The sequence below is a fragment of the Condylostylus longicornis genome, unplaced genomic scaffold, assembly GCF_029603195.1.
Source record: "Condylostylus longicornis isolate FDR11 unplaced genomic scaffold, ASM2960319v2 ptg000010l, whole genome shotgun sequence".
Classification (NCBI taxonomy): domain Eukaryota; kingdom Metazoa; phylum Arthropoda; class Insecta; order Diptera; family Dolichopodidae; genus Condylostylus; species Condylostylus longicornis.
Genome location: NW_026577979.1, coordinates 8869957 through 9014135, shown reverse-complemented (window position 1 = coordinate 9014135; position 144179 = coordinate 8869957). Strand labels below are relative to the sequence as shown.

The 144179-nt window shown below is 23.5% G+C and overlaps 1 long non-coding RNA gene across 1 annotated transcript; it reads right to left on the bottom strand.

The window, feature by feature from the left end:
* Positions 1-44832: 44832 nt before the first annotated feature.
* LOC129618777 (uncharacterized) lies at positions 44833-141399 on the bottom strand. Its single transcript, XR_008697830.1, has 3 exons — positions 141216-141399; positions 48126-48414; positions 44833-45540 (listed from the first exon to the last, which is right to left on the bottom strand). It is a non-coding gene; the product is annotated as an uncharacterized LOC129618777 (long non-coding RNA).
* Positions 141400-144179: the final 2780 nt, after the last annotated feature.

The following is a 144179-nucleotide window of genomic DNA, read 5'->3' as shown; positions in this document are numbered from 1 at the left end:
CTTGGGCTTTTCTTAACATCTTCAACTTTTAAATTTGAACCTTAATTGTTATACAATGTTATTGAAGGCAGCCAAGAATTCAAAATTTAATAGTAAAAATTTGAATTATTGAAATTATTATTTTGCTTATATTCTAAAAAAAAAAAAGAGTATTGCAAATTTTAAATTGCCATAAATAAAGAATATTATTAAAACAATTAAAATAACAATTAATTTAAGGTAAAAAATGATTTTGATTAAAAATACTGAACAGCTTTGTAAATTAATGTATGTAGCGTATACTTATAGATTAGTCTTATCTGAATAAACATTATTATTATTATTATTTTTATAAAATTACCATAATATTCTATTTGAAAGCTTTAAACAAACATTAATAATCACCCATATTAAAAATATACATATACGTTCATATATACTATATAACAAATGCTTTAGTAATATAGTATATAAGCTACATTTATCACTATATATTTAGTCCTGTTAAAATAAACAATAAAATTATTTAATTATTTTCTGTTCTTCTTTTTTTAACAATAATTAAGTATAATTAAGCGATAAATCATTGTTATATTCTTAAAAACTTACAAATATGTAATAAAAAATAGTTAAAGAAAAAACTCAAGGTATGTTGTATCTACTCATATTTAAAGGACTACCTATATATAATATATTATCTATACTGAAATAAAATTTTCACATTTTAACAAATGAAAATAATTTTCGGTTTATTTACACTTATTTCTATACATATAATATATACACTCAAAGAAATTTTTTTTCAGAAAAATTTTAATTTACGGGTAAAATAATGAACAACAATATTTTGTTCAAATTGCTTTAATACTTATTCTTGAATTATTAAAAAATATATTTTTATATAAATTAGATTTAAATCAGAGTACAATACTTATACATTCATAATGCTAAAGACCAAGGGCTTATTATTAGTTCTAAAAAGCAATTCAAAATAAGTTCTAGCCTTATGTGCCTTAAATTTCAACTTTTAATTTAAAATTCAAGTGATTTAGCCGAAATTTTTAATTAAATTCTAAAATAGTTTTACAAAATATTGTTAAATACTAAATAAATATTTAAAATTAAAGAGACCATATTAATTTAATATTTTCGAAGATTTGTTTAGAAAATGGTGAATTTTACGTTTTACAATATTAACGATATTGCAGCAAAAATAATTAAAACTTTTTTTATTGAAATTTAATATAATTTCTTACAGTGTATTTTACATTATTTATGTATGCATATTACGTTTGTATATACATGTACATAATAATATATTTACATAATTTTATTGTCCTTGTAAAATTCATAATTATTGTGTACATATTATAAAGGAAAACCAATTTTTATTATAATAAAAACAATCTTTTTATTATAATTATTCAAAAGTACATTCAAAATGTTAATATTATTTTAATAATTATTATTTGTTGATACAATTATATACAACATATTGTTATGTATTATATTATATTATGTTAACAGGTATGTGAATTATTCTGTGGCTACGAGTAATAACTGCTTAGACTAGGAATTCTTGATAAAAATGTACTAGTTTTGTATAGTTTGAAACAATTTTTATTTTTAGGAAGTTTTCCCTTTGAACCACATAACTATAATCTATATATATATATATATATATATATATTTATACATATTATAAGTTTTATTTATGCTGCATAAATTATGTGTGTGTTTTAGGTCTGATAATTTTTGTTAATTTATGCAAATAACAAAATATTTCTTCATTTATATTTTGATATCTAAAGGAAATCATTAACCGATTTTAATTTATTTTCTGTTTTTTTTTTTTTTTGGTTCTGTTGATAACATCTGTTAACATTGTATTATTGACCCTGTAATTATGTATAATTAAATATCGTAAATAACAATGATTAAAACAAAAAACACAAGAAAATATACAAAATGTATTAAGTAGTAAATTTAGTTTCTGGAACAACTAAAAATTTATTAAAATATTTTTCTTATTTATATTGTGTCCGATATATAAAGGAACAAAGGGGCAAAATTAAAACAGAAATAAAGATAATAAAAATTATAGGTAATTTACATAATATCTTGTAGATAAAATTTAATTTTTGGATAATAAAATAACAACAAATTCAATCATCATCGGTAGATAAATGAAAGAATTTTAGTGTTTGTTATGGGATAAAAATTATTGCCACACAATTCTGCAATTTTATCTTAAAACAAAATTATTATTTTGATTCTTTCATTAGATTCTTACAGCAATTTGTCCGTATTTGTCTTTAATTAATTTATTTTGTTTAATTAATATAATAGTAATTTTCCATGCATAGCACAAACGGACTTTTGATTTAGAATAGAATTAAAAATTATAGAGCTAAAATTAAAACCTACTGCTATCAACTTGAATTTTTCCAAAAATTAATTTTAATATTACTTTTATTAATTCATTTAGGTTCTTTTTAAGCTTGAATTTTGGTTGTCCAATTAGGAAATTATGATTTAACTAAGAATGTCCTGTAGCTCCAAATGAAACTCTCGCAATCAACCATTTGAATCAAAAACGTTATTATTTTCTTAGCCGGTTTCATTGCTAAAATTTTAAGTTCTTCTACAATTGGTAATTTTTAGATTTGTGAATTCTTCACACAATTTTATTCGATTTTATTGAGTTCCAAGCAGTTTAAGCTTCATTTTACTTCACTGGGAAATTATTTTCTATATTATTTATTGAAAAATAAATCTATTATTATATGTAACTGTACGTATATGTAACAATCCAGCGGAATTTTCCATTTTTTTAACTCAAATTTTATAAACTCTTATACTATATAATTAAGAATATTAAATACTGCTATTAAATTAACGGAATGAAATTTTAATTATATAACAAATATTCCTATATTTTTAAAGGAATATATATGCATGAATTTATATATATATATATATATATATATATATGTATGTATATGTATTTTTAAAAATAACACCAAAAATTGTTTATTATTCCAAGCAATCTATTAGTAATGATAAGATTATCATGAATTCACCATCTTTAAACATGCACATAAAACATATTATATAATTATATTATTATGTAATTGTAATGTATTTATGCATATAAATAAATTACATATAACATCATTATAATATACATACACATATCTCAATGTATATATATATATATAACAATTCGATTGTCTTTCGTTTACTTTGAAAATTGTAAAAGTGAAAATTATCTTCTGAAAAAATTATTGTTTGTCTTCAGTTTAAACTCACTTATGAATATTGTATATATGATAAACTTCAAACACCGCACCCGACTATTGTAAGTACACATGTTTTCTTTACATATTATTATAGATACAAACATACATACTTGTAAATATATATGTACATTATTGTGCTCCATTAATATGCATGTATGCAAATGTGTGCATCATAATTTTCTTAAAAATTTTCATTTTAATGTTATTTAATTTTTTCTGATTGTTTTAATAAATATGGAGATATAAGTATACGTTTATCGACTGGCGCTGTCGTGCTGCCGCACTCTATATTGTTATTTTTAACAGCAAAAAGACAAAAAAAAAAGAACAATTATAAGTAATTGTTGTTCTTATATTATTTTTGCGGTTTTAGCTCCGCACTTTTTTGTTTATAATATACATATATTTATAATCGTTTCTCATATACACGTGTTATACACATATATACATGCATTAATTTATTGGGTATTGTAATTGAAAAGTTAAAAAACAATTTTAATTTTCTTTATACGTCCTTTATGTTAAATTCTTTCGTACATTTGTATGAATGTATGATAATACAATGTTTAATGCAGCGGCGATGATGGACGAATACAAAAATATGTAATGACATGCGAACAAAATGTTTTGATGTCGACAAAATAATTTTTATGTTAAATGTTTGATTCGATAAGGGAATAAGAATACTGATAAACAAAAAAAAAATTAATAAAAAAAATGACCACGTCATTTCTTTACCTTCTCTATTATAACACAAACTGGTTGATTTTAAAAATTTATGAAATTTAAGAAGCTTTAATTTACGAACAAAATTAGGAACTTGTGATTTCAAAATACAGTTCTCCTTAAAGATTTTGTTCAAGTTTATTGTGAAGATATTATTTATTGCATTATGAAAACGCTGAATGATCTATAATATAAAAATGAATTATATAAATAGCTACTCTTGTTCCGTTTATGGAATTTATAAAAGAAACAAGACAATAAACGAGAGAATTCTGCTAAATTTAATTTTAATTAAGTAATATAATCTTGATATTACTATAAGGTAGCATGGCCTTAGATTTAGACCTTCCGGTAATTTAACTCACATATGTTTAATATGATTTCAAACAACTTTTGATTTGCCTGCTTTGTATCTTCGACCAAGGTTAGAAATATGTTATCAATCTCATTGCAAAATATAGCAAACAAGCTCCTCACTTCTATAAATTTTTGGAAATCAAAAAACTGAAAAAGAGCTATAATACCCTATCTAATATAAGTACAATAAATTTAATTAGTAAAATATTTCATACCTATAAACTGTTCAAATAAAGAAATGAAATTAATTCAAAAAAACCCAATAAACACAAAAAAAAAGAAATTTCATTATAAAATTTAATAAGCAAAGATTAATTACTTTTTTAGATGCAAGTCAAATACATATACAAATAAAACATTTAACACAATCATAATTAAACAAAAATGAAGGATTTTCTAATCAAGATTAATAAATTTTAAAAAGACTTATTAGATTTTTTACTGTTTATTGAGTAAGATCACAGAGCGGGACATGATGCTTGAATTTATGTTTGAGTATACATTGTAAATATCTAGTATAAAAAATTAGAAATATAAAATCGTTATTAATTAATAAATTATTTCAGTCTCATAATTCATTAATAGTTCAAAATTCACAATAAGAATCGAGATGATCAAAAATATTTATTTTAATACGTCTAACTATAAAATGATCAAAAATAGTATTGTTCTCTTTAGAAAATTCGGGGCAAATTAGTTAGCAAAAGAACAATACACACAACGTAAACGTTAGTAAAAGAACAATCTATAATAGAATTATAGATACTATAATTTATTATGAAATATTTCTGTATAAAAAATTTTAAAATTTGACAATGTCTTTGAAATAGTTTCAACTGAATTGTAAATTTTTTCATCTGGCCCTTTTGTTGTAGATCCTTTTGATTAAAAATCGATCAGTACCACATGAGATACCACTTTTGTTTAAAATTACTTGGAATAATAATTTCTAAAAGCGAATTTAAGTTCAATGTATTGAAATGGTTGTAAAATTTTTGATTTTTTGAGTAGCTTTTAAATCGTGAAAATTAAATTGCGAGGTAGCATTAGAAGAGGGTCAAAGAGCTACATATGTATATATTTTCGGAAAGATAGAGTTATCTGTTATTATAAAATTATTGTGAATATTAAATATTTTTACTTAGTGAATTTGAATTTGTAATGGTGTTTCTAATGATGAATTTTAACTCAGATTCGTTGAATTCTAGTTTTACTATTTTGCATTTACATAATTGTAATAAAATTATTTTTACTTGACTTCAAAGATTATTTTCTGACCTTTAAATAGTTTCTAAATGCGTTTTCATTTATTCATGGTTTCTAAATGCGTCAAGCTCTTTCGTTTCTTCGAAGGAATTACAATTTCATTTATTAATAAAATTTTGAAAATTCGTTTAGATATGTTGCTATATAATATTATTCAAGATAAAATAATTATTAAAATTTTATTATTTTCTACATCCTTTGATAAATCACACATTTTTCCCAAAAAACAAAAATATTTATATAATTTAATTTTAACTGATGTGGGTGTTAAAACCGGATTAGCTTAACTAACTTTATTAATCGATAAAACCCTTAAATAAAATACAAAATAGTTTTAGCTCTACTTTCCATATACCTTTGGTTATCCATACGTATAAGGTTCGTAACCAATTAAATTTTTTTATTATTATCGTTCTAAAGTGACCAAAACAGAATTAAACTTGTAACTAGAATAACATTTTTTTTTTGCTTTTTTATTTCAGCATAGTTTCCTTTTTTTTTTTTAATTTTTTTTTTACATTAAAATTAATGCGTGCAGTGATATCTATAATTATATTTTTGCTATTTAGATCTGATAATGTTCACGAAAACCTTTCTGACCATTTTTCTATTTTCTTTATATATTTTTTTCCCTTTTATATTTTATGTATGTAATGTAGTATGTTTGTATAACATTATGGAATGCATGCAATATTTAAATGGAACAAAATTGTTTGGTTTATATTTTTTTTAATATTTTTATCTAATATAAAAAAATCTTAATCAAAATTTATAGCTTTTAAAACAAAAGGAATGAAAATTGTTAACAAAATACACATTTAGTTATAAATAACAATATATAATATATACATATTTAATTATATAGGTACATTATGTAGAAATGTTATACATTTAATATCATTCTATGTACTTATAGTTATTTAGATATAATCATAGTATTTATAATGCAAACGTTTTGTATTTTAGAAGTTTAAGTATATGGGAAAAGACAACTTAATTCTTATTATATTTTTATACTTTGTATAATATGTATAATCCATTAAATAATATGATAAAAGTGTATAATAACATCCAAGGCATTATATATATATTTATGGGATAGACATAAGCGGAAAACCTAAATAACTTTGAATTTAAAACATATAAATTTAAAAAAAAATAATTTTTTTAAGGAACAATTCAAGAAATACACTGGTGATTACGCCGAATTGTAGGCTATTTGTATAAAAGTTATAATTTCCAAATAATAAACAATAATTTTAAAGGGTTAATTTAATATAACCAAATTGTATTGCTTATTTATATAGCATATGAGTTTTAGTAAGAAATTGAATTTAAAACAAAATATAACAATAACTTTTCGAAACTATTTTCTGTTGAAATTCCTTAAATACTTGCCTTCAAAAAAATACTGGCTATGCATGAATAATTAAAATTAAAAAATTTTTTATAGTTCATTCTATTCAAAATTATTTTTATATAGATGGTTCTGAAACCATCCGGAACCAAAAGTAATAATGAGCTAGCATGTCTGATAAAAACCGGAATTATATCAGAGATGCTAGCTCACTATTACTTATAACAGTATTTACGGGGTAACAATATTTTAAGAGAAATGATACTTATTGTGAGTTCCATTATAGGTACTAAGTTAGGGGTTCGGATGTTGGATAAGATTGTAAATAATATAAGGCTGATCACTCTTTTAAAATGAAAAGACATTAATTTTTTCAAAATAATAAATAGTCCAGTGAACATTAGCATATGTGAGTCCTTATTACGTAAGTCCCGCTTGGAAATAAAAAAAATCATTTTTGATATTTCTCTGTGATATTTAAGTACTCCATTGTAATTAAATAAGGAAGTTTATTATACACCTATTATAAACGAATATTTTATGACTAATGAAAACTAGAAAGAGTAAACAAAAACAATGAGAAGAATGAAAATTTGAAAAAAGGGTAAGTATATGATGGTAAATTACAGATTTTGGTGAGAGGAAAACATTGTAAAATTTATAATATTCATAAGTTATTATTAGAAAATATGATATTTGGCTTTTTTCGTTTTTCTCTACTTTCTGTCCAAAAACCTAGATATTTTTCTGAAAATTTATATTTCTTAGAAATGTTTTCTTTTTCCTAGTTTTATTATTATTAAAAGTTTCAATATACATATAATACAAAGTTAGGGTGGCCTGTACCACAAAATCTAAAGAAAATGAAGCATTAAAACACACGGCTGCTGGAGATAATACTTTTTGGGATTTCAGATCTTTTGGATTTAAAAAATCTTATAGCATTTCGTATATTCTTGAAAAGTGAAAATTAGCAGCTTTTTAACTAAATGTTTGGGACTATACAAGTTTCACTTAATAAAATTCTATAGCTAAGTTATTGTGTTAGATTGTTAGAGTAGTTAAAATTATTTAAATTTCTTATATAAAAAAACATAATAAGCAGGATTTTTAATAATTTTTGAAAAAGCTGATTAATATTTGGAATGATAAGCCTTAAATTAAATAGAAAAAGAATCTTTTTATTCAGTTAATTATGCTTCAAACAATTTAACATTCAAGTAAGACAGTGAAGTAAAATTAAAATCTAATGTCAACTTGACCAATCTAGCAATACAATTGGCACATTTAAATAAAAATAATTGCAGCTTAAAATTAGAATTAAACTAAGTACAGAAATTTTTAATTTTTATCAACAATTTACCTAATTTTCAATTAATAACATATAAAATTTATATTAAATGTGAAAATAATCACTAATATTACTAAAATCACCTCAACAACATCAACTCACTGTTTCAGAAAAAGCGAATATGGTAATTTATCTTAATGGAAATTTCTTCATGCAACTGCAGAACAGATGGATGACGTAATCAAAGGAACGAGTTAAAGGCAGAAAAATTCATTAAAAAAAATTTTTCTCCTCGAACTGGACTCGAACCAGTGACCTACCGCTTTCTAGGCGGACGCTCTACCAACTGAGCTACAGAGGCATGAAGAAATTGCCGACGAAATGTTCTCTACATTGCTTTATACTGTAATTCACATGATTACTAAGTATTTGTTTTTGTTTACATTGATTGCTACATACAATATGGTAACTTTATTCAAATTTTTTCTACATGCATCAATCTCTTATATATTTATTGTAGTGTACATATATATTTTAAGTAAATTCTCTTTAAATTACAAATTATATTTTAAGTTATTACGGAAAGGACCTTTTATTTTTTTTTCCTTTCTTGTATTTTTGTTAGGGTTAAGAATATTCGGATACTTGTTTAAAAGAAAAAACCTTATTCGCAAAGGTACTTTTTATGGACAAAATATATTTTACATAATCATATGTATGTATGTATATGTATATATATTGTATAGAATTTTATAAACATTGTAAATATACACACATATATACATATATATAAATCATTTTCATAATATAATATAGATAATAATAACCGTTTCCCATTATAAAAGAGACAATATGTTTAAAGAGTACAGGACCGTTAAATAATCTGTTTAAGATAACAAAAGAAGAATAACAAAAAAAAACCAAACATGTGTGAACCAAAATAGTATATAACACTGTATAAAATGGTGTAAATGTAAGGGTGAAAAGCAAATTTTTGTAATTAAAATCCTGTTATTGTAACTTTGTATCCTTTTAATATCCTTATACATATTACGAGTATATGTTATGATTTTTGCTTATTCAGCTCATTTTTTTGATATTATAGATTAAAATGGAAAGGGTTAAGATAATTTCTATAACATATAAAATCTTAAAATTTAATATTGTATCTATAAAGGTTTCTAAATTCTATATGTAAATATTTGTGTATACCATTACATAATATAAAAATTTAAAGAGTTTATAGAAGGTATACTTCGTTATATTATTAATATTAATAACTATAAAAACTTAAAATTACTATTATTTTAATTATATAGTTTTAACATGTATTAATGTATGTGTATATAGATATATAGAGAATCGAGGACAGTATAGGAACATTAAGGATTCCTTAAAAACTATAGCCTCATAAATGTGCATAATTTATTTAGAGAAATGACTTTTACTATAATTCAAAATTTATAATATGCACACAACCTAATAATTGTTATAAATAATTAAATTTGGATTTTGTATATATATATATATACATATATATATATATATATATATACATATATATATATGTACTCATATACATTTAGTTATCCGTACCTTTTTAATAATAAATGAATAATATTAATGGTAGTAAAAGATAACCTACATGGTTAATTATAATAAGTTAAAAAGAAAATTAAATAAAATTTTTTTTTTCTTAATTAGCCATATTAATTTTTTTAGAAATAATCTTTATAAAAATCTTTTTTTATTATAAAATATATGAGGATTTCTTTCTACTGAGTAAGATTTTTAGACATGACACGCATTATTAAATTTTATGCACTTATACAAACTGGAGAAAATAAGGTTTTGATCAGATCACATGGAATTTAAGAGGCATCTTTGTAATCCGTAAAATTATTAGCAAATTTTTGTCATTATGAATTTAATTTTTTATTTTAATTCTACAAAATTGCAAAATTACAAAATAAAAATTTTAATAGACTTTTCCAAGCTATAAAGAAAATATAAATAAGGTAAGAGTTTTAAGGGTAACGAAACTCAGTAATATGAACAGGCCGAATTCCTTTTTATCAATTTAATTCGGAAATATGTCAAACTCTCAAACACCCTATACGTACACACAGTGGAATATTTTAAGTATATAGTATTAGTTTAAACAGTTATAACATGGAGCAAATTTCCCGCATCGCCAAAAAAGTTTCGATCCCGCTTTTACGCCTAATCTTAAATAGAAATAGAATGGCTATTGTATTGTCAAACAAAAACAAATTTTATTTTCACATTTCGGAATACAAATTCTAATTTTTGATGTGGGCATTTTACTAAATAATTTTAATTAAATTTTTTATTACCTGGCACTACTCTTAAAATTTCTATGTCAAAATTTACTTCAAAAACAAGCTATTAGTCAATATATATGCAAATTAAATTATAAGTTTTTACTTTACACAAAAAAAATATTTTAAGATTTATAAAAGTTCTTTTTATTTCATTTATTAATTAATTACACTTTAATTTCCAATTCCAAACCTATTAAATTAAACTATAAGTTTTTACTTTACACAAAAAATATTTTAAGATTTATAAAAGTTCTTTTTATTTCATTTATTAATTAATTACACTTTAATTTCTAATTCCAAACTTATTAACTTTATTTTTAAATCTTTATTTTCTAAACGGCAAAACGATTTAATAACTAACGAGCTACTGAATTACCAACCAAGCAAAGCTGCTATTGAATTTACTCTATTTATAAGAAATAACTGTTTAGTAAGCAAAAAATTGTTTAGAATAATTCTCATGGGAAAGTTTTAATATTGTAATTTGAATATTTGGAACTTTGCTTTAGTTTTGTCTGTAAAAGTTCAATCACGTTGCAATTAAATGATTTCATATAGGAGTTTAATTGCAACGTTGAATTTTAATTTTAATTTAAAATAAATATTTTGTTTTTGTCAAATCACGTTGCGATTAAATGATTTAGAATAGGTTTAAGTAATAAAGTATGGAAATTTGATCGCAACGTTCGATTTAATTTTAGTTATAGTTAAATTTTATTTTTTGGTGTTCCGGGCGTAAGCGAATATATAACTCCCCCCTCGTTAAGCTGGAAGCTCTCCTGAGCTCCAGAGATTATATTTCCTTTACTATTATTTTCATTTGTATCGTTTGGCCGTTTTTTACATTTATAAAATTTTTTCATATAGTATTTTGTAATAAAAATTATTAAAAGCAATACAATAGAGATATTTGACAGTATTAAAATATAATGGTTTTTAATTTCAAATTTTACAAATTCTATTTCATTGTAATTTTCAATTTGCTTCAAATTAATATTTTCTAAATTTGGTATATAACTAACATTATAAGGTTCTAAATAGTTTGGTATTATTATGTGGTTGTTAATTTTTCTCTCTATGTTTTTGAATATTACGTCATCTATTTTTATGGTGCAATTATAATATGTAATTAAGTTAGTTTTAATTAGTTTGTATTGTATGTTATTACAAGTATTTTCTAACATTACATTATTTGCATTTTTTACTAAGATAATATTAGATGAAACTTCCACAATCTCAAAATTAATATTTTTCCTTTTTGTACAATTCTTAAAATTATTATTCATTAAATTTTTTATACAACCATTTATTACTTTTAGTTTATTTTCACAATTCTGTTTATTATTAAAGTAAATTTCATTTTTAAATTTCAATATATTAGTAGATTCAATGTTTATTTCCTCGAAATTTTTGTTAGGTACTGGAATAATTTTATATCCAACTGCAAGTTCCTTTGCAACGTTAGGAATCAAAATGGCAAAAATAATATTATTATCTAGACTAATAAGTGAACTTTTTATTTCTTTATATTTAAAAACATCGATTTCAAATTCATCAATTTCTTCATTGGATAAAATGGAGTGAGTCATGATACTATGTTTAGCGAAAAGAATGTTTTGTTGGACTTTGTCTATTTCTGAATTTAGTAAGTTAATATTTGTGTAACTAGAAAGAAACTGTAAACTTTTTATGCTTTTGCTAAAGGTGTTGTTTTGTTCTCTCAGTGTAATATTTAAAATTTCTTGGTTTTCGTTAATTCGTTTCTGTAGAATATTTAGGTTTTTCTGAAATTGGTCGTTTATTTTAATCTGTTTATTTATGGTCTGAATGGAGTTGTAATTTCCCTGTTCAATAAGTTTTATGTTTTCTACAATTTCAGTTTTGTCATCATCGTCTAAGTTTCCATATAACCATTTTAAAATTTTGCCACCTAAATTAATGAGTCCTCGTTTTTGTCTGTGTGGTAGTAATGTTTTAATGTTATGTCGAGTTTTTTCGATTTGAATTTGTAATTGTTTTAATGTGGTATTGTCTTGGTTAAAAGTGTTGTAAATATTATTTTCAATTTGTGCTAAAGTATTTTCTAGTTCGCTAATATTTATAAAGTGAAGAATTTTAGAATAGTTTTGAATTATAGGAATTTCTTCCCGTTTGATTAGTTGGAATCCACCCTGATTTTCCAATACCTGAACGTCAATATTTGCAGAACAAGTATTTGAAGTGAGGAGTAAAATTAGTAGTGCTAATTTAAGTTTGTTGTGGTAGTGGTTGAGTGGAGTCTGTTTCTGGGTTACCTGAGGAAAATTTAAAATTTCTTTTTAATCTACTTGGGTGAATATTTCTATTCTGGTTATCTTTTAATTTACCGTTAATTAATTTAGATTTAATATACGTATATTTCTTTTTATGTTTATATCTTAGAGCTTCGGGATTTTTTACAAGAACTTTGTCTCCTTCTTTATAGTCAGGGTCTATCCTATCTTTGTTTAGTTTTTCAATCGTTTTAAGTTTATTTTCATCAATTAATTTTCTAATTTTTTCAATATCGGTTATTTCGTTATTTACAAAGTTTATAGGCTTAACTTTAGTTACAGAGTGAATGGAATTATTATATTTTTCGACTGCGAATAATATTTTTTCATACGGTGTTAAATGTGATTTTTGTGTATCTTAGATACGAAGGTGTTCGCTTAAAGTTCCGTGAGCTCGTTCGATTGTAGAATTTCCGGTATGGCTTCTGGGTGACGTAAAGTGAGCGTTTATATTTTCTGTTCTAAAGAAGTTTTTGATATTAAGACTATCGAACTCATTGTCGACAACGATTTTATCTGGCCTACCGAATAGTGCAAACCTGTTGCGAAGTGCTTGTATAATAGTAGTTGCATTTCGGTCATTAAGACGTTGGACCATTAAATGCCTTGAGAATTTGTCAATTATTGTAAGAAATATTTCCTTATAACAGAAAAATAAATCGACGTGTATTATTTTATTAGGAGAGCTCGGGGTTTCGGAAATTTCGAATCTATATTTATTTGGTTTGCGATCATATTTTGATTGATTACATATGTCGCAATTGTTTATATACTTATGAAATAGTTCCTTAAGTTTAGGGAAGAAAAACTCATCTTTCACTTCTGTATAATTTTCAACGATACCTCGATGGTTTGATTCTTTATGAATTTTTTCTATTAATTTTAAAGCCTCTTCTTCATTTTCTATGTCTATTGCTTTTTTAGTACATTTTATGAATTTCATTTTATTATTATTAGAAAAGAGTTCCGTGAGTTTCTGTTTTACTATATCAAATTTTTCATCATTTAATTCGGAATAGATAGCAGTTATTCCATTTCTAATGAATCGTCTAAGTATGTCATTTAAATAATGGCTATTATTGATTTCATTTTCACTAATAAAGATTTGTCTAAATTTTTTATATTTTATAATTATTTCCCTTTCTTTTTCTTTTGTCAAATAAAGCTGCGTCAAATATTTATTAATTATTATATCGGATGTTGGGAATTGATTTTCATGGCGACTATGGTTTGTTGTTATAACTGAATTATTAGAAGGTGTTTCGTTAGGGTCATCTATATGATTAATTTCATTATTTGTAGAATCCATTCTACTTAAAAAATCAGCAACACGATTTTCTTTTCCTTTTACATAGTCTATTTCGAAGTCGTATTCGTTTAATCTGATTCGCCATCTTTGTAGTTTGGCGTTCGGTTCTTTTAGTGAATGCAACCATTTTAAGGGTTGGTGGTCTGTTCTTATTAAAAATTTTGTACCATATAAGTATGGCCGAAAATATTTAGTGGCCCATACTATGGCAAGAAGTTCCTTCTCTATAGTAGAGTAATTGCATTCATGATTATTAAGGGTTCTGCTAGCGAAGCAGATTGGGTGGTTTTCTTGTGATAGGACCGCTCCAATTGCAAAGTTGGACGCGTCCGTTGTTAATACAAATTTCTTTTTAAAATCAGGGTAACGAAGTATAGGATAAGTTGTAATCAATTCTTTTAATTTTTGAAAGGAGTCTTTATATTGTATATCATTTTCATTGATTTTATTTCCCTTTTTCAAATATTTAGTCATAGGCTGAGCTACTTTCGCATAGTCCTTGATGAACTTGCGATAGTACCCCGTAATGCCTAGGAAACTTTTTATCTGCTTGGGAGTCTTAGGCAGTTTGATTTGTTTAATTACATTAATTTTATCTTCGTTTGGCTTTATTCCCTCTGGTGTTAATATGTGTCCTAAATACTCTGTCTCTTTAGAGAAAAATTTGCACTTATCCACTTGGATTTTTAGATTGAACTCTCTTAATTTTGAAAATATTTTATTAATAGCTGAGAGGTGTTCTTGTAGTGATGTAGAGAAAATAAGGATGTCATCTAGATAGACAACGCAAATTCGCCCGATAAAGTCCTTTAAAACGTAATTGATCATCCTTTGAAAAGTTGCCGGAGCATTCTTTAGTCCGAATGGCATCCGTACAAACTCAAAGTGACCTTGCGGTGTAGAAAACGCGGTCTTTAGACGATCTTTTTCATCCACCAATATCTGGTGAAACCCCTTTGCGAGGTCCAGAGTGGTGAAATATTGAGCCCGACCCAATTTATCAAATATAGAATCTATATTCGGTATCGGGAATTTGTCATCAACCGTAATTTCATTTAATTTACGGTAGTCGATGACAATGCGCCATTTTTGTTTCCCTGAGTAGTCCAATTTTTTGGGTACTACCCATATAGGGCTATTATAAGGGCTACTGGATGGTTGAATAATATTTTGCTCTAACATTTCCTGAACTTGCTTATTTACTTCCTCTTCATGTATTTTTGGAAACCGATATATTTTACTATAAATCGGTCGGGAAGTAGTTGTAATTATTTGATGTTTTACACTTCTGACACATGTTAATCGATCTCCTTCTTTATAGAAAAGATCCTTATTAGAGTTTAAAATATATTTTAATGATTTAGTTTCTTCTCTATTCATATTTTTATTTAATAATTTTTCAAATAATTCATTATGGTTGATTTGTAAAGGTTCTATTTGACAAGTGTTTTCAAAAGGACAAGCTGAATTAAATTTAATATTACGGTTGTTAATTTCTAACCGCTCCTTTGAAAGATTAATATTTGCTCCTATTGGTTTTAAAATATTTTGGCCTAAGAGAGCGTCAAAGTTTTTATTGCTAAGATCCATTACTTTCCAGGACATAGTTGAATTTTCATTGAACTCGTCAGGTACTTTTGTAGTTATTTCGTATTTAATGGCTTGGTTTCCTGCGAGTGTTTTTAATTGAATTGGATTTTCTAATTTGTTTTGTTTAGATCGATCAAAAATATTGCCGTTTATAATTGAAGTAACTGATCCTGTGTCGATCAGACAGGTCAGCCTTTTGCCTTCTATTGTTAAGTCTACTAAGGGTAATGTCGGATAGGGGGACCACAGTGAAAATTTTCTGTGGAACCCGAATCCACATCCATTGGAACTGGACTTGACCGATTTTCGTTATAAGATGGTCCTGGTAGATTATTACCTGTACCACCAAACTGTTGGTTGGGCCTAAAATTCCTAAACTTTTCGTTAGTAGTGTAGTTTCTGTCCATTGGTCTATTTGTGTAAGTGTTTCTTATGTTGTTATTGTAATTGTTATTGTTGAAAGTTCTATTTGCGTTTCTATAGTTATTTCTGGAATTTGTATTATTACTACTATGTCTAGAATTTATGTTATGGTTATTTCTGTAATTTGTATGATTATTGTTCCTATACTGAGAGTTGGTGTTTGGAACCTTGCTGTCGGATATATTGGTTTCTAATAAGCTTCTATAAGCGTCTTCTAATGTTGTTACATTTTTAGTTCTAAGGTACATTGAGTCTACTCTATTTAATTTATTCAAAAATTTTTCTAATATTGAATTTTCATTATTAATTGGATTAAATTCTGAAGATTTATTGTCATCCAAATCATATTTTAAATTTAACAAATTTAATATGGAATTTAATTTAACATAAAGATCACTTACATTTCTAAAAATTATACAGTCTGCTTCTTCTTTTAATTTCAAATAAGATTTCTGTACTCCGAAGGTAGCTTTCAGTTGTTGTTTTACTTCGTCCCAAGTTTTTTCCTGAATTCTCCGGATTGCTGCCGCTGCAGGACCCTGGATCTTGCTGTACAAAATTCTGTATAGATAGTTTTTTGCATCGGCATCCGCTGCTAAGGCAATTAAACTTTCGACTTCTTCGATGAAGGATTTTAGACTGTAGGCGTCTTGTCCAGTAAAAATTGGTACTGAACGAGCTTCGCCTATCAAGTCTTTTAATGTAATTGCAGCAAGTGACATGTTAAAATTTTTTTGTATATTTTTTAGATTATCAAAGTATTTTTCTTTTTCACTTTTCTTCATAAATGTTAAAAAAAAAATATTTTGGTTTTTTTTTTTTTTTTTTTTTTTTTTTTTTTTTTTTTCTTTTTATAATTTTTGTTTTATCAATTTAATTAGTTGTAAAATTTGATTTGATTAAAGATCTTTTAATAGATATTTTATTTGTGTTTTACTTATAATTTTTTTGTTCGTTTATTTACCGAATTAACTTTTTGAAAAAAGTTCTCCGCCTTTACACAACTAAACTTTTATCACTCAGTTCACCACAAAATTTTTTTTTTTATTATTATTATTTAATTTTGCTTAATGGTTTGAGCATTACACTATTTTATTTTCTAGTTTTTTGTTCATTTAAATTGACTTAAGAAAAATGTTAGTGTTTTCTTTTTTTTGTTTAGATTTTTTTTTTTTTTTTTGTTTTTATAGACGGAGTCGGTATCCTACCGACTGCGCCAATTAAATTATAAGTTTTTACTTTACACAAAAAAAATATTTTAAGATTTATAAAAGTTCTTTTTATTTCATTTATTAATTAATTACACTTTAATTTCCAATTCCAAACCTATTAAATTAAACTATAAGTTTTTACTTTACACAAAAAATATTTTAAGATTTATAAAAGTTCTTTTTATTTCATTTATTAATTAATTACACTTTAATTTCTAATTCCAAACTTATTAACTTTATTTTTAAATCTTTATTTTCTAAACGGCAAAACGATTTAATAACTAACGAGCTACTGAATTACCAACCAAGCAAAGCTGCTATTGAATTTACTCTATTTATAAGAAATAACTGTTTAGTAAGCAAAAAATTGTTTAGAATAATTCTCATGGGAAAGTTTTAATATTGTAATTTGAATATTTGGAACTTTGCTTTAGTTTTGTCTGTAAAAGTTCAATCACGTTGCAATTAAATGATTTCATATAGGAGTTTAATTGCAACGTTGAATTTTAATTTTAATTTAAAATAAATATTTTGTTTTTGTCAAATCACGTTGCGATTAAATGATTTAGAATAGGTTTAAGTAATAAAGTATGGAAATTTGATCGCAACGTTCGATTTAATTTTAGTTATAGTTAAATTTTATTTTTTGGTGTTCCGGGCGTAAGCGAATATATAACTTGCATACTGTCGCATAATGGTAAAATTTGTCGTCAAAATTTTATAAAATGCATTCAAAATCTTTGTAATGCACGATTGGTTTTCAAAAACTCATTTCATACGATTCAGAACGGGTCGCGTAGCAAAATTTTTGCGAGAAACAATGCGTCAAATCTTAAAATTTGAATTGACTACCTTGTTAATATGCATTTCCGAATTTCAAATATTGAAATATGAACTTCTAACATGAATTCGAGAAAAAAAATTGAAGAAAAAAATGTTAGTTCTTATATTATACAATAATTAAAAGTAATAATATTGCCATAATAACACATATCATAAGTTTTGAATTAATTTTTGTTTGTCAATATGCCGAAAAGTTATACATATTTAATTAATAAAATATTATTTTTAAAATATATTTAAGTATCTAGTATTTAAAAAATTTGCATTATAAAATATATACACATTGGACATTAAAATACCTTGGTGTTATACCAGGGTTGTACAAAATTAAATTCTACAGGCTCCATGGGTTTTATAAGAAATAGCACAGTATCTGCAGAGAACATTTACAACACAGTCTAATAGTTTTATGTACATTACTATGTACATACCAATATATTCTTTTACATGTATGTATATAGCCTATAAAATAGGAAACCACGTATATGTATATAGGTAGGTATATAAATTTATGAAAGAAAAATTTTTAACATTAATCAGCCTTTCACATACTTAAACAAAAAATTATAGTTTTTTTTGGCTCTCTCAATTCAATTATATTTTATTGAATTAAGGTCAATCTATAATATGGTATCCTTTTTAATATTATCATTATTATAATGTACTATATATATATAAGTTAGTAAATATAAAGTATGTATGTTTGTATGTACATGTATTTCATTTGCTATAGAAAAATCAAGATGTATAATTTCTGTATAAAGTATAAAATTATATTATCCAGTTCATATACAAACACACAGTATGAAATAATGTTAGGTTGGAAAATGTTTGCAGCTGCGAATGAAATTTTTGAAAATATACACATATCATTACAAACCTATACATAATATATATTATGTACGTATAAATTTATATAAATTATGTAATTTTGTTACAATATATTATGTGTTATGTTGATAAAATGAGAAAAAGAAAAAAAAATTTTTATATTAAAGTGTTTATTATTTTGTAGTTTTAATTTAATAAATTATTATATGAGTAAATTGGATTTTGTTGTGTCTATTTTTGTATAATAAATTCAAATATTACAGAAAAATATTGTATTATACAATGGGTAATAATGTACATATATAGGCGTCATGAATATGTATATGCAAAAATTTAATATGTGGTGCCTATTGTACATGTACATAATTATAAGATATATTTAATTTATATAATATAATGTGTGTATATTATTTGAAATAATATAATTTTTTATTTAATCAAAAATAAAATATATTATGTCATTCATTATGCATCTATGTATGCATGTATGTATTCGGTTTTCGAACGATTCGATTAAGATCCGAAAATAGTTCAAAGTAATGAATTAGAGAATTGAATTTATGCAATTTCTTTATTGATATCATGTTGTGATAGTGTTTCGGCTCAACAATAGAATTTAAAAATTTTTTTAATTTCAAATTTTTGGAAATCATGTATTGGTAAATCTTTACATTATATATGTTAAATATAGAATTTTTGAAATATGAGTATAATATGCAAACCTACATAATATAAAATAATCGAGAACTCCTTCTAAATTTTCTTAACAATGATAACATTTCAAGAAAATCTTATTAAAAATATAAATATAACTAAAATTAATACCTTATAATTCGTATCAAAAATCTAGCTCGAACACGTTCGATTTCAATTATCGAATTCAATTATTCAATGAAAATGTGTTGTAAATAAAATACAAATATTATTAATTCACAGGCACCAGAACAAATTCTTAAAATTTTAATTTTATGATGAAAAGTTTAGCTTGTCTAAAATTTTAAGTAGGTTTAGAGTTAATAAATATTTTTAATTTTTAATATTAAACAATATTAAATTTATAAAAAAATTACAAAAAAGGTAAATTAAAATAAAAAAAAAAAATTTTATTTAAATTTCTTAATTTTAATAAATATTTTAATTGTAAATTTTTTAAATATTAATAATCTAGAATTATTTTGCAAATATTTTTTTTTTTTAACAAAACTTTAATAAATTAAAGTAAATTTAGAAAAACTAAACGTCTCTAATGTACATAAATTTTATATCGCACCACTACAAGAAGACTGCTGCAAAATAAATTTAATTTTATGTGAGGCTACATAAAAAGTATATTTGAAATTAATTGAATTTGTTTTAAAGAATTTCCAATACAAAATTATGAATTAGCGTGGGAAAATTTAACCAATAGTCTAATAATAATTATGAGCTAGGAATCATAGAAAATGAATATTAAAATTTGATTTAAGTGTTCTCGATTATATTTCCAAATATATTGAAGTATCATTTTGTGATAAGTCCAGTTACAATAATATTATATAATATAAGAATAGAAGCAGAACAATATTAATTTTATTTATTTAAAATAGTGCAAATTTTACTTGCAGGCACTATATCCTAGTGTTTACTAATTTAAAGAAGAGAAATGTACGTAAATATAAATAAATTAAAAATTACATAAAAAAAACTATTATTTTCTTATATTTTTTGTTATTCTTATTAATACAACAAAGATTATCAGACCATTTATAGGAAATTTAACAAGTACATTTGCTTCTAAATAATAAAAATTGTGTGTATACATAATAACAAAAAGTCTATATATGTATATGTATATTCATATGTATGTATATATGTACTTATTGAATTAATTTGAGTTCATTGACCAAATGGCTTTCTTTTTGTGACTTTAATTTAATTAAATTAATATTTTATATTTTTTTTTAAATATTATTTGAAAATAAAATTTTACAATATTTTGGCTCTTATGTTTAAACATTATTGTGTGAATCCTTTGTATCCTTAATAATACATATTCAAATTTCATAATATTTAGGAAAAAAACAAAACTTAAATATTGGGATTGGTCTTTCATTCTTAAATTTTTAATAAAAATTACTAGTAGTACTTTAAATAAGAAATAATATAAGGCATTTAGTTTTTTAAATACTTCTTTCTCTATATACACAATAATTATAAATTAGGAAGTGATAAAAATAAATCCTTGTAAAAGTAAAGATTTATTCTTATATATAAATATGCAATAAATGTATAAGAATCATTTATACACTTAAACAATGGATTACCAATTAAGGTAGAAGAATGGGAGAATATGATTAAACAAAATTTCATCATAAATAAATCATAATAATTTATTTAAAATAATATTTAATATTTAAAATATATAAAATAATTCTGATTGAATTCACTTACGCACTTATTTTCTTATATTTTTTTTGATACAAGGATATTCAATAACACTCACCTGAAAGAAATCAAAGTAAAACTTGACCAAATGGCAATTTTTTGTATTTTAAATATTATTTATTAAAAATAATTAATTGTAATATAAAATTTATTCATGTTTAAAATTGAATTTTTAAAATAATATTAAATTTTTTTTTTTTGTTGTATTTACATAGCTTATATAGCTCTATATTCAAAAATTCAAAAATATTGAATAACTTTTGAAATTTAATTTTTAATTTAATTAAATTTATATATGTAATAAAAGTATTTTTTAATAAAATTTTCTATTTAAAATGTTATCAAGTTTAAATTTAATTTTTTTATTTTAATGTTTTATATAATAGAAAAATTTTTGATGATTTATAAAAGACAATAATTTTAAATTGTTAGTGTGAATGGTACTAAAGTATTGCTCAGATTAAATTCATACTGAAATCATATAAGAATAAAAGGATTTTCTCTATGAAATTTTTGAATTAATTCTGAACGAGTTGAATTGTCTATTTAAATCACAAACAGATCATATAAAACTGAAATTATTTATAACTTTCAATTATGATTTAAAGGAAGTTAAAAGAAGAATAAGGGTTTTAAAATTTTGAATTTAATTTTCTTTGTTCACACATCTATTGCATTTCATTGGCTTAAAAACTACAGAACTCGCAAAAGTTCAAAAATTTTTCAAATTTTTATTGGTTCTTAAATTTGAAAATAAAGTTGTAAATAAATTACTATTAGAATAATACGGAAGAAAATTTTTGTAATTGTACAATGGAACTACTTTTTTGAGTGACGCTATTTCATAAAAACAAAACTCACTAGCACCCTTCAGAAAAGTAAGTTTGTTGTGTAATTATAAAAATTCTTTTTTGAGTAGCGCTGTATTTCTGTTAGTAATGTTTTCAATAAAAATATTATTACCCATAATTAAGAAAAACTTATTTATACTACTTAAATCATAATAGAATTATTGAGCTGATTGAAGTTCATGATTCTGATTTCTGTAATGTATACCTACATATATGACCAATATTTTACTTTATTTCTGCATACTGCTGTGGTGTAGTTGTAAGTAATTTCGATTCACGAAATTAATATTAATTTATTTTCTCAATTATGAAGAATATAAAGTTATATTTCATGTCAAACCAATATAAATATAGGAATTAAATTCTATTTTACACAGTTGCAAGTTTTATACATAAATAAGTAATATAAGAGCCACGAAAAAACCTCGCTTAGTTTACTTATTGCAACTCGAATGAATTATTGCAAAGTTATAAAAATAACGCCACATATTTTTGACTTTTTACTATGTCGTATTAAATGAATTGAAACATGACAGAATTTACAGCTCACTTAAATATCAGTGAAATAGCTATTGATTATCGTTATTTAAATATTGACTACCATTAACCATTATTAATTTATTGTTGTCAGTATTACATACAATAATTTTCAATAAAATAAAAATTTTCGACCAAGAATTTTAAGAAATTATGAAAGTTTAGTGTTTTTCAAATAAGTCGAATATCTAAAACTTCCTAAAAATATATTAACCATTCATGTATTGTGAATGTTAAGGTAAAATACATAAGAGGGAAAACAAAACTTAATATTTCCCTCAAATTAATTTAAAACTAAAAAATAAGCACGCCTTTTTCGTAATTAACTTCCGCATAATATCTAAATTCTGTTATATATTGTATGGTACTCGTATATGTACATACGTACGAATGTGTTATTTAAGTGTACTAGCGACACATTCTATGGTAGTGTAATCTAGTGTAGCACAGACATTGAATAAATTTCACAAATTGTAAATAACATGCATATTTTATATTCAAACATTTTTTCCTTACGGTCCTCTCTTCTCATGCTTGAGTATACTTATTGTGACTTCTCACCGTTATTACATACAACAAAAAATTACATACAAATTTACCTAGAATAAAACCAATGATATTAATTTGGTTTTTTTTTTTTTTTGGGCAAGAAAAACTGAAAACTGGGAATGTAAAATAAAGGAAGAGTCAAAAAACAAATTTAAAACAATTTAAAATTTTTTCTTCTTATTTTAACATCAACAGCAACTGTGATGAAAAATTTTCACTTTAATTTATCTTAATATCACAATTTCAAAAATTTTATTTATGATCTTAGGATAGGTACTTAATGTATATAGAATAAAGTATTTCTATATCTCTATTCTACTCTAACTCTTATACATCCTATACTTATGACAATCAAACCATATAGTCAGACTTTGCATATTAGACAATTTCTCATATACAAAAATATCATAACTCTTATGACATTTATAAATTGAATATGACTTTTGTGTAGAGGGTCTGTTGTTGTTTTTTTTTCTTTTTGCTTTGATTATGTGTGATTCCTTTATTAAACTACTATCACTACGCATATTATATCTGCCATATCATTGGAATACATGTACATTGTTTGCATTTCACTAACACACACGCACACAATATATTTTATTTGTTGTTTCGCGTTGTTGCATTCTACATCAGTTTTGTATACAAGAAAATCGTATATTAATGAAATTTATTAGTGACGACTGCTGCCGCATGATTTTTTTATTCACCGGATGTGAAACCATCAAAACATTTTCAAATTGCTTTACAAAAAAAAAAAAAAAAAACAATAAAAAAACAACATAAAAATCTAAAATTGAAAAGTGAGGATTGAGGAGACAAAAGTCATGTTACATGTAGGTATGTTTTATAGTTTCTGTTTACATTATTATTGCTCGCTCACCTCTTGTCATATTATTTTTGAAGCGATTAGGAAAAAAATAGAAAAAAAAAACAAAAAATGAAAGAAATTTTAATTTTTCCCTAACGTTTTCTAAATTTTCCTTCCTTATGTAATGTTTTTGGTTATTGTTTTTTTTGTTTCTATTGTTTTATACTTAAATTCGCCCAACCCAGTCAACCAGACAACTCTTTTCTTTATTTCCTTAGAAACATTCTCATTTGTTTTTTGTTTAACTTTGCTTTTTGCTTTTTTTTCTAATAATTCAAAACAATATTGTCGTTTGCATATTGTGGCAAAGGTGACATTTATTTTATGATGTAAGTGAGTAATAAATAACAACTAAAATAATAACAGTGATAAATTAAGAAAAATTTTGTACTAAATACTTTTTTATACACAAATTCGCCTACACATAATGTATTTCTAATTCAAGTATAAGAAATTTAATTCAATAATTCTCTTTGCATCAGTTTGCATCATTCAAGTGACGTTTTTCCGGTTTATTTCCCGAATTTTGATTTGAGTACGAGTTCAGGTTCAAATTTCGATTCCAAATATTCGGGAGAACAACACATTTTGTGTTCTTGTTACAGATATTCTATTATTTCCAAATATTTTATTCAAAACCCCAAGTTATAATATTTCATATAATGATTTTTTAGAATATGAAATTAAAAGGAGATTGCCTGGGTGTGATCTTGCGCCATAATTAATAATAAACTCAAAGAGAATTTTTTGCAAGCAGATACGAATCTCGTATTAAATTGAAATCTGAATTGAATTTTTCGTGAAACCGGGCTTAAATCACATAATTTAAGAAAAAAATTATAAAAAAATGACTCAGGGTATAGATTTGGTTCGGGCTTTCACATCAAGTACTTTACATTTATAATGTGTTAAGTATTTGTACTTCCTCAAATAATGTGTGGCCAGATACTACGCCAGATGCGTGTTCTTCTGCAACACTTTAAAATATTCTTTAAAAATCCGAATCAGTATTAAAACAATTTTGAATTCTAATACTGATTTTCTCAACTTTTTTCAAAATATATTAGAAATGCGCGGAATTTTGCTATTTTCATTTTATAGAGAACTTTTATTTGATTAAAAAAAATATTGTTAATAAAATTTCAAAGTTGCTTTACTACTGGTGTGCATTTTGATTGGCACCAATCAATTTTATTACACTTCCCTTGAAAAATATTTATTGTAAAAACATATTTTTTCCGATCCAGACATCAATTGAGTCGCAACTTTGCAATGTTAATTATAGTAAGTTTTCGGATATTATTCTAAAACGGTAACACTAAATCAAACGTTATATTTGCTAATAAATTTTTATATGCTTTTTTTTTATTAATCTAACAGTTATGACATTTAATTAAAACTGTCAAAAGAGCAATAAATGAAACAAAGGCTGAAAACCGAAAACAAAAAGGAAAATAAAAATTAAAAAAAAAATTTTTTTTTTGACCATTTGATACCGTTATTGTGTCAAATCAAGCAGTGACCAATTTAAGCAAATATGATGGTTCTAAATGCATTCTTTTTAATAAAATCATCATAAAATAACAAAAACAAAGAAAAAAAGGATCATAACTGAAACTCATTAAGGCGGGTCTGTATACAAAAGTATACAAAATATTCATTTGAAAGAACAAGTCATAATAAATAACGATAAATGAAAATGAACCCCAAAAAAAAAAAAATAATGAAGGAAGTGAAGAGTACCGCCTGTATATGAAAAAAGAAAACACAATTTTCTAACAAAATATTACAGTTACACGGATGAAGTACTGCAGTGTGAGAACAGTGTACTCGTTTTCAAACTAAAAATTAAAAATAAAAAAAAAAAATAAACAAAATAATAAAATCGAAAAAGGACCAAAGAATCAAGGATATTTGCTTTTTTATTTCTGTTGCCTTTTCTTTTTCGACGTGTTTTTCTCGAAAAGAATTAAAGGTGACATGTGTTTGCATTGTTAATATTGACATTCTAGCCGGCCTAAAAATTTTATATTACTTGTGCTCAAAATGTATTCATACCCACTATCTATATATATAATGTGCAAGGATCTCTTTACGTAATTACTATGCATATACACAAATATTATGTGTTTGCACACTTTATATTTGTTCAAAGGATCTATGGGTACAGAAAAAAAAATATAAATTCAATTTTAGTTTAATTTTTATATTTTCTTTTTTTGGCACAATAACATTATGTTGTTGCACACACTCACACATACATATACAAATAATATTCATAGATCTTTCGAATAATATTTTGTAAAAATTCAAAAGGGACACAAAAAATTATTTTTAATTTTGTGAAATATTTTAGATCTCATCATTAGTAAATAAATAAAATTCATAATATATCTAAATCCTATAAGAGCGGCTGTTGTTATTGATTGGATTTATAATTTTGTTCGAATTTTCATAATGCAATTATGTGATATTTTGGATTTTCAAATCTAAACATGGTATTATGAATAACATTTTTTATTTCTTTGGAACAGAATTAGAAAAAATTATAGGTAGGATCGAAATTTATTGTGAGAAATTTGCAAAATATTTTTAATATTATTTTAATCTTACTGAAGTTTTTGTGAAAGATTAGATTTTATAGTCAGGCGTAAAAATCTGTTAACATTTTTTCTCATTTAGGCATGTTTGAAATTAGTAATTATTGCATTTTTTTTATTCATAAATAAGATTTAATTGATTAAGGAATAATAATAATTTGATTCTCTTGCTACTAATCTGAAATTCGCTATTTCTATTGATAGTTAAATGATTGGGACTATAAGATTTCGGTTAACTCTTTAAGTGAAGCACAGTATTTCCTCTTTTCTCTTTGAACAATAATAACTAAGGTAACTATTAAATATCGAAATAAGAGCGGTAAAAGTCAGCAGGAAGATTATAGAAATTTGCAAATATTTATAAACTGGAACTGCTTTAAAATAAAATTTGAATTTTTTCATCATATTCTCTTAGTTACCCATATTCCCTTGATCGCATAACCCACATTCTCTTAATCATTCCCAAGTGATGTATGTGGCATTGTAGGAAAATAAAATTTGATTAAAATACTTTGGTCAGCTGTTCCGTTAATTAGTTCGATTCCGTTAATCTGTTCGGTAAAGGAAATTTTTGTGTTCTAATATTTTTTCATAACAATTTTGTTTTTGATGATATCGGAACATTATCACATTCATCATTAATATGATTTCTCAGTAACAGTTTAGTTATTGTAGTTCCTAAAATTTTATATTGATTTTACAATTTTTGAATTGTTATTTTAACTTATTATTCTACAGTATCTCACCCCATGTATGTAAAAATTCTATTTCATTCTCAAAATAAAAAATATTGAAACGTGTAATTTTAAATTGCAATAAATTTCATTATGATCGTATAAATATTTTGTGTGGAATAAACAAGATTAAAGATTTAAATCGAAACACAAAGCAATACCTACTTATTTTTTATAGAAAAAATAAATAAATTTTATGAAATTCGATACTGAGTATACTTTACGCGTGTACATTCTTTAAATTCAATAATCCTTAAATAAAAGAATACAAGTATTTTTATAAAAATTTTATAACAATTTTTGCCATATATTACAAATATCGAGCATTTTCTAGAAGGGGGCTTTAGAAGAAAAAAAACAAAATTAAATAAATATTTTTATTTGTACTTCAAATATTTGCAAATTCATTGGAATTAAAATTTATTTCCTAATATATTGATGAATATTTCTATATTTGTATCGTAAAAATTATTAAAGGTAATAATTATGAGATTTTAGAAAATTTTTTATTAAAAAAATACTCAATTGATTGATTAAAATATTAAATGTGTTATTAATGTCATCTCAAGGTTAAAAAATTCATAAAATAAAATTTTTTTCAAATGTAATTTCAAATTATGAGAAAATTTTATTTAATTTATGTGTTAAAAATCTCAAAATTAGAAATTCTTTAAGATGCTTTAGGTAAATCACAGGAAACGCGATTAAGAGTATTTAATCTACTCTTAGAAGAACATGTCTAAATTTAGAGACGCTATAAAAAGGAAGAAAACATGCCTGCAAATATCAAGTATTTTTAATATACTAGGGAAAACACACATGAAATATTCGACGTTTGAGAACAATAATGTTCTCCCTATTGAAATTTTAGAAATAAAGTTTGATTATGGTAAATGAATCAAGAGATGATCAATAAAAATTTTTAAATAATTTAAAATAGAGTAAAAATTTGTGTATATCTACTTGTTAATAACAAGATTCGGGAGTTCTGGTTTACGATTCATGCTTTCCATAATAATATTTTCATCCTTTCATTTAATCGCCGTAGATCATATTGCGCATCCTGTAGCTCACATTATATCATAATATTTTTTTCACTGTAATTTACAATTTTATAAGTTATTTACAAGTTAAAAGTTCAAACACATCAAAATTTAAGAAAAAGAAAATTCATTAAATTGTCACGTTATTAACATTATAGAATAATACGCAAAATTTTCCCATTTCAAAAAAAAAAGTGATTAATTAATAATAAATCGTAGTATACTACAGCTAATTTTCCCTAAGAAAGGAAAAATCACAAGTACGCATTAAATTTTCCCAAAATCTATGCAAACTTCTTTTTAATTTCCCCACCATTTTTTTACTCTCGTTTCTACGAGTAATTCAAAATAATTTTAATTCCTTTTGACTTATACAACCAAATATTATTTTTATAGCTTTAAAATTAAAAATTTACGTAACAAGAGAAAAAATTATCAATGTTTTAAAACATAAATTTACATTTTCCTTTCCAACTTTTTGGAATTTTATACTTATAGAAAAAAAAAATGGAAAAACAAAGTCATTAGTTTAAAAAAAGGATACTAAGTAAAAGTGTATGAAATGTACAAAGGAACATTTTATGGGGGAAAAAGATGATCCAAAAATAAAAGGTAAAACAGAAAAAGAAAACAAAAACGAACTTTCAGAAGAAATGAATTCCAAGAATGTAATCAAACCTTAGGCTAATTTGTGTCCTGTTAGAAAAGATAATAAAACATTCAACACATTTTCACAATAAGAAAATGATAAAAAAAAAAGAAAATTTTTTCCCCCAAATTTTAATTTTCTTATGGAAAACTGAACCAATGCTTTGGTTAGCTTTTCCAAAATAAAATGCGCGCTAGATACAAGAAATTATCAAAATTATTATTTTTCATATATTAAAAGGACATACTTTGGAAGAGAGTTAGAAGGAAAAAGCAAAAAATAATAACAAAAAGATGACAAAATAACAAACGATTTTCCCAGAAATCCTTGGAAAAGATTTGTATGTATTTCGTGTTTTGTTATCATTTTCTTTTTATAATTATATGATGCCTTCTATGAAAAAGATCTTAGAAAATTATTACTATATAGCCTGTTTAGCAATTTGATGAAAAATTTAAAAGGAATAATAAAATTAGCATGACGAAAGATTTAATCTATATATTGGAACTTTAAATATCACCATAATTATTACGATACCATTTAATTTAATGAGCTAACGAAATATTTACTGCGGCCTGTAACGTTGTAATACTATTCGAAGAGATCTTGTGGGAATTGTAAGAGCTCCATCGTTTAAATCTCAAATCTTGATCTAGTTTCATGATTTCCACTTTATATGAGAAAGACTTGAGACTAATTGTTAAAATTTTTTAAAAATTTAGGAGTCGCCTAATAGCAGAGTACTCTAAAAATTGAGTTATTTTTTTGAATCAAATATTGTAGCGATGCAAAATATTGACAATAAAAATATTCATATAAAAATTGCATGTGTGTATAAATTTTCATAATTTTCGCAATATTTTATGCATTCCAACCTCTTCTGCTCTATGTTTTCAGTAATTTTAATAACAGTATAATTAAAGTTTTTTATATAGAAACAATTCAAAATGCAAATATACTCTCAATTGGAGGTTTGACTGTATTTTTGTTTGCATTTTCAACTTTTCAGAATACAAGAGAAAAATTTTAAGAAAGCCAGAGGGAAAATTGAAATATTCTAAACTCACCGTTATAACAAATATTTTTTTTTTTACTTTTATTTTCGTTACATTCCTGAGTTTTTTCTTTTGTTTCCGTGAACAAAGAGCGTAAAATTTATTTTTCAATCGTTTTCATATCCTTTTATGTTTCAATATAATTTCTGTATCATTTATTATATTCTGACTTTTGTTTTAATATTTCAGTTCAACCCTCTTTTAATTTCTAATTATTTACTTTGTATATATATATATATATTTAATATATAAATATGTATATTTTGTATAAAATTTACAATATTTTAATTTTGTATTTTAAATAATTTTTTATTTCATTCTGTTTCAAATATTTTTTATTTCTCATTATGAAAATATCGAATGTCGAATTAGAATAAAATTTACCTTGATTTTTATTTACGTACTTAAATTTGTTTTACTGTTTAAGGGACAAGATTATTAAAATTAAAATGCTTACTTATTTTCTATGGTTAAATTGGTCTAAGTTGATTATTGTTATCAAACAATATTTTGGCAGAATGCACGAAATTATGAGATGTAAATCTATGTCAAAAAAAAAACTTTATCGTAAACGCACTGAAATGCCGCAATTATATTACGATAAACAACTTGTTGTCTTTATAATGCTGTTGTAGTTTTATAACGAGCAGCTCACGAATAAATATAAAAACATTTCAAAATTTTGTATATAAAATTTCTCTTCAATTTTTGTACGTTCTTAATTCATTTAACATCAAACAGCATAGACCCTTAAAATAACTTAAAATTTTGTTAATTATAAAATTATGCAATAATATTAAAAGAAATTTTACTCTAAACACCTCAAAAAAACTTTTAAATTTTGATTCAAATTTAGTTCTTACAGTTAAGGACCTCTACAATGGATACAATATAATTTTCCGTTTTACATTAATTGTAAATGTTGTCACGGTTAGAATTTTTTTTCTCTTAAATAATTCGTTCTCTTATATTATTTTTGTTAAGTATGAAAATTATAAAAAGTTCAAGTACAAAATACTTAAGAGTGTTAAAATTAAAAGCAGACCAGACCCCTTCTTTGAATAACTATTACAGAGATAAACGGAAAATTACTTAAAAAAAAATAAAATGAGATTTTTTTTTCTCTTATATTTTATTTTTTATTAAATATAAAAAAGAATTATAATTTGAATTTTTCGCTTTATTCAATTCGTGTATACCTATACCATTCTGAAATCCTGAAATCAAAATTTTTGTATAACAAGGCACACACAGCATATTCAAATTTAACTTTGTGTATACAAGGATACGTGCATACATGTAAAATATTATGTTTAGAAATAAAGAGAGGCAAAACAAAAAGAAAATTTGGGTATAAGACAGGAACTTTTTTTATTATTTTTTTCCTTTTACCTTTTTTTTTCAAAAAAAATAAAATTGGGGTTTTTATGATGGGCTATTGAATTTATACAAAAGCGAAAGTAAAAAAAAAATATAATATATTTTTAATTTTTTATATTTTTTATTGCTTTGTTATTCTTAATTTTACACGAGCACTCAAAAATTTGTAAGAATTACATAAGTGGAAATGAAATCTAAAAAAAAAATATTTTCCTTTAAAATTGTTATTAAGAGAAGGTACTCAAAAACAAAGTTATTATTAGTTAGCACCTGGCTAGTCGGGGTGTATATATTTAGTATGAGTAGGCATATTATATATGTAGTTGTAGTGCATAATATTGAGTTATATGGAAACAAACTTGATATTTGGTCTGTTTGATTCTAAAAGGAATTTTTACTTTAATAGATTAAATAGCTTTCAGCTCATTGGTGTAGATATGCATCAGTTAAATATACCTAAATCGTTTGAATAGAAATATAAATAGGGACCTCATATACACTCAAATAAAAAGGAATTCAATAAATAACCAAATTAATTTAAAATGAAATTGACTTAAAATTAGAACTGCTACACTTAATTGGAATGTTATGCAAAGGACAATCTCTTTTAGCATTCTGAAATTTTGAAAATTTCAATTTAAATATTCTCAATCAGTTCATATGTATATTTTATAAATGCTCTCATATTAATTTATATTAGTTGCGAATTGGTCCTTGTAATTTAAATCAAAATTTAATTTTTAAAGTTCTAATTTCCAAGTGCAGAAAATCTATTCCTTTGAATTTAGATTGTCAACAATCACAAAGAAATATTATGTTGTTGTTTGTATTTAAGTTCAATCTAACTAAGGAATATAGTTCCAGGAACTCATCTTATATAAATCCCTGAAATAAATTCTGATACTAAGTAAATATTTCTACATTTTTTTTTTGAATCCAAGAGTACAAACGAAAATTCTATTCTAAAATATCCTTGAAATCAAATATTGTTCAATGTTCAGTAAAAACGAGAAAAAAAATAGAGTTGACCTTGTCAACTCTGTGATACCCGTACGAATTTTTTATCCGATGTGCGAATAACTAATGTGCCATAACTAACTATGGGGCAGACTATGACCTTAAGTTGCCGTATTACCATAATATTATAAAATAAAATTGCATAAATTAATGCAAAATTTCAGTACTATGTGTTTTTCCAAATTCCGGTTGTGCCAAACTACTATTGAAGTTGTATGGCAGCTACCAGAAAGAGCCAAGAAATTTCAACGACTTTTATCAAGCACATCGGCCCTACTAATATATTCACTTGTGTGAAATCTCAGTATCACAGCTTTTATAGTTTCTGAGATATAGCCAAATAACTTTTGAAGTTGTATGGCAGGTACCAGAAGGAGCCAAGTAATTTCAACGACTTTTATCAGGCACGTTAGCCCTATTAATATATTCGTTTGTGTAAAATTTCAATACCACAACTTTTATAGTTTCTCAGATATAGCCAAATAAATTTTGAAGTTGTATGGCAGGTACCCTAACCGGTACTCCGATCACGTCCAATTTTAATAGGGTTCTGGCACTTACTACAATAAATCATTTGTGAAAATTTGGTAAACTTAGTGCAATTAGTTTTTGAGTTATCGTTCGGACGGACGGACGGACGGACGGACAGACAAAGCTAAATCAACTCAGAATTCGACGCTGATCAAAAACATACACTTGAGTCTATATCTAACACCGTTATTTCTTAGCGTTACAAACGGTAAGGCAAATTTAGTATACCCTTCGAACATACGTTCGTACGGGTATAAAAATTGAAACAGAAGTTACTTATTTAATAATTTTAATACAAATGTGAATATGCTTGTGTTATACACAAAAAAATTACAGCATGTTTGTACTCGCAATCCATACATACATCACAACTGTCTATGTGTACACTACATTATCAAAAAGGATACAAGAGTATTTATAATTTTTTTATTGCTTCAATTTTTATAGGGAATTTTTATTATAATTTCTTTCTGATTTTTTTCGTATTCTAATTTTAATATTTTTGTTATTGTTTTAAAGTTTTTAAAATTTTAAAGATTGTTGTTTTGCTTTCCTTTCATTTATAAAATTTATAAATTTTTATTTTAACCTTTATTTTCTTAATTTATTGTGATTTCAGTAGAGCGAAACATTTAAAAAACAACGGAAACGATGTAAAAAACAAAAACCTAATATTGTATGTAAACAAATTAATAAAACAAAAAAAAAGGAAAAAATAATTTTTAAAAACTCATTAGGGATTTTTTGGTTTTATTTTCCTTAATAGTTTAACCGAGAATGTTATTAAACCTTGAAAGTTTTACTATTGTTATAAAAAATATTTTTTATTAAAGTTTTTCTCTTAAAATTTAAGGAACGTTTTTCTAGACTTTCATTGTTTTCATTAAATATTGTTTTCTGGAAATAAAGCAAAATTTTAAGGGAGGTAGAGGATTTAAATGGCCATATTGAATTTTTAAGGAAATACTTTTAAATTTTTTATACTATTGTTCGCAAAACACGCAATTATGTAACAATTAATTTTAAAAAATATTTGAAATGAAAGAAATTTGTTGTTAATTTTACTCAAAATCGAAGGAATTAAAGTGTGTCGAAGGTAAAAGTGAAATATACAGAGAATAAATATCAAGAGATTGTACACTGCAGGATATTCGAGAAAAAATGGAATATACAGGGTTATTCTGAAAGGTATACAACAACATATTCCATTGTTTAGAAGATCGGAAATGGGTAAAACATTTGTTTCGGACTGGGTGCAAAATCTCAAGGGTTTCCGAGTTCCAGGAATTTTAATGTATTTTTACGAAATTTTTTTGCTTATCCAAGTTTTTTTGATTATAACTTCCGTTCTGAAAAAGATGGGAACTTCAAACAAACAGTTTCTGAAAGGCCTAGTAAAGGCCTAGTAAATAAACATGTTGCTTGATTCTGTATTTTATGTATTTCGGAATACAAAGCATTCGAACTTCAGACAAAATCAAATTTTTCCCTTGTTTTATTTTTTCAGTTTTTTCTAACTAGATAATCTCGTAAGAAATGTTTTAAAACTTTGAAAATTTTCTTTTTAGAATTTCGCCCTGTCGCTAAAGCTTTATTTTAAGTCGTCAAGTATTGAAAAAATGTTTTTAGTACAGAAGATATAGCATAAAAAACTACAAATATTATGAGCCACAAATTCAATTAAAATCAAACCAGGTGTTGATAAAACTAAAATTAAATTCAATTTAATATTCCTTTATTCAAAAAATTTACAAATTTCTCAAAACAAACACCAAACTTTCCTATGAAGTTCACCAAATTCTGAAAAAATTTATGTTTTTCTTTCAAATTAATTGCTTTACTGGAACACTTCTTTAGTTGCATCAACCGTATGCCAATTTTAGTTTTTGAAATTTTGTTGAAAATTTATTCATTCCCTTATATTATTTATTAATTATTTATTAGTTTAATAATGTCAAACATACATACATATATCGCTTACAAACTCCATTTTGTTCAAAAAAATTTAATTTTCCTATTAAAAAAAAAAATCTATTAAAATAATTGTCAAAATTTGTATGGCATGCCTTTAAAAATTCGCTCTTGCTGGTTATTTTAATAACTTCGGATGCCAAATGATGTCTAGATTTCGAAAATATTTTTTTCAAATTTTTAAATTGCACCCAATGTGAGAAAAATGCATTTAAAAATTTCAAACCATATAGATACCATTTCTTATAAAAATTGGCAAAAATTAAAAACCTATCAATTTTCTTTACCAAGAAAAGTTTCGAAAAAAATTTTTTGATTACTAGATTTTTTTTTGTTTTTCCAAAAAAATTCTAGATTTTCTTTTCAAAAATTTAAAATTTTTTAAAATCAATTTTTGTTTTTCAAATTAAAAGTTTGTATAAATTTTCGTTTCAATTTTTTTATTATTACTTGTTAAATTTCAACAAACACATTAAAATTCAGATTTTTATAAAAATAACGGCTCTTAAAAATGTGAACTATTTTGTCGTTTTTACTTATTTTCGCTTAAAATTCGTAAAAATCAAAAATAGTGGAAAATTGGTACTTTAAATAGAAACGATTTTTGTGCTAAATTTTTTGTACCATAAAAATTTTTTTAATTTTTGAGGATTTAAATTAAAGCGTAAGCAGCTGGCCAAAACTCAATAACAAATTTTATAAAAAAAATTTCTTAAAAAATAAAACAAGGGAAAAATTTGATTTTCCCTAAAGTTCGAATGCTTGGTATTCCGAAGGCACATAAAATACAGGCCTTTCAGAAACAGTTTGTTTGAAGTAATCATCTTTTTTAAAATTAAACACAGGATTGCTGAAATGATTTCAGAAATTTTTAATTGATTTAGTGTCAAGTATGTTATACATACACAATTCAAAGTTCCTCTTGAAATATTACCAATGTGTGTATTTTACTGTAAACACTAAATAACTCCTATTTAATTATCATCAATATCATCATCATCAATACTATTATCATCATTTTATTATATTATTTATTGACTTTATAGTAATCATTATTTTATTTCCTTTAAATGAAACCTTTATTTTTTTTGTTTCTTAATTTTCTTTGTAATTTTAAATGTTTAAAAAATGTCTAAAACACATGTAAATCCAATTAAATTCTATTATTCCCTATATATACATATGTACATTTTTAAAATAACCCTAACTTTATAGAGCTTCATTTAATTCAACATTTCAACTCCAATTTTCAATTAAATGGATGTCTACATCACATAAACCAGTCAAAAGTCACTGAAAAAGAAATTGGAAAATAAGAACCACAACAAAAAACAAAAAAACCTAAAAAAGTTGTAATATAGGAACTCGAAATAAAATCCAATTTTAATGATCACAACAACAATAATCATAAAAAAATGAAAAACAAATTAAGGAGCACGCAACAAATTTATTTTCTTATTGTTGTTATGTCATCGTAAAGACCTTGTTTTTTTTCTTATTATTTTTGTCTTCGTTATTTTTGCTTTTTTATTAATAATAAGTCCTATACATGCATGTGTTCTGAAAAACTCTTACTTGATTTTTGTTATTATAATTCTGCTACTACTGTATAACTATAGTTGTGTCTACATTTTTAATAGGTAGTCTCAAAAAATTTAATTGTAAATACCTATGGAAATATAAAAAGAAGGGTCTTATATTGAATTTAATAATGAAACTATAAAAAAATAACAAAAAAAAACCGCGAGAAATGAGAAATGAGCACTTCTTGAAGAAGAAACTGTAATAAAAAATTTTTGCCTTTTCCATTTTTATTCTATTAGTAAAAGTTAGACATAAAACGGATGTTAGACTAAAAATTGTAATATTAAAATATTTAAAAAAAAAATGTTGCCGTTTTATAGAAATTAAATTAAGAAGAGTTGCGAGTGATTTTCAAAATAGAGATTATCAGCTACTTATGAGTAAAATTTCATGAGCATTTCAAGACACGGGAGAAAATCTATTTAATTAGAATAATTGAATGGATTTTATTTTAATAATAAATTGTATTAAAATATATGTATAGTCAATAATTGGCTAAAACGGAGTTTTCGTAACACCACAGTTTTTATTGAAAAATAATAATATGCGCAATTCAAATTGTAATAAAGTAAATATAATATTGCATTACAGTAGGCGGAGAACGAAAAAATTCAGAAATATTAAAGCTAGACATTTAATAAAGGTTGTAGCTTTGAAGTTATAATTATTGTGTCCCGAAATCAAGAGTTTTATGAGGCAAGTGATTGAAAAGAAGGAAGAATATAGAAATAAAGTATTCGAATGCTAAGAGTTGGCTATCTTTTATATTTTTCCAAACCCTCAGACCTTCTTTCAACCTATTTGATTTCTTTAATATAAAAATTTACAAATAATTTAATTGAAAACGGAGCGGCAACTCTTATGTGTAAATTTTAATTTTAATTTTTTTTTTTTTTTTTTTGTTGTATAAAGTGACAATTCTACTGCTATCACACTACTACTATTACTTATAATATATATTATTATGATGATAATGGTAGCAATAATAATAACAATAATATTTAATTATCTTTGTTTTTTATGTTTTTTTTTTTGTTCCTTTTTATAGGTATTTTTTTACTATTTTACTCATGAAATTATGTTTTAATTTTTTACCTGGATAATTTCGTATTATATATACGTAAGCACATACTTATATTGTTGTTATATATTATTTTATTAGTTCGCTTTGTATATTATTATGTAAGTAATTTAAATAGAAAAAAATTAAAGGAAAACATACATGTGTACATAAAATGTAATGTAATAAAAAAAACCAACAACAAAGCATAATGATGACTAATCGTCTAATAGTATAATGAATGTATAATGTTATCAAAATGTTTCTCTCTCTCTCTCTCATTGTATTCCCATTGTATTGTTTGAACTGAATTATGAAAATAGGAGATAGGTACATAATTTTGTAAGGTGTTTATCAGGCGCTTTTTAAATGTGAAGAAAAAATATTTCTAAAAATAATAAAGAAAAAAAAAACAAGAACATATTAGGAAAAGGTAATTTCAGGTAATCTTTTTTTTTTTGATAATTGAAATAAAATTGATAATTTGAGAATTTTATAATGTCGTTTTCAGCGAATACAAGGAAAAAAAAACATGCCGCTAAATAATAAGTAAGGAAAAAGGGGAATGATTGTGAGACACAAAAATACAAAAGAAATTTAGAATTAAGAACAGAAAATTGTTGAAGAAATAAAAAATTAATTTAAACTTACATTAAAATGATTCATATTAGAAAAGATTAAAAAATAATAAAAATCTATTATATAGGTTCCTATTAGCTTTGAGGAATTTTAGTATTTACTTAACTTGTAGTTTTTTGTGCTAGTGGTGGTGGACAAATTGAAACAGTGAAAAATTATAAGAATTTGTGAATAATAATTATCTATGTAACATATGAAATTTTTAACCCGTGATTAAGACACAAATTCAGACGTGTAGCGGGAAATATTCTCGTACAACCTCTATCTTTCATAATACATGTGTCTTCTACACAAAGCGAAAAAATCTGCATAAGAAGATTATACTGCGGTAAACTCGTCTAGTGCAGGGCTTTTTAAACTTTTTTATATAGCGACCCCTGGGGGTCGCGACCCACAGTTTGAGAAGTCCTGGTCTAATGAATGCTTCAGGACTCAATAAATTAAAATACAGTGTAGAATTGGAACTATTGACAGCCCTATTTGCAGAAGCAAAATAAATGGTACATAAAAATCTAAATATCTTTTTTCCATTTGACCTTAATTGAGAAAGTTTACAAATACATAAATAGATGTGCTCGAAACCGAAAAGAATTGAAATTGTGGGTGTGATTGTTCACGACGAATGACTTTGCGTTTTTGTTTATTGTTATGGTTAGTGTTCTTGTATAAATTTATGTATGTACATATCTGACCAATATTTTTATAAAGCTAAGTTACTCTAGTCCTACAATATACGTATATTAGCCGATATAAATTAAAAAATAATTAAGTTCTATGAATAACAATATCAATCGAATCAATTCAGTATCTACATATTGGTTCGAAGGCATAGTATTTGAATTTTCATAAAACATTATTGAAGTTAAACTTGGAAAGTACGCAATTTATTCAACTATACTATTTCTGCCGCTTAAGAAAATTTTTGTTCACATTTCAAAATAAACTTGTGATGTGGTGTTAAAGTTGTCGTGTTAATCATATTTTTCGTTATATTGATAATATTGTTTATATTTGCATTTAAGTTTACTATAAAAAAAGATCGAAATGTAATCGACTTTAAACTTAAAGAAGACTATTATAAAAACTGACTGACATCTCTAATATCCTATATATCAAATCAAATATTCGAGAAACCATTTCATTAATTTTTGATAACCATTGATTTTTAAGATATTTATTAAATTGAAATTTATCAAAAATATAATTTGTGCAATAATAATTAATTCAATTAAATATTAAATAAAAAAATACAATCGCATATACGCACAATGTATTTTGCTTTTATATAAAAAATAATATTATTAATTTTAATTGTCCATACAAATTTCATATAACAGTTGAGCTTATTCCCGAAATAATTCGGAAAATATATGTATTTATTGTGTATATTTATTCTTTGTATACGATATGCATGAGATGCATGCATTCAAAGTGCCGCAAGCTAGTTTGTTTTCGAGTTATATAAAATAACATTTTTATAATATTTAAAGAATTGCAATAACATTTTTAATTATTATTCATTAAAATTGTGTGTTTGTGTATTTATTATTAAAATAAACTCAATATAACATTAATTTTCTCTATATTATAACAGTTACATATTTAATTATAGAATATGTTTGCATATAGTTACTTTATGTAAGTTATGTAAACTTCCTTTTTTTTTTTTGTTTTAATTTATTTTAATAAATCAAAGGGAAACTTATATAAATATTCGCAAATATCCTTTTTATTTATTTGGCTTACATAATATAGCGAAAAGAGAATTTCTGTATTTTTTTTTTAGTTTTCATTTTATTTTTTCATTTTATTTTTTTGCCCAAATTGAATTCATTATATTCTCTTAGGATATTATACACATATAATATAGAAGGTAGCAGTGTAATTTAAGTATCAAAAAGTAAGTATTCAAAAAAAAAAAATAAAAAAAGAATTTTTTAAATCTAAATTTATAATAAAGTTTTCTCAATAAGCGTTTTCCCACAGAGACTTCAAAAAAATTCACAATCGTTGAAAATTGTTATAACAGAAAAAGAAAAAAAAAATAAATAATTTCTAGATTAAAAAGAAAAATCCTTTTCATATAGTTAACAAAATAACGGGATTTATTTATACAGAAGAAAAAAAAAACAAAAAGGAGAGGAAAATAATTTTTTTCAACTCAAAAATTGAAGACACTCATGAAAGTTTTATTACCTGTAGGTACCCCTTTATTCAACTCCTCCCTTCATCATTCCCACTACCACTTATCTTTACATCGCATCGCAATTGAAGTTCTATGAAATGTAAGTATTTTTTTATATTGCCGCTTCTGTTTTTGACATTTTCCTTTTTATTTTTTGGAAAAAAAAAAACTTGAATTCAAATACGAAAAAAAAAAATTTAATTTTTAATTTTTTATTTGTGAAAAAAAATTTTTTTTTTTTAACTTTAATATTTTTTTTTTCTCTCGTTTTTAGATTTACTTTTCTTTCGTCTCTGTCATGACATTTCTGTTTTTTTTTGCGTTTTTATAAAATTTTCTACCCTCAAACCATTCATTTCAAAGAAAAAAAAATTTGTTTGAAATTTGTGTCGAAAAGTACGACACAAAAACGTAAAAAAATGAAAAGCATACGCAAACGTTCCACTTGTTTCTCTGTTCCAATTTTTTTTTTCCGAAAAAAACAAAAAAAAAATGCGAAAGGGAGAACAAAGGTAAAGAAAAAGAAATGAACAAAGTAAAAAAAAAAAAATGACAAATGTGAAAAGCGGTCAAAAAAACTGAACATAATTAATAACAAAATAATTTCCCAAAGGGTTATTATCCTTACGATTCAGGAAATCATGATAAAACAGAAAAAAAAATACCAAGAAAAATAAGAGAATATAAAAATTATAATTCTACCTTGTTTGCCTGTTTGTTGGTGTCTTCTTTACTCAATTCCATAATAATATTTTAATATTTCGTTTCTCTGTGCCTTTTTAGAGTAAAACTGTTATTATAGCAATTTTCTTTTGTATTTTCTCTTTTTATCCCTGATTTCCGTTCTACAACCTCTTTCTCCTACAAGTACAACAACTGTAATTGTCTGCCTTATCTCACTTATTTTTCTCTTTTTTCTTCTTTTTTTTTTGCAATATTACTTGTGTCTAAAACATAAACCAAAAAAATATTCGCTAAAATCGTTCGTTGCTTTTCAAACGTGCCGAAATTCATTTTGAAAATGAAATGAAGAAGTAAAACAAAACAAGAAATGAAATTATGATTTTTTCGCTTTTTCTTTTTCTCATTTCAATTTTTAAAAATTATCAAGAAAGAAAATATTCTTTAAAATTCTGATCATTCTTTCAATTGAAATGAAAAGTAAAAGAGGCAACTGGCAAAAAAAAAAAACAAAAGGAAATTTGTTTTTACTCTTTGTATTTTGTACAATTTTCTTTTGCTCTTTTTCTTTGTTCAATTTTCTCTTCTCCATTATATTTGCCCATTGTATTGCTCAAATTTCTTTTGTATTGTTTTTGCATATTTTTATCATAAAATTCATAAATAATTCTATTTTGCATATGTACATACTTAGAGGATAATAATATCTGAATTAATATTGTTAAATCCTTGCTTATATTCCGGAAATTTGTAAAAATTTGACTATTGTGTTTGTTATTTTAAACTAGAACTACAAAGTTAGCCGGATCATTTCGAATGAAATGTATCTTTCTGTTTAAGAAGGACACATGCCTTGTAAGGCTTTGAATTACATTTTAAAAACCTTGAACTACTATTGCAACAAATAATCAACAAATCCCAAAAACTTAATTAAAATTTTAAAAAAAGTTTTAAATTAACCATAACTCATTTGTCAAGGTTCTGTTTCTTTACTTCTGTGTAAAGATTCAAAGAAGTTTCACAGAAGTGCTTTACATTAAGTATAACAGAACTTTGAGAAATGAGTTCTACTTTATGAAATACGATCTCAATGTCATGTGAGTTCTAAATATTAAAAATAACTAAATTGGACTAAAATGACTTCATTATTGTTTGCCGAATTTGCCAACTTAATTTTTAAAATTACACTATATATTTCTCAGATTGATACCCTAAAGTTGTCCAAAAAAAAAATTTAATTTCACCATAAATTTTTCATTTATTTCATTGCGTTCTATTTTCGTTTTTTTTTTCTGATGCCCCACTTTAAATTCCTTGCTGTACTATTAAAATATATTGTATGTAAATGGTAGTGGTATAGAAGTGGAATTTTGAAGATGTTAAAAAATTAATATTCTGAAGTAATTACATAATTACCGTCGGCTCTTTCGCTTTTTCTTTTTCTCTCTTGATTTCTTGCAATGACCCTTGATTTGACTTGAATAATTTAATGAGAGAAAATGGGGAAAAAAATGAAAGGATAAGTAAAAGCGAAAGGATTTTTTTTCCCTTGTTTTTCTTTCTTTTTGTGCTTTTTCCAAGTTTTTCTGTTTTTGGTTCAGCAATTTATCGTGTATAAAAATTATAGTTTCAGATTTTGGGATAAAAAAAGATATGGAAGTAGGAATAGATGGAAGAAGAGGAGGTGGAAGAAAGGCAGCTTTTGCAGATATAATGGTAATTGCAAGAAATGGAAAAAATTAATTGAATTGGCTTGAATGATTCCGTTTTTCTTTTTGTGCTTTTCTTCTGAACGTTTTTTTTTTGTTTTGCAAATGCTCCTGTACAATATTTGAACCCAACGAATCAAATTAATTAAAAAATTTAATTAATTTTTTGTAATACGTTTTAATATTTTTTGTTTCGTTCTTTATTTTTGTTTTGGTTTTTGTACACTATATTTTCCAAAAATTCATTAGTAAATTGAACTAATATTTTAATTTTATATGGAATTATAGAAAGAAAAAATATTCACGTACAAAATTATTTTTTGTTTTTAGAAAAAAAGGTAGATTAAGTTAAAACATTCTATAATTTGGCATTCTGAGCACGAAATTACATATAGCATTTCAGATAAAAAAATTTGCGTTTTAGTAAATTTGAATTTGTTAAATTAATTTTAAACTACAAAAATAGCAAAATATATTTTTTAATTTTTGTGGTTTTATTTTTGAATTTGCAGATTTCAAATTTCGAACTTTAATATGAAACCAAACTTTGATTCGTACTTTGAAACCATCACGCTGGATAATGCTACTGAGATCTTCATACATGCATGCATGAATTTTAATCGATTAAACACAGAATGACACACAGAAATAATATTCACTTTTAATGTAATTACGCTTTCGTATATAAATAGTGAAAAAAGATCAGTGCGGCCATAAACTAGTGTTATTAACTGCTATTATTGGAATATATGTCTGAGATTATGTTTTTATTTTCTTAAAGCCAAAAATTCAAAAATTTTATTTACTTAGCTAAGAATTTCATGTTTGCACAACAAAATTTAATTATAACGGAAAGGCATTGTAATCGCAATAAAATATCAATATCTAGAACTGTTTTTTTTTTTTCAAAACCAATTAAAATTTCCTTGTTTTTCACAAAATTTGAATTTTTTCACAAAAATTTTGCAATAATGCAATTTATACACTGTGTTTTACATAACGTGGCAAATACTTAATTTCAGGATGATTCTTCAATCAATTTTCATATGAGAGCGGGGGCAGATATACTCGTTTGAGTCTATAGATTGTTGAAACAAAATGGAATCAGATTTTTCTGATACATATATAAATAAATACTTATAACTTTAGAACCATGCGATATAAAATAATTATCTGCGGCTTGTTTTACATGCGATTGATTCTTGCTTATTTGTAGTCTTGCAATCGATTTGATTTGAGCCATACTTTTCGAGATGCCAAAAACAGAATTTTTTTTTTTTTTTTGAAATTTTCTTTAAAAAAACTCGAAATTTCTCGAACATTTGTCCATATATTTATTTTCTCTATCTCTTATAGTTTTGCCAATAAAATGTGTTAAATGTGTTTTAAGAAACATATGAAAAATGCATAGATCATACATTACCAAAATATGATTTAATGTTAAAATAAAATAAAAAAAAAAATCAACACCTACCTGCTTTGATGACTTGGTTCATGTGCAAATGGTTCAGCATATATATTCCTAACTGGTGGTACCCGCCTTGGTAAAGGTGGAGGCACTGGATTATAATTATCCATGATAGTATCACAATCTGAATATTTCATTGATTTCATAGTCATTTCTGTTTATTATTTAACTTTGATTTGATAATAATTTTTCAATTATGTACATATATATATATATATATAAAAATGGTATATAATTGTTTTAATATTTTTTTTTGCTTTTAATTTATTATTTTATTTTTTATTAATAAATAAAATATTAAATTATTTATTTAATTTATAATAATAAATAATAATGATTTTATTTATTTTTTATAATTGTTGCACTCAATATTAGTCATTAGTATGCATGTACATATATATATATATTATTTTAATTTTTATATTTTATAATTTATTTATTTATTCCTTCTCGTTTTTTATTTATTTATTTAAATTTAAAATTATTATTTTTTTTTTTTTGGGATTTAAAATTTTTATAAATGTATAATTTTTTCCCAATTATTTTTAAATCGAGAATTCAATTGTAATTTTTTCATTTTGCCATTATTTTTTTTGTTTTTTTTTGTTTCCTTATAATATATATTTTATCGTTACGATTTATTGACATCAAAATATTTTATAAATTGTATATGTATATAGATGTATGTATGTGAATGTCATTAAATATTTCATTTAATTTTCATATTTCTCTTTATATACATATTTTATTTTTTTTTTATTATTTTTCTTTATTTACTGGATTATTATTTTCATGTGATATTCATATTGATTATTTGTAAATATTGTAATAAATATTGCATAAATTACACGGTATCAACCCTATTTTCAAAAAAAAAAAAAAAGAATTAAAAATCAAAATATTAAAATTACAATATTTTATTTTAATTTTTTGAAATTTTTAAGAATTTTTTTTTTCTGTTAAATTTTTTATTATCTACCCTAAAAAAATTATTTATAATTCAAAGAGTAAAAATATAAAAAAAATATTTAAAACAAATATCGTTTTCACAATAACAGTACATTTATTTACATTTATATTATTCTTATTTTTCGCAAAATATAAAAATCAAAATGGCGTAATATTATTACTATGCAATTTTTATTTATATTCTGTTAAAAAATCAAAAAACAAAAAAAAAATTATATGGAAAAGAGAGAAAACTATATACATTAAATTAAATATGAAACTGTAAATAACAACAAAAATATAAAATAAAAAAAAAAAAACAATTTTTATCATCCCTTGTGAAATAAATTTTTTGGTTATAAACTCAAAAACACAATATTATATACGAAGAAAAACAAAAAAACAAAACGAAAATAAAAATGGCGGCAACAAAATAAAAATGACATTGACGTTTTCCTTTTTTTATTAAATTTCCGTAAAATTCGTATTTGCTTCGTTTCTCTTATAATATATTTTTTTTTTTGGTGTTTCTCTCTCAATATTCACAGTTGTTAACGTTACTCTCTTATTAAATTTTTTTTTTTTCATCTCCGATAGTTATTCAATTATTTCTTTTTTCTGTTTTGTTTTCCAACGTGTTTTCTTTTATTACATTTATGGTGACATTCGATACGTGAAATGTCAATAAAAAAATATGTGACATTTTAATAATTAATTAAAAATAAAATAAAACAAATAATTGAAAATGAAAATAAAATAAAATATCGACCATATTTTCTCATATTTGTCAAAAAAAAAATAAAATTTGATTTTTATTTTTGTTTAAGTTTAACGTGATCTTCTGTAATATTATCCACATTTGATATTATATCAGTGGTTTCACAAAAGTGCAACTAAGAGTGAAGAGTTGAATAAAAATTAATTAAAAGCTCTTTTAAACAATTGAATGGAAACTTTAAAATCCAATGTCAAATTTATTTAAAATATTAAAACAGTCCCGTATATTCGAAAAACAAGAATGGTTGTGAAATTAGGCACTAATTGATTGAATATTGTAAGAAAACCTAAAAAATTTTCTAGTAACAAAGTGAACTAGAATTACTAAGAAATTGTCGTCTGAATGTATGAATAGTTTTTTAATACAGAATTTTCATATTCCGAAAAATATTTTGTTTTTTAAAATAATTCTAATTTCGAGCAAATACATTTTTTTGCCTATGTATATAAGCGACACGTACAACAAAAAGCATTGAACTGAATAAAATGTCATCATTTGTAAAGTAAATGAAGAGTTTTAAGGGTTTCCGTTTGTCATGAAAACAACGCATATTTCTCTGACTTTGATATTATCTTTAGTTATGTAACATTTTCTGCCAAATGAAATACAAAAACTCAGCAAATAGGAAAACTGAAGCGTCAAAAAATCCTTAATCTGAAATTTATCTGATTATTAAGAGATTAAGGACCACTGAACCTGTGTACAATGTGGCAATAACAAATATTTAATTTTTGCAAAATAACTATTTCTTACTCTTTTCTTTACCATTTCGTTCTTCTTATATAATATGTAAGTACGTTGCTCACATTATTTATTTTTCGAAAAATTTCAATTCATCTATATTTTTTATATACTCTTTATGTGGTATTTATGTCGTATTTGTTTTAGCCAAATTTCATATTATATTAATTCAAACATAACAATAATAACAATAAAAATAATGAAAAAATATCAAAATGGAGGGAAAGAGAAAAAAAAAACTGTAACTCTGATAGTTCGATTGCAATTTTTCTTTTGTATATTTTAGTATAAAAACATAAAAACAAAAATAATCACAAAATATATGAGATTCCTGTAAACTCAATGCTAAGGAATTCCTTTTAATAATCCCGTTACATGCATATGAAGTTTCCATTATTCCGTTTGTTTTTCTTTTTGCTTTTTATTCTTGTTTTTATTGTTATAATGATTCAATAATATTTTCGGTATATGCATATAAAATTTCCCTATATATTTTCCGAATTTTATCCTTGTTTTTAATAATTATTTTCTTTTTGTAATTTTCAATCGAAACAAATAATAATTCCGTTTTATATTTTTATTTTGTCAAAAAAAAAAAATTTCTGTTGCATTATTACCGTTATCGATGACTCTTCTGTGCTATTGTTGTCATTATTCAGAAAAACAAAATTATGATGAACGTTTATTTTGCATAAAAACGAAAAAGAAAATAATACAATAATTTTTATTTTAATAAAAATCACAAAATAAAATTATCAAATGCAAAAAAAAAAAAATCGATTATTTACTAAAAAAAAAACAAAGAGAAAAATGAATTTTTTTTTCTCAGTGTTATAGCGAAAATTTTTATTTAAATTTTGATTTTTTTGTTATAATTTTGTTATTTTTTTACTGTTATTGTGAATATCCTTACTTTATAATGATTATTATATAATTTTACATATTTTTATATTATAAATTTTTATAATAATAATTTACCCAATGTGAAACACTTGTATGTTCTGATGGTGACAGAACATATTTACATATTTGGCCAGAAATTTATTCAAAAAGAAAATAAAGTCAATTGATAAAAATTATTGGTATACTGTTAAAAATTACTGTTATTCTTATTATTCTTATTATTATTATTATTATTCTTATGATAATAATGAGAAAGTGGTGATTTTCTGGCCCAATATAATATATGCGAACGTTTGATTAAATTTTATGTAAATATTATATATAATGTAAATGTGTGCTGTTTCAATTCCGTTGATATTATTTGCTAAAAAAAAAAGAAAAAATATAAAATAAAATTATTGGTTTAATAATTAAAATTCTTCGTTATTTACTTTTACATAACAAAAAAAAAAAAATTGAATTTTATGCAATTTTTTTCCACTCTGTAATCAAAAATTATTGTTTGTGTCACCAGGAAAAAAAAATGTTAAATACTTCAATATTTTAACTATAGAATCTCGGATTTCTTTTTTATTTTTTTTTTTTATTTAATATTGATCGTATGCACAAATATTATTTTAATGTTAATTTTTAATTAATTAGTTTACTCGTATAATTATGCCTTATGAATTAGGTTGAACGAATAATATTATAAAACATTTGATTTTTTTTTTTGGAATTGAATAGAAATTATAAATATTGTCTTACCTATGAGTTTAGATAGTGATTATTGTTTGATAACAAATACTTCCTATAATGCTATTCTTGAAAGTAATTCAAACATTTCAAATTGAATAATTTTTTTTTCTGTCAATAATGTCAAACGCAATTGCAAAAAACACAGCATTTAAAAATTTATGTAAAAATTAAGTCTAAAGTTTTAAGTCAGGCTTGTTATTTACATAGTACATAGTACTGGTTCAGAATTATCCACGATATCATTCACTAGTCCTTTACTTCTCCCAGGGCGAAGTGGGATGAAAAAAAAAAAAAAAGAGTTTTGAGCTCGCTTAAATTTGCAATTGTTACGTTGTCGCGATCCCCTGAATGGCACACATAGGCCAACTATAGGCCTGCATCAAACATCAACTATTTATCGATATCTTTCAGTTTTCAATTGCATTTGATATATTTGAAGGTGTACCTTGTAAAAAATATTTTATTAAATTTTCCTCGAAAAATGTTGATTTTTACCCTTAATTTATTAATTAAATAATTTATGCTGAAGTATATTTAATTTAAATTTAGGAAAGACTAGACTTATTAGAGCAAAATGAGAAAGCTTATGCAAATTTTTCTGAATTTTTAAAAATTCTATAAAAACAAGCAGATTTTTATACTTATCTGTTATAAAATTAATTTGTTATTATATTTTATTCATTTATGATAATTATACACAATTATAATATAATAATATCTCCCCTAAAAATAAATAGATTTTGAAATTACGCTTAGTTATAACAGTCATAATAATTATCTTACTAGAATATTTCATTCTTTTTTATTCTTTGATGTTAAAATAGTAAATTATCTTCGATCAAGATGAACAGCTCATGTATAAATTAATTAATGATTTGAATTAATTAATACCACTGTATGCTTTTGTTTAAATATACTGTATAATTGATAAACAATTAAATTATGTAGTAATGAACTGTTATAAATATAAAGTTAAATTATAGTACTTATACCAGAGATATTAATTAATATTTTCAATATTATACAAATATTTTCAGTCATTTTAAGAGTAATTTTAATGTTTTTAGCTAAATTGAATAGTCAATCAATCATAAATTATAACAATATAAAGTATAACAATATTTAATTAACAGTTCTTATGAAAAATGTTTGTGATATAGTTTTAATATACTCGTACTTACATTATGATAGTTCTAAATAATATGTGTAATGTTTAGTCATAACGGTATATTATTTAATTAGACAATCAAAGTGTTTAACACAAGATTACTTGAGTAACATCCTTTTCAAAATATTATGTAATCTTCCTTCTTTTTTCTAAATTTATTGTATATAATAAATTGGTTTGAAATTCAAAATTGAATTTAAAATTTTAACCATACGTATACAGATTAATTAATTTTTTTTTCGTATTTTATAATAAAATAATTATGTATAAAGAAAATTTTCCTGAATTTGGAGAGGTGATTTTTATGTAATTAAGCAATCGATTTTTAGTGCTACAATACATAATTCAACCACGCTTATTTGTTAATCTGTTATACATATTCAAATTCGACGTATAATATTCTGATTTTTATAAAATTTTCGATATACACAAATTTTTAAACAAAATTAACCCTTTTCCTTTTTGCACATATTTTTATAATATTGCTACTTTCCAATTTTCAATTTTATATTTGCACCAATTACAAAATAATTTAAAACTTTTATTAAATTTAGGTTAATTTAAAATTAATTTTCAACAAAATATAGAAGTAGTTAACAAATCATTATTAACCTGACTGATTTTATAGATATGAGCCTAGTAAGTATACAATACTAGTATTAAAAGTTTTTAGAAAGTAGAACATTTTTAATTACTATTTATTTTACCCAATAGCAAATTCTCATTTTCTTTATTGTAGGGAAAAAACAACAAATTGTTGACTTTTATTAATTAAATTTTTACAGTAGATACTTTTTTTTTACTTTTATATTATAGATCGCGCTATAATAACAAAAATTTTGATTGAAATTTTATCCCTATTCTTATACTATCCGAATCTAAATAAGTAGTATATATACTATATATATAGATTCTATATATACTAATATATATAGAAAATTTAATATCAGAATGAAATTTTCAATTCTTCTAAAATTAAAAACTCATCTATCATTCTATAGTTTAATAATCAAAAACAAATTAAAATCGATATTCAATAATTTAATTCAATTTTGTTGGTTTTTTTTTGCCCTCTCTTGTTGAACGTTCCACTAATCTTTTGATTAAATTCGCAGTTAATTTTTAAATTAAACTGTATCGAAAACTATTAAAGAGGAAATCAAATAGAACAAAAAAAAATTATTTTAAACTCATAAAAAACTAATAAAAAAAAGTTTAATTCTAAATTTGTACAAAAAAAAAGGTGTGAAATTAAAAAAAAAATGATGAAAAAGTTTCCAAAGCGTCTACACGTTTTTTTTTCAAATAGAAATTAATTTCATAGTGGTGTGTGTGTGTATAGAGAAAAATTAGAAATTGAACATATTTTTGGATACCGTTGATAATCTGAAACTAATTAAAATTTGTGTTTTCATTAAAAACGCGTTTGATAGTTTCGTTTTCTTTTGTCTTGGCAGTCCACTAATTTTGTTTGTTTGTTGAACAAAACAAATAATTTAAAATTATTTATGTTTGTCCGTTTATTGAACAATATAATTTTAAAAAGCAAAAATTTTCTTGGTAGAATTTTTCTCAAACACAATTAAAAATATAAATTATAGTTAATTATGGGGTTCAATTAAAATTGCTGTTATTGAAAACCTCATCGGAGAAATATAGAACAAAAATGAAAATTCATATATAGATTTGCAAGGTTGCGACGGTGTATTTTGAATAAAGATCAGGTTTTCAAGTAAAGGAAAGCGATACTTTCCTTTACTTGAGAGAGAGTCTTAATATCTAAATAATTGCTTTAATATTCTTATAATGAAAATGAATGTCAAATCGTCGACATTCATAATTTATGCTCTTATAGTTCAGTTTTTTCTCCTTTATAACAAAATTCTTAATTATTATCCTATTGTTTTCAGTTTAAGTAAAATCTCTTCCAATACTGTTTTTAGCTATCTTACATTATTGTACTCAAAAACATTAGGGTCAACAGAGGTAAAGGAGAAGCAATTTTTTATGAAAACCAGAAAATTTAGAAAATTACACGACATCTCATGAGAAATATAGTAGATTTTAAATTATTTAGATTATTATTAAAAGGTTAAATCGAACAGATTGAGAATTTTAATAATTTTTTAAAAGTTTTCAATTGGAATATCTTTATTTCAGTCAGTTTTAGTAACATTTCACCAATATGAATTGAATTTTCATTTAAATTCCTAAGTTTATTTAATAAAAATTAAAAAGTAATAAAATATGCATAAGTATTTAATGTGTATAAGGTGTAAATGAGTGCTATGGTCCAAATTACCTTATGGTACTAGTTCACCCTGTATATGCGACATGTCTGAAATTTATGTTTAAAAATATTAAAACCATTATACGAATATAATAATTTTAAATTCATTAAGCTACTAGCTATCACGTTTGATAGTTTCTCTAAATCTTTCTAATTATCATATTAGATATTTTCATTTTAACTATTTTATTATTTTTTTTATCTACCTATTGGTATTTTTTCGTTTTCTATTTCCTATATTATAACACCTTTTATCTTATCCATTCTCTTTTCATTAACTAGATATAATCCAAATATTTTGATTATTTAAACATAAAAAGAGTATAGAATTGAATAATAGTAAAAATAATAGTTATAATAATAACTTGTTTAATAACAATGTTCTATTATTCGTTTTTAACTATTCTTTTTATACATTCAGTTTTTTTTCTTTCATGTTTGTAACCTAATTTTTTTTTTTTTGTTATATTTCTATATAGATTTTGATGAATTCTCTTAAGTGATATTCTGTGTAATACAGATGTATAACACGATTGTATATCAAATTTCAAAAAGACAAAGACTATATTATGATTATTAAAAAAAAACTGAGAAAAAAAATAGAGAAAGAATAAGAGTTTTGTGTGTGCGATATTCAATAAAATCAAAGAAAAAGCAAAGACATTGTAAAGTTTGATATAAAAAAACAACGAAAACTCTATTAGATAGATCGATTTCATAAAAAATATGGAAAGAGAACTTCCCCAGAATTGGTACCAATTTGATACCATATTAATATTATTGTATACCGTGAATGGTGAGTGTATAGAGAAAAGTTAGATGAGAAGAACATCCAAGTCAACCAACAAACCAACCAATGAACTAAATAACATAGAAAAAGTTACAAAAGCAAAAAAAATGAAAAATATTTAAAAATCTACTAAAGAAAATATTTATCTTGTTTCATCTAGATCTTTTTGTTAATAAAAATAATAATATAAAGAACACACTATAAAATTAGAAAATCAAAAAAAAAAAAAAAACCAAGGAATAATATAGAAAATGTTTTTATAGATAAAGATACCAAACGTAAGTCGTAATAATCATAAAGTAAGAATAGATTTTGAAAACCAAAAACAAAATAAAAGTAGTAAAGGTTATTGAACGTGACGATTTGCCATATTATAGTGTATATGAAAGAGAAGAGATACCAATCATCGAACTTAATGATTGTTGAAAATTGATACTTTTCAAATTCAATTGTTAGATTCTCATTTCATTTCATACATGAAGTACTTACCTACATACATATATAATATTATTCATATCCTAAACTACATAGTGGGGATATAAATGAATCAATTGCTTATCTACTTATGTGTATACAAAACAGAAATAGAATTTTATGTAGCTATTATTGTAAGTAAAATTAAAAATTCTGGGTATTTAGGTTACCATCATATCTTTGTATTAAAATACGGAAATATCAAATATTAATCGAAATTTTAAACAATAATTTCATTAAACGAATCATTGTACAATATTTTCAGAAAATAATACAAAATTTCAAATCCAGGGAATAGTTTTAAGGAAAGAATTAGGTATAGCTCATTGGTCAGACACAAAAATTTAGAAATTTAGGCTAATTTTAGCTTATTAAATTGAGTCTCTCATAGTTTTCATGTAATTGACAAGCTTCGCTCAACTGTAATCTTTTCTAAACTTCTACTCTTGTTTTAGGTAAAAGCTTCTCTTTTAGTCATATTTAATATGGGACATTTCTGATATCTTATATCAGAAATATCCCTTATAGAAACCTACTTATATTAGTGAATTTGAATCTTCCTAACAATAAAATTCCTAAAATCCTCCGTTCTCAATTTTCCTCTACAGTCTTCCAAAAAATTTACATAATCTGGCAATCTACTGCTTTAATAGTTCATTATTGGTTCATGAAAGGATTTAATTCTTTTTTTTTGTGTGGATCTTCCTTTACTATTTTTATCCAAAAATATTATATAGATACAACAAAATTACAATTTTTATGTCTGTACACTTATTTTTTTGAGATTATTATCATTTTTTGGTTATTAAATCTAAAAGAGGAGTCTATAATATTTATAATATTTTCAGTTTTTTTTTTACTTATAATATTATTAACCCTCTCTCCCATTGAAATAACACAATACCTTTTGTTAAATATTTTATATAAAATTCATTGGAATTATTGTAAACATACATGCAGTATATGTACATACATTTATAAATATGTTGTGTATGTTAATATTCTTGTAACATATTTATTTTGCTTATATTTTTACCGCTTATAATTCTGAAAGGTCAGATTATGATTAGAATTTTTTATAGGATTTAAAAAAAAAAAAATAATACTTAATAATAAAAGAAATAAAAAATCAATGTGTATACATATATAAAGGAAAGGGATGGCAAGAAAAAAGAATTCAATGATGACATATACACAGGGACAAATTCTGCTTGAGGATAGTTAACAAATTCGGGCGAAAATTTTTAGATATTTTAAGACTAATTTTGAGAATTTTGAGAGCTTAAATAAAAATTTAAATTTTTACTACTTTAATATAGTTTTTATATCAGCCTCATATCAATGAGAGGACATCAATGAAGTAAACATGAAGAATTTGGTCTACATCCAAAACAAAGTATACCAAAGCAGTTCAAATATCTATTTTCAATGAATTTCAGAATTCATGCATTTCTACTTCATCACGGCATGCAATTAAATAATTTACGATATTTTCTTATTTTGACTCAATTGGTAAAAATGTTTTAATGAACAACGTGTTTATAGTCAGTTTTGTTCTTAGGATATTTTTGCGCCCCTCAGGATATATTCTCGTACCGGTGTCATCTTGGACGATAGCAAATTCGATTACAAAATTCTTCCACTATTATACTAAAATTTTTTAATTTCTTAAATTTGAATATTGTGCCGATTGTTACTTATCTTATGTCCGATATTAACAAATGTCAATGCGTAATTTCAGTTACTATAATATTGAGCACGTACCTATATGTAAAAATATTAATATGTGTACGTATGAATATAAAAGAAACTACTGTAATTCTGAATTTTTAAAATTGTTTATTTATTTCTTTGTTTGCATTTAAGTTTTTTTTCCTCCTCTCTGTTTTCTCTATTTTAATATTGTTTAACTAAAATTATGAAAAATAAATATTTGAATCCTATATTTTTAGTATAAAAGTTAAGGACAAAAATTTCTGGCGTTTATAAAATTGAAAATAAAAACACACAAAAAATTCGATTTTACCTTTTTATATTTTGTATACATACATACTTACATATTATATACAGGAATACAGGATATAAGTATATGAATCAATGGCATTATCTTAACAAAGAAACTAACCAACTTTGTTAGTCTATATAGTAAACTCATTCAACTCTAAATGCATATTAATTCGGAACTATTTTTATCATTTTTTATGGGAAATACCTTTTATTACTTAAACAACCTTTTATGTAAATTCCAATTTTTTTTTCATTTTTTAGCAAAAAAAAATTTTTTTTTTGGTTCTTTCGATTTTGCTTTTGTTTTGGGGTAAATTTTTTTTTTTTTGGGATATAAGGGGTTTTTATGAATATTAAGAGTTTAAAATATTATAAATGTCGAATATATTTGGGCTTTTTACATATAAAATGATTTCCATATAGATTATCCATATACAGACAAAAGTGTACAGGGTGGTCGAGACTTGAAATTATTCCTAAAATTATTTCATTCATATACAATGATTTCGAACGGAGAAAGGAAAAATAAAAGAGGCAGGACCGGTTACTTTTATTTTAAAAAGAACAACCATTTATTATTAGTTGAAATTTTATGAACTTATTCGAAAACCTACTAAGAATGAACAATTAAAATTGAATTTTATTCACTAACTTGAATAAAAATTACTCAAGTGTCAAAATATTCAAATTTAATTCGAAATTTTTAAGAAATTTCAGTAATCCTTTTTTGTTAACTGAGTTATCTTTACACAAAATACAAGTTTAGGTGATAAACTCCTTAAGGGCCTGGTTTTCCTTAGCAATTTCTTTATTTTTGTAAATCATATTTTCGAATCTATTAATTTTAGGCTAACATATTTTTATTGAAAATAATGAACATTTAATGATACTGGCGATTAATTTTTGGTTGTTATAATTCTAATCTTAAAATTTTGTGCTAAAAATTGATAACATGATTTAGTTGGTAGCCACAATACATTTTTATAAGAATTTTTGTTGTTTGCTAATATGCAAAATTTATCTAATAAACCTGAGATCAAATTAACAGAATTAGAAAAATGAGGACAAACTGTCGACTTTGAAGAAACTAGTCGAAATAACAAGCTATTTTGAAGAACACCAATGTTACGTCTTCTACTAAGACCTTTGAAGACATATCTTGGCTGGCCATTCGCTTCGTTTGCCCCTTACTAGTTTCGTTACGACTCATTAATTTTATCACCCTTTAATCAAAATACTATCGAATTTTTTGACACCCTGTAAGTAAATATTTTTTTTTATTCAAGCTGATTGTAAGTTCTAATCTAAAACCTATTTTTTTTTGTTTTGCTTCTTTTTTCATAGCATATAGACTTTTCTTTAATAGGTTACTCTTGTTTAGATTTTATTTAAGGTGTAGAAAGTTTAGAACGTGACACATTAACTGTTTATTATAATAATAATAAAAAAAAATTTTTAAGGGGGAAGCTTATACAAATTTATATTGTTGTAAAAAGGTAGGACAAAAAAAAAAACTAATATGAAAAATTATTATAATCATGTTGACATAAAAAACAAAAAAAAAACAAAAACAACCTATTAAAGGAAAACGTTTAAATACAAAAATTATGAATTTTTTTTTTCAAATCATATAGTGTGTATTTTTAGTGAAATTTTCCAGGTGAAAGAGGTACAAATATAAAAATAATTCCATAAATTCTGTTTTTATTACCTAATTGTACAGTTCGTTGTACAAAATTTATATTATTCTTTTGTGACGCAGAAAGTTTTAAACTTTCTGTGTCTGATTCTTTTTAATCGCATTCAACAAATTAGAATTTTTTTAAAAATAACAAAAAAAGGTCTATAAATCTACATTATAACCTTTTCACTTCAAATTTTGTACTCATTTTGTACTCAAACAAAAAACAAATTTTTTGAACCTTTCTCAATTCTTTTTTTTTTTTTTTAGATTTTGGGGATTTTTAATTATTCTGAATCTTGACCGTTGCCATCCTACAAAATATTGTACTCGTATATTAAAAAAAAAAAAAGAAAAACGTTCATAAATTATTTTTTAAGAAAATTTATTGTAGATCCAATTAATTCATATTAAATCGATAAGAAAATTCAATGTAGGTATAATTGATATTCCAAAATGCTATATATAGCAAGGTAGCAAATGCATAAGGTACATTTTAATTAATTCATGTATTGTCAGTAAAACAATTCAAGTTTCTGTTGAAAAATGAATGAACGATTTAAGAATTTTAATAAGATAACTTTTTTTTTTGTGTAATAGAGGAAACCACAAGAAGATTGAAGCAATGCAATGTTTATTAAGATTGGCCGTTGGCATAAAACACGTGGAATAAAATATAATAGAATATTATGAGCTTTTTGTATCAGGAAATTGGTTTTCTATTTAAAAATTAATAAATAATTTTAGAATCATCACTGATTTCAAAACAAATTAATGAAAAATTAATTGAATATTTTAATGTTAACCGCATTTATTCTTAACACTTACTTAAAACAGCTACAATTGTTTTATATTTATAAGAATTTATTCGCAATTTTTAATAAGATTTAGTGTATTCAGTACGTTGCAGTGATTTTATTTGAACGAAAATGGAATTGTAGCTGTTTTCATTAAAATTTTTCATATAGCATTTGACAAACCAGGAAATACATTTATTGTGTATACTATTGTATTACTACCAGAAAATATATGTATACTGTTACTGTGTATACTGTGTATTGGCCATACCCAATATACTTCTGAAAATTTCATATTAATTTTTATCTGTCTACTACGAGTATACTTATCTGAATTTGATTTGATCACCCAATTTTATTAATAAAATATTGATAATTTATTGTTCATTTACATTTTTCTAGCCTATACAATAACATTTTTAACATTCATTTTATAATATAATTACTGATCCTGCCCCAGAGGATACAATTTTAATTTTGATTTTATATAAATAATTTTGTTTCTCATATTTAAAAAACACATTTTATACCTATTATACATTGTGTATAACATTATTGTACTTATATTTTAACAGTATTTTTATGAAGCACATAGTATTATAGATTCATGTTCTAAATTAAAATTTTTCACATAACATTTTGAATTTATAATACGAGTACGAGTAAAATAAAAAAATAAATGTTTTTCTTTTTCTTAAAAATTTATTTTCCCTCGAATATTTAAACTTGCATTTACAAAGAAAAAACAAGTAAAATTTCCTTTTTCAAAAATTTTTAAGGGGCATGTTATGTACATAATATTAAATAATAATAATTTCTATGAATTTATTGTATTATTAAATTTCTTTTTAAAAAACAAAAAAAAAAAATTATACATATTTAATTTTATGTGAATTTGTTTTGTAAACTACTTATAATAACTCAATCAAAATGACAAATGAAAAAATAAACTGTATAAGAATTAAAAAAGAAAAGAAAATTCCCTATATTACTTTTGCCCTTTCTCATGCGGCTATCCCAGAACATTTAAAGCAAAGACTTTCTTTATAATATGCACATTAAAATACATAAAATTTCCTCCTTATTAAACATCACCACAAAACTTTTCTTTTTGTTTCCTAAGAGCAGTATATAAGTACTATGTATGTGCATTTGAATACACACATAAATAATAATAACAATAAAATTAATGGAAAACAAAACATTACAAAAAAAAAATGTAAAAAAAGAAGAAATTTTTTTTTTAAATTTATTTATTTTCTCCGAAAAATGTTGAAAATCAAAATAAGTATTGTAATAATAAATTTTAGAACTAAAGTACAGCAGAGAAATCGAAAAGAGAAAATAAATTTCTCTTAGAAAAATATAAACAATAAAAAAATGAAACCAAGTCATCGGAGTATGTAATGGTAAAGTAGTGTTATAATGTATGTGGATGCATATACGTAAATATATAACAACTTGTATGACATTATGAATAATTCTATTGGCAAGGCAATACACAGTGACGCAGTAATATTTTTGCTCCATAATTGAGTACAACACTATAGCGATAATAAAATTATGAAATCAAAACAGAGAAAATAAATTTTGAGCTCATTTTGTGCTTAATTCTCTTATAGCGTTGAAGAAAATTTCATTTCTGGTATTAAATAACATATTAAATTCTTCCTGAATGAAGTCAAATGTCCTTATTACAATTAATTGAACTAATTGTGACGAGTACTTAATATGTTTAGTCAAACTACAAATTTTTATGCCTTTTCATATTCACACAGATTACGAATTTTTTAGAGTTCGGAAGAAATGGATAAAGTCAAATTTAAAGCGATAACCCCTAAAAAGCTGAGTAATAGTAAAATAGTATTTGTGCTGCCCCCAAATAAGTGTGATAAAAGGCCCTACAACAACCGTTCAAAACCCATCCTCCTGATGAATTCGAGTAACTTTAAAGGTGCGGTAGATAGCTTCTATGAGTGAGCACGTAGTGTCTCCTTCTCCTGCGGGTAACGGCCCTGCATTCTCCCAGAAGGTGTACTGAGGCGTCCGGCAAAATTTCACTTTCTAGGCCTAGCCTACTAAGGTGACCCCTAAGCCTACAGTGTCCTGTCAAGAAACCGGTGAGAATTCACCTGATTCATATTCTAATAAGTATTTTTCAAACCTGTACCTATATTATATCTCAAACTCTGTACTACACATTTATAAATACATTTTTTTCAGTTTTGCTGGGAATACTGTAGGAAGGGTACTACATTTATCCAAATTAGCTAACATCGCAACCAAAACTATATAGAAATAAATGCAACATTGGATAAACAAACAAATTAACCAATTTCTTAATACAAACTGATTTAATGATGGCAAAACTTTAGACTATTAGAAATATTTGGGATAAATTCGAAATTATGAACTTGAAAAATTACTAAATTTTTATTATTCATGTTTAAATACTAAGTTGAATATATAATATAATAAATATTTTATATTTAGAGCAACAACAATGCAATTTTCAATATTAACTTATAATAAATTTAATACATACACAAAGCGTAATTTAGTATATTAATTCAGGATATTATTATGGACTAAATCCTAAAACACTTAATTTCTTTTACCCTTATGGAATCTGATTGGAACCTATTATGACCCAGTAATTTCTATCTATAATTGGATATGTTTATGAAGGAAAATTTCAAAGCAAATTTTAATTGTATTGCATATTATAGCATGTGCAATAATTATTAAATCAAGAAATCCCTGGACACCACTGCACAATATGGTACACTCAAAAAACACAATAATCATATTAAAAACAAAATGTATATGTTTATATATATAAATTTTATTCCAAATTGTTGGTGTTTTTTTTTCTATTTAAATGTTTTCTTAAAAAAAAACTCATTGTTTTCATCCTTTCCATTTGGTTTTCATTATTTTGTTTTTTAATATATTTTTTATTTCTATAGGTTTACGTATGACTACATTTTATACTTGTATAACAAAAATTTGTATTTTATAGAATATTTTGCTATCGATACGTTTTATTTATTTTTTTTTTTATAATATTTCTATTCCTTTTTGTGTACATATATATATATTTGTCATTATTATTCTGTTATGTAAATGTCTCCCAAAATGCCAATAAAATTGAATTTTATTGCTTGTCAGTTTTGTTCGTTTAGGAACACAAAATATAGCTACATCCGTATAATATGCGTGTGTATACAAGTATATCGCGATTCAATAACATATAGAAGAGGGTGTTATTTTATTCTTGTTATTAGTAAATTTTTTTGATATTGTAGGTATATACAATCGCTAAATTTCTTCTCATGTATACCAATTCCTTGTGCCCCTAAATTTTTCCGTGGTTCACATTATTTTTGTTATTATTCTTGTTGTTGCTTATGGTTCCAAAAAAAAAAAAAAAAACCTCCAAATAACAGAAATAATCTCAAAAGTTAATATTATACTAAATGTGACAGCATAACCTCCATTGTAAAAACAGATACTAGCTACCGATATATAAACACAACACAGCTTTCATATATAGTTTAGACAAAATACAAAATTAAAAGAAATATTACAGCGTAGGAAAAATACGTTCGAATGTGTTATATAATGTATTTGCATATAAGTGTTTCTATGTATACGAGTACATATAGTAGGTATCTGCAGAGGAGAACTGAAAATGTGTTCCATTTTCCATTCTCAAATTTTTTTTTTTTTATTGTTTGGTTTTCTGTCTTTTCCCATGACATTAAACAATTTAACCTAAATAATTTTTCGAATTCATTTTCTATCTCTTTTACATTTGAATGATTCCTTATTTTATTATTGGATTGAAAAGTTCTTCAATGTTTTATGGATTAAAAAGTAGTTATAAATGGCAGTAGTAGTAACAGTAGTGGTTATAATAGTTTGTCCTCCTTAATTTTTTTTCTGCTCTTGTTTTTTATTCTCCCTAGTTTTTTTGTTTTTATTGCACCTCAAACATTATTTTTCTCTTGTACAATCCTATATAAATGTAGATGAATACAGACACTGCTTATACTGTTAATGTTGTATATTATTACGTTATGCAAATCATCCATGAAAATGAAATTTATTTTCATTTGTGAACAAAAATGAATAAGCCATTATATAAGTTGTACATTTTTTAAAACAATGCAACAAAAAAAAATGAAATAAAATGGAAAACTGAAAAAAAAAGTTGCAGAATAAAAACTTTGTTGCTGCATAAATAGGGAGTCGTTTTGTTTTACTGTATTTATTCTGTCCGCTTTAATAAAAGTTTCTTATTGTACAAGTACAAAAATTATTAAAAAAAAAAAAATATGCATACATAACTAGAATTTTATAAAAACCCTCAGGTTATTATGAAATATTTTTGAATTATTATTTAATATCAGGATATTAAACGAAGTCAAATTCTATTAGAAAAAAAATTATTCTATTTAAGTATAATATTGTAGGATGAAAAGGTATGTGGTATGAATTGGTTGTGTACTATGTTTAATTTGCATGGAGTGTGTGTAATTTACAAATTAAATTTTTGTTTAATTGAACTAGATACTTAGGTATATTTATATAAATTTACATTGTATGTAATGCATGTATATATTGGACACATGGTCTGGTACGTACGTACTATATTGTTATACAAATGCATTAACTATATTTTGTTGTTATTGTTGTTCATTCATTTTATTGTTTTAATTAATATGCAACAAAAATGTTTCTTGTTCAGTATGTCGACATTTTAAAAATTTTAACTTTTGTTGTATTTAATAATTAAATAAGGGTGATAATTTTTAGCTACATAGTAAGTTGAGAAAATGGAAATGGAAATTTTAACTATATGTATCTAATTCTAATTGTTTTCAGAATATGGTCCTGAAAGCAACTCGTCTTTAATAAATAAGTTGCCTAATATATCCCCAATAAGAAATTGTTAAAATAAAGAAATTTGTGATGTCCAAAATACTATGGTCAAACTTGCTCAAATTTTTAAAAAAATATAATCAATTCCTTTAGTAGAGTTCCTGCGTTGACTAAAAGTGACATTTAAAATCAGAGGATTTGAACCAGAGCAATGAATTTAAGACTCTATTTGGGAGAGATTCAAATTTATAAGTATATTGCTTCACTTACATCAAAGAGACTAGATTAAGCTTTGTACATTAAAGATATTAAATATCTTCTCTTAATTAGTTTGAGAAACTCTCGAAAATATTTGATTTTAGCAATTTATAATTATTTATTAAAAAAAAATAATTACTTTTTGCTTTCAAATAAACCGTAAAGACAATTAAATTAATATAGTTTTCGAGTCGTAAATTCTGCTAGTACTAATCTGTTTTCAATAAACGATTGTCGTATATGCAGATATGAAAAGGCATGTAGTAGCATACAAATTGATTGCTGCTACTTTACAATTTTGCCGAATACGAAAATTGTTTTACAAAAATCGAATTATACAGTAAGGTCATAGGTCCTCTCATATTTGTTAATTGAAATTTCTACTAAATTTAATCATATGTAAGGTCTTATGACCACTGATCAATTAAATGAGGATATTGTCTCAGAATTGTATTTGTTCGCAATAATTTCCTCTAATCTACCTATGCTTACAGAAACAAGTATTTTCGGATTGTATACCTAACAACATTACTGTTATATTAAAGTTCTGTTCTTATAAATTCATCTAATTGTACAAACAAAACACCTACATAATATTATAATGTATAATATTTATATTCTATTCAACTAAAAAATTTTATTGGAAATTGAGAAAAAAAGAAACTTTTAATATAGCTATTTATTAAAAAATAAACATAGTTTCAATTTTTCAATAAAAAAAGGATCCTGTATAGATCCTTTTAATAATTCTAAAAAAATACGAAACAAAAAGTAAAATATTTTATGTATACATAAGCCTTAATTATTATATATAAAAAACTTTTAATTATACTTGTGGATATTATACAAGTGCTTGTTTTGTAATTAAAAACTAACTATAATAAAATGATATTCCTTCAAAGTTTAATATTATAGAGGGATTCCTACATACATACAAAATAACCTTCATGATACTAGAATATGTTGTTATATTTATATGTATTATATGTTGTTATATTTATATAATATTATACGAGTATATTATACATATTATATAGATATACATACTTAAAATCATTAAAAATCTTTATTGATATAATATTAAATTTATTATTGCGTATAATATAGGTAATGTATAATCCCTAGTAATCCTATAATTTATTAGATTTAGAACTTTTTTTTTTGTTTTGTTTTTCTTATAATATTATACACTAATGATAGATGTTATAACTCTCAACAAAATATTGTATGTACAACAAACTATATAAAAACTATAAGTATAACAGGAAATATCGATCATAAACTAATTAATATGACCTATCAAAACTGACCTAATTTTATTATTATTGAAAAATATTAAATACACAATATGCGTCCAATATAATATGTATACATTATACCAGTATATAACATGTTATATACATATTATATAATTATTATGTACAAACATTCAATCAACTATTCCAATTAATTCCTAATTAATTTACTTTATTAAATTTCAAAATAAAATTACAATTTTAAAAAGAAAACCAAAAAAAAAAAAAGAAAAATTTTCCTTGTCATGAAACACAGAAAAAAAAATATAAACTAAAATTTGATTAGAATAAAAGTTTTTTTTTTTTCATTTTCCGATTTTCTTAATTTTATTTTTACATTCCTAATGGTCTTTTATAATAATTAAATATTATCGGTATCTATATACTATGTCCTGTTTTAGAAAATATATAAAAAAAAATTTAAGACATGACAACATTACAATTTAAATATTTAATTTATAAGAAAAAATATATTTCTGTGTACAAGTTTGTGTTAAACAAAGTAACAAGTATAACAGAGCAAAAACTATGAAAACACATTAAAAAACAATATTTCAAAATATATAAATTTTTAATAAATGTAAGTATAAGAAATGAAAATTAAAGGAATCCTTTTCACTTAGACTTCTACCTAGTATTTATTTATATTTGAAGCAATGCTCTATTATAACAAAGAAAAACCAAAAGAACAACTAAAAAAAATTGTATAGTTTTCTTTAATTTTAATTCCTTTACTGTTATACTATCTAGTTACAAACTCCGTTTATATAATATTCCCCCCTATATTCTTATTTCACATTTTATATTACTTATAATGATTAAATGTTCACCTCTTCAAAATATAAACACATCTACACAGTGGCGGATTTATACAAAAAGAGGTTTTAAGTCCACTTCTGCAACAACCTTGAAAATCAAGACTTTAGGTTTTAATGTCATTTTTTTTCAAATTATTAAAATAATGATAAAAGAAACACTATAGTATTTTGACCCCGATTGATTTAAAATTTAAAAAATGAATAATTTGATTAAAATTAGCGCAGCCTAAAAAGAGAAATTTGCTGTTTCGTTTAAGATTCGATCTAAAATAACTATTCTAGAATAAATTCAACAACTAAAGTATAATTTTTCAAAAATATTTTGTAAAATTTTTTAACATAGGTGTGCGAGTCTCCAGATTTTCAATATTTAAACTGAAGTGATATATTTTTTTTGACCAATTGAATGGACGTAAAGCTTCTCATACATTTTCCTTAAATTATAAAATATTACTGACTTATTGTAACACATAAAATCCAGCTCTGTTTGTACATTACAAGAGATACTATAATACAATTTTTTACTTGATGACTTGCATATATATGTATACCTGTACTCTAAGAATAAGTTCATATTTTAGTTTATGTATTTTATTCTATAATGGCATTTAGTTTTTGTATATATAGCTATGTTAGTTTTACTTAATATTAAAAATTACGACCCTTTTTTCATTTAATCAAACCATCACTATTTCTATCTTAACAACATTCATAATATAATTGACAGTTTTCTAAGTTAGTATTTAGTCACTTATATTATATAAATGTAATGACATTTTATAGTTCAAATATAGCATGTATACAAATGTTTTTTGCGTTGATATAGAGCGATTTTATAGAATATTGTTACTGTTATATGCAAAGAGTTTTGTTTAGTTTGGAAAAGAAAAGAATGTTGACGATAAGATTTAAAAATTACATAGTAAAATTTTTGGAAATTTACGTATTTCTCAAATCTTAAGTTGAACAATAATTTTATGATATTGTAGTATATTTATAATTTCCTGAATTTCGGAATTATTCTGGTAAAGTCTATTAAAGAAATTGGCATTCGAAGTTATTTTGGCATTTATTGGCATTTATAATAATATCCTAAAAGTATGCAATGAATTCAATAAGTATCATGTTTATAAAATATAACGATTTAGTTCATGTAATTCACATTTATACCATAACCTCTGTGAAAAAATTAAATTCAAAATTTCGAAGACTATAGGGTAGATAATTATTGAATAAAGTGGTGCCGTTATATAAAAAAAAGTATTATACTATCATGCGCAGAGTAAACTCTACTACATAAAATCGTATAAGGAGAATGAAAATTTTCAAGTTGATAATGTCGTATTTTTTATATCCCTATGGATTTTCTTTAACAAAAGTAACTAAGAAGCAAGTTTTTTTCGGAGAAATTAAAGCAGAATGTTGTTCTACAAGTGAAAAACTGAGGAAAACTTAACTATGGTCGATTATACTTTTAGATATATTACGATTACAGTCGTAAATTAATAATTTGTTGTACAATATGAAAGACAACACAAAAACCAGAATAAAATTTACAGAAAAGTATTGAAAATATAAAAAATGATTGTTAGAAAAATTATTTTTCTCACTCTCCCACTTATTCCTGTCTCATTCTAATTTGTTGTTGTTGTTGTTTTATTATTTTATAAGATAGTTGCGTGTTCCATAAATTTATTTTTAACATTTTTTCTTGTTGTTCTTTGTTATATTTTTTTCCAATTCAATTTCGTTATTAAATTTTTGTGTTTTTTCGTATGAAATAAAAATACGGAGACATAAAGTGTATGAATGAAAGAGAAAACACTATTTATTGAATATGAAATTTTCATTCTTTTTTCAGTATTTTCGTTTTCCTTTTCTAATTGTCTGTTAAAGTTTTGTTTCTGTTTTTTATGTATACAACATACAAACTTAGTACCAAGGTTTATTTCGTTAGGTTAATTTTTTTATTTTTTCGTCTTGTTTATTTCAATAGAAATGTAATAAAGGGAATGAATTCTTAAAAGAAAAACAAAAACGAAAAAAAAAAATACAAAAAGTATTCCAAATTCTAAATGTAATTTTCTTTATAGCTTAACAATAGAATAATGAATGAAAACTTGTGTATAGCAATATTGTTAGTAAAAGTACACACTTCAACTCCTTATATTGGAAAATATACTTAAAAGTTGCATGAATTCTTAAATTTTTTTTTCTTTAATATAAGAATATGTGTTCAGGTATAAGAAACACGAATAACTTACTTCAATATAAGAAAAATTAATTATTAATTGTATAAATACTTTATAGTATACATAAGATGTATGTGTGTCAAAAGAAACACGACAACAAAATTGTTATATATTATATAACTATGCACTTAGGTGATTACCATCCATTAAAGTGGAAATATTCTATAAAGAATGTTATTTAAAAACTTATTACAAAACATAATAAGTAAAGAAAATTAGAATGAATTTTAATTGAATTTCAATCAGAAATTATTCATTATTTTTAATTTCCTTTTAACAATTTATTTATTTATTTATATTTTATAAAATTGTTAGAATGTAATTATATTTCCAGAAAATTTTCAACATTTAAAAAAAAAGAAAGGAACAACATTTGTCATTGAGTGCAAATATAAATTATTTACAAAACATAATTGTTAATAAATATTAAATAATCCTTGGGTTCCTTAATTGAATTAAATTGCATATTAATTAATTGAATATTAATTATTAAATGTAATGTTTTGTAGAAAATTGCATACTTTTAGGAACACACTTTGGTTCCAAATATTTTATTAATAATGTAATCATAATTTTAAATTTATAACTTGGATTTTGAAATAAATATGGCAAAAATATTCCCAGTAAATCAAAAATGTCATGTTACAAAAGTTTTTCAATAGATTCTATCTATTTTCTCAAATAACCTTTTCATTGACAAAATTTATAATATTGTTGTCTTACTTCGTATAAATTAAATTAATTAAATTACTTATATAAAAAAGATTTTTATGGAAAAGATTTTTTTTAAATAATTCTAGTAAATCAGCTAGATTTCTTTTAATTTAATTCAAGATTATTGAATAATTTTGTATATGAAATGTTTGAAGTTGAATTTTTTTCAACCTATAAGTATAATTCTAAAATTTGAATAAAAGGAAACTGCAGTTGTTTTACTTTCAAATGCAACTAATACTTGAATTAGTTTAATCTACTTAATATTGTTTAATATTTTCTTAATTAAAGTAATCACATTTTTCTTAAAAGAAAAAAAAACTAATGAAATTAAACAAATAAAATTTCACTTTTATATCATTTACGACGGAATTAGGGAGCCATAGCTTTAACCCTTTAGACCCGATTGGTACATATATGTACTAGTAAAGTCTAAACATCCCAAAAAGTTACAAGTGGTTCGGTTTTCACAAGATTCAGTACATAAATTTTAACACGAACATTTTCATCACATACAGTTTGTTTTATATAAAGATCGCACATTTGAAAAATGCACTAATTACACTATTCGAAAGCCGGGTCGAAAGGGTTTTATTACAATGAAGATTTTATTGTGTATTACTTTGATGTGTTATAAATATGCTAAAATATTTACCGAATATTAGTTAAATGCTAGTAGCAAATTATTATTACCATTAAATTTACATAAGCTATTTTCTTTACGCTTATTCCAATTCTACATTGGGCAATGAACTCCGACTGCGTGTTGCCAAACAAATCTAGAAGTCCTCGATATAAGCAGATATTTGCATTATTCTTAAATACTAACATCTAAAATTTGCACCTTTATACTTAGAAAATCTAAACTCAGAAAATATTTTTATACAACTATTCCCAACTCCAAAATTATTTTAATAATTTTCCCGAAATTCAATTAAAATTCAATAGAAAAGCTTTTTGGATCAAATCAAACCATTGTTATTCTAAAACCTCATTATGATTCTAAATTGGAAACAAAAAATTTAATATAGTTTTTTTTTTATATTTTGTTTTTTAATCTGCTCTCATAATTTTTTCTAATAAAGGGGGAAAAAAAAAGTTATAAAAACTTTTTATTAAATAAAAATTTATTTCAATTATAAATTATTTTATTATTATCGTTGTTGGTGTTATTGTTATTGTGCTTTGTTTTTTTTTTTTGAAATTTTTAAATGTTTTAATGATTTTATGGCACTTAATTTTTATTACATTTTATTATAATATTATCATAGAGAGAAAGAGAGAGAGACAGCATTCAAATTATTATTAATATAAAAGTCTATAGTTCAAAAATTATATGTATACTTAATACTTAAATGTGAATTATTATAAAAAGGTCAATAGGGGTCACAGTGATTTAATATAAATTTTTTTTTTATAATATTATTGTTATATAGCTATAAAATAATATACAGATTTATTTATTTAATGAAATACAATAAGAAAATATTATTTAAGAGCTATTGTAATAAAAAAATATGTCACACAGGACTGATTTCATTATTATTAAATTTTAAGACTATAAAAGTATAGATATTGTAGAGCTAGTTAGTTTTATGTATAGTTTAATAATACAGAGTACATAACATGAGGCCACCAACCATTCTTTTAATTAAATATAAAATTATACATTGTTTTTAATGGATTTTGTATTAACAGATTTATATATCTAAAAATAAAAATTATAATTATTTTAACGCTTTATAAAATATATTATTTAAGCTTTTATAGCTAAATATGACATTTAATGGTCTTTGATTCGCATTAGATGATATACATTTTTTTTTAATCTATAGAACTTCGGTATATTATGTGAATTTCAGAAAATAGTTGGTATCACTTTTGATACTCACAAAAATTTTTAATAATTTTGTGTTTGCAAAAATGCTAATTTTGCATATTTATAGGTGCAAAAAAAACAATTCTTTTAATAAAACTAATTATGGACATTTACAATTTTGATTTATCACTGTAGTAAGATTCTATAGCTGGAGCTCTTACTCTTGAGAAATCCATTTAAGTTAAAGTATTTGAATCTTTCTCCTGAAAAATGAGTTACTACACCCAACAAAAATATTACATGATGCTGAAATAAGAGAAATATTATAAGATTATAGGGGGCTTAAAATTAGATTACAGTCCAAATTATTTTACTACTCAAGTTTTGAATCGTTCCAAATCATAACAAACAATTTTTCACAATTAATTTCATTAATGAATTTTCTTCACAATTTTTTTAATGAACTTCTTTAGTTATCAAAGTTTCAAACCATATTTCATTTGATTTGGAACAAGTGCTTTTCAATTGCTGCAAAGAAATCATGGTTCCTCAATCATTTTTTTCATATATAATGCTAAAAATTTTTCATAGAATTCAAATAGAAATCTCTCGAAATATGAGATTTATACCAGATTTTACCGGAATTCTACAATTAGTAAATATTAAAAGTAAATATTGTTATAGAAATCAATTAATAATAAGTTTATTTATTAGTAAATGCTCCAAATAATTCTGATACAAAATCAAAACAGCTGCCATACACTCAACTTCCCATTAAAACTAAATATTTTTTACTTTGAAAATTCTTTTAACATTTTTACTTTCACTATTTTGTTTTTCTAAGAATCCAATAATTATTTTTCATCGAGAATTTTATGAGTATTTTTCATTCCATTCTCATATTATAACGAGAGTATATTGTAGAGTAATAATCAATGTGTTGTGAGTATTTCAATAAAAATTTAATATACGAATAAAATATTGTTATATTAAAATAATGTAAAACTGTATATGAGATATTAAAAGGATATTAAAAATTATCATATACTTAAGGACATAAAAAAAATTTCTAATGAAAATTATTAACTAATATTTTAATTAATAATTTGGAAAAAAAAGAATAATTTTTACATTATAATAATGACCTTATAATAAAGAATATTTTCATTGCGATACACAAAGTGTATAATGTGGTTTTGTATATATACCGCTCTTATGCATATGTGTATATACAGACACAGTACAATATCCTTTGAATTTTTCATTTTAACATAATCGGTCCCTGATATACTACGTATGGAAAGCTTTAATGCAATTTTTATTATTATACGGTACTTAAATGGAAATAAATATTTTATGATTTATAAGAATGTTGTGGATAAAAATATTGGAATGATTTTAATTAATTATTAAATAAAATAAAAAGTTGTATATAAAGTATTCGAATATTATTAGTCTTTGAGCATAATATTACAAGTGTATAGTTTCTGAGAAGTAATGACGTGAAAATTAATTAAGTCTTGGGACACCACTTCGTATATTGTAGTCCAAATGTAAATTGGCTTTAAATTTTGAATGCAATAATTATGAACGACACCAAGAATTAAGATTCTTTTAAGAGGATTTCTAATACTGATCTTATATTTGTTTTTAACTAAATTTGATTATGATTTTTACTAGATTTCTGTTAGATATTAAGGAAAATATAATTAATAAACCTATTGTCATATTAAATAAACTCAATTATTTCCCAAAATATAACTCTTAAAGCTAGTAGATTGTGTAAGAAATTGTCTTTTTTCCGAAAATAATTAGTTTACTCACATTTTTTACAATGTTCACTTAAATTGAGTACTTAAGCAACAATATAAATTCGATAAACAAAATTTTTAAATTTGTTTTCCAAAATTTACACTAAAGTAACCCCTGCTATAGTTTCCAATAATTTAAAATTCTTCACAGAACATCTTCATCAATGAGCATGAGTCATAAAGAATTTATTAATTAATTTTTAATCGAAATTTTATTTAATTATATCCGGTACGCTAAATTTATATTTTAAAATACTTTTTACATTTAATGTTAATTTTATAACTAAGCGTAGAAAATTCATGAAATTCCATTGAAAAAAAAAATATTCAAAAATTCATTGAGCTAAACAGCATAACAATAAAATTCGAAAAAAAATAAATCCAATTTATCAATAAAATGCTCCCATTATTTTGATATATTCCAATTAAGTCAACCTCCGTGCATGTCAACTACAATCAGCTCCACGCATATCTATAGTAAAATTTATGAAAATGATAATAGCTTCTTCTCTCTTCTTTAGTTTCTTCATGTTACATATTAAAGCATCTTTATTTAAATTAATTTTTAACATCATATAAAAGCACGATAGAAATAGTTAACAAATGTGTGAGTGTATGCGTTTGTTCTGGTTTTATGACTTAATCAAAGAAGAAAATATCATTTAATTTTTTTAATTTTAGACAGAAAGAAAGAGTTATCAAAATTTTTGATATGAAAATTGAAGCCGCAACTAACAACAAAAAAAAAATATTTTGTTAAATAACCAATTAACTACATAGAAAAGAAGTAAAACAACTTTTTTTGGAAGTTTAATGATTTTAGTTTAGAATTTTTATATTCAAATAAATTATACAGGGTGCAACAGTATCAAACTGGCAACAGAATTTTTTTATCTAAGAATTTAGGTTAACTTTTTAATCATTAAATCTGTGGAAATTCCCGTAAAACATCGCTAGAATGTGTCAAAAACCAGGAACCCTATACTATATTACAAATTCAAAAATATCCTTTAGTATTGAAAAATAATTTCCAAAAAAATTTAAATAATTACTTAGAATTTGTAACTTTGAAAATACAAGGTTTTACTATATCTGTATTACTTGTTTGCTAATTGCAAAATAAGTACACATAGAAATATGCAGATTTTTCTAATGTTGAATTCCCGGCTATTGGTGAATGAAATTATGTTAATTTTATAAACATAATTTCATATGAAGGTATAATTTCATATCAGAAGGTATGTTTTTTGTTCTAAGAAATACAGTATTCCGAAACAGAGACTAACACTTCAATATTATTCATATTAGAATTACTTATTGTCGCATGATTACTAATTGCTCCATATACGCCGAAAAGTTCATACGCGTGTGTGGTTATATGTTATATTTTGGCTAGGAAGCTCATAGCGTTCACGTAATGATATTATAAAATTTAGAAATCTACGACAGTCCACTCACCTTCAAATTTTGAAACAATTCGTTCTACAAATTTCTTTTATCAGTTTTAAAACAGAATGCCATGTATGCATTATTGCACCTCTGTTGTCGGGTAGAACAATGTTTTGCACAGTACTCATACATAATACACACAGTCCTTGAACATATTCTTTAACTATTCTAATTCCAGTTTTTATTACTGTATTGATGAAGTTAAAGAAAAGATGTTATGTTCAAAAGAATCAGAACTATTAAAATTGGATATCTAGAAAATAAATAAAATTGCCATGAAAATGTGATGTCCGTGCGCGACCTAAATATAAATAAAGTATGTGTTCAAAAACCAAAAAGAAAACTGCTTTATTCTTCTCCCATATTGAATCATCACATCACATTACAAAATCCCAAATACATTTTATCGATGATTCTTTGAATATATCGGAATGAAATGATATTTTTTAAAATTTGAAATTTTTTTTTTTTTAGAAAAAGAAGAAATTTAACCTGTCAGTATTTTGATACTTTTTCATAATATCTTAATTCTTTCAACAACATCTTGATTTTAAATAATTTGAAGATCATTTTATTTATACCTATAAGGTACTTCATCCAAATCAATCGAAATTTCTGTTGAATTCATTCTTACACGAATTTTTATTTCAGAAAAAAAAAAATTAAATTTAATGTTCAATTTAATTTTAATTTTAATATTCTTTCTAAAATAATTTTATAGTGAAGAAGTTTGGGTTATAACATAGTCATTTTTTGGTAAAACATTAAAAATTTTGTGATTGCATATTAGTGTTGAAAACTGGACTTTTAGTCACTTATATTGATATTTAGCGACTTATGATTGATTAGCAAATAAGCAATTAATGAGAATAACTAACGGGAATTTCTTTATACAACTGCAGAACAAATTAATGACGTAATCGAAGGAACGAGCCGAGGCAGAAAAACTAAAATTTTTCTCCTGGAACTGACCTCGAACCAGTGACCTACCTCTTTGTAGGCGGGCGCTCTACCAACTGACCTGTAGGGGTATGAGGAAATTAACGGAAAATTGTTCTTCACATTGTTCCATATGATTACTGACTAAGTATTTGTCTACATGAGATTACTATATACAATCTCATCATTAGTTTAATAGGATATTGTGCCTATTACACTAATGATACGTATAACTAGTTACAAATACCACGTGTAATATCATGAAAATAATTAAAGATTGTTCCACAATAACTTGACTTGCTTCTCAATATTTTTGATTTAACTTGCCAATAAAATCTGAGCGAATGAAACTACAAATCTTAGCGAATTGCGTTACGTTCTACATACATAAATTGCAATTTTAAAAAAAATTTACACTGCCTTACCAATAACAAAATATATAAAACAAAACTTTCTAAAAAAAAATTTAATAACTAAGAAAATTATTAAGCTTATTAAAAGTGCGAACACTTGGTTTGAACGTTTAAAATTCTTTGATGGTACTCAACATGGCAATTCGTTTTCAATTTCACTTAAATATTAATATACATTTACTTAAATTTGCGGTCTGTCGAAGCTTAAGTGCTTTCATAATGAAGTTTAAACAATAATCCAAATTAATAAGTAATCTGTTAAACAAATAAATTTGATTCTGTTTTTGCTCCAAAGCTTTATTGCATAATAACTGCAGTCACGCGTTCTCTTAACTGCACTATTTACTGTAAATACTTGGTTAAAACTTTGTGCGTTAATTTTTAGTATAGTGAATAGTAAGTTCTTACAAATATTTAAACGTAAATCGAAATTGATACATAAAAATAGGTACACCTTTTTTAAAAAGTCATCAAATTTAATTTGACTAAATCGTTGCCAATTATTTAAACCACTAACAGGAACTCTTATGTTCTAAATCTCAATATGCTTCAAACATAATATAATTTGAACATTTAACACATTTAGAATCTCATCCAAGCGATGAAAGCGTTTGCTTACTGGAAATCTAAAATTTTCAACGAAACCCCAATAATTCGAAAACCTTGTTGATTTCTGCATTGAAAATTTTACACAATTTGATTATTTAATGAATTTGTGAACGTAATTGTAAAGTTTTACTCACTAGTTATTCATTTGTATTATACTAGTAGGTAGATTGCATTGTAAGTTGACAAATATATTTATGTGCAATTAAAATGAGAATAAAACAAAGAAACGTTCTCAATTCTATGGGTTTACATTGTGCGCTTTCTGTCGCATTCGATAGTTTTAACCAATTATAACAATAAAAAAAAAACTTAAAATTTTCTGATTTTTTTAATTATTTTTTTTTCAAAAAATTCGAATAGCAAGGTTTTCGATTTTGTTGTTGCTTATTTTGTTTTTTTGTAAAGAATACTTTTCCTTTTTTGTTCTGATTAAAAACGCCTTAAGTAAAAAAGGTAAATAACTACCTGTGCGTGCATCTTTTTCTATCATTAATAATTTTTATTCTTCTTTCTTTTCTTCATACTAAATTTCGTCTCTTCACTATAATATGCTCATTTCGAATCCAAACCGTATTTGTTTTGTTCTATAGGTAACTTAAACCAAAAAAAAAAATTCATTGCAATACCTAAACCTGTTGTGAATGTAAGAAAAGATAACAAAAGGTAACAGCATTCCTTATTGCTGCGGCATTGCGAAGGAATTAAAAAGAAACTATACGTATATGTTATATGGGGAATGATAAAAACATACACACATGCACAGGCAAGACTAAAATTGAACTGAAATTCCATTTTAATTTCTGTTGATTGTTAAGGCATACATTTATAGCGATGACGATGATGAGCAAAGTTATTCCTCTAGATTCATTTCTAGTTTTCGATTGTGGAAATTTTGTTTTTTTGTTCTTTTAATATGAAGTTATTGTAAAACAAGTTATATTAAACCGTGACTGTAAAAACAAAAAAAAACAGATAAAAAAAAATTTAAGGAGAACTACTGGCGAACGCAAAATCATAAACACGCGCATAGATAAAGAAATCCAGAGAAGTTATCAGAATAAATAAAACAAGAAGCTGCTGGTGGAATTGTAAAAAATATCAGGAAAAAAAGACACAAAGAAATTCATGAATATTATTGTATTACAAAAAAAAAACTACAATCAAATGAAAAATGAAACAAACGTGATCGTACGAAGTTTAGAAACAGGAAAAATAATGGGATCATAATGGAAAATAATCAGGATTTTTGAACAGGAAATGAATAGAGAGGACTAATTGCAAAAATTTTTCTGTTCTCTTATGTATGTGGTTATATTATTTAGTTGGTAATTTTTCGGCTCATAAATTTTAACAATGATTAAATTTCTATTTTTTAATAGTAAAAATTTTGTTCTTTACCCTCATAGAGTCGGAGCCTGGGTTAATAACTATCAACCCTATCACTAATTTCGTTCGTAGCCCTGAAATTCGAAAAATTACGAATATAATATTGTCTATTCCGAATTACTAAAATTCTGCTCTGAATATTCTTAATAAAGTACATTTCAAAAGTCTATGAAAGAAATAATAACACGTAACAAGCAATATAAAGGGAACGGTCGTTTTAAATTTTTACCTAAAAATAAAAATTCTCTATTTCTACAAAAAAATATAAATAAACATTAGACAGTAAAATAAATTACTGAATTTGACACTTCGAAAAATGGTGCTATACTATTACTGACTCATAATTGCTACCAAAGGAATTTGTGATCATTCAAAATTCTAAAACATTAAAATTGCATTCCACTTGATTATTAATACAAGGTTAAAAACTTAAACTTAATAAAATTACTTACCTAATATAAAAAATGATTTTAGTAACAAACAAATAGCATTTACATATTATATAATATGCAGTTATTGTACATATGTATATGCACAATAATCTTTTAAATTGTTATACATATAAAAGTAAATAATTACATATATTTTAAGAAAAAAATCTATTTAATAAAATATAATTTTTATTATATTTACTTATTTAATTTACTTGACTATATACAAAATTATTCCCGCAACACAAGTACCTATTAGTACATTATACTCGCTTAATACTTAAATTTTTAAGTGTCATATTACTAAATTTAAATTGTTATTTAAGTACCAATTAAGATAAATATTTTTCTTGTATAAAATCATTTCTTAATTTTAAAATTATTTTACGGTCTTATAATCTTTGTGTATTTGTATAAGAATTTGTGTTCAGAAATTTCTTAGTTCTTCAAATAAAATTCCAATTTATATTTTTTATATAAAGCATACAAACAAGAATGAATATATTCCCATATCAGTATTATAGTATTCGTGATAATTTAATGAGAAATATAAAAGCAGGGCGTTTATTTATTTATCATTTGCAAAAAGCAAAGTTTTGTACCTTAACTGTGCTGTACACTTTCAAAAAATAAAAACAAATTGGTCGAAAAATTCTATTTTGAAAGATGACAAAAAGAAAACTATCTGAAATGGTCGCCTGAAGCAACATTCGAGTTATCTGCCTGTATCAGATAACTCTCATTCGTTGCTGTTCCTCCAAATACGAAACATATGGTGACTATAAAAATACACTGGTACTTATTTAAGTTTCAAATCTAACTATTAAATTAAATGTATACGTAAAAAATAATTTTTTGGAATAAACTCGTTGCAATTAATTTAGAATTAAATTCTCTATCGTATTATGTAATTCGTATCGTATGTATTCTATATTATTAAAATATTTTATTTTTATTTTTTTTTTTTATAAAAACATTGTCAATGATTTGAAACATATCATATCTACTTAAAAATGAATTTAAATGACAATTCACCTTTTCAAAATCTTCAATGTATTTTTAATTTAATTTAATTTTTATTTTATTTAAAAATACAATATAAAAAAATACTTAGCTTGATGACCATTAAAATGATAGTTTAATAGTTAAATAAAAAAAATATATAAAGTGAATTAAATAAAATGAAATTCAAAACTGATATTTCAATGATTTTTCAATTCATTCTACAATATCAACTACATATAACTATTATACACGATTGCATTTAAATGTCATTTGCAATACTCTTTCAAAATTTTAATATTATTCTGACTTTGTACATAGATTATATTTTTTTTTATTAAATATTACGTACGTGGAAGTATCGATTTCCTATATAAGCCATTGTACTTTGACTTGTTTAATACATAATGTACATTATATAACACATAATATTATGGAAATATAATACTTGTTATTTGAATTCGCGTATAGTTAACTTAGGTCAAATTACGATATTACTTAATTTTAATATTATGTTATTTTATTTTTATATCAAAATCTTGTAAGATTACAAATTTTCATCCCAGTATTCCGAATAAAAAAATGGAATTTATTTAATTAAAATTATGATACCTAATTATGTTAATGATCACAAAGGTAGAAGAAGTAGGCAAACTTTCAGATTGTACAAGATTAAATTTGGAAGTAAGAATAATATTTCCTCGACTATAGTCCAAATTAGTATTAGTATTCGTCTACAAATAAATTATGTCCAAAATGGTTCAAAATAAATTAAGTTTTTAATCAAATTTTATAGCACTTGTATAACAACAGGAAATTATTTTTCAATATTATTGCAATTAAATAATTATTATCATCATATTGTTCCTAGCAGAATTTTGTTGCTTGTATAGCACCTAATAAAATGTACATATATGTATTAGTTCTTTGATTAAAAGATATTATATTATGATTTTAATTTTCATAGTTATATTTGCGGATCAATATTCCAAATGCAACGATTTTGTGCAATGTCTACAATATATTTGTACAATTATGAGAATAAGTAAATAAACCTTCCTATTACTTACCCAATTTTATGTACCTATATAAAACCATAATTTGCCATTAAAACTATGACAAAAATAAAAAAACTAAAACTTAACTATAATCACTCTTTTATACGAGTAATTATAAATGAGTGGTTGAACAACTATTAATGAGTGGCCGCTCTTTACCAACAATTTGCATCTTCATATTCATAGTTTGATATAATTTTGCCCAGCTGCTTAAACTTTAAGTCCTCAAGCAATAAAACCATTTCTATATCAAGATTTTAAAGGTCCCATTTTTCACTAATTTTGATTTTTATTGATTTTAAGCCTTGTAATCGAAAAAACAGTTGACATTTTTAAGAGCCGTTTTTACAAAATCTGAATTTTAATGTTTTTATAGAAATGTAACGAGTAATAACAAGATTGAAACAAAATTTTATACAAACTTTTAATTTGAAAAACAAAAATTGAATTTAAAAAATTTGAAATTTTTGAAAAGAAAAACTAGAATTTTGTATTACGAAAAACAAAAAAAAAATCTAGTAATCAAAAAATTTTTTTCGAGACTTTTCCTGGTAAGGAAAAATGACATGTTTTTAATTTTTGCCAATTTTTATAAGAAAATGTACCTATATGGTTTGAAATTTTTAAATGCATTTTTCTCACGCTGGGAGCAATTTAAAAATTTGAAAAAAATATTTTCGAAATCTAGACACCATTTGGCATCTGAAGTTATTAAAATTATTCAGCTGTAGCGAATTTTTAAAATCATGCCATATAAATTTTGATATTTATTTTAATAGAAAAAAATTTCTTGTTATAGGAAAATTTAATTTTTTTAACAAAATGGAGTTTATAAATTACATGGTATTAAAATTATGAAGCCAATAAATAAATAATTTAATGGGAATAAAAAATTGTCATAAGATTGATGCATCTAAAGTAGGTGTTCCAATAAAGTAATTAATTTAAAATATTCGATTGAATAGAAATAGATTTGAAAGAAAAAAAAAAATAATTACATAAATTTTTTCAGAATTTGGTGAACTTCATAGGAAAAGTTGGTGTTTGTTTTGACAAATTTGTAAAATTTTTGTATAAAGGAATATTGAAATTTCAATTTTAGTTAAATTTTTGGTTCACAATATTTGTAGTTTTTCTTCTGTACCATAAAAATTTTTTTAATGTTTGACGACTTAAATTAGAGCTTAAGCAGCTGGGCAAAACTCAATTTTCTACGAAATTATCTGGTTAGAAAAAACTGAAAAAATTAAATAAAGGAAAAATTACCTAAAGTTCGAATGCTTTGTACTCCGAAGATACATAAAATACAGAATCAACAGAATCAAGCAACATGTTTATTTTAAGCCCTTTAATAGGTCTTTCAGAAACTGTTTATTTGAAGCCCCATCTTTTTCAGAACGGAAGTTATAATCAAAAAAAATTGGATAAGTTAAAATTTCGTGGAAATTCGTTAAATACCCTGGAACTCGGAAACCCTTGAGATTTGGCACCCAGTCCGGAACAAATGTTTTATCCGTTTTCGATCCTATAACCAATGGAATATGTTATTATGCAGAAGGTTTGCTTGTTACAGAAGGTTACTTTGTTGTTGAGTTGCAGAAGGTTTGTCTAAATCATGGGGATACGAGATATATGGAAATGTGTAGATACCGAATTAAAAAAATTGATTTAAAATTTACATTTTACACTTTTTTAAGGAATGCTATTTGTATTTTGAAAAATTCTATTCATTTCCGTTTTGGTACATGTATTGGTAACTCTGTGATTCAAAAATGATAACCATCTACAATTCTACATATTATCAATCACCGACGTCTCTTATAGACACATATAAGAATGCATATGGCGTGTGAACGCTTTAGAACGTCTACAGATTATGTACATATTTCTTTAATATATAAACGGACTAGGTGTTTCATCAATATTTTTTTTTAAAAGTGAGTCAAATAAATTCAAAAATTCTTTGATTGAATATCTACATTATATAAGCACAACAACCTACAAGTCTTATTAGGTATTTGTTTTTGTAACCACAGAATGTGAGAAAAATAGTGGAATTATCACTGATCTATCTTTATTTTTGCACATATTCTTAAAATATACAGTATCTCACTTTTATCAAGTATAGTGATAAGTTAGTAAGCACAGAAGTGGAATTCATGATAAGGTTGAATGTATTTTTCAAATATTGGAATATAAATCCCTTAATTTTGGCAGTATATCAATGGAACATTCTGTATCAATGCCAATTCATACATTTTAATACAAAAGAAAAATGTAAGTGTAAATTTAATTTAACAATTGAAGCTAATAATCAAGAATCCATTAAAATAAGAACCTAAAATTACAGATTTATATATACATACATGTGTGTATATATACATTACGCATAGTATTATTATTATAGTAAGTAATTCAATAATTGTGTATCTAGATGGTGAATTGTGCAAGTCATTCACACATGGACGTATTCATTTTTTGTTTTTGTAATATGTGAAATGAAATGAATGAATTGAATAAAAAAATGCGAGAAAATCAGAAGAAAATCTTTTTAAATTTTATACGTAACACTACTGATACCTATACCTAACTCATGCTTACATTAGGACAAAACAAGTCAAAAAGGGAAGAAATTATTCTGTTTTTTATTTGTCTAAGAATGACAAGTAAATTTTATAAAGTGAGGGTAAAGGTAAATTGCTTGGGATACTAAACATGTGAAACTGACATTGTATAAAATCTGTCGTAACATTATAATTTTAATTATTATCTTGGTACATTTGAAATAAATCCACTTATAATTTTGATCACTACTTTATCTATGATTATAGTGCTATACTTACTTATATATTCTATAATACTGAATACAATATTATAAATTGACGAGTGGATGAAATTATTTTAAAAAAAAATAATATAATAAGCAAAATATCGTAACATGATGAAATGATTAAATCATTACAATTGATCTAGCTTGGTCATTGAATCAATTTAATAAAAATATTTTGTGATTATGGAATTATATTTTATATAGTACATAGAGAGTGTATATAATATACGTGCGTACATAGGTATATCATAAGCATATAAGAAGTACGTACTTATTGTAAGAATCAAAATTTATGATGTTCTATAAAAATTTTGTGTTTTCATTTTGAAAAATAATTTGCTCAATTATTGCCTTCAATTGACAAAATCGTATAATAGTTGATAAACTTACTTAACTAAAGAAAATGAGAACAATTGCTTTCAAATGGCGATCTAGATTTAAATTTAAAAATGTTATGGCAACTGATTGGCAAGAGACGTTATTGAAATTTTCTGAAGAAACGCGTTAACAATTTTCAATTGTTAATAATTTTCAGAAATATAGTTCAAACCATTTCGAGCCGCCCTCTAATCGAACAGATCTTTATGTAGCAGTCCCTAATTAACATAATATCTTTAACACCATAATATTATCAGAAATTCAACTCTCAATAGTGAATTTCTTCAAGAAATTCACTATTAAGAATAGTGCTATATTAGAAATTTAATATTTTGATACTTAAACATTGTAATCTACCATTACCCAAAAACGTGCTTCTTTCAAAAACTCCAGTTTAATTCAAAACTTGTTCCATTTTATATATTCAATATAAACAACTGGTATAATAATTTATTTCATTGATGAAGACAAAAATAATAATGTACAAAAGATCCAGTATGAAATCAAAAATAAAAAAGATTTAAAAAAAAAATATGGCACATAACGTTTTAGAAGAGCATCACATGGTACTCAAAATCAAAACTATTTCAATATACTTATGGAATGGGAGGAGTACTTTACTTGTAATATTTTCATTGCGCCGCGTTATTTTTCATCTTGCAAAATTACAATAAATAAAATTATTATTTTTTTTTTTTTTTGCTTTCTAAATAATTCCAAATGTAATTTATTGCGTTGCGAACACTCAATTGACATTGTTGAAAATTATTGTTAAAAATTTGTAGCTTTACATAATTTTTATGTTACTTTTTTTTTTTGGGTGTATGAATTAAACTGGACCAATCATAGTAATAATAATCGTGTACATTTTTTGAACTAGATACACTATATACATTGTAGATATAATGTACAAAATGCTCTTGTAGAGTGACTAATGAAGAATATTTTAGATTTTGCCTGTGGATTAAAGCATGATAATAAAAAAAAATTTCTTTCAAAATCTATTTTGATTTTGTGTAACTGGTCTTTGCATTACAAAATTGTTATAATATTTTTTATTGTGATTTTTTATAGGTGTGAGGTGATGATTACTTTAAATATAATTCATTTTTATTTTTTTTCTCATTCCTGATGTTTTCTATGTTATTCTTGATTAAATAATACGGTGCTTTATAATAAGGATGATTTTTGATTCTTTCTCTTATATAAGTAATATTGAAGTTGAAAAGACGGGAAAAAAATATGATAGAGTAGAAATTTTTTCAACAAATCATTGTCAAAGATTATTTGTAGTTACGAGTACGATTTTGCTTATAGTTTTATTGCTTTTTTTGCTCATGTTTTGTTACAAGATTTTTGTTGATTGACTTAATAATTTTTTAATGTTACGAAACATTTTAATTCTTCATTCAAATATTTGATGAAATGAGAAATAAAAAAAAGGTTCATTTGAAATTAGTATTTTAATAAATTTTAATATAATTTCAAAATAATGGAAAGCAAATTTCATTTATGTATTTTGTGTAACAATATAGAAAATTGTGAATGGAAGAAATTTAAAATTTCTTGGAATGTTAAAATATAAATTTTTTTTAATCATAATTATTTTGAATTATCCCAATACGATGTAAAAAATTTACTTTACTTTCAAGAAATTTCAAGGTATGACTTTGTTCTCCGTTGATTGTGAATTTTTCAGAAATACTAAAAAAAATTTTAATCCAGTTTTCTATGCTATTATAAATATTTTACTTCAACGCAGGCATAAATTACTTTTGATAAAAGTTTTCTCTCAATGAAATGAATATATTAAGACCTCACGTTTTTTGAACAGTTGTAACTATTTTTAATTAGATAAACTTGATGCTAAGAAAAATCCAAAGATATTAAAATAATCTAAGTATGTGCCTGAGGTAATAAAATTTTTAACTTTCTTTGATTGATTCACAACCTGACCATTAAAATATTTCCTATATTTTTGATTCGGGAAAGGAAATCTTCAATTTTACATAATCTATATTTGATTTACTGATTTTAGTTCACAATATTATCTTCATAAAGAAACTAGAATTTTCTTAAGCCCTTACGTTGCCTGCAATTGTGTTATATGACTATACAGTATATACTGACAAGAAAATTGCTGATTTTTCTTTCAAAGAAACCAAATAACAGACCAAAATTCTTCGGAGTAGATGAAAAGAGTTTCTTATAAAGAAATATAATTGCTTTCATATAATATATGCATATAGAATGTAAAACTAAATATTATTGAGGGTTTGTTTAACATGTAAAAGTATTAAGCCAACTGTACTTAAGATGTTATAAATTCAGAATCTAATACAACCTTAAATGGAACACAAAAAATATTTGTACAATCTACATAAATTTTTTTTAACCACTTTAAGTTTAAATTTTTAATTGATATTCATTATAATTTCATGCTACTGTCCTCTACTAGTATGTATCTATACTCTCTAAACCAAAATCGACTAGAAAACGGGTAGTCATAACTAGATTGAGTCACTAGATTGGAGTCACTAGGACTCTAGTTGTCAATCTAGTTAGAAAAAAGTAACTAGATTCTAGTAAAATTTCTTTACTAGAGTTTCTAGTCATATCCTAGTTAGCTTTACTAGATAGTCTAGGTATTATTACTAGGAGAATTTTTTACTAGAATAACCATTGCCGTAGATGTTTATTCTAGTCAAAACAACTTGAAGAAACCAGTTCGTCAAACTAGAAAAAACTAGACTTGAATACTAGAAATTTATCGTTACAACTAGTTGAAATATTGTGGCATAACTAGAATCTAGCGCGCTATTCAACTAGAATTTACAGCTCTTGCAACTGGGATTCGAGTGCAGGAGTGCTAGATGTAGTTAGCTAGTGCAACTGGATTTTATTTAGGCATTCCTAGTATTTTTACTTTGAAATGTGGTTATTACAGCTGGAAAGTAGTTCCTGAAAAAAAACTGATTTTTAGAAAAAAATTTCTACTATTTTATTGATAAAAATTTTATTTGATATATTATTTATTTATTCATAAAGATCCAAAATGAGGATATAAATCTAACATTGATTTCGAAGCCATAAACTGCATTCTTTGATCCCGAGTTCTGTCCGTAACTTCAAAAATCTTTTTTTATTTATTCATTTAGGTTCAAGTTTTTGAAAGGTATCGATCTGTATCAAAATATAAAATGGAAAAAATTTATTAAAATTTTATCATGAAAATTTGGTGTGAACTTACATTAATTTTTTTTCTTTAAAATTCACTCCCATTGTGTGCTACTAGATTAACGGTTGTGAAAAATGTTTTTCTCGTTGAATAAACTAGGTAAACAGCTAAACTAACTAGAAAAATATTTGCAACAGATGAAAATCTAGTAACCAAGACTTGAAACCTAGCTGCTTAGTGTTAATTGTTGTTGTTTTAATATTTAGTTTATTTCACAACTTTCAATAAAACTGTAAAAAGTGGCAATAAAATGTTGCTTTCTTTAGAAAATTAGAAAATAAATAGAAGATTAACTGACTTACCTTTGAATAAAGTTTCAGATTCTTTATTTACTCCATTTCTTATAAAAAATTGAAATAATTGATAATGGCATCCATTATATATCATAATATTTTTTTATTTATGATATTTTAAAATATCATAATATTTTTTTTCTAAAATTTATTATTTATAACACTATTTATAATATTTTTTTATTAATGCACTAGAATAATTTTTTTTCACAACAAAAAATTTTTTTTCACAAAAAATCCAACTTAAATCAAATGATAATGTTATTACGACTGATCAATTATCAGAAATTTTATTAGAAAAAGAAAACGCGAAATGTTTTCTGTAACTGTAACAAAAAATTCTCTCTTTTTGAGAACTTAGAGAGAACTAAAAGAGAAGACAACTAGAATACAACAATTTGTATATTTTTATATTAAAAGTTCTACTGGAATTCTAGTTGAATTCTAGTAAAACTAAATTCTAGTTGAATTCTGGTGAAACTAAATTACCTGAATTTCCAGCTTTTCAACTAGAATCTCAGGTATTATGAATGGATTAAAAAAATTTAACTAGATTTTCAGTTATTTCGTACTCTTTTTTTTCGCAATCTAGGTACAACAAGTGAAATACTAGCTATCGTAAATAAAATTCCTAGTAAAAAAAGCTTAACTAGGATTTAACACCGCATTCTAGTCGAATTTGGTTTAGAGAGTAATTTATGCTAAACATATTGCATTAACATTGTAATTATGTTATAAGTAATATTATATTGCCACTAAATTGTAGGGTAAGTGTCATACTTGCACGTATACAATAAAATATTTCACTTAATTTAATTTTATTATCAAAATAAAAATAGCGAATGGTAAAATTTTTCCAACATTTTACATAAAAGTATTTTTGCTCTTTAAAGGCTATTTTATTAAATTAATGCATAATGATTAGATTATAAACAGTGTGCCGGTATTTCTAAATGTAATAATAATTTATTTTAAATTATATGATCCCCTTTATTATTTTTTTGGAAATTATATTAAATAAATAGATACAGTGTAATGTATATATGTGATAATTAAGTGAAACTATTAAATAAACCAAAAATATAGAAGGGGTTATAGAAATATTTGTTTGTAATTTTCCTTTTATCTTAAATTACTATACTTTATTTGAAATTCTGGTCTTTATTTTATACAATCTATTCAAAGTAAAAAAATTAATATTCAAATTTAACCTAATAATTGTAATAATATTTTTCTAAATAGTCAACTTAAATTTATTTTTATCTATTTTCTCTACAAAATTTCTTAAATTTCTGAAATTAAAAGTAAGAAATTCTTTTATTGTTACACTGAAAAGAAAAAATAAATTAAAAAAATTTCTTTTTAACTCAGTACGTTTTATCACTTTTAATTGTACTAAAAAAAAAATTCTTATCTAAAAATTCATTAAGAACTGCATGACGTAAATTTAAAAACGTGTATATATGGAATTTAATTGAATTAAGTATACTATGTAGAGGGGAAAATTGTATACAAAAATATAGACGCAGAGTAAAATCCCATATATACACACACAATAATGCACACACGGTTTTCTGAAAAAAAAAATGAATATAAACTGTCAGACTACTGATTCAAAATATTATGATTTATATAGACTTAAAAGAAATTTTATCTGTATCAGACATTTTAAGAATGAAAAAAATATAAATGTATAACAGTACTGACAAAAAGTATTTATTCTACTTGGTATTTTAATGTCTGTAAATGGCTTATAATTCAAAAGTGAAACCTTGCGTAATTTGGAATTGAGAATTACGAATTTTGCTGAACGTAAATCTCTTTCCGTAATACAAAATCTCGCGTAATAACACTATCGAAACACTTGAATTTAACAATAGAGTGACATTCACACAATTAAAATCGTATCTTAAACCAAAAATTTGAACTAAGTTTCTTGAACTAAAATTATTCTGAAAGCGTTTCCAGCTACCCAAAAAGAACGAATTCACGTATAGAGATTGTTTTAAGACTACTCTTTTTCAATGCAATTCGAACACTGCTTTTGAAATCAAATTCCTTGGTTAATGTTCATATTTCCTTCCTTGGTTAATATTATAATTTAATTCAAATACTTTACAGATTTAGAGTAAATTCTACTAGATTTATTAAAAAAAATATTTAAGGATATCGTAATTTTGGTGAAGTCAAACAAAATTTTCTGAAATAATATCAATAATTCCAAATTATACTGTACTGAACTGTGTTATGTGCATTTTATAATTTAATAATGAAAAAGAAAAAATGCATTCAACAGACAATAAAAAAATGAAATTAAATTAAAATAGAAGAAAATCAAGAAATTAAAACCAAACCCACCCTCGAGACTTCAATTGACTTCCGCATCATTGTTATTATTAAATATTGTAAAAAAAAAAGAATTAAAAAGGGAAAGCAGAAAATTTTCACCCCGTTCCTTATTTTTTCCTGAAAATTCTTTTTAGTATATTAAATGTACACATATAGACGAGCTCTTACGAGGTTTTCTCACTCTAAATTCGTTTTCTCATTTTTAATACCTATATTTAAAAAAAAAAAACATAAATTATTATTTTTATAATTTTTTATCATATTTTTCTGTTATACTTTTTTCTTAATTTACGGTTTTGACTTTATAATTTTTTTTTTTTTGGTTTTTTGAAATTCATGGTCGCTTCAGACGGCTGTTTCATGTTTTTTTTATTTTTTATCACAAATCATAATATGCACAGTTGGAAGCTCAAATATCCAATCGTAAACAATGCTCAGTGTTAGTCTAAGTATGTAATTTATGGATACTAGTAAAATAAAGAAAAAAATAACAAAATGGGTATCATAGGCTAATTATATAATTTTATTAATTTCATTTCTTTAGCACTTGATTTTTATATTCAAAATGTCTAGAACATATACCATTCGTTCATTCAGTTCTAATTTAGGACTTTAAAGGTGAATTTGTTTTTATTGAAGTGACACATTCTGATGTTTATGGGAGGATAATAAAGAACTTCGAATTTTGACATGTTAGACAAAATACTGGCACCCAAAATATTCACACTTAGGCGCCTTATTATATGATTATGTTAACAAAGCCGGCAGGTGCACAATAATGTAATGTTATATCTTTACTATTTCGACTCTTTTAAAGTTGCCCATTGATTATTATATTTATTTAATACCGTTAATTGCGAAAATAACAAACAAAATTTCATAAAATTTCGTGTGGTAGAAATAGTTGCTATTATGCATTATTGAATTCGTTAGTAATCAATTGCAAGTACATTACGTATTTGAAAAATTTGTCCTTGCAGAATGGATAATCTCAGTAAACTGTTGAAACGGCTATTATTTTATTTTATAAAGAAAAGTGTGTTTGATATTTAGCCTTTTATACAAATTTAAATCTTTCCCGAATTTTCAAATAAAGCTCCGAAAATTTTTAATATAAAATCCAACAAATTTCTATCAGTTTGCCCTAATTGCCCAAATGTTGGTATCCATATAATTTAGCTACTGTTATTACTCATAAGTGTCATCTCATCAAATTTTAATCCAGACTACCATTATTAGCAAAACATTTAAGTAAACGATCATATTTTAATTCGAAAAGAGTATGATACTGATATTTGATACAGAATAAAAACAAAGCGCCTGTCGTTTATATTAATAAATTTAATAATAATTTCGGTAACTCAACATTTGCATATTACATATTTCATTTAAATTCAACATCCATTCTCATATACAATTATATGTATATTTACCAAAACATATTAATATATGCAAGTCTATTATATTTACATATTAAAATATTATTTGAGTTTTTGGTTAAAATAATAAGTTAGTTGAAAATTTCATCTCTGGAACGAATTGAATGCGTTTATTCACAATTTAAATATGACAATGTCTTCTCCTCCCAATAACTCTCTTTCTCTTGCTATCACTAATATTCTCTTTTTCAACGTATTCGCGTCTATGAGTACGTTTATATAAATTATGTTAATAATAGACGTGAATAATAAAGCGAAAATAAAATATTACTTACGATATAAGAGTAAAAAATTCGTCTAAGAAAAAAATTTAACAAATGACTGTCAGAGGAAAGATTATATTGCTTTGTGTGGATATGAGCATCATATATAAAAATTCACGTAATTTTGTGTAATAAGAGATGATACTGATAATAATATACAAAAAAAAAAAATCAAATATGATCAAGACGAGCGAGGTGGATGGAATTAAAAATTGTCTAGCAAATCTAAAAAATGGGTTCAAATTTATACTGATTTTGATAAATTATTTTCAAGTTCAACTTGACTCCTTTTTTTTCTTTTTTCAATTTTTGTTTTTTTTTTCTTTTGTTTTTTAGTTCAAATTGGTTTGGCTGGGTTCTAGGAAATTAGATGTTCACTTGATGATGACTGACATCATATTTTTCTCTTTTATGATTATAATTTACCGTGTGATAATTTTGTCTATAAAAATATTTAAAAGGGTATTTCAATATTCTAAACATATAACTAAAATATTGTTATATAAAGTTAAAATTAAGTAAAGAAAAGAAATTTTCTTTATTGTACACATAAAGCCTAAAATTCCAATGGAAATTTTCTTTTTCTGTGAGAAAATATCTCATTTTAAAATGAACTCACGGCAAAATCAATATTACATAAAATATCAAGGTGACAGCACGGGAAAAAATAATTACAATATCAAAAATAAATAATATTTTCGGCTAAAGTAATTAAAATGTATAATAAATTTATCTTAAATTGTTAGTGATTCTCGAAAAAAAGATTAGATTTAGAGACTCACTCGCGAATAAGTGAATTTCTCCTGTCTCCCCTCCCGTACTATTAATTTAATAATTTAATAGTGTGGTAATGATTCTAGGTATACATGCACAGCAAAATTAATAAACAAGCAATTGAAGTAGACTTAATACACATTAGCAATGTTACCTATTATAGAAGTAGTTTTAATAGTTTAATGCTATTCAAATTTCTTGGACACTCGCTATTTTAGTTAGCCGAATTCTATTTCATTATTGCATTTATAATTTAATTGCTTCACCCCATACCAAATCATATAAGCTAGCATAAATTAATTATACTCATCTTGATGAATAACCCTATATATTTGATTAAATAGGCATAATATACATACAGTATCCATTCAATATGCGTAACTAAATATTAAAAACAAAACAAAATACAAAAAAAAAAAACAGATAGGAAAAGAAAAATTAAATTACATATTCAACATTATTTTCGTACCTTTATGTAACAGAAGTGAAAAATAAAGGCAAATTTGAGGAGAGAAAAATGAACAACAAAAAAAATCTCGTTTCAATTTCTGTCTCGAATTTCAATTCAATCCAAAAAGGTGTTATATCCATGTATAATGCATTCGTAATACTGCTATATAATATTATGCAGACATACACAATTATTGTATATATGTACAAATGGTACAAATGGAGCATTACTATATATACATATACATTTAAACATACGATATTATTTTGGTTATCTGATATTATTGTATTGAAAGTGAGATTGTTATATTATACTATTTCTCGTTTAAGAGAGAGATTGTACATTAATAATAAAAAAATATAGGTATATTTTATAATTTTTTTGGGTTTGTACGGTTAATTATGAGAATTGAAGGAATATGAGATCTCATATCTTTAATTTTATCTTCTGCATATTGACTTCATATTCAACTTTATGTTCAATTCGAAAATTTTTAATTTTTATGGGAAAGATCAACGAAAATATACCAAGGGAAATAAATCATATAAAACATTGAATTTAATAAGTATTTGATTTTTTTTTTGGTTTTCTTAAAATAATGATGATTATATATTTTGACCTTATACTTAAGCTAAACGCAGCCTATACCTAATGAAACAAAAAAAAGGGGAAATAAAATGATGCTCAATTTTAGATTACACAGGTAAGAAAAAAAAACATTTCTAATTTTTAATCACTGTGATTCTCCAAATTAATTTTATTAAAATAAACAGCAACAAAAAATACAATGATTAGGTATAAAATATGAACTAAAAGAATTGAATTACTTACCCTGCGATGAATGGTTGCCTTATAGAAAGTTTTGTAAAATTGGCTAATTATAAAACTTACTAATGAACTCATATTACAACTAATCAAAATTTATATTCTCGTATACCTTTTAAATTAATTAAAAAATAACAAAAGTTTTTTTTTGATAAATTATTAATGACGGTTTGTTATCCCAATATTTAACACAAATAACTGTAATATAGTGTCATAATAATAATTGTTACCTGCATTTTTGGTTCGTCCTAAAAATTTTTTATATAAGTAATTGAATTCGGAAAGGCTTATTATTTCATGCTTGGAACGCAATGTTTTTAATTGAGATTAACTTATATTTTTGAGTCAGAGTTCAAATACGCGGACAGAAATTTTAAGGAATAAAAGGCAATTGGTTGCTGAAATCTAAATTTTCTTATATTAGTATACTGGGAAAAAAACTTTCTCGGAATTAATTTTATAAACTGTTTGTAATTTTAAGTAAGTAAATGAAAATTTTAAGAAAGAACCTCAATAATATGAGAATTTAAAGGAAGGATCTCATTAATATAAGCATTTTCCAAATATACTCTTGAAATTAGTAGTTTAATATTCATATTAGTTTTGTGATATTTAATTAGTTGGTAGGTCAGACATCTTCCAAAGGTTTTCTATCTGTAAAGAGCTATAAATTTGAACAGCAGTCTTAACAGTAAAATTAAAAACATATTTTTTTTAATACATTTTCTCTGTAGTACTATTACTACTACTTACTGATCTCAAAATAAAATTATTTAATAGCACAGCATAATTGTCGATTCTATGGTAACATGGTGGTTACTTGAGCGATTTTACCTTTTACGATCTTACCTACATTAAAAGCAAATTGCATTTTTTTTATTATCCCACCAATTTAATTGAAATAATATTAAATCTAACCGAGTGAAATTTAAAGATAAGTCAACTTTATATATTTTTTTTAATTTAATTTTACTTTAATTTTTATCATTTCTATTTAATTAATTTTATATTAAAAATTACAATAATTCTTTTAACTGTGTACACATATTACATGCTTTTATATTTCATGCTTATAAAAACAAATAAATTTATGTGTGTATTTTTTTTTCATATTCTTATACCAATAAAAAGCTGCTGGATTTGTTCCAAAATTAGTATAATAAAATGTTTATTTTAGAAATTGGGCACAAAATAAAAAAAAAAAACACTTTGTTATTTATTTAGTTAAGATTTATGAAATAAAGGTATATATTTTAGCAGGAACCATAAAATAATACAAAATAACAATTTTATAAATTCAAGTAATCAACTGTAAGCTCTGTGTATACGTATCTGTTATACATATTTAAGTGATATTAAAAGTAACTTAAGGTTTAAGATAAGGACATTACATAAGTTGTGTACAGCGAGTAAAATTAAACATGCGATCACAATTGACTATTAACACTTTTTATGTTAACACTTCTTGGCTTCATTATATGAGTCAAGAAAAATGCATGCAAGTTTACTATCTAGTGAAATACTACTATATATAAATTAGAATATGCATCATCTAATAATTTTTAATATATATTCTAATATATACTTGATTCTCTTAGTTGGGAGCGTTATCTGCCTATTAAATAAAGCTAAATATTATAACCTGAATTTTTTGCTTTCAACTAACTTGCAAAGAGCAGTTCATACTATGTTATTTTACGAATAATCGTTTCTCTGTACTGTTCCCGTTTTTGTAAAACCGACAATAAGCAAAAAAAATAATTTGTACATATAAGAAAATTTGCATACTTTAAGGCAAAAAGATTTTCCTTTGTTTGTTGTGATTATGCCATTATAAAATACACTTGTTCAAAATTAAAAACATTATTTTACTTTCACAAAAACCAAATTGTGACTGTATTTAAGTGTACTTTTATTTCATTAATTAAAATTTAATTGAAGTCTGCTTTAGTATAATTATCCACACGGTCAATTCGAAATTAGTCTTAACAGAAAAATTCCGAAAACAGAAACCAGAATAAATCAATCATAGTTCCGACTTTTCAGAAAAATTTTACATATATAAATTTTATGACTCTTGGACAACCTTATTTAATATTTTGAATCAGTTTTTAAATATTTTGTAGTTTTTAAGCGAATTTGATTTTATAGCATTCATCATTTTACCAAATTCACATCAAATTAAATTTGGTATTATATACACTCTTAAGTATACAACACCACATTAATTATACCACAGTTTCGTGGTTAAAAGTTAATTTCTCTAAAATACCAATATACTTAAATATAAGCGTTTTAAATTTGAAAATGCAAATTATTGTATTTAATGGTAAAAGTTACATAATATTATTTTCTGTAAAATAAAATTCAAGTACCTATTTTATGTAAAATTCTAAAATATTAAACATGGCATAAGTATATATATACTTATGAGCTATACAAATATATTTTGAATTTGAAATATTTTAGTGCTCATAAGGTGAAAACGTTTTTACATACAACATTAAATATTCTTTAACCATTATTAAGAATACTAATTTTACATTGTCACTTTCTATTAACTGAATATAATTTATATGTGAGAACCTTTATAGTTGCAAGGTACTATACGAGTATATAGAGAACTATAAAAAGGATATCGTAACAGAATCTTATATTTGCATTTTACTGCAAAAATTCAATATTTAACCAAATTCTTATTAGTATAAGTCACCACATCGCGTTGATTTATATATATTGTGTAAACTATGTAAAGTAATATACAAAAATATATACCTAAGCATATGATATTTTCGTAAACTGGTGTATAAATTCAAGATATGTAACCTTAGATATATTGCATAAACCATAAATTTATCTATGAGTTGGCAGATGCTTTCACCATTATTATTATTTTCATTATATTTCGCCATATATGAAAATATTTTGTACATTTTATACACGAAATAACTTACTACAAATACGTAAAATATATTAATGTATGTATACGTTTATGTGTGTACAATAATATATGTGTTACTTTAAGTGGTTTATGCTATCTTGTATCCTGAAATTTATTATTTTTTATATCTTTTTATAAACATACACGTATATTTGGATTTTCGCTCCCATTATATTATGCTTATATACAAATAGATATAAGTATGTATGTATTATTTGTATACTCTATATATATGGCAACATGAATAAAGGATAATAATTTTTTTTCTCAAATATATTTTATGTTTTGCGAATATTATGTAAGTACCGTACCTATACATACTTATATGAAAGGTAGCGAATGCATTTTATTGCCATTTATTAAATCCTTACACTGGCATACTTATATGCTCACGTAAATTACAACATATACATATATATTTCATGTATAGTGTAATATATGTAATATGCATGGTTTTTTATATAAAAATGTAACCCAGTAAAACAAAGTTTTTATTACAACTTCATCGGTAGAATACTTATTACCATTAAGGCCGTAGGGCAATCTAATAATGTTGATATTTTAAACTCCATTTCCATTTTTATTTTTTTATTTTTTTTTGCAAAACTTATACTACTTATATCTAGAAAGAAATCGGTTTTAGATAAGATGTAACATTAATTTCAATTATATTAAATTATTTTCTAAGCCATTTTTAAGATAGTTGATTCGTCTAAAGCAGATCGGACTAATAAACTACAAAGTTATTCTTATAAACAAATGTTTATTTAAAACTCCAACTTCAAATACAGTAACAAAAATCATAGTTTTTGAATCTTAAGTTCATGCTTCTCTTAAATTTTATAAATATAGGACAGTAAAGCTATAATTTTTTCAAATAGCTACTTACCAAATATAGCAGTGCAAAATCAGGATCGGAGACAGAACCCGGGTCGAAATAAAACAGCCAGAATATTGATAATTGAAAGTCGAGGTTTGCGTAAACAAATTATATCTCCAACAATTTTTATAGGCTCAGAATCGCTATTTGCATTGGAAATTCGAAAAAAAGTATATAAAGAACTATGAAATTTAAAAATAATTGAAGTCCAGTTCAGTTAGAGTCGGAATAAATTGGAACCTACTCGCAAACCTAAAATTATCATAATTCACAAATTACACAAAATTTATTTTACCAAACACTGAAACCTGGTGTTCTAGTCTTAACGTACGTAACGTATAGTTGATTTCTCTTCAGACGTATAAAAATAATCGCGAAATTACTGTAAAGAAGCATTGAATTACTTTTAACACCAAGTTACACATTTTGAATTATCTTGAAATTTTCTACACAGTGCATTTAGATAAATTTTCAATATGTATAGGGTAACATATAGGGTAGCTTAGTATAGTCCGACAATGTAACCTTATTCATGTTTGTATCAATGCTATAAACACGTATGTACATATATAACTAAATGTATGACTGTATATAGAAAATGTGTTTATGTCCTGGCGGACTATTTGTTGCCAAAAAAAGTAACAAAATAAGAAAAAAACAAGAATCCAAAAATTAAAACAAACGAAAAAAAAAAAAAAATTTATCATGGTTTATGGTTTTTGGTTGTAAATAAAAGATGGAAAAAAAAATATAAACAAGACAAGAGAAAGAAGAAAAACATAACCTCAAAAGAGAAATTTACGGTTCTTTTTTTCTTAATTCTTGTTTTTTTGTTCCTTGTTGTGTCTCGGACATATTATTATCACGATGATAAAAACAGGATAATAATAAAGAAAAAATGAAATTCATAAATTTAATAATTTATTTTATTTGTTTATATGCACTTAATGGTAACTGTATGTGCATACTTACTATATGCTCCAGTAACATGTGCGGTAAGATGTGTGGAAATAGATAGGAGAATATGTATAGGTACCACATTATATTTATATATGTGTATATACTTGATTATACAGCTAATTTAATAAAACGTAATAAGTAAGTAAGTAAACAAAGATAAAAGAGCTTCCATTTACTAAATTTAAATTACAGGAAAAATGTTATATGTATAAATGAATGTATATATGCATGTAAAGTACATACAATATTGGTTTTGTAATTCCATTGGTTGTAAACAAAGGAAACAGTGAACTTTTAAGTAATATGTTTTAATATGCTTAATTAATTATTTATTATTAATATTGTTACCAACACATATTGAATAATTTGCAATATCAAATAAGGACGACTTTTAGTGAACGGTGGTCTGTGTACAATGCCGTAAAAATACATATAAAATTTGTAAAGGTATGAGGGGGGTATGCCCATATTACTCTTGTACGACTTGTCTTTATATGATATTCAGGTTTTTTAAATAATTTTGAGTTTTGATATGCTGATAAAATTATTAAGTTACATTTAATAAATAAGTAATGTAATTTCAGTACATTAGACCATTTAAATTTATCACATTTTAAGAAATGCACTGTGTTATAAAATTTTTAAAACAGATTGTTCATATAATGTCTTAGTACTAGACGTTTAACTTTTCTAGTACTAGACGTGATAACTAGTGACAAACAAATTTGTTTATTAATCTCAATTGATTGTTTTTTAATGTTAAAGATTTTGTAAAATATTAAAAATTTTTCTCTTTAAATATCTTACTTAAATTATGAAATTTCTACGTATTTATGTGAGTGCAATATACGTTAAATGATAATACGAAATTCTTATTATTAAATCTAGTCTTTTAAAAGAAAATATGTTTGAAAATTTTGAAAATTAATTCATTTAAATTAAGCTATTTTATGTATATTATAAGTAAAACTTGAATAGATTATACCATTTCGGCCTCCCTTAATAAAAAAATTTGCTCTTAAGACCGTTTCAATCAAGACTTTTAATTATAGGACCAATAATATTGTGTTAATCTTCTATAAATTGCAAGGTATATAATAATTGCATGGAAAAGAGTAAAACTATGGTCAACAATCACTTCAGTTTCAACTAGAAAACTCAAAACGCATAAAAATTTCAAGAAAATAATTTAAATAATAAAAAATATTTTTAAGTAGGGGTATGCCTACACACATTTTAATTGAATTCATAAGCTTCTTCAAAAATTGTTCATGACTAGTTCGTATAAATTCTTAAACACCTTTCTCTATTTCTACAACCGTTTCGTTTTTTTTCCTAAATCTTCATAAAATTAAAATATTAAAATATGTTTAAAAAAAAAAGAAAAATGATTAAATTATTAACGCAATTGTTTTTGAAGTTTCTGTGAAATAAGTATAATTATTAAAGCAATTACAAGCTCTTTAATTATGTAAAATCAACAACAAAAGCATTTTTTTTGTAATCATTTGATGTAATCTTAAAAAAAAAAGTGAAAAGGAAGAAAATTTAAAAATAAGAGCAAAAAATTAAAAGAAAACGAAAATATTATAGAATTTAGATTTTGTTTTTATTTTAATTTTGTATTCCCCTCATTTTATTTAGTATATTTTGTTATATTATGCTCTCTTTCATTTCTTATATTATAGATTTAATGTTTTACCCTCTTATGTACATCCCTGTCAATCAATTTTGCAATAATAATAATAATAAGTAGATATAAGGCAAAAGTTAGCGATGAATAAAATATAGCGTTTTATATGAATTTTATGAGAGTGTACAACTAAAGAAAATACTTGGGTCCCTTTCTTTTTCTTCTTCTGCTTCTTTTAATACTGTTATACAACTGAGTTTATTCATCATAATAATAATACCAATCAGATTTTGAAATTCGTATTATACAATATATTTTTTTATGCGGGTCGGTCGTTTTTCTTAATTTATTCGAAGTTAAAGAAGATGTAATATTATATAAGAACAAAAAGATATAAATATTGTTGGACCTTCATCAACATCATCACCATCATTATCAAATCATATTTAAGTATGTATACATATAAAGAAAGAAATGAAATAAACTGATGATATTTTTCTTTTTTCTTATTGTTGTAGTACTTATTTAACCTTTGAAATAATTTCTTCATAGTTGTTACGCTATATATATATTATATAGTTCTTCAAAAGCTGCATAATATTATAAGCTGTACTTATGCTTAATTTTTTATATAAGTATATATGTAATTTATGTTGTATACATGTGTGAGCAAATGTGTATAACACACATCGCATGCCTGATCTTTAAAATTTTCTTAAGACGCTTAAATTACGCTTTAATGAAATAAAAAAATATATTTGTAATTTTTGGTTAAAAAGGACATTTCTAGGATACCAGTAGTACAATTACTGTGTAAAAAAACACTTATATGTACGCAATTTTACGAAAAAATATGGTTTAAAAATCAGTTAATCTTTCAAGAGGAGCTATTTTACAAGCAAATAAGGTTTTGAATTCATAATTATATTAGATTTTAAGAAAAGAAATCACAACTTTATATTGAGGCGTGTGGCTAGCCTGTCGCAGTAATCTATGTAGATATAATTTTTCCGCAAATGTCATTTTGGATCTGTGCAACGCGAGAAATTTAGAACTTATAGCTAATATTTTTAATGAATTACGTCTGATAGTTCTGTATTGAAATGATATGTTTTTGTATTTAATATTATTACTCTAAATTGTTGTTAATTTTTAAAATTGTTGTTAAATTGTTAATTTTGTTTCATCTTCCTTAGCTGCACAACAATATTTAAAAATAAGGAAATATATTATTATTGCATTGAATATTGGGATGTATAGTAACAAGATATTATATTTTTATTAATACGACCGGAATTTAAACGTAAGACACCTTGGGTTAACGAACCGATAACATAAGCAGTTCAAAATTGATCAGCTGTTCGATTAATTTTTTCTCCTACCTTCTGTTTTTATTCGTGTTTCACTATATCATGCTAAGTACTGTCATATGATTCGGAGCATATATAGTTATCGTCTAAAACCAATAGGCACTTAATAATTAGAAATATGGAAATTAATAATTAATATATATTATTACTTTATATACTTAATGATATGATGAATTTCAATCAAACATACATAAGTATATTATAAATGGAAAAATGTTTCTTAAACATTACTATTTTTAATACAAAATGTAATAATAATGTACTTATAATGTGCGTGCATAAGTGTAGAACGGTATATGATTCATTGTACAATTAAATATTATGTATAGGTACATATATTTATACACATTTATATATACACTTCACTTGCATACAAAATGTATTACAAAGCGGTTAAAGTGCAAAAGAAAGAATTTTATTATTTGACATAATGTGTAATTGTGTATTTTATATTACATATCCAGTTATATGCATATGTACATGTATTATTGTAGTTGCACACATAAATTATTCTTACATAAATTAATGGAAATTTATAATAAAAATGGTGATGAGATGTGATAATAAATTTACACTGATTGCATTTAGCTATTACTCGTTAATTTGTGCGTTTTTTTATGGCCACATTTTTCTTTTTGCCGCTTTTGTTATTTTGCGTTACGTTCTACAAAAATTGATGATAGAATTGAGATAATGAACAAAATGTCATTTTTTTTTGTTGTTGTGTAGATTACTTCAGAGTCTTTTGCTTTTGTTTTGTCAACTCTTATAATTTTTCTATAAGTAGATTTTGTACTTTGCATTGCTTTCCCACATCATTTCTAATTTTCTCAAGTTTTACGTTTCTAGAATTTTACTACACAACCTTTTTTTTTAGATCTAAACAAATTCTTTACAATGTTTGTTTGTTTTTTTTGTAAAAAAATGTGATAATATAGAATGAGTTGTACTCTCCTCACATTTTTATTGTAAAATTATGCTTTTATGCCAATTTTCACTGCTTTATTTTATTGTTATTTTAGAGTAGTAAATTTAAATGTGACAAAATCATTATACGTACATATGTAAGTAAAAATGTGTGAAAGTGGAGGGGGGAAAAAGAGAGATGAAGAATTTTTCTTTTGTTTTTGTTTTTGTGAATTAAAACAACAAAATAGCTAAATTAAAAGAAGAAAATTAAAGAGAAACACTAAAAAAAATATTTTTTTATAGACAATTATAATGAAAATTTATTCATTTTATAATATGAAAAATTATCGGAAATGATTTTGAATTTAGAATTCAGATTGTAATTTAGAAATACATGAATTTAAATTTTGAACAAAATCATTTTTAAAAGGTCGCCTTTAATTAGAAAATAGATAAATTTTTTAGTTTCTGAAAGAAACAAAACTAAAACATAAATTTTTCTTTTATATAAGTATATGTATGTGTGTGTAAATTGTGAATTTGAATGTGAAGGTTAATGGAAGAGTATCTAATTTGAAAAGAACTTGCATAATCTTTACCTGAATTGCTTAAGTAATGCAAACATTTGTTAATGATTTAGTTTTGCAAATGAATGACTTCACCAGACTCAACTGAAAATCTTACATTACTAAAATCGGAACAATGAATGTCATTAGGTATGTATGTAATAAGTAATTGTTCACACAACTTACATATAAAACCTCTTCTTTCTTGGGGTAATCATTGAACGCACGGTTGTTGGTTGTAATTAGAATATCGAATAACTTTCAATTATACATATGTTTAAATTTTCAGGATGGGAATACATATACCCATAAGTATATTTATTATACACAAATACATATACATTATATATCATACATACACAAATGACATAAATTTTTAACCAGAACCCTTAAAATTAAAAAAACACCATGTGTCAAAATTTTATTTAAAATAGTGGACACGTGATTTAAAAGTAAATTTTTCCGGAATCTCTTAAAATTTTTAATTTTCCTGTCTCAATTTGATTTCTAATTTGTTTTCCAGACAGTATTTAAACCTTAATACAGTAGGTGAACAAATATTTTTTTTTATAAAATTAATTTTAATTGGCTTTTTGCTAAATTTAAAATAAAACAAATAAATTATTTGCAATTTTATTATCATAAAATTTTTTTTAAAATTTAGAAAAAATAAAAATTTCTTTTTTCTTTGTTTTTTGTTATTTTTAAATTTCGAAATTGTTTTTTTCTTTGGAACGGATTTAATCTACTTTAATTTTTTTTTTTTTTTTTGGAATTATATACATAAATAGAGTATACATATATATATTTATATAAAAAATTTAATATTAAAATAACTTAAATAAAATTTATATAATTAATGGCACATTTTCGTAACACAATTAAATTAAGAGCGTCTGGAAAAATAAATCCCAATCATTTTCATAGCAAATTACATTTAAGCATGCATATATTACATACATACTTGTACAATGGTAAAAATGTGGAGTCAATTCCATGGAAGCCCATCATTATAATATTAAATAACATGAAAAATATTATACAACAAAAGAAAAATGTGAAAATGAGAAGAAGAACAGAAAAGAGAAAGAGAAAAATTCTATACTAAATAATTTTGATTGCAATTTAAGTAAAATTTAGAGAATTTTTATTACCATTTAATTTCCCTAAATACTGTCATAACATTGCCCTTGTTCTTTAACATTAAATGTGCATTTATACAAAAAAAAAACTTTTAATAGGAGTTTAAATAGCATGTGAGAATGACAATAATAATGTAGTATAGAAATTCACGGAACGCGTCTCAATTCTTTATTGTTGATTTTATTTTACTTGTAGAATTAAATAGTATTAATTCTTCTTGTATATTTTCTACAATACTTACTTAAAAAACATATTTAAAATAATTTTATACGTATGAATTTCTTTTTAATTTTTTAAATCTGCGGGATTTAAAAATTGTAATTTTTCATTATTATTTTTCACTTTATTTTTTTTTTTTGTGCCTTTTATTCTATGGATATTGTCTCCGCCGATTTAATTTCTTTAAATTAAAGATTAAATGGATTTTAAATTTTTTTTATTGAAAATGAAAAGATCTAAAGAGAAGAATGAAAAAAATTAATTTTATTTATAATTGCTGATATAAAACAGAATGAGAAAATCATTCATTTTGAGGCTCTTCTGATAATAGATACCAAAGAAAAAGCATCACCAGAGATGTGATTTAAAATTTGTGTTATGGGTAGTAAGTGTAAGTAAGTAAAGTATGTACATTTTAATATGAGCTCAGACAAAAGAAAAATTTCATATAAGGATTATGGGAATAAAATTAAATTAATGATCATGCGGCTATTATAAACATTTCTGAACAACGATTTAAGAACAATGTGCCCGTAATGAAGGCATTTAAAAGTAAAAGCAATGTAAGTAATATTCATCTTAAATATAGTAAAAATTCAATGAGCAAGAAAAACGAAATTATGTACTAACAAAACGTAGCTGTAAAGAAAGCTGCAAATTTTTTATTAAGTATCTCTTAACAATAAAGCGTTTAATATTAATTTAAATTTGTAATCACGTTATTTTCATTTCTCTTACTACACCGAAAATTGAACGATTCTTGAAAGTAGAGAAATAATAGGAAATTGAACTTGAGTAACTAATAAATGACTCTCACAAACGTAGATTTTAAAGAAATGTTTGTAATAATTATCAGATTTTTTGACTCTCACAAACGTAGATTTTAAAGAAATGTTTGTAATAATGTAACAAATTTTTTCTAAAGGTAAAAACAATCCGAATAAAATCTATTTTTTGTACAAACTTCTTCTACCTGGATGAAATTTTCACTTAATTACGGAGGTCACCAAAAACGTACCATATCACAGCATAATTTTCAGCCCAAATATGGTAAAATTTCATTTTATTATACCCTACTTACAGAAAAAAATAAAAATCACTACTCTTAACTTTTTTTTTTCATATTAAAGAACTTTTGTATACATTCAAGAAAACAATAAGGCGCAGACAATTGAAAGAATTTTTATAGCTGAATTCCCAATTTAATCGTTTTAATTAATTTATATTCATTAAAAAACAGAAGAGGAGACAGAAAAGTATGTAAAAAAAAAATTTTCTTCTTTTTTAAATTAAATTCTCCAGAAATTTGAATTTGAAAACATTTTCTATTGAATTATTTTGTGATGATTATTATGATGATGATGATGGCCTGTGAAATTTGAAATAAAATGCTAACAAAAAAAAATTAATTTGTTTTTTAATATTTTATGAAATTTTTTCCTATATTCAATTTTGATTTCCTAACAGCTCGCTTAATTCTTAATTTTTTTTGTTGCTTACTTTTCTCTTCGAATGAATGCTATCGTCCGCGATATAGCGTTTCTTTTTTCAATGCTCTTCCGCTTCGCTATTTTTTATTTTTGAATTTTTTTATTATTTTTTTTTTTTTAATTCTGTATAGTTAGTATAGTGGGCGGAAAACGAATTAATGAAAAAATTTTGATTCTTTAAACAAAAATTTATTTGTTTGTAATAATTTGACAAATTTGCGGTTCTTAAATAAAAATTAAAATATGCCTACATACATACATACAGACATAATTGAAAATAAACAACGTACAATCGTACACGATGGTTTATTTTATAGAAATTTAAAATATAAAATTAATGTTTCACATTTTTTTTTCAAAAATAATATTTAAATGGGTTTTAAATTTTGTTTTTATCCAGAATTTTTCAGAAAAAATTTTTTTAGCAACAATAAATTTCTTTTCGAAAGCTTTAAAATAAAACATAAATTTATTCTGGAAAAAAAAAGAAATGTTTATTTTGGTGTAATTTTCATGTCATTAAAATTAATAATGACCATGTTTATGTCTAAATCAATAAAAATTTTAAATTAAATTTTAACTAGACAAAATTTTTGTTCACATGTACACAAAATATCTTAAGAGTCGTGTAGTTGTGTAGTTTCTTGTTGTAAATATAAAATTTTATAAATTATTTGTTTTACCCCGTTTTTACTCAGGGAGTTAGAACAAAGTGAGTGAAAATGATGATATCACGTAGATATAATAATTTATTTGTATGGGTACCTTGTTTATTTTTTTCAAAAAATATCTATGCAAAATTGAGTTACCGTATCCAATCACTTTATTTTTGATGCTGACAAAAGATATTGCAATATTTGAAAAAATTGAGTAATCTCTTATTAGTAAAATGACATACATATCTAGTTTAAAAAAAAATGAGAATTCTGCTTTGAAAGTGAATAAACAAGGTGACTAAAAAAGAGATAACCCGACAATCTGGCTATTTGTCTCAATTGTTCAATTTTATTCCCAATGTCAACGCTTTACACTTGATTATACAAATGCAAATTTTTAAAAATTTCTTTCAGGTTCCGACGAAATTTGTTATTCATAAATTTTATTTTATATAAGCAAAAGTAAATGGTTGAAAAAATAATGAGCAAATCGCAATTTTAATTGCTTGTTTCACTGGATTTGAAAGTATAGAATTGCTCTATCACAAAAAAGACAAAATAAATTTACGATTGATTAATATAGACATAGAACATAATTTAATGGGAAATGACTGACCAATAATCTGTGTTATAATTTACTCCTAATTACTTACTAAAAAAACAAGAAACTTAACAATTTTTTTGTATATTCCAAAACTGTTATATAACCCAAGTTCTTCATTTAAATTGTATATAAATATAAATTACTGAGTAACTTATATTATAACAGTTAAATTATTAATGCTGTATTGTGGTAAAGTAATAATTACAATATTAAATAGTAACTTATATATTATAACAGTTAAATTATTAATGCTTTATTGTGGTGTGGTAAAGTAATAATTACAATATTAAAAAGAAAAAATAAATTAAAATGCATTCACAAAAGTTACTGTTCATTGTTTAAAATACAACATATGTGTATGAGTAACGATTTATTAGTTTTTGGTTAATACGAGTATTAAAAATAATTGAATAATATTTAAACAATGATTACTTTTGAATTTATGAGAAAATAAAAGTGTTTTTTTTTTTTTCTTTTAATAAATAAGCATATTTTTAATTATTATCGAATTAAAAAAAAAAAACTATAAGTTATTAAATAATTGGTTATTAAGGCCAAGAAATTATAATTAAAGATCCCAAAACCGCATTGTAATTATTTAAAATATTTGAAATTTTTCATTGTTATTAAAATGGTAACATTTTTTAATTTAATTTGAAAATAAAATAAATTCGATATTATAGTTATTTAAAGAGTAATTTAAACTAAATAAACAAATTGAAATTATTTTACCATATCCAATTTTCAGGGTTAAAATATATACCTATATTTCTTAACAGAATTATCTATAAATTTATACTAGATTCATACAAGTATTTTGAGTAATTAACTAACATATTCCCACTAATCTCAATTTATCTTGATTACAAAACAGTGTTTAAGTGGGTTATAATAAAATTCATACTATAAAAATAATTTATAAATTTATTAGTTTTGCCATTATACTTTATCATGTTGGCCATTATAGTATAGAGTGCAAGTACTTGAGACGAAATCAATTATTATTATTGTTAGATTAAAATGTAGTACATAAATACAATATTGCAATAAAGTCCTTAATTATTTTGTCCAGACATTTTTAATTTAAAAATAGATTTATAGTGGTATAGTTTAATACAAAATTGTTGTTTTAATACGCTTACATTTTCTTGTATTAAATTATTATGTAAATATGAACAATTTATTTATTCCAATTCATAAATTGTTTATTCAGTACAACAAAAATAATTTTTTCTTAATTGTTGAGAATTTGTTTTTAGTTTTTTTTATTTTTTTAATTTTAAAATAAAAATCGTAGCATATCTTAGCATATTTATCATCTATAATTTTTGTATGTTTCATATTGTACATTATATCGGCACTATAATATTATATAGTGTTCAACTATTCGGCATTTTAATTAAGCGCAATTTCAAATTAATTTTATAACATTATCAACAAAATTATATCAAGTAATGCAACATAAAACAGCCATTATTCTATTTCGCGGACCCGTATCTGAACCAGAACTGATAACTACGAATTATTGAAGCTATTTTCTTAAGTTTAGAATACTGGGAGTACTAAAATTTAGCTCATATACCTTAAAGTTAAGGGATTTTTTAATTTATATAAAAGGTCATTAAAAGATGAATTAAAAATTCAGAAAACTGAACTGCCATACTGTGAAAATTTTACTGTCTGATAGCAATTTTAGCAACTAGCGATTTATTTCTTGGTGTTACTTTCTATTCCAATCTAATTCGCTTTCTAAACAAATGCGAGGAAATTTAATTGCTTTAATAACTTCCTTAATTAACATTTAGCAAAAATATCAAAACATTTTTAAATGCATAATTATTTTTTAGGCAATACAAAATTTTTTTTTCATTTTTAATTCAATATTACTCCTAATTAACTCATCATCACATTATCTCTATTGTGTTTACTCATTTTGACAAGAACTTGTCTATCCAATCATGTAATGATCATTTTTTACAAATCTGACAAATTATGTGAACATTGAAAAACCATTATAATCAGATTGGATTACTATTTTTATTCTTGTTCAAAATTTCCAATGTTTCTAATGTTTTCCGTTAATTCAACAAACCATTAGAATTTGCAAAAGTAAAAATAAATCACTATAGGAATAAATCAGAGATTTAAAATGAGTGCATATATAAACGATTATTCAATAGAAATATTTATTAACAACATTTTTCTGTAATAGAAATCATTCAGTAACCAAAATATCAGTGTGCTGATTTTGTAAAAATCTCCGAAAAAGGAAAGCGCTCCTTGACGGAAATCATTAAATCAAATTACTAAAGAGTACTAAACAATTCACAATTTTCAATTATCATTTAAACATTATTAGATGTATGGGTGCATTGAATATTCATGGAGGTAAAAAATGTATATATAAGTATTATGGTAATATTGTATATATGACAGAGTTATAGTATATGCAGTTGTTTGCCTACATACATATGTACATATGTATACACAACTTCTTTTCATTATATTTTACTGTTTTACTCAATATTTTCTAGATAATTTTTTTATTGTTTTTAATTTTTTGTTCATCAATCGCATGTCCATATATACACATAACATATACAATTATTGCCTAAGCCCCTAAACAATTCTTTCACCATTCACAATTCTTTTCAATTAAATTGATTAAATTTCATAATAAATTCAATGAAAAAATAAAAATAAAGTAAAAGAGAAAAAATTCTGAGTTTAGCTATTTAAAATCCCGGACGGTTCTTCCATGTATAAAAGATAAACGAAAATTAAAATCAGAAAATCCGCATATCCAAATCAAAAAAAATGAAATGGACTTTTCATCAATAATTTTATTTGCCTGTTTTTTTTTCTTAATTTGTTTTTGTCTACTTTTTTAATTCAAATTTTATAGTTCAATTTTTATTTTTTTTTTTACTGTCCATACACTTTATTTAAAATTAATTTATGTATACAGATAACAAGGATTTCCAATCAGTACATGAACTAAAATTCTTAATTTTATTTGGCAATTTTTCAATGGAAATTGTTAAAATAGGAAATTAAATGCTCTTTATAAAAATAAGTTTGAAAATTTTCGCTTGATTCGATAAGTAATTTTTGTATCTCTTTTAATACCAAGTTACCTACATGTAATTATTTTAGTGTTGAGTTAAGGCAGCATTTTCTGATTATCATAACCAATCTGAGTAAATTTAATTTAACGTTGAGTATTGCAATTGAGTTGAATTTTAAATCACGTTATTTTGTAAATTCTCTCTTAAAAGATTTGAATGGAGGCTTTACAAAATAACAAAAATATTTAGAATAAGAAAGAAGATAATTGAGAAAGATATACTACCGAACTGTTTGACGATTGTGGCTTAACAATTTGTAGTAAATATTTGACAGTAAAATGTGTACTCAAGTATGTGTACTGAAGAATTTAATAAACTCACCATCTCAGTACTAATTTCCTAATTCAACCATCACTTCAAGAACTATTTTCACTTAAAGCGATTCTCGTAAGCCTTTTTATATAGAAGACCGTAGTGCTCGAAAAACTTTCTTCTTTTGTGAGCTATTTACTCTTGAACAGCTTGTCTTAAATGAATTTTATGTGTTCCTATGCCTATATATACAATTTCAATGGAACGGTATATTTAATAAGCTATTATTATAATTCTAACTGGGTAGCCCTGTACAATAAAAATCTTTTTAAAAGCTATATTATTAATTCAATGATTTGTTTTTAAAATTTTCTTTTCATATCATTTTTATTTTGATTTATGAAAATTACAATAATTGAAAATTTATGATAAACTATTAAAAAACATACTTATATAAAATAAAAATTTGTACAATTTCATTTCGTTCTCATAACTCTAACGAAATAACATGTACGAAAAAAGAAAATTAAGGAGAGTCGCATACGCACACTTTGAAAATAAATTTATAATAGTCCAAATTTTTAATAATCGGAAAACATAAAATATAAAAACTTTGACTGTCATCAGTTAAAATTTACGCAATGAATTTATTTTTCTATATTTTCGAAGAAAAAAAAATTATAAATGAAAATCGAAAAGAAATGAACTCATTGGCCATATTATTGAAATCAATTATGAGATGAAATCGTTGCAGATGCCTTCCCAATTTAAAAAGAAGAAAAAAATTTATGAAAAATTTTTGTAGTGTTCTGTTTTCTCTGATTCTTATTTCTATCTGGCGCACTATTTGTCCCAATGAATGTTTGTGTATATGCTTTCATTGTGCTTACTTTTCTGTTTTTCTTGAAGTTCAATTGAGTTCAATTGCAAAAGCATTTAAAAATGTTCTTTAATCTAATCGCATTCTTATTTTTATTTTTTTTGTTTTATTTTAAAAGCGATCTGTTTTAAATTTTTATAATCCCTTTCAATATTATTGTTATCTTAGTTTGTGCATATATGTGAATCTATAATGTTGAATACACAATTTTGTACATTTTTGTATTCGAACAAATTGCAATGCATTATTCTTTAAAGAAATTGTGTAGAGAGTAAATACGCTAGTATGTACTCCAATTCTAAAATTTATTTATATGCATAATAAATAGTTGTTGAGAACTTTAATAACTTCTTATATAATTGAGTTTAACAATAACAAAATATAAGAATATATAAGGAAAAGAAGGAAGATAAATTTCTTATTGTAAAATAAACTTAAATTGTAATTTCAAATGTTGATTCAGAATAGGTGCAGCAGCGGCGACATAGTCGGCATTAATTTGCAAAAACAAAAACATTTCATTTTAAATTGGATTGTTTTTTGTTTTTCACTAGCAAAAAATGTTAAAGTTTAAGTAAGTATTTTAATATTGCAATTTCATTCATAATATTGACTGATTGTTATTTTTCTTGAAAAATAAAACAATAATTTTAGAAAAAAAATAACCATTATAGACCAAATCGGAAAAAACACATGTGGTTTTATTTAAAATTGAATTAATTCTAATTTATCAACAATAGCGAAGAAACGACATTATGTGCGGACATTAAGTGCGTCCAAGTCCGGATTAAACTTAAAACTTAATACTAAGGAGTTAGCCCAGTGCAATATACTTGGAATTTAAAGTTTGATCAAAATAGTAAATTTCTTAACTTTATAAAAATTATACAGAATTATTTCATTAAAATTAGTTGTTGATTGTATGATAGCTTTGTATGATTCAACGAAATATTTTAAAGAATTTCAAAATTCATAGCTTAAAAATTGATGGTGAATAAAGTAATATTTTAATTAAATAAGGAAAATAGGTTGGGTGAATGGGTTGGGATATGTGAGGTTTTGAAAGAAAAATTGAAAGATCAAATTACTCAGCTTGATAAGTGTTTCTTTTTATCGTTAACTTTATAACTTTGCAATATGAAAAGTTGCTATTAACTATATAGAAAATCTTTCAAAATTTTGAAACATTTAAGATCACCATATTTTCGAATTATGAAGGTTCTTCGCATATTATAATGAAAATGTTGGCGCTTATTGTCCATTTAGTAAATTTTGGTTTAAAAAGATAACCAAATTATTTGAATGACCGGTTCGGGTTTGTTTTGCAGTTACAGCTTGATATTAAAATCGTTGCCTACAGATCTAAGCAAATAAACAATTACATCAATTCAAACTGATTGTGTTAACAAAAAACAAACAATTTGCTTACTTAATTGCATGGTCATACAGTTGCATGTGTGCGTCTTTAAATATAAATCTATAGCATAAAAATAAGTGATTAAACTGTTGCAAAACTAAAAATTGCATGTCTGTCTGAGCCCTTAGAATTTAAATTTTCGAAGTTTTAAATTTTCGTGTGGAAAATCTTCCTTTTCCAATTTAGTTTAAAATTTACATAAAAGTCAATTCAAAATTCGATAGTTTATATATTCCCGATGCCTCATAATTTACAATGAGTCCCCTTTTTACTTATTATTTTTTAATTTCTCTAGCTTTTTTTTTTAAACAAACCATATTGCGCATATACAATAAAGATTTATGTTTAAATACCAAAAAAAAACAAAATATCGAGGACTGAATGAATATGGTCATATAAAATATTGTACCATATGCAAACTATTTAAAATTTTGTTACCGCAATGATACCGCAAATTTCAAAAGTGCTTCTCATTTTTATCTGTTTTTCTAGTTTTTTTTTTTATTTATATTCAAAGAGCATCATTTCTATAAGAGCAGCTTCGACAATACTTTATCATTATACTCTTTGCTTACTTATACAACTAGTAATCCATCGGATGGAAGTTGTCATTAACTATTTTTAAGCGTGTTTATATTCAATTTTGTTGCAAAATTTTTTCAGTTTATTTAAGTGTTTTCTGTTTTTTTTCTGTTGTTGCAACTTATTGCACTCAAAATAAATAAAAATTGCGACTGAATCTGTAAGAATTAATATGTGAATGCAGAGATAAAAGAAGATAAATAGAAAGATTTGTTTACTTTTGTTAGTCATTGCCTTTATTTGTAAATGTTGGAGTTAAAACGAAAAAAATGCAATGAAAAGTAACCAATCACACATAAAAGTAACACAGTATCACACATAATATATGTATGCATATAAGTTTCTATATTAAGGCATATTTATTGTGTATATTTAGGATTGTATGAGCGTTCAGCAATATTTTTGACCACAAGTTAACAACGGATAATAAAAAAATAATTTTATACAAAAGTATTTATATACAAAACGTTCAAGATCATTATTAAAATGAAAAGTTTCTTCTTTCAACAAATTCATAAATATTAATCAATGAATAAAATTTTAAAATGTAATTTAATAAAAATTTTTATTTTTAGTAAAATAATTTATCACGGTTTTGCTTCTGCACAAGAAAAATTGAAGAATTTTTATTTATTATTTTAAATACATACTTGTATGACTTAACTTGGCTGAGTGGTAGCATTAATGATATTGCCTGCAATAAATGGAAATTCTAGGTGTATGGATTGTAATGGTTAAGAACCACATTACTGATCCAATTAGTAGCAAAGTTTTATTAAGATTGGCCATTTTTGTTTTATCAAGCTTTTCAATTACGATTTTTATGCTGTTTAGCTTCTTAGTGATAAAAAGATGAAACAAACATTAACAAAATTAAAAACTTCCAGGAAAATTTCAGCTTGAATTGTACAGATATTCTTCTGAAGAAAGCTGATTTGAATGCCATTTTCACTTTTTATGTGATTCATTTTTGAATTTTGGTTTAATGTTGAACAGCTTCAGACGCTTTTATATTTTCCAAAATTTTTTTTTGCTTCTCAATGAGTGTCCATATTGTTATCTCTCGTCTCAATGCGCTTACTTACAATAAATTTTTATTGTAAGAGGACAATGAATCAGATTCCAATTTTTAATTCAAACTCCTAATTTTATTCATGCAAAATTTTAGAAATCAATTGGAAATTCACAAAATAATTATTTCAATATTACTTTACAACAATTTACTAAAGTCATTCTAATCAATAAGCCATGAATTCTTGAAGAAATCAGGCGATACTTTAAAATTAAATTCAAAAATAAAATAAATTAAAATTTAATGAGAAGCAAAAATACAAATACCAACTAAAAATTTTATCAAATCTCCTTTAAATTCCTTTAAATTCCTTAACATATTTCCTTAAAAATTTATTTCTTATCACCTTAAAGGATATTAAATTTACATAAAATATTTTAAACACACACATACATATATGTATGTGTAATGCATTACCTAATTTATTATAAAAAGAATTTATATATTTTACATAAGTACATACGGAAATCAGAAAAGTTTTTAATTCGTATAAAAACAACTTTACGTTAGAAAATAAATCAAAGTAAATTTTTACACCTTTTACATTATAATTTTTTCTTAATTCCTTAAATCCTATCCAAAAATACTTATAAAAATAACAAAAGTTAAAGGAAAACTCTATACTCTTAAAATAAATTTCTTGTGTTTCAAAAACAAAAAACAGAAAACAAAGAGAAATTTTTTATTCAAAGAAACAAGACCAAAAAAAAAAGAAACAAAAAAAGGAAATTGTTATACAAACCTTCATGTTTATTTAATAGAAGGTGACAAAGGAAAAATGACTAAGAAATGAGAAAAATACACTTAACTCTTATTTCGATTTTCTTTTTTTTCTTCATCGTCATACCATTTTAAATATAATGTAGGTATTTAGGTACTATAGAACTAGAGTTGAATAAAGAGGGGAGAGTACAAAAAAAGAGTAAAAGTTCGCTTCTAAAAATCAAACTGTAAGTGCTAAACATCAAAATAAATAAATAATATGAGTTCATAAAGGTTCATATCTGTATGTATAGAAAAAAGTGAAGAATAATAAAAAAAACCATTTTTACACTAAAAGCATCCCTTAAGAAAGCACAAAAAAAAAACAAACAAGTGGAAATGTTAAAGTTGGAGTTTCGCAGTTGACGAAAATATAAAATAGAAAAAAAAACTGGCTGAAAACAAAAAGAAATAGTAGAAGTAAGAACTTGTTTTTTAAAGTTTAAATTTAATCCTTAAAAAAAAAGTAATTAAGGAGTCTACTCCTTGAGTATCACCTTAGTAACTGTATACAAGCTATGCTTATATTACAAAAGCTTTATAGGTATGCCACACCTATACCATTTCTTTAATACACAAAAATTTTTTTGGTCCAGGAAATATTCCAAATTACCGTTGAAAATCATACGGAAAAGATTATGTATAGGGACTAAATTTTAACGAAAAGTTTTTATTATCTTTCCCTCTCGGAAATGGAAGATTTCTGAACAAAATTTAATAAAACTGGATATCAGAAGTTGTTCAGAATTTTCGTATACTAATATCAAATTGTTATAGTAAAATAAATAGAATTTTTTCTTAGAAGTTTCTTTACATCTTTCTCTTACATCTTTACATCATGGAGTTCATACGTAAACAGAAAGCAGAAATCTTTGTTATCTATTTAAAAACAAAATAGTTTAGAAATACCTATACCTACTTGCTGAAATGAAGTCTACTAATTTTAACATACTTTGCTAAAAATCTTTACAAAAAAGATCAACACCATTTTTCGAAATTTGTAAATTTCGAATTCTTGCAATTCTTTTGAAAGCACATACAATATTTATTAAGACTTGAAAATTTGTATCACTTTAACTCTCTCAACGTCAAATATCTTAAACTCTTCAATTACGTGTATGAAAATGGTTAAAAGAGCGAACGGAGGATAGTGTAGTGACTAGTGTGTTTGTATAAATAATGAAAATTAAATCATCTTACTCAATCTTTCGGTAACATTTAATTTAGCTAGAGCAAATATATGTTTACTGCAATTCGAGAAGATATGTAAATGTAAATATAAAGATTTAGAGATCAATAATTCATTCAAAACATTTTAGTTTAAACCTATATGATATTTCAATTATCAGTAATAACAAAATTTTGTAAAATTAAAGTACAATAAGGTGTCTAATAAATAGTCTAGGCCTACATTTTTGTATTCCTATAAAAAACAATACCTGTCTACTAACACATTTACCCGCATTTTATACAGAATTAAAATAAAGCAGTCCTTTTTTGCAAGTTTCTGTTTGATTCTCTGATTTTTAATATATGTGTTCTTGTGCTTTTGTTTAATTCATTCCATGTTTTTGTTCTACTTACATTTAATCCTTAAAAATAACATCTAAGCGAAAAAAAAAAATTCTTGGTTTTTGTTTTACATTTTCACATTTTTATTTTTGCAACATTCAAAAGATTTTTTCATCTTTTCATCCATTTGTTTGTTTGTATGTTCCTACCTTAAAAAATAAGAAAGTAATGCGAAAAATTAGTGAAAAAAGTGGGGGAGGGGGACAAACACAAAAAGCAAAACACAACTTTTTTCATCGTGTTGTTTTTTTTTGTTTTTACAATTTTTACAACACTCTCACATATCCTCAAAAAAAAAACAGAAACTCTTGACAAGACTAACTTTCCGATTCATGTCTTTTTTCGGGTTTGTATGTTTTTTTTTTGTATTGTCTTTCTTATTTTGATTATTGTTATTTTAGTATTTTGTGTGTGTACACAGGATGATATAAAGACAAGCAACAAAAAAAAGAAATCCTTTCAAACACACAACGAAATGAATAGAAGTGGAAAAGAATTATGTTAAAAAAAAAAACATAAAACAAAAGCAAAAAAGAAGAGGTTAAAGTGTGAAAATAAAGAAAAACTCAAGTTGAATAATTTCTCATTTTTTTTCACTCTCTCTCTCTATTTCTGTTTTTATTTTCATTGTTATTTTATTTTTGCTTTTTTTGTTTTTGCACACCTTGTCCTTTTGTTTTTGTCTGTTCTTCTTCAATTTTATTCATAAAACTCAATAGCTGTTATATATTATATTAACATACTTATATAATTATATGAATGTTTTTATGTACAATGTGTACATATGGGCATCTACACTCATATAGGAACATTTGTAGAGGCACACATTATGCATATGTATACATACTCATCTCAGTTTTTTATTCAAATTTTAATTTCGCACTTTTTAAACATGGCAATAGCTTACTTTTTATACAATTTTGCTATCGATTTACTCCAAATAAGTCTATAGACTAAAGTATCCTTACACTACGTGTTATATGTAGCTAAAATGTTTGTACGAATTTATTATATGAAATATATGCGAAAGTATACAAGGCCCTAGAAAAAAAACCTACTCAAAAAAAAATATTCCTATGTATACAAAAATACAAAAATAAAACGCTCAAGAGGTAAAAAATCATAAATCACTTGGATAGGTGCGAATCTGTCAATGTCCTTTTTTAGTTTATATTACGTATGTATACGGTTGGTTTTATTTTATTTTTGTTATTTTTTTGTTGCTTTTTATTTGCCTTATTTTAAAAAAGAAAAAAGTTTGTGTATTGTTTTTTTTTTCTTTTATTGCTTTTGTTCTTGTTCTCATTTTTCTTTCTGTCTCATGTTTTGTTTTTTTTTTATTCCTTTTTATATCAAGTATTAAAAATATAACACCATCATGACACATTAAAAAAATAATAGTAGAAAGAAAATACCTATATTGTTATGTATCTACATTCATACATACTTATGCATCTATGAATGAAAGCGTATGTATGTACCTATATGTATGTTTTTAATGCGAATATGTAAAAAACTGAGAGTGCACTGTAGCTATTTTACATTGTGAACAAAAAAAAGGCCCATTATTTAAATGAACATATGTGTACAAACATATGTACGCACGTGAGAATGATGACTCAACATGGTAATAGAATATAAGTTGTACAATTGTACCTACGTCCTACATGTACAGAACATACATAATAACATTGTATTAGAATAAAAAATTTACAATAGTATAAAAAAAAAGGAGAGAGAATAAACTAAAGAGAGATTAGAACGAAAATGACTTTAAATTTATGTTTTTTATTTTTTATTTTTTGTTAACTCACCAGTCACCTCACCTTTTATATTATATTACTACTTATATAATTTCTAAATTGAATATTATTGAATGTGGGGTTGAATTTGTTTAAAAAAAACAGATAGAAAAGAGAGGATTTTAAGAGGAACAGTAGCAAAATATCCAACAAGTTACTTTACTGTTTTAAAAAATATAAATAAATTGTAACTGTTATACTAGTGGTATTTGATTGGTAAATTGTAACTTTGGTAAGTTAGAAGACATAAAAACAGGACAAAAAATGATGAAAATATATGAAATTTCATTACGAATTTAAAGGATTTTTCTTTCTTTGATTTCAATTTTTTAGTATTTTTTTTATATTTATTACTAGAAAATACAGACGGCTTATTTCGAACGCTAGAAAGTTCGAACGCTTATGTATTGTGTCAACTTACCTTCAGTCTTAAATTTAATACCGATGGTACATGTTTCTATATCTTTACAAAGAAGTCTCATTTACTAAATTTGGCAATATTAATATTTCAACAATAAGTTAGTATTTTTATAGATACTGCAAAGCTTTTCTGCCCTACCATGAATTTCGAGCGCAGCTCTGAAATCGGAAATATTGTAAATTCTGAATTACTAAAATTTTGCCCCCAATATTTGTAATAGAATAATACATTACGTTGGGAGTAAAAATAACCCTCAAACTTCGACAAAATAATTACATGTAACAAGCAATTTGAAGAGAGTGGTTGTTTTCCACTTTTGAACTTTTTTGTTTGAGTTAGAGTAACCCAGCCAACCAAGAAGGGAAATTAATTCATATTTGATAAAAAAAATTTTTCAACTTTTTCAAAAATATTCAAGAACTTAAAAAACTGCAAAACTTTGCTTTTGAAAAATATCCTTTTGTATGAAAGTTGTTTACTCAAATAGTAACAAAAAATATGAATAACATTTGACAGTCTTTACGAAAGAATTTGCAATTACTCAAAAGTCTACGACGTGCTTCAGTTCGTAATTTATAGGATTCTACGAATGGAATTCATGATAGGGCTGATTCCTAAATTAACAACGTCAAGATCTGAATAATAAGTACTAATATGGCATCAATGTAATTTGAATCCGTGGCATAATATAGCATCAATGTAATTTAAATCCGAACAATAATGCCTGTTGGCAAATAATGCATATAAATATCTAATGAGTTTTTCTAAACCTTTATACATACAATTCAAAAAATTCCCCTGTTAGGAAATGGTTTGGTTCATATTCATGTAAAATTGTAAAGGATTCCTATTACATTAGTTATACTTTATTTGAAAAAGCTCGTTGAATTAATTAAACCTCAGCTATAACCAATGTAATTAGCTGTTTACCAAAAAATTAGTCAGTATTATTACGATCTACTTAATATTATTGATATGTTATTAATCCAGAAAATAGATGCAATATTATTTTTAGTTTTTAAGCAAAAAATTATTTCCAATAAGTTCGACTTTTAAAATTTTACATAAAGTAAACAATTAAATGGGTTTATTAAGGGCTGGATGTGCAGATAAATAACTTTGCTTCTGCAAATTTTTAATAACTAAAGTACGGACATTAAAGTGTAGTCTTCAATTTCCTTACGTTAAAATCGAAATTACAAGTCTAATTTATTAAATAATGATTTTAAGATGTTTTCGGTATTTAAATAATTTTACATTTTTATGGGCTTCACTTGTTAGAACACGTTTTATATATTCAAAAAATTAAAACTTATTAAAAAAAAAATTAAACTTATCACAAGAATCAAAAGTTACCAAAAATTACCAAGAATTTACTTAGGTGTTATATAAAATAAAAATAATTGATTTAACCTACAATCGTGACACTTAAAATTATGATGGTTATAATTTTTATCTTTTGTGTAACTACAGCAGACATTTTGTATGAATAATATTTTTAACATAACTATGTTTACTGAACATTTTAAAGAAAATTAATTATCCAATTAGAATTGAATAATTGATGAAAATTTTTATGAAGGAAAAAGTGTTTTTGATAACGAAAAAGGTAAAAGTTACAGAAAGGATATTTTCACATTATTCTCATGTCATTTTTCTAATATCCATTACATTCTTCAAACGAATTTTCCATTTATATTAGATTTAAAAAAAAAATGTATAAACATGAGGACGACACTATAAACAAAAAAAGGATAATTAAAACAAAGAAAATTCTAGGAAACCAAACAGCAGAAAAAAACAAGATTTATTTAAAGTCCTTATAACGGTACATCTATACATTTTATGTGCGTTATCTGAGAACAAAGTAGTTATATGTGCTTAATAAGTTTTCCAAATATAAAACTTTTCATATTTCGTTAAACATATCTATATTTATATATTTTATATACTTTTATTTCAAATTAAAGTGAATTTTCCACTCATTTTTTCTCTTTAATAACATCTTTTAATATTTTGTGCGACAAGAGAAAAAAAAATTAAGAATAAGGGAAAAGAAAATTCACAGTTAATTTTTTCTCATCATTAGTGTAGACTTTTTTTATTCCACGTATATATATATATATATTTAAGCAGATGTTTCATAACTTGTTTAATTTCCCTTTTTTACTTTGCAAAATTTTACAGGATATCGTGTAGCCTATAAAACTTTCAAAAATTCTTTATTATTTCTTTGGAAATATAAAATACTTGGTGCCCATATTTATACATTTACATAATCTACTTATATACATATGTATATATACGTGCATACTTTATTTGTATAATTTTGGAAATTCCAAAGGTTCCTGAAACTAACACAGTTCTCTTGTGAAAAGTTTGAATTTTCATATAAAATTAAAAGAACACAAAATTTATACGATCAAAAACTGAGAAGAAAAAATAAGTAAAAGTAAAATAAAAAAATTCTGACAGAATGGTGTTAAATTTCTTAAAAATATTAAATATATAAAAAAAGTAAAAGAGAAAATTGTAAAAATTCTAACGTTAAACAAATAGCAGTTGCTGCTTTTCTTATAAAATCTAAAAAATTACGATTATTTTAGAGCAACTGCCATATTTGGAGCTAATTAGAGCTTTTTTACGAATTTTAAATGAAATTTTAAATTTTTTGTCTTTGTTAATTGAATTCAATGTATGGAACTGAAAATTTCCTGGTTAATTTGCTTGGTTCTCATATAATATTAAGGTTTTAAGAAAGTATTATTTTGTGTATAATAAATTGATATGGGATTTTCGAAAACAATGCTATTTAACCTTTAACTACAGACTTTAAATTTTTTCGAACTACTACTAAAGTTCGGTCACACATATCGCTTAAGTATAACGCAATATAATTAAAATATTTCATTTTTTTTTATTTTCGTTTTAATTACAACATAAATTACAGAAGCTTGAGAAAACATCTTCCAATTCTCCTCAACATGAAAAAATATAAATTCTTCTTAATTCTATCTTTTTAAAATCATTTGGTCTCACAGACTCCTCGTCAACAGATAAACGTTAAAAGACCCTTGTTAGCATTCAGACTTTTGAATATATCCAGTTATATCTGATTTTACAAAATATTATTCATGAGCGTGAAGAATTCATAATTTTTACCGGTGATACATTGGGTCTCAAACTTGTTGAAACGTCCCTTATATTCACAACACCATCAATTTACACTTAATTTCAACAATCTTATTTGATACTTTACACTCAATTTCTATAAAATAACCTAATACTTAATATTCTAATTCAATATGAGTAAAACTGGTTAACAAAACTTAAATTGTAGTTCATTTTTCAAAAAAAAAAATAAAAAACAAACAAAACTTTTTTTTTTGTAGAGTAAATGAAGAAAACAAAATAGAAAAATAAAAAAGTAATCGTGAGTGATGGTAACTGCTTTACTTAGATAAAGTGTGAAAGATTTCAAAAAAAAAAAAATATATAACAGAAAAACAAGAAACGAGACACACACACAGCACACACACTTTATTTACACTAAAGAGAAAAAACATCAAAAATAAAAGAAAAAAAAATAGAAATAAAATTAAATGAGAAAAGAAGGAAAAAAAAAACACAACCAGAAAGATGAAAATCGACCAGCATTACTTTATCACAAAAGAGTGTTATATAAACACAAACAAACACACATTCATCCAAATATACAAACGACGTGTATTATTATCCTTCTATAAGTCGTATGAAAGCGAAATAAGAAAGAAAAGTAAAAAATTTTATAAAAATAAAGCATGAAAAATATATAGGATGCGAAAATCAAGGGAAAAAAAATTCGCAAATTGGGAATAAGAAAAACAAAAAACTTTTTATACAAGGAAACTTTTTTTCATTTTACTTTTTTTTTTATCCTTGGTTTCTTTGCCTGTATATTTTTCTCTTCCTTGATTTCAAGTGTTTTTGCAATTTTTCAAGGTAAATTAAGTTTAAATATCCTTTTTCATCATGACATTTAATTTGTAAGTGTTATATCGGAATTTATTCAGTTTTCTTATTTTTATTTTGCTTTCATACTTTCTTTTCTCCTGCATCACTCTAAATTTGTTTCATTTTTTATTCTTTTTATTTTCCCATTTTTTCTTCTTTTTATACTCGTCCTTCAATTCTTTTAAAAGATTTTTTTTTGTTACATTATTTTTATTTGTTCTTTTTTTCTCTTTTCATAGAATAAATTTATTTTATTATCGCACAGTATATGAGAGTAAATACAAAAGAGAGAGAGAGAGAGAGAGAGAGAGAGAGATAGAAAGATATTTGTGCGTTTAAAGGTTGTGTGTATATTAAATGAATTCTGAATGCTTTCCTAGTTAAATGAACATTTTGAAGGCAAAGAAAAGGGTTGTATTTTGTATATATTGCAGAATTGAAATAAGTTTTATATAGTTTGTTGGCAGATGGCAGGGTCAGATGATGATGAGAGAATAAAAAAAAAGGATTGGTGAAACAATCTAAAAAATACATATACATATATTTTTAAGAGGATATGTAAATGAGTTTGTTTGTGTACATATGCATTCAGTATTAAATCAATAATTGAATTTAAATTAAATTTATTGGATGTAAATAGAAGAAAAATAAAAAAAACACACTGTAAAATGAAAAGAGATATAGTAAACGCCATTTTTCTTTTTCTCTTCGTTTCTCTATTTTATTCTTTTGTCTTATTTTTTTACTCTTTCTTTTCCAGTACTCGTCAAGAAGATTATTTGATGAATGATTTTAAGATGGAAAATAAAATAAAAAAAAAAGGGTGGAATGAAAATTAAATTTTATCTCTTAATTTAATATTTATTAACAAAAAAAAAAAAAAAACTATATAAAAGAAATAAAATGGGAAATGGGTTAAAAAATTTTCAAATAGCAATTGGCAAAAAAAAGGGTTTAAATTTAATTGGAAATAAATTTTTTTTTTAATTTTATATTAAATCAAGGATAGGGAACTATTCTCCTTTTAAAAACAAAGAAATAAAAATTATAGGTACTTACTCAACTTACATACTAAAATTGGAATTTTATGAATTTCGTGTATAATCTTTATTAAAATCAAATGCGAAACAATAAGTAGCACGACATGGACAAATTCATGTTCAAATTTAAAGTTAAAAGGGCTTTATTACTAACATATAAAATTTATTCTTACAATACTTAGTGACATTATAATTCACTTTTGTTCAGTTGCAGGAATAAAGTAATATACAAGAAAACTTTTAGAATTTTCTATTATTAGAAGTTGTGTAAACAATACAATTTCTAAAATTCGAAACGTTTTTAAATCTACTTACAAATAAATTCAAAAATAAACTGCTTCTTAGAATAAAACATTCGTAAATGTTAAAAAGTAAAAAAATAGGCTTAACTTCAAAAGAAAGGATGTACTTAGAAGAAATTTTTTTTATTTTACAAAAAATTAAAATTACAAATAAATTTGAACCGTCGTCATTTATGAAACATTGATGAATTATTTTTAAGTTAAATGAAAATTTTAAGTTTATTTTAAATTTAACAGCGCTTTATTCGTTAAAAATACCACGGCAGGCAATAGTCACCTACCTAGTTTAAACTCTATGACGCAATGAAACTTGGATTATCTATGATACCATGCACTAGCCTTATGGTCTTCCTAAGGCTAGTGCAATATTATTTTTATCTTTTTATAACGCAAGAATATTTTAATTACCTTGAATATTTTATAATTGTTATACAAGTACAAATTATTTGAAGTTTCATAAAATAAAAGTCCTATTTGTATTGTAGATTTTTAAGAATTTTTAAAGATAGGCGACATGTTATTACAAATACATAATATTAAAGTTATGGTTGTAAGAAAAAAGTAACTTTGAAAATAAAATATTCTAATGAAATTCTTTAACTTTTGTGAATTTTTTCCCTATAAATTTACATTTCGTTAAATTTTGTTAGATTAATGTGCCACCCAAAATTTTTCACAAAAATACAATTTAAAATATCTTTCTTATTGTGCAATACCTCAAATTTAATAAGGTAAATATATAGCTTCCAAAATGTCTTAATGGAGGAATATGTCATTAAAAAACATATTATATAAATGAGTTTCGAATATTAAAAAAGAATATCTGAGAAGTGAATGGTTATTGATATTATTCTTCAAATTGTAAATTTTCAGAAAGCTTTGCAACACGTACCTTTAATGTACAACTTAATATTAGGTTTTCATTGACAATAAAGCATAATATTGCCATTGTCATTTTTTATATAAAATTTTCTATATATAGCCAACAACAATAAATTTTAAATATATTTATGCACTTCGGATATTTTAAGTAACATGCTATGAGTAACACAAAAAAAAATTTCATTAGCAATTACAGGAGATTGAACTATGCAAATTTAATATTCTTGTGCCCCAAGTACATCAAAATATTGAATTTAAATTTAAAATATCTATGTGTACTGCCAGAGATTCGATAATACTTTTAAGTTATTATTTTCAATTTTAAAGCTATTACTTACTGTAATAAATTTACGTAGTCGTTATTTCTAACTTGTATAGAATATAATTTTCAAACTTTATCTGAATTTCAAAATTACATTTGATCAATAATATTGGTATTTAATTTGGTTAGACACCATACATTATAAGTTCATTTTCTTCAACAAAATTTATTTCGACTATAATTTTATTTGAAAACGAAAAAAGTTAAATTTACTTTCCTAATCTACACGCGTTTCAAGAACTAAGAATAAAAATATTGTTGTTAGGCAATAAAGTAAAAATCGTAAAAACTCATAGATGTTTCCGACTTAAGATTATTATAAAATATTAGACTTTTTTAAGTGTAAACGTGTTGAAAAATAAAGTTTTAATCTTAATATTAAATTTTCTAATATAAATATTTTTTTTTTTTTATTTCAAAAAGTTACTGACAAAAGTTCAAAGATTTCTTTTAGAGTGTGTTTGTATTTATACAAAAAAAAAAAATATATTTTTCTTTTAAATAATTTTTTTTTTTATTTTTGTTCTTTTTCAACAGAAATATGAAAAAATTTTTCTCAATATCATGAAAAATATATTTTTCACTTAAATAGCGAATATTTACCTTTCAAGGTTAAAAACGGATAAAAAAAAAGTCGAATTGATATTTTAGTAAAATCAAATAAAAAAATAAGAAAAATTCGTGTTAATAAAAGTTTAACAATGACAATATTATTACTTTAGAAGGTAAAGGTTTTCATAAGAAAAATCTCACTGAAAAGATTTTCTTTTTATAAGAAAAATTTTGTATTCCAAAAGGGAGTGATGTTTAACATTTATTTTAGACCTTAAACCTTGTTCATTGCAAAAAGTTTTATGCTTATAACTTTAATATTAATTTAAAGGGAAAAATTTCATCATATTTAACAATTTATGTAGGTATTTTAATTTTTTAGAAATCGGTGTATAAATGTAGAATTACAGTGAAAAACTGATTGATAATTTAATAATTAATTTAAAAAATAAGTAAGTATGTAGGTTAACCACCTATACTTGAAGCAAAATTTTAACTAAAATTTAGATGAGTTTTTAATAATTATAAAAATTTTTTAGAAATCCAAAAAGACGTGGAAATACAGCAGTTAAATCCATGCGTGGCTGTCAAAAATTTTTATTGCTAATTGATGTAAAATATAAATTTCCAATTAAAATTAAATAAGGCGTAATTAAGTATATGATAGTATCTTAAAACTAAATTATAAAGGTTTACGACAACTTATGATTTTGCACGAAATATTGTAAGAATGAATGCTTAAAATCAAATTTCATAACTATTTTATTTTTAATTTAAAATTAAGCTTTGCTAAAATTATTTAATTTTGTTCACAAATTAAATCGAAATGAAAATTTTCACAAATGAAATCAAGTGAAAATTCAAATGAACTAAATCTATTTGGGGTAAGTATTAACCATAAGAGATTAATATTCAATTGGTAATAATTAAGTATAAGTTATTAAATACTTACCAATTGAAGATTAATAAGAGAATATTAAATATTAAATATTATAACAACATTCATCATAACTGGAGAACCCTTGGAACATTGTCTATTAGATGTAAAACAAATTATCAAATAATAAACAGAAACCAAAATTTCATATTAAAGCACATTTTTAAAAATTTCGTTAGTTTAGCTTCATTTATTTTCCATGTGATTGACAAAATAGTTTTCTTTCTAACTTTCCCTAGAGGAGCAACTTCAATTTATCAAAAATTGATAAAATTGCTCTCTTTTGCAATTTTATTCTTATTTGATGTTAAAAAACTCAATAATATTCCCAATTCTGCTAAACTAATAATATTTTCACAGAACTATTCCCAATTTGCACCTCATTAGATTAACGACTTATCCCATTTTGCATCCATTATTTGAAAAATTTGGTACATTTGTTAACTTTTTATTTATCAAAATTAAGTATAAAGCTGTGACACATATTTATACAATTGTATACATATTTCATTTTTTTTTTAAAATCCGACTTGCCCCCTTTTGCAAATGGGTTCCAGATTTCTTGAAGTGCATAGCTTGTTTTGTAGACAGTAAAAAAACAAAAAAAATATATATATATTTTAAAATTTGCAATTTAAATGTTTAAAAATTATGCAAATATGAGTTCCGAATACTCGCATTAAATGTGTATACTTAATATAAAAGAATAATTTCTCTTAATTAAAAATGAGCTGTACTTGAGTTAATTTTCATAATTAGAGTGTATAACAGTTATAATAAAAAAATTTGTTTTAAAAATCAATAGCGGCAATTTTTTTAAATTCTTGCAAACATAAAAATGTCATCGAACTTTGAACAAAAATTTTATATATGTACATATATGAAAAAGGATTCTGGACTCTTCTTTTATTTTAATCTTTTAAAATTTAATTTTAAAACTATACAGCCCATACTTTCAAAAAATATTGAAATGCGAATATTATTCACTTTCCCGTATTATGAAGTATGCAATTATATTTCATATGTAATTAAAAAACTTATTATACATATTTTATGTATATTTAAAAATAAAAATAAAAATTAATTAACAATACTGAAATCTACTTTATTTTGTGCACAAAAATATGCATTTAATAATTATGTGAATAAATGCAAGTATATACACAAGTAAAATGATAATAATTGATTTTATTTAAATTTAATTCGAATATTAAAAGCATACAATTTTTCGTTTTAATTCTTTTTTTGCTCCACATATACGTACAATATAAATAAAATTATAATTAAATTATTTTAACACTTGTATTAAATGTTTATATTTGGATTTCTACAAGTACGCATTTTTTTTTTGTTTAAAAAGGATAATAATTCGAATTGTAATTAAGTACGATAAAAAATATAATTTGTAATTTTTTTAAATTAAATGAATTATTCTTTGACTTTAAATACTTTACGCAGTGTGAATGCGTATACTACATATATACGCTCATATTGCATTATGTGCATATTATATACTTATATCTGTAAAGCTATATCTATTTTTAAAAATAATTATAAACTATTATGAATTGAAAAATTAAAGAAGTAGCTTGATTTTATGAATTTTTGTTTAAGCTTTTTTTAATCCTAAATAATAAGGTTGGTTCTGTTTTAAAATTACTCTGCATATTACTACGCATGTTATGGAAAAAATTCTGAACTACTTAATAATAATATTTTAATTAAAGAGATTATCAAATACTTATAATATGAGAAATTCGGTTGCTAATAAAACTTGAGCGAGTTCTTAATACAGGTCTGAAATGTAATATTTTTTAAATATAAAAATTTTTAATACAACTTATTGAATCATGCATTATTTAAACTCAAATGACAGTAAGTATGAAGGTATAATTTTATTTGCATATACCACAACTTATAATTACCGTCTCGAAATTATTAAATTTATAATTTGTGAACGTTTGTAAAGAATAAAATTTTGAAATTCGTCACTAATTTGAATAAATATACCATTTACCCTTGAAAATTATAGGTATATAGGCAATGATAAATTTTCTTTCAAAATCGGTTTGTAATAAGGGTTCGTAATAACTTAAAATAATTAAGGAATAACTAATTTTTAACAAATATAAGTAAAATTTATTATTTTTAATGCAATTTTGTAGATTGGAAATAGAAATTGCCATTAAAATATTCATGAATTATTAAAAATTATGTACAAATATTTTACATATTTTAATAGGTAATGTAAGGTAAAGGTATTTTTTAAAAATTGTTGAATTCAATATTTAAAAAAATATTATAAAAGAAAATAGCCTACGCTTTGCAGCCTATACAAAGATCACATACAAACCTACTGTACATTCAAACAAAAAATTTCGTTTAATGTTGAATTTGCAATTGAGGGTTGAAATGAAATTGTCCGGCGGTTTTTCTTCTATATATACATATATAATAGAATTATCAGAAATTTAATATGTTGAAGATTTGATGAATATTGTTAAAAATAAAAATTTATATTGCTTTTATGGAAAATTTTTTGTAAGTACTATAATATTTTTTTTGTATAAATGAATAAATGAATAATGGCACTTTTTCTATGGTATCCAATTAGAAAACTTAAGTTATATCAATTTACTACACAATGTTATCTTAACATAAATGTATTGTTCTACAAATTCTTTTAAATTAATCTTCATTATACATTCACGTATAATTGAAGCCCCCTTATCGTAATTTTAACCTTTTTTTTTTTACCTTTAAAATGAACTACTATAAAATTTGTATAAGTATAATAATTACCATAATTTACGACACATTATTAAATTTATCAAAAGAAAAATTTTCATTTTTTATTACAATGTGTTTGTAGTAAAATAGAAAACAGACATAAGTAATTCGAATTAGCGAATAAAAATTATTATAAAGCATCTTATTTATATTTTTTTTACTTATTTTACATTTGAATGGGATAATTATGAAGAACATTTAAGAATACAACTATATAAATATACAACAAAAACTTTCTACCTAGTTCTAGAAAAAAGGAAAAAAAAATGGAAAAATTAAAATGAACACGTTTCCTTATTTTCTTTCTTATTTTACAAAATATTCATGTATAATATTTTTATGTTCAAGGAACCGGAAATACGCCCATTATCTTTTGATACAAAAGGTATCATTGAATTTAAATTTTTTATTTTTTTTACTTATTAAATTTTTCTTGTGGTTTCTTTCCTTTTTAAAGTAAGAACGAAAAAAAAAAAAGCAATCCTATTTACAAAAAAACGCCGGAATATAAAATTAAAAAAAAAAAATTTTTTTTCTATTTCAAGGATATTATTTTAAGAAAAAGTAACTACTTATAAGAAAGCGAGCAGGGAGCTAAAACGCAATTTGAAAAGAAAAAAAAAAATATTAAATAAATTTACAAGGAAGATGAAAACAAATTAATTTTATATTAAAAATATCAAAATGAATGAAACAGACATGGTTGATATGTTCAAGAACTAAAAGAAAAGTAACACAACAAAAATTGTGGAGTAAAAAAGAAAATGTTTTTCTTTTGTTTTCTTCTGTGTACCGCACCTTTTCCGAAAAATTTTAATTTTATTTCTCATATATCCTTAAAATAGAAAAATTTTTCTCTATAGTAACCATAAGAAAATTTTTCTTGTAATTTTTAACAACATAATTTTTCCGGGAAAAATACTTCTTATACATTTTATACTTAATTTATTTTTTCTTATACTTTTGATTTTATTTTGTTTTAATAATTTTTTTCGCATTTAAAAGTTCCCATTTATTTAGTTTAAAAATTTTTGTAAAAAAAAACTTTAAAATAATTTTTTTTTTTGTATTTTGGAATTATTATTTAAGTAGAAAAATCCTTAAAAGTTATTTAAATGTCCTTCACCTTTTTACAAATTTTTTTAGTTGTACAACACCACCAACAACAACAACAATACAATAAAAATAATTATAATACTATGTAAACGCCTTCATAATAATTTTTTTCACTCTTATTTAGAAATTAAACTGAAAGAAAAAAAAATATCCAAAATTTTTCTAAATTTTTTTTGTTTTTTTGTGAATTTTTATGCATATTATTTTTAAAAGATCTTAAAAAATGAGAAAATATTTCAACTTCAGTGAAAAGTACCTATAATTTTCATTGAAAGGTCATGACTTTATAAGCAAATAAATAAGTAATTTGTGTGTTTTGCAAACAACTTATCATAAGATTTTTCGTTTTTTTTTTTTTGGGGGGGGGGGGGAAAGATTTACTTTATAATTTTTGAACAAAAAGAATCTTTTCTGGCACATTTCAAATTAAGATTCTGTAATAATTTGTTATTAAATATTATATGATATTTCAGATATACATATATAAATATACTGATGTGCTTAGGTATATTTCACTTTAATTTAAAAATCTTCTTAAAACAAAAGGTTAATTTCTCATGTCCCAAAATTTTATTGTAAAAATTACATAGAAAATAATTGAAAAAATAAATAAAATCGTACCGTGAATAGGCAACCGACTTTCAAACTAAATTACTGTCTTTCCCTATAAGTTTTATAGAAAACAAATAGGCATCGAAAGGGGTAAGTAAATGAAGTTTGTATATCACATTAAACGCCTTCCTTTAACAGAAATACTATAATTTAAATACAAATTCCCTAACTTGTTTTTGATAAAGAACATTGTTTTAGTAAAATACAAATTCGTAATACTAAGTTATATAAAAAAAAAAATTCTTAACCAATTACACATTTCGATTTGAATGTTCTCAAATAATCTCTACGGTGAAACGATAATATTTGAATGAACACATATTTCTCGTAAATTAAATGCCACTTAAATCAATTCAATAAGTAATTTTCCACTAATATAGATATTTCCTATCTGAAATTACACCTAATTTTTTTGATAAATAACTAAATTCTTACATAAATGTAATTTGTCGTGGATGCTCCAAAATTCAAAGATACGCATAAGAATGTACTAATATATTATGTGTACTAAATTAACAGATGAAACAAGTAACTTTCTATTATTTAATCTGGAATTTGGTAATGTTACTAAACAATTTGATGGTGCAGCATTATTGATATTAATTAATATAAAATTTCTAATCATGCCGTTTGCATTTATTGTCACAAATTTTAGGTTAAAAAATTATAAAAGTTTTAAAAAATTAAGTAAAACACTTCCTGCGTTTAAAAGCTAAAATTCATATTATGTTTTAAATTGAGTTACTCATAAAATTTTTAAATTTCCGATTTGATTTTAAGAAGCCAGAAAGGATGTTTTATTTCGGTGGTGTTATACCTTGGATTAGAATTCGAAGTAAATAGTTATCATTGCCACTTAATGTAATTTATCATAGCGAAAACTGTTTTAACAACGCTTTATGTTTACATTTTTCAAAATTTATGAGTTATTATCATACTATAGAATATTAAAATCAAATAATCATAATTAAAGGATAATTTTAGTACGGTCCCATTTCAAAATTCGTTGGATTTAAAATTCATCGAAAACATTTGTATTTATGATATAAAAAATTCAAATAACTTATAGCATTGAAATTTGAATATACCAAATTTTTCAGAAAAAAAAAATTAATGCCCTCATGTTAAATTTTCCTTTTAATATTTCTTCCAAATCAATTGCACATTACTTATTTTTGATAAAATTAAAGAAGCAATAAAAACGAATCTAATTGAATTCCAATAAGTAAGTAAGCAATAAAAAAAAATCAATTACATAATTAATTAAGGATACTATATAAAAAAAAATAAGTATGTACACCCATTTTTTTCCTCTTTTCTCCAATTTCCATTTGTACATAATATACGCGTTCTCTAGATATAAAATATAAAGTATAAATTATTGATTTTGAAAAATCGACAAAAACGAAATTCTATTTAAACGATATTCCAAGAGAAAGAAAAGGAAAGATGACTATAACATACATATACATTTAAATATCGAATTTCTCTCTAAAATTTAATTTTACAAAATTTTTATCACTAATAAAATGTAATTTGTATTTTTTTTCCATTTTCAATTCTATGCTATACCCATCATCAGTAAAGTACCCATTACATTTTCATAGCCATTTTCATTCATTCATTCTAATTCAATTCGTTCTGATTTGTTTTGCCTTTACATACTAACTTGTATACGTATATAAAAAAAAGTATGTATCTCTTATATAACATTTTTTTTTTTTTTTTTATAAATTTAATTTAAAATTCAACACATTTGATAATTTACGATATTTACATCTCCATAAATAAGTATATTTAAGATGTATGTGTATTTAAGTACACTTATATTCAAACTCAATTTATACGTGTTTAGTATGGTATATTGTGAAGTCTATTTTTATGTTATACTCAAGTACATTACAATTTCAGATTTCAATACATTGAATTAGAACTTTAGTAAAAAAAAAAAGTACCCAAATTACTGAGAATAAAAAAGAGGAAATATTGGAAGACAACACCAACAAAAAACAAATTCAAAACGAATAAAAGAGATGAAAATGTCATTAAAAAATTGGTAACAGGCTGGTAATAAAAAAATGACACCGAAATAATAAAAAAAAAAATTAAATTTGTTAATTGCTTTTTTCCATGTATGAAAAAGAAAACTAAAAAAAAAAGTAACAAAAAAAACAACTACAAATATCGTTAGTTGAGCTTGAGCACAAAAAAAAAACTGAAACTGCACTCAAATTTGAATATGAGGAAAAAAAAGGGAGATTCAATGAATAAAGCAAGAGAGAGAAATTATAAAACAAAATTAACAAAAAAAAAAACAAAAATGAATATTTCAAGTGAGAGAGAAAGGATGCAACTGTTATATCTTGTGTGTATATAATTTGAATTTCACTAATGTAACTAATTTTTATTCATTCGTTATTCGCTCGTTTTTCTCTTCGTGTGTTTTTTTTTTGCTGCCCTTTTATATTCTAATTAAAATAATTGCAATTCCTTGTTTTATAAAAAAAAAATAGTTGTTTTTTTTTGCAAACAAAATTTAATCGATAAATGCACTCTACTATAAAAGTATAAAAATTAGGATTTTTTATCTATGATTGTGTTAAACCTTCTGTCCCTCAGATCGAAAAATACTCAATGAGCAAAAATGTGAAATAAGTATTTTCTTTTTCATACTGACCTTTCCCAAGCTTATATTGTTTTAGAGTAAATAATAAAATATTTTCAAACTATAAGTAATTACAAATTAAGACTTATTTTTTTAAAATAAAATCTTCATTTTGAAGTTTCAATAAACACAAAAATCATCGCGAATCAAAGTTTTGCACAAAATATATGACCAAAAAACCTTCATTTTGAAGATAAAATTCACTTCAGTTTTGGGATCGCTGATTGGAACATAATTTTGCTTCTTGCATCTTGGGAGATTTTCAGTTTCAAGATTGCTGACCTCTAAAATATCAAGTCAATACACTGTTTGGTGAATATATTTATGCTAAGGGACTATAGATTTAGTGATATCTACAAATTACATTAGCTAAGTACATATGTTAATAATTAATCTGTTTTTTAAAGGATTAGGTAAAATAAATTAAGTAAATTCTGGTAAGTAAAAAGTGAGTTGTATTTGGGAAGGAATTGCAAAATTTATAAATTATATTTATAAATTTCGAAACAGAAATGTAATAAGCCCTTGTACTTTACTCTAACTCATGTTTACTAAAGAAAAAATTTCGACGAAAATTTTATAATTCTAAAGTTTTAAGTTCAACTAAACAAAATTTCTTATAATTTTACAGCAAAACTCTAAATTAATATTTTTTAATTATTAAGTACCTAAATCAGTTCTCTTGGTATACTCGTATTAGATTTAGTTTTAGCCGGTCAAAATGATTCTTCTCTGTAGTAATTCCATAACTCTTTGCAATTCTATTCTCCATTACTCTTTAAAGTTTTAATCATATTAAATTTAAAATATTCTTTTCTCACTATTGCACTACACTATAATTTCCAAATTATTATAAATATTCACGGTTACTCATAAAAAATTTTGAATATTTAATTTTGAAATTGCTCACGTCCAATAAATCACGCCTGTATTAATAAAATTAGCTTGAATATTAATAATTTTGTAAAAAAAATGAATTAACATAAAAATTATTTTTGAAATTCCAAAATTCAAATAAAATTATTTTAAAAATTTAATTAATGCTATCTACTTATATAATATCAAGTAATATAAGTAGGTGCCAACAACTAAAGGAGAACTTATATATGACAACACAGGTGCTTGTAAAAGAGATAAAAAAAAAATAATTTATTCTAAAGACAATTGAGTATTGTGCCATAGTTGAGAATATTTTACTATTGTGTACTACCACAATATAACAAAATTCTGGTAAAATGATAGGACAACTCAAACATGTACAAATATTTTAAATATTTATATGTTTAACAGAAAACTGTACTGTAATTTTAAATACTGTTTTATAACCTAAGTATTATTAATAAAACATTTTAATTATTTATAACTTTAATAACAAAATTTATTACAACTGCGCTACGTGCCATATTATTATACATATATTTTTTATCCAAAAAAATTATAGGGAGCACCTACCTAATAAATTTTTTTCTATTAATATTTTATTACAAATATTTTTATGAGTTTTTATTACAAATTAGTTAAAGTCATTTTTAATAACTCAAATATTATAGTTATAAATAAGTTACCATAGTTTTGTGTAAGTCATTTACCCTACATACATACATAGGTGTACTTTGTTTAGAATTTAGTTTACAAATAAAATTGAATTAATGACAATTTATAGAATTATATTTTTATTTAATTCTTGATTTATTGAAAAGTTTTGAGTTTTGTTTTATTTAATGGGCCATTAACCAAATTAAATTAGTACTTTTTTAAAATTTGAACTATAATTTTTTTATGAGATGATTGTTATCAATTAAAAATTTCAAAACTTTGTGATCTTATCATTGTTTTCATATAAGTAGAATTGAAAATTATCATGTTCTGGAATGAATGGTTATAGTATATCTTAGTAAATAGCTTAATATACTTGGTAAGTAATTGGAATAAAATATGAAATTTTTGTAAATACAAATATTTGAAGGCAAATACATTAGAAATTTTAAAATTTTCACATTAAGTATATGATATAAGAATATTCCGTCCGAGGATGACCAGTTATATTCCAATCAAAGTTTTATAAGTAATTTTAAATTGTGTTCACAAAAATTTCATTTAATGTAGAAAAATATTACATTGAATGCAAGTATTTCTTGAAAATTATAAAAATTATTTTAATAAGATTTTAAAGAAGATAATAACTTAATTTTCATACTAATTTTACTATTTTATATACTAATATATGTACGAGTATATACATAAGTATATGTGTATGGCATTTTAATATCTAAATTAAATAATTAAGTAAATTCTTTCTCTTTCAAATGCAAAAAGACTTTCAATTGTCGATAAACTAAAAAATGTAATTAATTACAAAATATTGTAATAAAATATAATTTAATTCTATTTTAATTAATTCGTTGTTAGAATTGAAAATTAAAGAAAATTTTCTCATCAGTTTTTCACACTTAGTTAATTATTTGATTATTTTCACAAATTTAGTTATTACACAAATATTTTGAACCTAATTGCGAAAAATATTGTAATAGAAATTTTTGTGATATTCGTGGGAATTTTTTCTTCTTTTTGGAAAATATTCTTTACTATAAGTAAGAATTCTATGTTGAATAGACGATTTTCTTTCTAAATCTTCAAGAACTCATAATCAGTAATAGTTTTATTATTTAAACTGTAGGCATAGTTCACATTTTAAAATTTAAAAATTCCAAAAAAATTTCATTTTTCTTAATTGGATTTCATATTTAATAACACATCAATATTGACAAGTTCGAAATTCTTATGTAAAAAATACCTATACTTAGTAAGTTTTTAAATCAAGTTTCTTAATTAATCATGGTAAACATTAAACCGACGCAATTATCCGAGGATTACTGTACATTATTATTATTCTGTTTACTTACTATATTATACAAAATATGATTTCATTAATAAAATAATCTCTAAATTTTAACCTTATAGCATGTAAGTGTACACTTATGAATATATATACAATATCTACATATTTACATGTATTAAAAATATTATGCTAATGAAATTGTAATTATTTCCCATTCAGAATATCAAAAATGTTATATAATATTTTAATTATTCAATATAGGGTACATAAGTACATTATGCTTAATATGATCTCTTTTATTTTTTAATTTAATGTGAAAAACCGGGGTTAAAAAAAAAAAAAACCATTTTAATTTTTAATTATATGTAATTAAATTAAAACTAAATATTATTTTTCAATATTTTTTAATACTATTCAAATTCATATATGTTTGTATGTACAATATTGTACACATATATATGTGTAAGTTAATTTTATCTTTATTTTAATTTAAATTATGTTAGTTATATAAATTTATTGTTGCTATCTTTTTTTATTATTGTGATTGTGACCACAAAATAATTTATTGAATCTTATATTCTTGTTGTTTTTAATATTTTGCTCCTTTTAATTGTTGCATTGTTACATAATAACAGTAACAATAAACAATAATAATAATAATAATGGTAATATTATATTAAAATCATATTAATAATAATAAATATAAAATACAATTTTTAATTAAATATTTTATTTAGGAGACTATTAATGTGGTTAATTTAAAAAATTGGATTTTACAATATGTGAAAATTAAAGAAAAAAAAAAAAAAAAATTTGAATGAATTTTTTGCGGTATTTTAAAAACGGATAGGAATTGTAAATTAACATTATTGAATGATTATAAAAAACAAAACGAAAAAAAAAAAGAAATGGAAATAAGCCAATAATCAAATTAAAATTTGTTATTTTTTTATTAATTGAGATTTAATAATTTAATTTTATTTATATAATATGATTATAATTTAAATTTGTATTTAAAACTAAATTTTTATTAGCCTTTATTATAAAAAAAATTTTTTTTTTGTTAATTTCACGGAATTAATTATTTTAGAGTAGAAAATTTACATGGAAAATTAAATAAGTGCTTAATATAGAGGAGAATAGAAAAATTTTATTAACAGGGGCGTTTCAAAAAATTATTTGTCTATAAGTATTAGGATTTTTAACATATTTTTACTACAAGTATACGTACTTATCTGTAAGTATTTAGAAAAAAATTATTGGAAAAATTATTTAAGAAAAAAAATAAATCTTTTTTAAAAACAAATATTGTAGCTGTGTTTTTAAAAACGCATAACTACCTCATACTCAATTCCGAATATTTTAATTACTTAATTTTTATAAAACCTAAAACTGAAATTTAGTTTTAATAATTAAGTAGTTATTAAAAATAAATTTTTTCTACCCCATGAATCTAAAAAAGTCTTCCATAATAATTCTACAATTATGATAGTGAGAAAAAAATTAAATTGAGAAAATTTCGTGTTCGAAATATAAAGCTTTGGGTTGAAGTCTATACCGTAAAATCAAACTTGTTGTGTAAAATTTAATATGAATTTACGTTCATTTATTGAATTTTCTGATAAAAAAAACCCTTTTGCCTAAAATGGTTGAATAAAAATTCGCAGTAACTCATACATTTTATTTTACATGCGCTTTTTTGTTTTTATAAAAAACTTGTAGAAAAATTAATAGTACTTACTTAAGTAAGTATAATATACGTTTTGAAAAACTCCTATAAAATTTATATTGGCTGTCGGGTTTTTTTGTTAGGTCAGATTTAATAACAAATACATTCCTGTTTTATGATATTTTAAATAAAATATTTAAGAAAACTAAAAAAAGTTAATGCTTGTGCATATTAGATAGAAAATTTTTTAATATTACTTAAAGGTCAATATTAATTAGAAAGCAGCAAATGTCTGTAAAATTTTAATTTTTGAAAACTCATCTCATATGCTTAGGAATAGGAATAGCAAATTGTACTTATATGAATTTACATGCAATAAAATTGCATAAGAAAATCTTTTAAATTTTCTTAAAATAAAACATAATTTTTACACTACTTATTACATAATCTGCTTTATATTTTTTCTTTTAAATATTTCTCGCTTAGTGAGGATTATTTAATTAAAATCAATTTAGTAATTAATTTTTCTTCTAAATTCCGATGAAATTCATTGGCAATAAAATTTTCATTCAATTTACTTGGTTGTAATTCAATAAAAATCAATAAACTTACGATATTATACGATAATATTTTTATTTATTTTTTATAAAATCGAATTTTATATTGAAATTTCGCTACCATTGAATTCATTCTTACTTAATCCTCATCCTTACATATAAGTTAATTTTGGCATACTTTTTTTTTTGACAATAAAACAAATCGAGTTTTTTTTTCTTTATTTTCAAAAATAACCATTTAATATTTTCCTTTTTTTTAATATTAATGAGATTTTCTTATTTTTCTTTTTATATGTTTTGCTTTTTATTTTGTTTTTTATTCCCTAAAGTTAAAAAAGTATACTTAACTATATAAAAAAAAAAGTACTATTCCTTTGCTTATATTTTCATAAAAAAAAGGAAAAATCTTAACAGTTTTTTTTAATCTTTCATTTCTGTTCTTATTACAAAACAGTAAAAGTATAAGAAGAAAAGAAAACATTGAAAACAGAGGGAATGAAACTAACATTATTAAGGATAATATTTTGAATATATCCAATTTCGGAATGATAAACAGACATTTCCTTAGGTATACAACAACATAATTATTATGTATAACAATTTTTGTGTTTTTTTTTTCTTTTTCTTCATATTTTTATTTCTACTAATTATTAAGAAAATTGAATTCATTACAAGAAAGCAACAGAAAAAGAGAAATAAGAAAATCGTCAAATAAGAAAAAAATCCTTCTTGGAATAAAATTCCTTTGAAACTCCTACAAATTTTCTTACATACTTATTTATTCGATATTACTATAGGTAACTATAATGAGTACTACTTATACGAGTATTCTATATAGTTTTATATAAAAATAAAATTTAATATCACTTACATATTGATAAGTTCAAATACATATGCATATCTAAGTAATTTTTCATTTCTTTTTATATTCTTCATAATATTATTGTATGAGAGAAGAAAAAAAAACATGAGAAAATATTAAATTATGTATCTAAATTATTATCTCCTTTGTATATATATGTATATAAATGATAAATATATATAAGAATACACATTAAGTAATAAATTTGTAAAATTGTGTGTATAACAAAAAACAAAAAATATGCAAAAATAAAATCAGAAACAATAATTCTGTAAGTAAGAAGAAATAACTACGATGAAAAGGACATAAAAGGAAACCTGAAATAAATTTCTTATACTACATATAAGAAGCATATTCTTATTTGCTTTTGAATTCAACTCCTCTCACTTCACTACATACGTCTTACTTAAATTTCTATAAAGTTATAAAAATACTGAAATAGTTATGCAAATTCTATTAATAAAACAGGTTTAAGGTTCTGACTAAATCTAACTAATAAATTTGAGTAAGAGCTTTTTAGATGCACCATACTAAGTAATGTGAATATAATTTAAATAAAAAACCAAATTTACCTTAAATTTTAAATTATTCGACTTATTCAGATCATGAAAAAATTTCATTTTTGATAAAATTTTTCATTTCAAAATACAGTATAAAAGATATTTAAGGTACTCGTATCTTACTTGTTTAAAATTTTTAATTTATTGTGTACATGAATTCCTTTTCCATCTTTAAAACTTAAAAATTATTTTTTAAGAAATATTGGAACTTAGAAAAGAAAGAAACAAAAATCAGAAAGAAATAATTTTTCATTTTTCTCGTTTCAGAGTTAAGGAAGAATGGACTTAAAAAAAATTTGCAATTTTAGAGCTAAACAATAATTCTTTAAAAAATTCAGAACTAATTTTATTAATTATACTTTAGGTACACTTACAAATCCGATATTAATTAAATTCGTATCACTTTTTCTTACTGTTAGTATACACGAGTAATATTAGTAGTATTTACAACTTAAAATCGTCATATAACCAACACTCTGAATTGTTTATTATTGAAATTAAAAGAACTCATTTGAAAAAACCCTTAGAATATTAAAAGCCTCATACATTTAAAAGATTTTTTCGGCTAAAAATTAGAAATGAAGGCCATATAATAGAAAGTTCATTCAAAATTAAGATCTTGTTGTACTTATAAAGTGAAAACATTAAAATATTTTAAACTTAGAATAAATTTTTTTTTCTGAAACTCAAAAATTGTCGGAAAATTATAGTCCACTATAGTAGCTAGACTTTAAGAAAATATTCAAACAATTTATTTTTGTTGTCGAAAATTTCGAATTATAAAAAAATATTAATATTTTTTTATAAAACTATTTTTGAATTCGCTATTTTAGGAGAAAGCCCAATCAAATATTTAGTTGAATTTTCTTATAAGTCAATATTCTCTTGAAATATTAATAACAAAAATTTGAAGGGTTTTAAATATAAAAAATGTTTTCCAAAATGTTTTCAATGTGAATTAAGTAACTTCTTTTTATTATAAGTATATAAAATTTTCTACGTTTTAATAAAATAAACAAATTCCTTTGAATATTCCAGGACAAAATATCTACTTATGCTTAGGTGCTTATTAATATTAGTTATTAAAATTTTATAGTATTTATTTTTTGGTATTAAAATATTAAAATAATTTTGTTTTGTGCTGATTTCATCATTAAACGATCATCTAGTAATAAAAAAAATTACCGGCTTTATTTCTAGCCTAAATATTGTTCTAGTCTAAATATTGTTGATTTGTCATACATTTTCTCAATAAAATATTAAATAATTTTTCCGGTATCGCAGACTAAAAAAAAAACAAGATTTTTACAAAATTACAAACATATCGGCATTTTTAAAAATTTTATTGTTCCTAACTAGTTATAATCAAACTAGCAGCTCTAGCGCAGAAAACTTCCAATTTTTTTCATTATATTGCAAACAAAATTCTGTTAGTCACCAATCTTATACATTTTAATAATTTTATAATTTTATAAAATAGCCTCAAATTAATACGATACTTAATTATTTTTTAATAAATTCTCTCTAAGCTAATCGTTAAAAAATTTCTAGCTCTTTTCATAACCTAAGTATAACTTTTATAACTTTTTATATGTATAACAATATTTTATTACAATAATAATTTTTTAATTGAGAAAATAACTATTACAGGCTTAATATTATGTCCTACATCTTATAGTTATAAGACAGTTTACTAAATTGGATCACTATAAGTTCTAATCTATAATAAAATTTCACTTATTCAAACTTCCTATAATTAATTACTTAAGCTTCTCTTTAAATCAAAATTATATATTTTTTGGCTTAATGTAATTTCACTATACTTGATTGTGCTACGTCATTATGACAGCTTTTGAACTTTATTTTTTTTGGGCATTATTTATATACTGAATTTTGAGTAATTTATCTGAACAACTCCAGCTAATTCTAATCAATTCTAAAAATTCGACGGCGTTGTAATTAAATACCATTGCTTATGTAATAATTATGAAAATGAAATTCTTTAAAAGCAATATTCTGATTTAATATTCCATTTTTTAATTATTTTTTACAGATTAGTTTTCAATACATTTTTAAGTAAAAAATTGTTTTTTTTTGTTATGTAAAAGTATATTATTTAAGAGAATATATTTAAATAATTTTTATTTTAAATTCTTATAGTACATTATATGAATAGAAATATAAGATATTCATATAAGTACCTCCTAATTTAAGTTAAGTATGATAGCTTAAATCTAGTTTAAATATAGAAAATAAAAATAAAAGTAAATTTAAATTCTTACATTTTCTTTAATATTATATTATTAAAATATAATTTTTTCCATATTTTCCATTTTGTGTACGATTATAATTATTGTTTAAGAGAATTTCGTATGTACTTATAGTGTGAAGCAACAGGATAATAAAAAATATTTTAAATACACTTAAGTAATATTTATATATATTTAATTTTTTTTCTATTATGATTTGATTTTATTTTTTTTGGTTCGGAAAAAAAATTTATTTAAGTAATTTAAATAAAAACTTTTGTTTTTAATTTTATTTTTTCATGTTTTCAATCATTTTTGGATTCGTTTTTTTTAATTTTTTAAAAAATATCCTGTATATAATTTTCTTTTAAAAGGTATATAAACTTGTATTTAAAATATATACAAGAAATATTTTGGAGAAAAATAATTTTTTCTTTAAAAATTTTTTTTAAATTTTCTTATTTAATTTTAGAAATATTAATATTTTTATTTGAATAATTTTTTATATCCTTGAGGTTAAAATATCCATACCATTAAGAATTAGAAATATTTGAATAAAAATATAACAAAAATAATATTTTAATGTTACTTATTTTTTAATGTTTTTATTGTTATATTGTGTGTACATATATATATAAATAATTATTATTGTTATTTTGTTACTTTTTTATTTAGATTTTAATATTTTAATTTTATTTTATTTTTTGTTTAATATTCTTTTTTATCCTGTGATATTTTATTTATGATTATTATATTAAATATTTCGGAAATATATAATATGTATGTATTTAGTGATATATATTTATAATAATATCTTTGTTTGATTTATTAAAGAATAATTAATTATTATAATTTTTATTTTGCCTTTAACATTAATATTATATATAGCACATTTAAAAATAATTTTTTTTGTTTCATAAACTTGTAATAATTATTTGATGATTTTTCTTCTTCTGTGTAATTAATGTGTACATTTATTGTAATTATATGTAAAATTTTTGTATTTTATAATTTATTTAAATTTTAATATCATATACTTATATTATGTATACTTACATATTATATTATATTTGCACTTTAATTTTTAATTTAAAAAATTTAAATTTGCATTTTATAATATTGATATTGAAATTCAATTATTTATATTTTTTAATATTTTTTTATAATAAATACAATTTTTCAATTATGCATTGAATGTATATTGTGTAATTAATTCGAAAATTTTATATCGTTTGTTATCGAATGTTGTTACTTGTAATTGGGCTGTAATTAAATTTTTCGAATATATTAAAAAAAAACAAAACACTTTATTAAATGAATTTCTTTTTTTTTTGTAAATTTTAATTTTTAAAAATTTTTCTTTTGTGTTGTTTTCTGTATTTCAATTATAAATTTTATTTTTGTAATTTACAAATTTATTCAAATATTTTGTATATAACATGTATAATGAATTTTAATGTATAATTATGTGTGTATAATATTTTTTACTTACTCGCTATTATAGTATTATACTTGAAAATAAATTGGAAATTCGAAAATTAAGTATAAGATATGAAAAATTTGTTTAACTTGTTTTTTCGCCAAATTATTTTCGATTTTTAAATAGGGAAATAAAATATTTTAATACTCATTACGAGTATTATACCGTTTTTTATTCGTACAAATTTTACTCTATATATATATATAAAAGTGTTATCTATAAGGAATAGTATAACAAAAAAAAATAAATATATTTGATAAATAATTTATGTATTCATGTTAGTATTTCTTATATATACATTGTATACTTATTTAAAATATACACGAAATTTAATATATCGATTATAAATTTTATATTAATATGGTATTACATGTAATTTTGTGCGTATATTTAAGTATGTATGTATGTGTTTAATAAAATTTTCTTAAGTATGTAAATCAAAATATTCATAGGTATTAGGTTTGTTCCCATTTACTTATTATAATAATATAAAAAAATTAAAAGAAAGGGAAAAAAAATAATGTTTTCCTTTTAATATATATAGTAAAAAAAGTTTTATGTATATATTCAAGAAAACTAAATAAAAATAAGAAAAAAAAACAAAAAATTTAAATTATGGATAACACTCTCTCTTATTTTTTTTGAATTAATTGTTGAAAAAAAAACATTTTTTTTAATAATAAATTTTTATTCCCTTTTCTTAATTATAAAATAATTAATAAACAAACATTTATTTTCAAATACTCACTATAAGTGTAGTAAAGGAGCTAAAAGTAGCTGTTTTTAAAATATTTTTTTTCTGTGTTATTATGTATGTAGAAGGGAAAAAAAATTATCTGTATTTTTCTTACACAATTTTTCAATAAATTTCAATTTAAAAATGATGAAAAATTTAATTTTTGTTTTGAAATTTTGTTAAAGGGAAAAATTTCCCTTGTTATTGTTAAAAATGATTTTATTTTATAATTAAATTTTTCAATACAAATTTCAAAATTTTTTAATATTATTTTTATAAGAGGAAAAAAATTTTTTTTTTCTGTTATGTTTTCGATTCTCTCACAATATTTTTTTTTTTTTTTTGAAAAACAAAAGTAACTGTAAAAAAATATTATTTGTTGGTTTTGTTTTTTCTTATTTTATACAATTTTTTTAATTGAGAATTGAAAAATCAAAATTTATTTTTATATAAAAATTATTTTATGTTTTTTTATTTTTATCTTTTCCAATTAAATCATTTGAAATATAACTTTTAATGGAAAAATGAAAAAAATTTGTTTAAGAAAAAAAAAATTCCCGAAACGCGATCCCTTTTAATAAAGAATTTATCCGATCACGTCCTTACAAACCGACGAAACGTTAAAGACTAGTTTTTGGTTGGTTGGTGAAAAAAAAAACACAAGAATATTCATACAATGTTATTATGTTTTTTTTAAATAAGAAAAAAAATTTTTTTTTTCTGTACATTTTATTACTGAATATTGAGAAAATCTTCGTTTAATAATGAGAAAAATATACCG